General features: G+C 37.7%; 1 protein-coding gene and 1 non-coding gene across 2 annotated transcripts; one reads left to right on the top strand and one right to left on the bottom strand.

Moving 5' to 3' along the window:
• Positions 1-73,987: 73,987 nt before the first annotated feature.
• On the top strand, positions 73,988-138,758 carry TEX15 (testis expressed 15, meiosis and synapsis associated). Its single transcript, XM_032593035.1, has 9 exons — positions 73,988-74,126; positions 87,690-87,855; positions 104,555-104,792; positions 112,236-112,382; positions 113,715-113,877; positions 122,198-129,540; positions 131,864-131,922; positions 134,233-135,347; positions 138,586-138,758. Exons 1-9 carry the CDS (start codon positions 73,988-73,990, stop codon positions 138,621-138,623), a joined length of 9,408 nt encoding a protein of 3,135 aa, XP_032448926.1. The 3' UTR covers positions 138,624-138,758.
• Positions 89,936-90,043, bottom strand: LOC115513154. Its single transcript, XR_003968577.1, has one exon. It is a non-coding gene; the product is annotated as a U6 spliceosomal RNA (small nuclear RNA).
• Positions 138,759-144,179: the final 5,421 nt, after the last annotated feature.

Genomic DNA, 144,179 nt, shown 5'->3' with positions numbered 1-144,179 from the left:
TTAAAAAACAAATATTGTGATTTCTTCACTGTGATTATGTAATTATTGTTCACTACTAAACCCAAAGTATAATTTGATTGCATTTTATTTTCTTTTTAAGTTTATTTATTTATTTTGAGAGAGGGAGAGAGAGTGCCCATGAGCAGGGGAGGGACAGAAAGAGAGGGAGAGAGAGAATTCCAAGCAGGCTCCACACTGTCAGCACAGAGCCCCACATGGTGCTCAATCCCATGACCATGAGATCACAACCCAAGTGGAAATCAAGAGTCAGATTCTTAACCCACTGAGCCACCCAGGTGCCCGATTTCTGGCCTTATCTGGAGTTAATAGTTGCTTCTTCCATTCCTTTGCTTAAAGTAAATGATATACATATAATCTTTTTCCTCCCAACTCTTCACAGAATTATAAAACCCACTTAAGGGGTGCCTGGGTGGCTCAGTCGGTTAAGTGTCGACTTCCACTCAGGTTGTGATCTCAGGGTTCATAGGTTTGAGCCCCACATCAGGCTCTGTGCTGACAGCTGGGAGCCTGGAGCCTGCTTCAGGTTCTGTATGTATCTCTCTCTGGCCTCCGCTGCTCATGCTCTGTCTCTGTCAAAAATGAATAAACATTAAAAATAAATAAACAAGGGCACCTGTTGGGATGAGCACTGGGTGTTGTATGGAAACCAATTTGACAATAAATTTCATATTTAAAAAAATAAAAATAAATAAATAAAAATAAATAAACACGACCACTTAATAGTATTTTTCATATCCTCAAATGCATCAGTGCTGGTGTGCATGCATCTGTGTTTTCTTAGAGCTTACTAGTCATCTACTCCAATCTAACTAGTTGTTCTCTAGGCTTTTGGCAAAACTGTTATCCCAGGACTTTCTTTCTTACTTTTTTTTTTTTAGTTCTAGGACTTTCTTTTCTCATCACCTAGGGAGTTCTCTCTCTCTCCTTTTTTAAGACTTTATACCAACATGGGGCTCAAACTAATGACCCCAAGATCAAGAGTCACACATTTACAGACTGAACAACAAGCCAGGGACCCGTCAGGAGTCCTCTTTATCCCTCTTCTATGTTGTATCTCCTATTTCTTTTGATCCCATGTCTACCTCTTTTTTTTTTTTTTTTTTTTTTTGGAAATGTACTTCATTTTGAAGGAATATACCATGCAGAAAGTTCCTGAGAAACAGGGTTTGGGAGGTAAATGCTTGTGTCTGAGAATATCTTTTATTTTCCCGTCACCATTTCTTAAAATTTTTTAAACATTTTTTTTAAGTTTTATTTATTTATTTTTGAGAGATAGAGTGAGCACAAGCTAGGGAGGGACAGAGAGGAGAGGGGAGACACAGAATATGATGCAGGACTCAAACCCCTTGAACCCTGAGATCATGACCTGGCCAAAGTCAGATGCTCAACCGACTGAGCCACCCAGGTGCCCCTCCCATCACCATTTTTGATGGTTTATCTGGGTAGAGAATTCTAAGTCAAAAATATTTTTCCCTTAAGATTTTGAAGACATGTCACCTCTGCTTTCTTGCTTCCGGTGTTGGTAATAAGTACAGCATATTTCTAATTCTTGACCCTCTGTAGATTTTAGCTTTTTCTTTATTCCAGTGAGGATGATTCTGGGAAGACAGCAGCAGCAGAAGCATTTTGAATCTCTCCAAATCTTCACTTAAAAACAGAGTAATTAAAGGGAAAACAAGCAAACAAACAAAAAACTAAGAGATATCCCCTGAATCCCAAAGTACAAGCAGGTGAGAACAAAATAGCAGCCGTCAGTCATAGGACCTGTAACAGCATCTACGTTTATGCAGGAGAAAAACAGGGGCAAGTAATGGTATTCTGAAAGACCTGAAAATAGGAGAGCCCCATGGCTAACAGGTATTCATCGGAAAGCACAGTGAGTCAAATTTAGAACAGCATCTGAACATGGGAAAGTTTTTGTCCACTCCAGCAGCAGGTGAGAACAGTAAATGTCTCCCTTGTAAAATAAGCTGGACAAAACAAATACTAAAACTATAAGTCACGACATCTTGTCTAAAAAAAGAACAGCCGGGGCGCCTGGGTGGCGCAGTCAGTTAAGCGTCCGACTTCAGCCAGGTCACGATCTCGCGGTCCGTGAGTTCGAGCCCCGCGTCAGGCTCTGGGCTGATGGCTCAGAGCCTGGAGCCTGTTTCCGATTCTGTGTCTCCCTCTCTCTCTGCCCCTCCCCCGTTCATGCTCTGTCTCTCTCTGTCCCAAAAATAAATAAACGTTGAAAAAAAAAATTAAAAATAAAAAATAAATAAATAAAGAACAGCCAAAAAATAAAAACCCTTAAAACCACATGTTGAAAGAGTGTGCCTCATATCTAATTATATCAACCTGAAAATCACCAGCCCAAGACAGATTCTAATAAAATTATTGGACTTGAAAGAAAAATCATTTGGGCAACTAGGCACAAACAGCAAATGATATAAAGGAAAGAAAATTAAACTATCATCAGACTTTTGTCAACAACAGATTATGCCAAAAAAAATGGAGTGTCTTTAAAATACTTAAGAGCAGAAAATGTGTAAAGGATTTTATATCCAGCAAAAATGACTTTCAAATAAAAAGGGGCAGAGGCGGACTATTATTAACACACATAAACTCAGACTTTCTTGTGTGTTGTTTTCATGGGCCCTTCCTGCGGAATCTACTAAAGGAGAGCTTTGAACAACCAAGGTAACTGGAATACTCACATAAACCAAGACTATATCTAATACTTCAGCTAGGTGTTTCTTCATTCATTATCCTGGGAATTTGAAGGATGGTTTCAATCTTAAAACTTAGTTCAGAGAAATGTTCTTGTATTATTCATTTGAAAATCCCCTCCCCTAAAATAGGTGGGGAGAGGGTGTCTGGCTTGCTCAGTAGGTAGAATGTGCAACTCTTGATCTCAGAGTTGTGGGTTTTTAGCCCCAATTGGGTGTAGAGATTACTTAAAAATAAAATCTTTTTTTTTTTTCTTTAGAAAGAGAGAGAGTATGTGTGATCGGGGGAGAGGAGCAGAGGAAGAGACAGAGAATCTTAAGTCAGCTCTATGCTCAATGCAGAACCTAATACAGGGCTTGATCCCATGACCCTGGGAATCATGACTTGAGCCGAAATCAAGAGTTGGATGTTCAACCGACTGAGCCACTCACGTGCCCCAAAGATGAAATCTTTAAAAAAAAGGAAAAAGAAAATGTCTTCCCCTATATATATATTTTTTCTCTTTCTGAAACTCCTATATATCAGTTTACCATATGTTCTGTCTCTTTTCCTTTTTGTTGTACATTTTGAGAGTTTCTTGACTTTATCTTCCAGTCTCTATACTGAAAGTTTTTATTTTTCTTTTAAAGATTTTATTTTTAAGTAATCTCTATACTCATTGTAAGAGTCAAACTCACAACCCGAGATCAAGAGTCGCAGGCTGTACGAACTGATCCAGTCAGGCACTCCTGAAAGTTTTTACTTAATCTCTCATCTTTTTAATTTCTAAATGCTCTTCCTGCCATTTAAAAAAATTTTTTTAACATTTATTTATTTTGAGAGATACAGAGAGACAAAGCATGAGCAGGGGAGGGGCAGAGAGAGAGGAAGACACAAAATCTGAAGCAGGGTCTTGGCTCTGAGCTGTCAGCACAGAGCCTGACATGGGGCTCGAACTCACAAACTTTAAGATTATGACCTGAGCCAAAGTCAGACGCTTAAATGACTGAGCCACCCAGGCACCCCTCTTCCTTCCATTTTTTTTAACAGAATTGTGTATTGTTTCATGAATAGAGTATCTTCTCTGATTTCTGTGACGATATTATACTTACAAGGTTTTTCTTTTGCTCTTTATAGTATCTGTTTCCTTTGAGTCATTTTTCTAGTCTTTGTATTTCATGATACTGGTTTTCTTCCAATGTATGAAGACCCATGATTGTCCCCTCATATTAAATTGGAATATTACAAAGCTGACTGAAGTTCTGTGAGCATAGACTGGTTTGACCACTGTAGGCATTTAGGCAAGGACCCTAGTGATTTAAGAGACCTAAAAATATCAATTCTTGTAACTTTTCCTCTGGGACCATTCTGTTTCCCTAGAGAAGTGCCTTGTGTTTTTTTTCTACCTAGGAAGTATAACCTTGATTGCTACCATTCTGGGAGATGAACAGGAAAAGGTGGTTGGTTGGGTGTGGTGGGATGTCTGCCTTTCAATATGCAAATTCTTACTTATTCTGTTTTTTATCAGTCCTGCACCTGACTGTCTTTAATGCTGCCTGGTGTCCTCAAGCATGGGACTTCTCTAATTCAATTTCTCCAGATTATAAACCTCTGGTATCCTGTAGAGGCTGGAGGAAAGTTGTCACCTAGCTATGAAACATGGGGAAAAAGAACTGGAATCTATTTATATACAGATTTTTAGCTGATCATTGGTTTTAACCCCATCACTTACCCTTACCTTCCACTGCTCCTAGTGCCTCCAGGGACTGACACTTTCTGTGTTTTTTTTTGGGAAATGGACTTGCTCCTTTTTTGTCATCTTCCTTATGCAAACATGTAAGGTTTCAGCCGTCTCTGTTCTGTTAACGTTATTAATCACCCCCCCCCCCCCCCGCTTACTATCTTCCAGAAATTTGTTGACATACTATTGTTGTCTCTGTTTTTCTTTATCTTTGTGAGTTCTTATATTTAAAATTCATTTTCTGTCATTTTATTGGGGAATTGGAAGGAAGCAGCTATAAACAAACCTGTTCAATGTGTGCTTAAAAGGGAGTCTTCCTTTCTATTGCTTGAATTAAAGTATTGTGTTACTTTCTGTAGCAGGTTTTCACACATGCTGTTTCCTCTCTGTAAAAGACTCATTGTCCTTCCTTCACTCTGGAATACCCATTCAACTGATGTAGTGGGTTGAATTGTGTCCCTGCAAAAGATATATCTGAGCCAGTACCTGTGAATGTGACCTTATTTGGAAATAAGACCTTTGCACATGTAATTAAGTTACAGATCTCAAAATGTTACAGATCTGTCTTAAGGAGTGGTTTTCTCATAAGAGAAAGAAGAGGGAGATTTGTGACCCTCATGATGAGGTTTTGAAATGGTAGGGATTTGGAGCTGATGGCCAAGAAAGAATTCTTGGAGACATCTTTCGTGCAAAAAGGTGATTTTATTAAAGCACAGGGACAGGACCCGTGTGCAGAAAGAGCTTCACTGGGGTTGTGAAGAGTGACTGGTTATATGCTATAGAGTTGAGGAGGTAAAGGCAAACAGGAGGCCTCCAGAAGGACTCTGATTTGCTTAGGAAGATTCCTAAAATGCCAGGGCCTTACTATTGTCAAGCTAAGGTTGTTTTCCCTCCAGTAAGGCATTAACAAAGGGCAGTAGGGGGTTCCTGGAGAAATGTTATACTCCAAATTTGTCTCAAGTATTTGTCAATGGGCTGCAGGTTATAAGGAAATTTAATTTTACCTGCCATTTCCTTCTTGCCTTTGTTCTCCATATCATCATGGAAGGGAGGGTGATATTAGAGCTCCAGGAAAACGAGTCTATAGGTTTTTGGAAATTAGGTTATTGGTAAGATTGCCTTTTTCTTGTAACTTACTAAGATATTTATAAACTGATGGAGACTCATGTCCTGCATGACTGTGATCTCTATCAGTCAACTATTTGTTTTCCCCTTTTCTTTGTTCTTGGGCAGCAAGAGTTGCCTGAGGAATATCACACATATCCCACCTGGAGCTGGGGTTGTGTGCTAGTTTGTACTTTGCCCCCTCACTTGCCTTATGCTCCCTCATCACACAGACACAGAGAAGACCCAAAGGGCTCTCTGTGAAGACAGGAGCAGAGAGTTGAGGGATGCAGCCACAAGCCATGGAATTCCAGGAGGCAGGAGAAGCTAGAAGAGGCAAAGAAGTATTCTCCCTCTGAGGCTTCAGAGAGAGCACGCTCCTGCCAACACCTTGATTTTGGATTTCCGGGCTCAAAAACTGTAAAAGAATAAATTTCCATTGTTTTAGGCCATTAACTTTGTGGTTATTTGTTGTGGTGGCTCTAGGACACTAATACTCCTGGATAATTTGAACTCACTCTGCAGGTCTCTACCTAAACATCACACTAAAATAGGTCCACCACATTCAGTCCCTTTAATATACCACCTCATTGCATTCCTTTGTAGTATTACAACAATTTTCATTGTATAATCATTTGTTTACTTTGTTTTGTATCTACTTCTCACGAGTGGCAGGACTATATTAGTCTCATTTACTCTTACATCTTTCTGACACAGTGTCTTTTATATAATAGATGCTTCATTCATTCATTCATTCATTCACTCATTCATTCATTCTTCTACAAGGTCTTCTTTCATTTTTTTCAATTCTACCATTATGATGGGTATAGCTACAAAGCATTTCCTTACTACCCTAACTATATTACTGATGACCTAGACTTAAAATACTATAATTGCTTTTTCATGTGTACATAATCTATCTCCCCAACTCCACTATGAGGTCTCGGCATTCTATTCACTCATTCACTCATTTGTCTGCATACATTAAGTAAAAACCATCTACACGTAAGCTAACAAGTGACACATAACCTCTACATCCAGAAATCAGACACAATTAAAGAGCTAGAACAAGCTGTAATATATAATGTGATAAATGCCAAAGAAGAGGTAAATGTGCAGGGAAAAATTTAGCTGAAGAGACCAGGAAAGTCTTTGTAAAGGAGGTGACCTTTAGGCTCTCTATCCCCCCAGAAACCACAGCATCTATCATGATGGAAGCAAATAAACCTTTTTTGGTGGTGGTCATGATAGTTCCTTTAAGAGCTAATCATTTATTGGACACTGTGGTTAAGTTGTCTTCTCCTCTGTCTCATAATCAAGACTTAAAGCAGCCAGAGACAGATGCAACATAATACTCCCACTGTATCTCTGGTTGGGAAAAAAAATTAGTGACCTTGTGGGCTTCTGTGTTTATAAGTTTTAATCACAATTTTACCAAGGATTCCCGAGGCTAGAGCAATGTGTTCTACACCTCTGCTAACCTGTATATGCCCCTAGTTTTGTACCCAGCACAAGTATATATTGTAGAGGTATGTGTTCATATTATGTAATTATATACTTGTGTGCTTCCCCCACTAATTTGAAAGCCCAAGGAGAAACACTGTGACTTATTCATCACTGTATGCCTCTTCCCTAACAAAATGCCTGGCATGCAATAGGAGAAGAGCATATCTTTGCTAATTAAATAAATGTCATTTAGTTAAACTTGCTCTGTCCCTGTAAGTTCTCATTTTGGATAATTTCTAAGAGCTGAACTTTTTTTTTTCACATTTTAGCTCCTCTGAAATTGGAGTATATATATATATATATACTCCAATTGTATGTATATATGTATATATATGTATATATGTATGTGTATATATATATATATTTAATATTTATGGTTTTTTTGAAAGAGAGAGTATGAAAAGGGGAGGGGCAGAGAGAGAAGGAGAGAGAGAATTCCAAGCAGGATCCACACTGTCAGCGCAGAGCCCAATGCAGGGCTTGATCTCACAAAACTTGAGATTGTGACCTGAGCTGAATTCAAGAGTCAGATGTTCAACTAAGCCACCCAGGTGCCCCTAAGGGTTGAAATTTTTAAAAATTTTCTTTAGTTTATTTATTTTTTGAGAGAGAGAGAGAGGGTGAGACAGAATCCCAAGCAGGCTCTGTGCTAGAAGTGTGGAGTCCAATGCAGAGCTGGAACTCATGAACCATGAGATCAGGACTTGAGCCCAAATCAAGAGTCAGACTCTCAACTGACTGAGCCACCCAGGATCCCTGAGTTGAACTTTTTTAAACTATGGTTATGTGTGCAGCCATCTAAGATGCCTGTAAATCAGGACTTAAACTGGATGGGTGCTCTTCTGGAGTTCCTGGACCCAATTCCAATGTGTTATGGGGGTGGGAAGCTTCCCATACACAACACCTAGACATTTTTTTTGTTGTTTTAAGATTTTATTTTATTTTTTTTTTAATTTTTTTTTCAACGTTTATTTATTTTTGGGACAGAGAGAGAGCATGAATGGGGGAGGGGCAGAGAGAGAGGGAGACACAGAATCGGAAACAGGCTCCAGGCTCTGAGCCATCAGCCCAGAGCCCGACGCGGGGCTCGAACTCACGGACCGCGAGATCGTGACCTGGCTGAAGTCGGACGCTTAACCAACTGCACCACCCAGGCGCCCCTAAGATTTTATTTTTAAGTAATCTCTATACCCAACATGGGCTCAAACTCACAATCCCAAGATCAAGAGTCACATGCTCTACCAACTAAGCCAGCCAGGTGCCCAAAATAGCAATTCTTGAACACCAACCAAGTGTCCAAGAATTCAACTCAATTCTGACACTATCTACCTGGAGATAGAATCAGATTCCACAGGTTAAGGGTTCAATTCTATGAGATGCCCTTCTCCAACCCCAATCTCAGACACCAGTCACAAGCTCCAGGCTGTTATCTGTGTCTCTGACCAACAGGCTACAGATGGAGGTTCCAGCAACCTCCTCCTTAGGTTGAACTAATTTGCTACAGCAGCTCACAGAACTCAGGGAAATATGTTTACCAATTTATTAAAGGATATAATAGAAGATATGAATCAACAGACCAGTCAAGAGATACATAGGGCAATATCCTAAACAAAGAAGCTTCTGTCCTCATAGAGCTTGGGCCTGACTCAGAGGCATGTGGAAATGTTATGGTTCCTGAAACTCTCTGAAAAGGACCAAAAAGTTATTCTCTTGGGTTTTTATGGAAGCTTCATTACATAGTTGTGATTGACTAAGTCATTGGCCATTGGTTGATTCAACCCCCAGCCCCTCTCTCCTTCCCAGAGGTCTGGGAGTGTGGGATTAAAGTTTAATCACAGGGCACCTGGGTGGCTCAGTCGGTTAAGTGTGTGACTCTTGGTTTTGGCTCAGGTCATGGTCTCACGATTCATGGGTTTGAGATCCACATTGGGCTCTGTGCTGACAGTGTAGAGCCTGCTTGGGATCCTCGCTCTCCCTCTCTCTGCCCCTCCCCTGCTCTGTCTCTCTCTCTCTCTCTCAAAATTAATAAATAAACTTTTTTTAAAAAATTCAAAAGGTTAGGGGCGCCTGGGTGGCGCAGTCGGTTAAGCGTCCGACTTCAGCCAGGTCACGATCTCGCGGTCCGTGAGTTCGAGCCCCGCGTCGGGCTCCGGGCTGATGGCTCGGAGCCTGGAGCCTGTTTCCGATTCTGTGTCTCCCTCTCTCTCTGCCCCTCCCCCGTTCATGCTCTGTCTCTCTCTGTCCCAAAAATAAATAAACATTGAAAAAAAAAAATTTAAAAAAAAAAAATTCAAAAGGTTAATCACAACCTTTAATCATAAGGTTGGTTCTCCTCACTTCCAACCTCTAGCCTCAGTGAGCTCCAAAAGTCACCTTCATTAATAACAAGACACTCATTTCACCTTTATGGCTCTGAAGCATTTTCAAGAACTGTGGATGAAGACCAAATATATCTGAGAAATATATTTTGGTCATCTGAATGATCGAATGTATGTATTCTTATAAATCATTATATCACAGGTACTCATTAATTCTCAGATCCACATCCTGCTGTTCTATTTGCTTTGTGTTCCTGTAAATAGGTATCGTGTAGAAATTTATCCACAGTGAAACAAAGGACAAGAATAGCCACATCCTTCCTTTATACTACTGTCACTAATGTGGGCACATTAATCCTGATGGCAATTAAATGTGGAATACAAGCATGTGCCCAGAAGAAACCTGCTAGTTGAAGAGTCACAAGGCACACACATACATACACACAAGAGAGAATTCTCATCTCATCAATTCAATAAATAGTGTAAAAGATCTACTGGTTTGGCTATGGTATTGTCCAAATGCCTGTGGTTTGCTCTCCTCTCTCACCCAGAGGTCAAACTGTTACGGAACCTGGTCTGGATCACCCGGCGGAAGAACCAAGCAGCACTCGGAGATCTTGGAAGGCAGGAGGTTTATTTCACACCGGCGGGCTCAGAGGAGATCACTCTCCAGAAGTCTGAGTCCTGAGTGTAAGCATGGGGGACAATTTATTGTCTGTTACTTCCGCATTAGTAGTAATTTAGTGCGCAGGAGAGGCGGGGCAGAAAGAAGAACCTGGAAGGGGAGTTTTCGGGTGGGGACTGGAATTTCCCTATCAGTCCTGTGGGCGATCTTATAACATAATTTTTCCCAATCAAAACTACCCAGGTAACGAGGAAAACCTCTTGGAAGAACTAAAAAAATATACCTCTATGCCTCTTTGATCAGTGGACATTTTTGGGTTTGTACTCAGATTCTGTTCAGGCTCCTTGAGAACCTTCTTTTCTGCAGAAGTGGCCTCAGTGTCCCTGGCCAGAAGATAGCAGCCCACCTCTTGCCTAAAGACTATAGAAGGCTTCATGGGGCTTCTGGGTGGCTCAATCAGTTAAGTGCCCAACTCTTGATTTCAGCTCAGGTCATGAACTCATGGTTCATGAGTTCAAGCCCTACATCAGGCTCTGAGCTGACAGTGTGGAGTCTGCTTGAGATTCTCTCTGTCTCCCTTGCTCTCTGCCCCTCCCCAGCCAACATGTGCTCTCTCTCTCGAAGTAAAGAAATAAACTTTAAAAAATAAATAAATAAAAATAAAGACTACATAAGGCCTCAAATGAAGCAGATGTCCTGTGCTCTTCAGGACAAAATTTGCCCTCCTCCTCCAGTGTGGCACCCTCCTCCCCTCTTGGCCACACTAAACCAGGAACAAGGAACAAATCTCACTGCAGCCTGATTGGAGAGGTACTGGCCTTGCCACAAAGAATATTTACTGAAGGAGCTTCAAGCCCTGGCTAACCTATCTGGGAGTGGATGTTGAGGGTGCTGGACCTGATTGGGGACAGTATACTAACCTGGATAAGGAAGAGTCTAATATGAAGCACTATTATATCACTCAGGATTTAACACCCTGACAATGGAACTAGTTCTAATGTGCTGTTGAGATGGCTTTTAGAAGTTTATGGGGGAAAATGGCCCACATTAAAAGAAGCGGAGATGCCAGAAATGCCTTGGCAGGGTGTTAAGGATGGCATTTAAAGGCTCAGAGATAAGAACATGTCAGAAGGAATCAATTATTTAAAACTCAAGGACCCACTCTGTTCCTTGTGAGGGCCCAAAGGACACTCCTTTCACTTATGCAATGAGGAATGTTCTAGTGAGAGGGACATAGCACTCCTGAGACCTCCTCAGTTGTGATGTCCTCCATTACTGAGGGCTGATGGTTCCAGATGCTGTTATAGAACCATTCTCCTTAATGACAATGGGGATGGAAGGATTCCAGAATAGTAGACTTTGGGGGACAGATCTTAACCACCAGAGACAAGGTGAGCTCACTTACTGTAACGTTTGGTCAGGTTGGAGTAGTTCATGGTTGGTCAGCTCATTGGAGCAAGCTACAAATGAAATGGGCCGCACTATATCCCACCACATGCAAAAGTGTTCTCAAAAGACAGCGGTGAGGAGAAATCCATTTAAAGGTCTGAGTTTCAGGTAGTGTGCCTGGCCACCCACTAGTACGGAGAGAAAGGGGTAAGGATATTATGGTATCTTGGACAGATACTGTTGGGAAATACCACGTTGTGGGGAGGGACAGTGGGAGCACTCCAGCCCAGCATGGAGGAATAGTTTAATACCTACATTGCTTAGAATTGTCACTGCACAGTGATAATAAAAAGTGAACTGAATTTTAGGCATTTTTATTATTGTTTGAAATTGTCTGCCAACAACATATACCCCTCTTGCCTGCACAGGAGCGGACCATTTTTGCCACTGTCTCCCTAGTTCACCATTGCTCATAGGCTGTGGTGAATAATTTGGTTGGTCGGTCAGAGCTCTGGAAGGAATAAGACCGTGGATGTGACAGCCTGGGGGCCTATAGGAGTGGGCCAAAGTGTGATGCCCGTCAGAGTGGATCCATTGCAGAAGAGGCATTCAACAGCTAAGGACTTGCCCAAAATGTCAGACTTCTATCACCAGCCACCTGGTGCCTGAACGAAGACGGCCAAAATGGAGCCTAGCGGCATAGACTGACTCCCTTTCACCAAGGCTGATTTAGCGATTGCGATTGCGGCTGCTAAATGTGTCTGGTCTATCACTAGCAAGGACTGCCACTGAGCCTGCAATATGGCACTTTCCCTCAACAAGGACAATCAGTGCCTTGGTGGCAAGTTAATTACATTAGATCCCTTCCACCCAGGAAGGAGCAGCCACTCTCCTCACTGGGATTGACACATTTTCTGAGTTTGACTTCTTTGCCTACAATATCTTGGGATCCCACATAACAAAGCCTCACTCTGCATACAAAGGGAACCAATTAACAGCAAAGAAGTCACAGGAAGGGCCAACGGCCACAAGATCCATTGGCCCAACCACAGATGGTATCACCTAAGTACAGCTTGCCTGATAAAGAGGTGGGATGCTTTTAAAAATGCTCTTAAAGATGCAGCAATGGCACCAGCTTAGAGACGATTCGCTCCAAGTTCAGGCCACTGCCCTTAAGGATGTTATTATACCTTGAACTAACAGCCTTGATATGGTGCTGTGCACAGTGGCTTTGTTCACTATCACTTCTGGAGACCCACTTGGAGAATTTATCCTTCTTATCTCTATAAGTATAGATTCGCTCAGTCTACATATCCTGGCTGCCAGAGAGGAAATGCTTCTGCCTTGGGACACCCTAAGAGTTCTAACAAACTTATAGCTATAGCTGTCACGTGGTCATTCCGTGTTCATGCCATTCAAACAAAAGGCAAAAAAAGATGAGTTACTACACTGGCAGGGGCAGGTGTCCGTGTTCATCATGAGGAGATAGAGCTAATGCTGTAGAATGGGGCAGGAGAGGTGCCCTTGGGACTCAGAGGACCCACTGGGGCAAGGCATGCTACCCTCGTGCTCAGTTTTAACTCAAAATGGGCCAATTGCAGCAGAAATGGCATAAGGGCCTGGGAACCAGGGGCTGACCTAGCAAGGATGAGGGTCTGGGTTACTTCAGTAGGTAAGCCCCCTGGGGCCAGAAGAAATGCTTGCTAAGGATGAGACAAACTAGCATAGGTAGAGAAGGGAGATGATGAGTATCACTTATGACCTCCAGACTGACTGTACCAATGGGGCTTTAGCTCACTTCACCAATGCTCTTTCGGTAAGTTCTGCCCAAGAAATGTGACCAGTCACCGTCTTGAAGGAGCCAAGACAGGATAGAATGAACTTAAAGCGAGACTTGAGTAGATCTGGGTATTAGAATGAGTGGATGGCAGTGGCCACTGTTGGTACTTTACCGGATCCCCTATAATTCTGTAATTCTTCCTGTGTGCCCGTCTCCCATTTTCTGGGCTCTTTTGTTTTTAATGGCTTGCACATGCAACTTTATACAACTGACTTTATGTCTTTATACAACAGACTGAGAGCTACTGGAGCCTCTGCCTATACTTGCTGGGAGCCCAAAATACCTGGGAGTTTGTATCCCCTGGAGACGGCTTAACCAGTAACCAATTGGTGAGAATATGAAAGTCAAGCTTCCTTGCCTCAAGTTTCCACAAACTCTGAAATGTAATTCATACTCCAGAGCTCCCCATGGGATCATGCTAAGGCTAGTGATATTGCCTGTGGTAGGCAGAATTCTAGGATGGCTGCCAATGACCCACACCCTTGTATAATCCCCTCCCCTCAGGTATATACAGCACCTGTGAATATTGTGGACTATCACTCCCGTGGTCATATTGTATTACATGGCAAGGTGAAGGGATTTTGCAATTGTAATTAAGGCCCTAAATCAGAGGACTTTGAATTAACATAAAAGGAGATCATCTGAAGTGAGCCTGATCTAATCAGGTGAGCCTTCCAAAGAAAGCTTAAGCCTTTCCTGAGAAAGGGAGCCTTAGTGAGGAGGTGACTGCAGTGGTTCAGGCAGGAGTTGATGATGGCCGCTGGGCTAGAGAGAGGGTAAAGGGAAGCGCTCAGTTTACAGATAAACTTTAGAGGCAGAATGATCAGCTTGCTGATAGCTTAGATAGGAATTCTCTCAAAACCATCCTCATATATCTTTAGACAACTCTAATTCAACTAACAGCTGATAATTCACTTTTTGGACGGCTGTAATTAAGAGAACCTTCTTTTCTTTGGTGCACTAAGTCAGCCTCATAGGACTCTGCCATTTGGTCTAGCTCCCATGAAATGTAAACATCTGACAGTTGATTTTTTTATTACAATGGAAGTACCTGACATTAAGCTTTTGATTGTTGAAGCATCTACTTCAAAGACTACTTTCTCAGGGCCTGGGTGGCTCAGTCGGTTAAGCGTCCAACTTCAGCTCAGGTTATGATCTTGCTTTTCCAAGTTTGAACCCCCATCAGGCTCTATGCTGACAGCTCAGAGCCTGGAGACTGCTTCGGATTCGGTCTCCTTCTCTCTGCCCCTCCCTTATTTATGTTCTGTCTCTCAAAAATAAACATTAAAAAAAATTTTTTTAATTAAAATAAAAAATAAATTCACCAATAAGGAGCAAACTCCTAGGCCCTCAACCCCAATAAAAGCAGAACTCCAGGCCCATGTGTACTCTGTCCCTGAGAATTTTCTGTGTGGCCTTATGTGTGCCAAGGACCCTCCAGGACCTGTGAGAAAAAACCTTGTTTTTCTTTCCAAAATTCCCTGATAGTTGATGCTGAGATGTGTCTTATAATCATAACAAGAATCACAAAGGCCATTCCAGACACAACAATGGCTCTGAAAGGGGAAATGTCCAGTGGGATCTCACCTCTCAGGCCTAGGTGAGTACCCACAGGCATTGGCTAAATATCAGCCACCACTAACTCACGTTGTGCCGTTGGCAGGCTCAGCCCTACCCATTTTTTAAACCCATGAAAACCTAGTGTGGTAAGAAATGAGAAGCTCCCCAGGGGTAAGTAGTGGGGAAATGGAAATTACTGGTAAACCAAAGGTGAAGAGAGTGCTGGAAGTCTGTGTAAGCCCTGAGCCAAGCCTGCCTACAATTTCCCACCCCCCCCCCCCCACAAACAGATACACTCACTCACTCACCATTTCCAAATATAGCCTGTGTGTCTGATTTGCCTTGTAGGGTTCTCTGCCCCCAAGCAGCTTCCTCACTGGAAATAAAGCTTGGCCCTGAATTCCAGCATGGCAAACCATATCCCAGATTTCCTGGATTTATTCTACTGTCTTTCTTTAGAACTCTTGTTATTCCTTGCAATGACTCTACTCTGAGTTTCCCCTGACTTGTGATTTGCAAATGCACCTGCACAGCACTGTTCCCACTGCTCTCAGAATCAGGTTTTCCCTCTTGGAGAGCACTGCTGATTTAGAGCCACCTGGAGTTTGCCACATCCCCATGGACTTGCTGTTTGATTGCACACCTCTTCCTCAGGCTGAGCTGATGCCCCTGGGGTTTCTCCACAGCACTGCCACTTTTTGGTCCTCGTTCCCTGATCCTGCTTGTTAGAATGTCCCAGCAGGCCATGCAGCTTGGACTGTGAATTATGACATATGACTGAAAGAATGTTAGAACTCAAAGGAATCTTACAGATCATCTTGCCTGGGGCCTCTCAAACTTTTCTCTGAACCACGCGTCTCAGGAAAAAAACGCAAATAGCAGTGAATACCTTCTCTTTACAGACAAGAAAACAAGCTAAGCTCACCAAAGATCTTACAGCCAGTTATGATTAAGAACTAATTACCTGAAGAGCACCCTGGTGGCTTAGTCAGTTGAGCATCCGACTCGATTTTGGCTCAGGTCAGGATCCTAGGGTTATGAGATCAAGCCCCACATCAGGCTCTGCATTGAACATGGGGCCTGCTTAGGATTCTCTCTCTCCCTCCACCCCTCACTCACACTCTTTTTCTCTCTAAAATAAAACAAACAAACAAAAAACTAATTACCTGAAATGTAGTATATAGCATTTATGTATCATTAAGAGTCACATTGATTTGGATCTTTTTTCTGCCAACTTGGGTTTATCACCAACCTATAAGAACTTTGGGGGGTAGTATGTGCACAATTTAACTTTAAAAACAGCCATTGAGAGGCACCTGGGTTAAGTGTTAAGTGCCACATCTTCTTTATGCATTTGTCAATTGATGGACATTTGGGCTCTTTCCATAATTTGGCTATTGTTGATAGCTCCTATAAACATTGGGGTGCATGTGCCCCTTCAAATCAGCATATTTGTATCCTTTGAATAAACACCTAGTAGTACAATTGCTGGGTCATAGGGTAGTTCTATTTTTAATTTTTTGAGGAACTTCCATACTGTTTTCCAGAGTGGCTGCACCACTCTGGAGTGGTGTTTGGGAGTGGTCTGGGAGTTTGCATTCTCACCAGCAGTGAAAAGATACCCTCTTCCTCCCAGAGCGGTCTGGGAGTTTGCATTCCCACCAGCAGTGAAAAGATACACTCTTTCTCTGCATCCTCGCCAACATCTGTTGTTGCCTGAGTTGTTAATGTTAGTCATTCTGGCAGGCGTCGGGTGGTATCTCATTGTGGTTTTGATTTGTATTTCCCTGATAATGGGTGATGTTGAGCATCTTTTCGTGTGTCGGTCGGCCATCTGCATGTCTTTGGAGAAGTGTCTACTCGTGATTTTTGCCCATTTCTTCACTGGATTATTTGTTCTTTGGGTGTTGAGTTTGATACATTCTTTATAGATTTTGGATGTTAACCCTTTATCCGATATGTCATTTGCAATATCTTCTCCCATTCCATAAGTTGCCTTTTAGTTTTATTTATTGTTTCCTTTGCTCTGCAGAAGCTTCTTATCTTGATGAGGCCCAATAGTTCATTTTTGCTTTTATTCCCCTTGCCTCCAGAGACATGTCAAGTAAGAAGTTGCTGTGGCCAAGATCAAAAAGGTTGTTGCCTGTTTTCTCCTCAGGATTTTGATGGTTTCCTGTCTTACATTTAGGTCTTTCATCCACTCTGAGTTTATTTTTGTGTACGGGGTAAGAAAGTGGTCCAGTTTTATTCTTCTGCATGTCACTGTCAAGTTTTCCCAACATCATTTGTTGAAGAGACTGTCTTTTTTTGCATTGGATATTCTTTCCTGCTTTGCCGAAGATTAGTTTGCTGTACATTTGTGGGTCCATTTGTGGGTTCTCTGTTCTATTCCATTGATCTATGTGTGTATTTTTGTGCCACTACCATGCTGTCTTGATGATTACAGCTTTGTAATACAGATTAAAGTCTGGAATTGTGATGTCTCCAGCTTTGGTTTTCTTTTTCAACATTACTTTGGCTATTCGGAGTCTTTTCTGGTTCCATGCAAATTTTAGGATTGTTTGTTCTAGGTCTGTGAAGAATGCTGGTGTTATTACGATAGAGATTGCATTGAATGTGTAGATTTCTTTGGGTAGTATAGACATTTTAACAATATTTGTGCTTGTAATACATGAGCATAGAATGTTTTTCCATTTCTTTGTGTCTTCTTCAATTTCTTTCATGAGTGTTCTTTAATTTTCAGCATATAGATCTTTTACCTCTTTGGTTAGGTTTATTCCTAGGTATTTTACATAAAAGAGTCTTGAAAAAAGATGGTGGGCACTATATTAAGTCGGCCAGGCCTGCCATAATGGAATATCACAGTCTGGTTGGCTTAAATAACAGAAATATTGTTGTTTAACATCAACAGAAAGATCAAGGTGCCAGCAAGATTGGTTTCTGCTGAGGCCTCTTTTCCTGGCTTGTGGACAGATGCCTTTCTCTGTGTCCTCACATGGTCTCTCCTCGGTGTTTTCACACACAGCCAGAGGGAGATCTCTGGTGTCTCTTACTTTTCTGTCTTTTTTTAAATGTTTATGTATTGGGGTGCCTCGGTGGCTCAGTCGGTTAAGCATCCGACTTTGGCTCAGGTCATGATCTCACAGTTCTTGAGTTTGAGCCCCGCATCAGGCTCTGTGCTAACAGCTCAGAGCCTGGAGCCTACTTCAGATTCTGTGTCTCCCTCTCTCTCTGCCTTTCCCCTGCTTGTGCTCTGTCTCTCTGTCTCTTTCTCAAAAATAAATAAATATTAAAAAAAAATTTTTAATAATAAATGTTTATTTTTGAGAGAGAGAGTGAGAGCACATGAGCACGCACGCACTCCAGCATGGGAGGTGCAGAGAGCTACGAGGACAGAGGATCCAAAGCAGATTCTGCACTGACAGCGAGCTGCATGTGGGGCTCAAACTCATGAACGGTAAGATCATGACCTGAGCCAAAGTTGGACGTTCAACTGAGTCACCCAGGCGCCCCTCTGTTCTTTTTCTTTTTTTTTTTTTAATTTTTTTTTTTAACGTTTATTTATTTTTGAGACAGAGAGAGACAGAGCATGAAAGGGGGAGGGTCAGAGAGAGAGACACACAGAATCCGAAACAGGCTCCAGGCTCTGAGCTGTCAGCCCAGAGCCCGACGCGGGGCTCGAACCCACAGACCATGAGATCATGACCTGAGCCGAAGTCAGACGCCCAACCGAGCGAGCCACCCAGGCACCCCCTGTTCTTTTTCTTAAAAGGACACCAGTCCTATCAAATTACGGCCTCACCCTTACAACCTCATTTAACCTTTACTACACATTCCTAGAGGCTCTATCCCCAATACAGCCACACTGGAAGTTAGGGCTTCACTAGAATGTGGGAAGGGCACAATTCAGTCCATTAAAAGGCACTTCCTCAAGCTTTTCTCAGTATTATGCACCAACTCACTCCTTTGCTTGAAAGTTATCTCATGTGTTTACAGAAGAGACACAACAAAGAATTAGTGTTTGTCAGGGTAACAGCTTTGCCTTTGTGATACAATGTTTATTGTGTGAGTAACGGCTTATCTGTCTCCAGAGAGCAAGCAATACCTGAATTCACCTCCTATTCCATGTAAATGCAACAATGTAAATGCAAGGCAGAAGATTTGGCCATTCTTCATCTTCCTGTCACAACCCACTCTGCACTGATCAAATCAATTATTAACAACTCCCAGCCTTCGTCTTAATTTTGTTCAGGCCTTTGCTGTCGCTGGGTAGCTTAGTTTTTTCTTCTCTGGAAATACTGCCAGTTTTCTCCATATAGTTACACTGGCAGCATATATATTAAAACTGGTTCAATAAATTGTTGATATCTGATACAGCAGAAAAGGAAAATATTATGAAAGCCATAGGTAAATGCTGGACTAAATTTCTCCCTTGAATTCTGAAGTTAATGGTAATAATAGTGTTGGTTAATCTTGTTAAACTCTTTAGGTAAAATGCTTTCCTTTATTTTTAAAAAAAGTTTAAATGTTTTATTCATTTTTGAGACAGAGAGAGAGAGAGAGAGAGAGAGAGAGAGAGGATTAGTGGGGGAGGAGCAGAGAGAGAGGGAGACACAGAATCTGAAGCAGGCTCCAGGCTCTGAGCTGTCAGCACAGAGCCAGACCAGGGGCTCAAACCCACCAACCGTGAAATCATGACCTGAGCTGAAGTTGGACACTTATCCGACTGAGCCACCCAGGCACCCCTATTTTTTTCCATTTATTTTTGTTGCAAAAGCAATATATAAAGTTGTTTAAATTAAAAAAACACCCAGGAGTATAAAGTAAAAAATTAAAATCTTACCCACCTGCCTTATTGTTACCCCACTCACTCATTCTCCCCACTAGGGATAATCGCCTAGTCTGATGTGTTTTTTTCTAGATCTCTTACTAAACACACACACACACACACACACACACGCACACGTACACATGTACACATGCACACACACATACACACACACTCCCTCTCTTTCTGTGTGTGTTACTTTTAAAATAAAAATTGGATGATACTTTGTATTCATGCGTTTCACTCCTCAATGTATCACAAACAGAGAGATGAAATGAAAATTGCAGGAGACTGATAATTGTTGAATCTGGATAATGGATACATGGAGCTGCATTATTCTCTTTATTTCTGGGCTAAAAAAAATCACAAATATCCTTCAATGTGAGGGAAAAAAAAGAAAAGAAAAGAAACGTCATAGAAAAAAAGATCACGGGGCGCCTGGGTGGCGCAATCGGTTAAGCGTCCGACTTCAGCCAGGTCACGATCTCGCAGTCCGTGAGTTCGAGCCCCGCGTCGGGCTCTGGGCTGATGGCTCAGAGCCTGGAGCCTGTTTCCGATTCTGTGTCTCCCTCTCTCTCTGCCCCTCCCGTTCATGCTCTGTCTCTCTCTGTCCCAAAAATAAATAAACGTTGAAAAAAAAAAAAAAAAAAAAGAAAAAAGATCAGATGTAGCAGAGGCAGGGGTAGAGGGTGGAAGACTTGGATGAAAGTATTCAAAAGGTACAATTCCAGGGGCGCCTGGGTGACTCAGTTGGTTGAGCGTCTGACTTCAGCTCAGGTCATGATCTCACGGTCTGTGAGTTCGAGCCCCGAGTCAGGCTCTGTGCTGACAGCTCAGAGCCTGGAGCCTGCTTCCGATTCTGTGTCTCCCTCTCTCTCTGCCCCTCCCCTGCTCATGCTCTGTCTCTCTCTCTCTCTCTCTCTCTCTCTCTCTGTCAAAAATAAATAAACATCAAAAAAAAATTTTTTTTAAGGTACAATTCCAGACAGATAAATTAGTGCTGGGGATGTAATGTACAATATGATTACAGTTAATGCTGCTGTATGGTATATTTGCAAGTTAAGAGAATAAAATCTAAGACTTCTCATCATAAGGGGAAACAAAAACATTTTATTTCTTTCTTTTTGTATATATATGAGATGATGGATATTTATTAAACTCATTGTGGTAATCATTTCACAATATATGTAAGTCAATTCATTATAATATACACCTTAAACTTAAACAGTGCTATATGCCAATTGTATTTCAGTAAAACATGGAAAAAAATAAAGTTCCATTGTATAATATCATATACAGAAGGAGACTGCTGATGAGAGAATTGAGTTTTCCATATACTATGTCAAATTATGTCTAATATCTCCCCTTTCCGTCACCGACTCCCTACCGTAAACCAGGATATACTTCATCACTAAGGTCAATTCCAATCTTTGGAAGACACTGAAGGAGTTTGAACCCAAAAATGTTGAACTTGGTACCACCACATGTACACTCTCACACTTCTCATACTTTGCCTGAATTATGGTGACTGGCATTCTTCTGCCTTGCTCCACATTGCTTAATTCTAATCTTGGTCACCTTTCCAGGTCCACAGTCTTTTTAGGATTGGAGACCTGAATTCTTCTCAGTTGTTGACTCCAGTGATTGATCTCTTTGGCTACCTATTTTTTTAAGTAGGGTCTGTGCCCAACATGGGGCTCGAACTCATGACCCCGAGATCAAGAGTGGCATGCTCTATCGACTGAGCCAGCCAGGCACCCCTTTGGCTGCTTATGTGAATCTCTGATTTCCGTTGCCTCCAGAATTCACCTTTGCTTATTCCCCAAGCCTCTTAAAGCACTCCCTACCTTACTTGTGGACTACCTTGAGATCAATCTTGTTGATTTTCCCGATCTCTCGAAAACTTTGTTCTACCTGTTGGTCTGGACTCATTCCCCACCTCCCAGGACATGCCGCATCTGTTCTGCACAGCCTATTCCACCGCGTAGGTCTAGGTCAGGGTCTGCATGATCTCCTGTGGAACTGTGCTCTGTGCCTATAACAAGACTCTTCAAATGCTCAAAAGACCATTTTCTACATACCTGAGAAATTTTCAGACATTTCTGGAAATGGAAAGAAAGTGTAAACAAAGAGTTATTCTGAAGAGAGAGAAGCCAGTAAGAATCAAATTATAACCGTTCAGGTGAAACTGGGAAAGACCTGTACTACGAATAGAGATTATGATGGTGTGAGTAATCTCGTGAGGCTAGTTAAAGATGACTTATTTTAGAATAAAGGAAATTGCATAGAGACTAAGGGGTCATATTGTCAATAAATAATAAATTCTACAGGGGTGCCTGGGTGGCTCAGCCGGTTGGGCGTCTGACTTTGGCTCAGGTCATGATCTCACAGCTTGTGAGTTCGAGCCCTGAGTCTGGCTCCGCGCTGACAGCTCGGAGCCTGGAGCCTGCTTCGGATTCTGTGTGTCCCTCTCTCTCTGCCCTTCCCCTGCTCATGCTCTGTCTCTCTCTGTCTCAGAAATAAATAAACATTAAAAATTTTTTTAAATAAAAAAATAATAAATTCTACAAAGTAGAAATCTCTGCCCAAAATAAAATAATAAATAGAAGCTATCAAGAAAAAGAAAACTTTTTAAAGAATCAATTGCTTGGAAATGTTAAATGAAACCTCTAAATAACTCTTAGGTAAAGAAGAAATTAAAACTGAAATTACACAATAAAACTGAAAAATTCTGAAATTGTAGGTTATTTACAATATAACAACTATACCACACTAGTGATCAGAACTTTCAGAATATAGTTTAAAATCCTATTTAGGGAGGAGTGTCTGGGTAGTTCAGTCAGTTAAGTATCTGACTTTGGCTCAGGTCATGATCTCGTGGTTTGTGGGTTCAAGCTCCATGTCTACATCAGGGTCTGTGCTGACAACTCAGAGCCTGGAGCCCACTTCGGATTCTGTGTCTCCCTCTCTCTCTGCCCCTCTACCACGAGCGCACACGTGCATGCTCTCTTTCTCTCTCTCTCTCTCAAAAATAAATAAACATTAAAAAAAATCCTATTCAGGGAAAATTCAATGATGTTTAGTAGTTATATTAATAAGTACAGAACATTGATCATTATACATTTATCTCAAGAAACAAAAAAGAGGGGGGGGCACCTGGCTGGCTCAGTCAGTAGAGAATGTGACTTTTGATCTCAGGGTTGTGATTTTGAGCCCTATGTTGAGTATAGAGATTATTTAGAAAAAACACAAACAAACAAACAAACAAACAAAAAAGAAGGTAAAATAAAGGAATGTTCTAAGTAGTACACCAAAATAAGAAACTGAAGGAAAACATTGACAGGTTTAACTACAAAACTTATTTTTAAATTTCTAGAGCAAAACACACCATAAATAACAATAAAATGCAAATGACAAACTGGGAAAAATACATGCAACATACGGCAGAAATATATTTAATACATCTAGCATTAGTATATCTTTCAGATCAATAAAAATCAAGAAACACTTCAGTAGAACAATGAATGGGGATTCAACAAAATTTGCAGAAACAGAAGCTAAGATAGTATTACCCAGATAAAAAGATAGTAAATTCACAGACCATCAGAGAAATGCAAATCAAAGAAAAAGAAAATATTTTGAATCTATGAAGCTGAGAAAAATTTAAAGGATCGATTTTGCCCAGAACTAGTATGGAGGGGCGCCTGGGTGGCTCAGTCGGTTGAGCGGCCGACTTCAGCTCGGGTCGTGGTCTCGCAGTCTGTGGGTTCCAGCCCCGCGTCGGGCTCTGGGCTGACAGCTCAGAGCCTGGAGCCTGCTTCAGATTCTGTGTCTCCCTCTCTCTGACCCTCCTCTGTTCATGCTCTGTCTCTCTCTGTCTCAAAAATAAATAAACGTTAAAAAAAAATTTAAAAATAAATAAATAAATAAATAAAGAACTAGTATGGGAATGGGAAACTGGCATACTTGTCTACTACTGATAGAAGTGTAAACCGGTGTAAATTTTATTTTGGAAGGTTGATTTTGACAATATGTTTTGTATTTAAAATTTGCATATTAACTTGATGGCCCAAGCAGTATGCTTATCTCTCACACCTGCCAAAATCTCATTGAAGTGATGGAAAATACATCAAGGGAAGTTCTTGGGCTGTCTGACTGGATCAGTTGGTAGAGCATGAAACTCTTGATCTCAGGGTTGTAAGTTCGAGCCCCACATTGGGATAGAGATTACTTAAAAATAAAAATTTTGGGGGAGTGCCTGGGTGGCTTACTTGGTTAAGTGTCCAACTTTGGCTCAGGTCATGATCTCACGGTTCATGAGTCCGAGGCCCGCATTGGACTCTGCTGACAACTCAGAGCCTGGTGCCTGCTTTGGATTCTGTGTCTCCCTCTCTCTCTGCTCCTCCCCCACCTGCACTCTGTCTCTCTCTCTCTTAAAAATAAATAAATATTAAAAATTTGTTAAAAATAAAATAAAACAATATTTTTTTAAGAAAAGGATGTTCTTTGCCTGGTGGGGAAACCATAAACTAAGAAACCTGAAGCCCAAAATAGAGGCCTCATACCCAGCTTTCACCAGTGGTTTCTAGGAAGAACTCAAGTTCACAGTGAGCCGCAAGATGTCCCCTAGAAGGCAAAAATGCCCTGGATTGAGAACCACTAATACAGATATAGACATTAGCATGGCCCTACCTATATCAAGGTCTTAACAATGATCTTTGTGGGATGAGAATACAGAGTTTGACTTCTGATATGTTATTTGAATATATCATACACACACACACACACACACACACACACACATTTCCTTACAGTCATTATTACTCTCACTAAAAAAATTCTGAGGAGATAAAAGGATGAGGCACGCCATTTTGTACCCATTGAATAAAGCCTTGGAGTAAATAAAACCTGAATATGTTATTCTGAGTTTAGGGGGAAGAATCCAAACTCCAAGTGAGAGAAACTGGACTGGTCAAATCAAACTGCGTTTTAGGAGAAGATCAGAAATAACTCCTGAGAAAATATCCTGTGGTATTTTGTGAGGGACTTGTTTTCTGAAGAATTTCAGTGTGAGGTTCATCTCTGATATTCACCTTTAACTTGAAGAGTTTTGTACTGTAGGTGAGCTAGGTGATGCTTTACTGAGGAGCCAGTGAGAGGATACATCACTGAGTGTATGTGTTACCCTCTCATAGATTTACATTTATTTCTCTAGTCTCTTCCTTCGTAGATATGAGGTCTGATACATTTCCAGTGACCTATAGGTTGGACTAGGAATTAGAGAATTGATCAATACAACAAAATGTGTATCAGAACTCTGGAAAACAAAAATCACTCAGCTGGCAGCACCCATGAAAGTAGGCCTCTTTCCAAAAAACAACGCTGGGAAAAAAGAAATCCCGTGCTAAAATTTTAATAAATCTCATGTATTACTTTACCATGGTATTATATTTAAAAGGATAACATGCCTCAGAATAAGAAATGACTAGAAATTTAATTTTTTCTGCCTGCTTTTAAATTGATTCACACACCATGAAATTTACCCATTTATTTATTTATTTATTTATTAAGAGAGAGACAGAGGAGGGGGCACCTGGGTGGCTCAGTCAGTTAAGCCACTGACTTTGGTTCAGATCATGATCTCACAGTTCATCAGTTCCAGCCCCGCGTCAGGCTCTGTGCTGACAGCTCGCAGCCTGGAGCCTGCTTCGGATTCTGTGTCTCCCTCTCTCTCTGCCCCTTCCCTGCTCATGTTCTGTCTCTGTCTCTCCCCAAAATAAATAAACATTAAAAAAGAGAGAGAGAGTGCACAAGTTGGGGAGACGGGCAGAGGGAGAGAGAATCTTCAGCAGGCTCCATGCACAGCTCAGAGCCTGACCCAGGACTCAATCCTACTACCATGGTATCAGGACCTGAGCCAAGATCAAGAGTCAGGAGCTCAACTGACTGAGCCACCCAGGCAACCCTAAAATTTACCCTTTTATTCTGTGTACTGCAGTGGCCTTTAGTATACTTACTATGTTGTGCAACTAGCCCCAGCTGGTAATTCCAGAATATTTGTCACCACCCCCAAAAGAAACCCATATCCAGTAATGATCACTCACCATCCCCCATATCTCCTGGCAACCACTAATCTATTTTCTGTCTCTATGGATTTGTCTATTTTGAACAATTTCATATAAATGAGATCATACAGTATGTGACCTTCTGTTTATGGTTTCTTTCACTTAGTATGATGTTTTCCAGCCTCATCTGTGTTGTAGCATGAGTCAGAACTTCACTTCTTTTAGGGGTGCTTGGATGGCTCAATCAGTTAAGCAATAGACTCATTTCAGCTGGGGTTTTGATCTCAAGGTCTTAATCTCAAGGTTGTGAGTTCAGGTCCTGCACTGGGTCCTCCCATTGAGTGTGAAACCTACTGAAAAAAATAAAAAGAACTTCACTTCTTTTGATGTCTGAATAATATTCTATTGTATGGATATGCTACATTTTGTTTAGCATTTATTAGTTGATGGATATTTGGGTTTCTACTTTTTGGCTATTATGAATAATGCTACTATGAACATTTATGTACAAGTTTTTACCTAGATGCATGTTTTCACTTCTTTTGGGTATGTACCTAGCAGTGGAAATCCTAGATCAAATGGTAAGCCTATATTTAACTTTTTGAGGAATTGTGAGACCATTTTCCACAACACCTGCACCATTTTACATTCTCACCAGGGAATGTATGTATGAGGGTTCTAATTCTTCATATCCTCACTAACACTTATTATTTCAATTTTTTTACAAAGAAATTTAACCTTAAACCTGTTGGATATGAATTTAAGACGAAATCTGAAAATGTGTGCATTCAAATATTCTTCAGGTATATACCACATTGCTCATAAAGAGACAGGATTTAGAAATAATGAATCCAAGCTAGTTAGAAGAGGCAAGTTAAACCAATCTTCAAACTGACCTTGGGATTACAGATCTGCATTTGAACTCTGCAAGGTCTGCGACTTGAGAGAAATTGTTAATCTCCTGAACCTCAGTTTTACTTCCCTATTATGGTAACAATTCCTGTTTCCAGAATAGGAGCCTGGATTTGGGGTCCTGAATCTTATATGGTTTTGAGGTCCCATGTTTAAGGAAAAAAATAAAAACTTATGAACACAAAATTAGGTATGAATAAGAAAAAAATATCATTAACAAAACACAGATGTAAGCAGTTGGAAAATACCACAACACCATGAGATTCAGGAAAATAACACGATATTTTATTAACTACCTGATACACCTCTAATATATGTTCTCTCCATGTTTAGTCTTCATTTTCTCTTAAAACCGCTTTGTGTGATATAAATGTTGCAGTGCCATTTTCAGTAGTGAGAAAAGGAAAAGAATGTAGTCTTCCAGCTTGGTTGGATAATTTTTTTATTATTGATAGTTGGGATATTGAAATAATGTGAATTTAAACCTATATATTACTGTTTGAAGCTCTATTACAGGTTTGTGTCCTACAAACAGAAATTCTGGTAAATATTGGTGCTGAGCACAATAGAAAACATTTATTTATTTATTTATCCATTTATTCACTATTTTTTATTAAAATTTTGTTTAATGTTTATTTATCTTTGAGAAAGAGAGAGACAGAGTGGGAGTGGGAGAGGGGCAGAGAGAAGGGAAGACACAGAATCTGAAGCAGGCTCCAGGCTCTGGGTTGTCAGCACAGAGCCTGATGCAGGGCTCGAACCCATGAACTGTGGGATCATGACCTGAGCCAAAGTCAGATGCTCAACTGACTGAGCTACCCATGCACCCTGGAAACATTTAAATCATGATGCAACTTCTCAGCATATACACTAGACACAGAAATGGCTGTTAAATACAAAAATTTATGACACAAATTCAAATTAAATGTATCCCCAATTCAAGATCCTCACAGTCACATCCTAAAATTGCCCACAGCCCTTTGAACACCACCCTAAAGGAGAAGGGAAGTGGAAGAGGGAAATGAAGTTGAATCCATGGTCTTAACCAATTGCCATTAAAATATATTTTATAAATTTTAACCAAAACATACAGCCATGCAAAGACACTGCTGCAGCCTCTTTCAGGATCTTGGGAGGGGTCAGGCAAATGAGAATCTTGAAACTTACATTTCTTTTTTTTTTTAAGTTTATTTAGTTTTGAGAGAGAGAGAGCAAGTAGGAGAGGGGCGGATAGAGAGGAAGAGAGAGGATCCCAAGCAGGCTCCACACTGTCAGTGCAGTCTGACATAGGGCTTCAACTCAGGAATAGTGAAATCACAACCTGAGCTGAAATCAAGATCCCAACACTTAACTGTCTGAGCCACCCAGGCATCCCCTGAAACTTATATTTCACTGGCTTTGTGCTAACCCTGCCCCTGCCTATTTCATAGAATAGCTGTGGTGAGTGAGATAACATGTTAACTATTTACTTGTGTTCTGCACAGAACTTTGCAGAGTTCCAATCCCACCAGAATACTACATTTTTTAATGTCATAAAATTGGTGCATCTCAGTGCGTATATCTTTTCTTGTTGGAAAAACAAGAGAAATCATCCTTCCCCCCCCCCACATACTATATAAAGCTATAATAGAAATAGAACACACTATGACCATGATCGCTTCTATTTTTTTCTCTGATAAGCAGTTTAGTTTATGATATGAACCAAAAAATCATATGGAAATAATTTCTTTAAAGGTTATATTAATGTAATAAAGGGTGATGACAATATCTACAATATCTAGAATTCTGCATAAATATACCCAAGTACTATTGTTTAAAAAGAAAAGATTGCCTATGTGGATTTTTTCCCCCAAATGTTTTCAGGTAAGAGAGTTCTGCATTTCTAATTTTTTTTTAACATTTATTTATTTTTGAGAGACAGAGAGAGACAGAGTGTGAGCGGGGGAGGGGCAGAGAGGGAGACACAGAATCGGAAGCAGGCTCCAGGCTCTGAGCTGTCAGCACAGAGCCCGGTGAGGGGCTCAGACTCACAGAGTGTGAGATCATGAGCCAGCTTAGCACCCAGGCGCCCTGAGAGTTCTGCATTTCTAAAGAAAAGACAGATTAAGATTTTGATTGAGATTTTTCAATAGAACAAGAAAAATTGTGCAGGATGTGTGAGTCTTTCTCTTAGACTGACTGACCTTGATTCTGAGTGTATGGGCACAAGCCCTGGGGGGGGGGGAGTGCTGGAGTGGGAATTAGAGAGTGGGAAGTATAGAATTTTTCAAGTACAGAGGCTGGTTTCCTCAGTCCTGATGCAGGGATCGCTCTGTACAGTACTGTGTGCATAGCTGCCCTCTACTGGATGGAATGACAATTTGCCCAAGTTCATTGAAACTGGAATTCATTTACTAACATTTAACAAATATGACTTTCTTAAATATTGTGTTGAGTTTCAGGGATATAGATATGGGGAAAACAGTACCTTCCCTCAAATCGCTCATGGAAAGTTGGGGGCGACTCTAAGAAAATCAGTGATTGTACTATAATAGTGGTAGACAAAAATACTATCAGATAATAGAGAAAATACTATTTATACTCCACTTTAGTTTATTATCTAGTATGACCCCTGTTTTAGACCTCATCTGACAAAATTATGCAAGACATTCTGTAATTTTTACCTTAGGAGTGAGGATGACAGATAAAAACACACACAGTTTGAATTTCAGACGAAGATTACATAGAACATACTTCTATCATTGTTTCTTTTGCAGGTAAGCATCTTTCAAAACCAAAAGATTTAGAATTAAGTATAAAAGTATTTAAGAAAATTTTGGCTTTTTAATATGTCTGAGTAATCTTAGGAGTTTAGTTGAAATTGTATAGCTAAAATAATCTATATAGGCTATAATTTTAAGGTTAAATTTTAAGCCTACAGTATTGGAACCATGAAAAAAGATCTCAAGAATCACTATATTTATGCTTAATTTTTTTGCATTATAAAAATTATTCAATACTTAGGAAAGTTTGTTCGTTGGACAACTAATACATAGAAAAAGAGCACTGACTTCATTAAATTTATAAGTGCAATTCAAAAAATAAGTTCAATTATCTAAGTTTATAAATGGGACCAAATATTTAGCAAGTGCCTTTGAAAGTAATTATTATAGCTTAATACATTTATAAATCAAATAATAGGATTTGCAAGGTGGATTTAAAAGCTTAAGGAAGAAACAAATTTTAAAATGTATAACCTTAATAAATAGCACAATAATTTTACAAAAGCAAGGAACCCTAGAGTAATCTTTTCTGGGCATAAAAGCAATCCTCAAGGACGCCAAATGCATACATTGAAACCATTCATTCATTTGATAAATATTAATGGAACATTTACTCTCTGTATAGTGTCTGAAGACACAGTAGTTAACAAAACAAACAGGAATAGTCTCGCTTTTGTAGATAAAGCATGGTGTTTGAGAGGATATGAGAATTATGGATTTTAGTCCAAGTCAGAAGGCAACAGTCAATAGGTAGAAGGAGGGGGAAATTCTTTTACAAATGAAATAGCTGAGGGTTCCTATATGGAGCCCAAGGAAAGATCGTGTAATATGGAAGGAGGAGGTACAAGTCAGATTTTAGATTCAAAGGGAGTGCGTATATTTAAAAGAAAAACTGATAGAAGAAACAGATATAATTTTAGAAAACATCTTCTTTGTACCTGGAAAACTCAGAAAATATAGACAAGCCCAGGGATGAAAGATGAGATTATAAGTCAATAGACTGTGATAAAAAGGAAGTACGTAGAAACAGAAACTGAATTAGGTGCAGAATGGCAGAGTTAGAAAAATCCTTGCTTTGGGAAAATCACCATAAAAATTGATCAGACAAAAAAAAATCAATGGATATTAAAATTATTCAGTGAAAGTTTGATGGGAACAGCAAATATACACAGTCTCAAGATATTTCCTAACAAATCACATATTAATTGTAAAGTGAAAAAGTAACTTTATAGTGGAGAAATCTGGTGGACACTACCTTGAGTGATCAAAGTTAAAATTACCAGTTAACAGGACAAATGGGCATAATGTTCTTCCTGGTGTGATAAATTGAGAAGGACCAACATCATGCATGTGGTGTTCCTGCCAAAAATGAATAACCTGATTCTAATTATAACAAACCCAGGTTGAGAGACACACTGCAAAACAACTGGCCTACACTCTTCAAAAATATCAAAGTCATGAAATACAAAACCGAGTTGAGAAGAGTTCTAGGTTTAAGGAAACCAAAGAGACACCACAACTAAATGTAATGTGTGGTTACCGATCGGCTCCTGTATTTAAGCATGAGTGGAATAAATGATGGATTTTGAATATGGGCTATACTGTAAGATAATAGTATTGTAACAAGGTTCAATTCCCTAAATTTAATCACTGGACTATGTGTTATATAAGAAAAATTCCTCGCTTTGAGCAGATAGAAGCTGAAAGATAAGTCATGACATATGTAATTGTTCTCACGTGTCTCAGCAATAGTAAAAATAACATATGATACATACTGAGAGAGAAAGAGGGGATAATGGATTCAAGGATAGATATCCTATTAAAGCAAATCTATCAAAATGTTAATAATTGGTGAATCCAGATGAATATACATAGAAGTTCATGTGTTCTTGAGATATTTCTGAGTTTTGAAACGGCTTTTCAAAATAAAAAATTCAAGGTGCGCCTGGGTGGCTCAGTTGGTCAAGTGTCCGACTTCAGCTCAGGTCATGATCTCACGGTTCATGAGTTGGAGCCCCACATCGTGCTGTGTGCTGACAGCTCAGAGCCTGGAGCCTGCTTTGGATTCTGTGTCTCCCTCTGTCTCTGTCCCTCCCCTCAACTCTCTCTCTCTCTCTCTCTCTCTCAAAAATAAATACATTAAAATTTTTTTGATTCAAAATAGAAAATTAAAAAAAATAAAACAAAAACTGAATTCATGACAAGTAGAACAAGCTTGAAAAGATCTCACAGATTACAGAAAAAAGGGACAAAGGAAAAATGATAAACAGGAAGCTAACAAAAATGAAGGACAAAGAACAAAAAAATTTGCATATCTGTTTTCCTGAAGAAGCAGGAAGAACAACTGTTATATTACGTATGCTATAATGAATGCTGTTATAGAAAAAGAGAATTGCTAATTGCAGGAAAGCCAGTCCGCAGGCAAAAGGGTCCATCAATTACCAGGCAAAATTAAGTTTTAAAAGACCAATATTCAAACAATTTGAAAGATTTAAAAATACAGAATTAATTCTGGATAACAGTTTTAACTATAATTAAAAACAGAAGAAAGCAATAATTATTGAAAATGAAAAATATAATAAATTAATTAACAAATAAACTCTGGGTCTAAAATTCCAGGTGATATCAACAACTGGTATGAAAATTATGTTAACCTCCTTAACTAATGATTAAGGAAATCAATAGGTACTGTTTCTTTTGATACTGTTTCATTAACGAGTATAGGTTTTATTATTGCTTAGTTAACAAAGGTATTTATACCTGCCAAAAAACTAGAGGAAAACAAAAGAAAATATAGTCCATGTATCAAAAGATATGAAATAAAAGAAACAGCAAAGATGCATGAAAAGTAGTATAAAATGAGATGACTAATGTCAGTTATACCTGTAAAGGGTTTACACTACTATTTATTTATTTATTTATTTATTGTGCATGAATGATGGAGGGGCAGAGAGAGGAAGAGAAAGAGAATCCTAAGCAGGCTCCATGCTGCCTGCACAGAGCCCGATGCAGGACACCAACTCACAAAACTGTGGGATCATGACCTGAGCTGAAACCAAGAGTCAGATGCTTAACTGACTGTGCCATCCAGGCACCCCTCTTTTATTTATTTTTTAATGCTTTGATACAATTTTAACGTTAGGAATCTATTTTACATATATATTTACACATTTGCCAAAAGACAAATAGACACAAATCCCTGCTTGGGATTCTCTCTCTCCTTCTCTCTCTGCCCCTCCCTTCCTCTCCAAATGAATAAAGTAAACTTAAAAAATATGATACTGTTTGTTAACTAACTTGAATTAAAAAGTTAAGCAATCTATCAAAGTAATATCAACATTCTTCACAGAGCTAGAACATACAATCCTAAAATTTGTATGGAACCAGAAAAGACCCCGAATAGCTAAAGAAATCTTGAAAAGAAAACCAAAGCTGGAGGCGTCACAATCCCAGACTTCAAGCTGTATTACAAAGCTGTAATCATCAAGACAGTATGGTACTGGCACAGAAACAGACACTCAGGTCAATGGAACAGAAGAGAGAACCCAGAAATGGACCCACAAATATATGGCCAACTAATCTTTGACAAAGCAGGAAAGAGTATCCAATGGAATAAAGATAGTCTCTTCAGCAAATGGTGCTGGGAAAACTGGACAGCGACATGCAGAAAAATGAACCTGGACCACTTTCTTACACCATACACAAAAATAAACTCAAAATGGATGAAAGATAGGAAACCATCAAAAGCCTCGAGGAGAAAGCAGGCAAAAACCTCTTTGACCTCGGCCTCAGCAACTTCTTACTCAACATGTCTCCAGAGGCAAAGGAAACCAAAGCAAAAATGAACTATTGGGACCCCATCAAAATAAAAAATCTTCTGCACAGAGAAGGAAACAATCAGCAAAACTAAAAAGCAACTGATGGAATGGGAGAAGATATATCAGATAAAGGGTTAGTATCCAAAATCTATAAAGAACTTATCAAACTCAACACCCAAAAGACAAATAATCCGGTGAAGAAATGGGCAAAAGACGTGAATAGACACTTCTCTAAAGAAGATATCCGGATGGCCAACCGACACATGAAAAAATGCTTCACATCACTCATCATCAGGGAAATACAAATCAAAACCACCATGAGATACTACCTCACACCTGTCAGAATGGCTAACATGAACAACTCAGGCAACAACAGATGTTGGTGAGGATGTGGAGAAAGAAGAACCCTTTTGCACTGCTGGTGGAATGCAAACTGGTGCCAGACACTCTGGAAAACAGCATGGAGGTTCTTCAAAAAATTAAAAATAGAACTACGCTATGACCCAACAATTGCACTACTAGGTATTTATGCAAGGGATACAGATGTGCTGATTTGAAGGGGCACATGCACCCCAGTGTTTATAGCAGTGCTATTGACAAGAGCCAAAGTATGGAAAGAGCCCAAATGTCTATCAACGGGTGAATGGATAAATAAGATGTGGTATACACACACACACACACACACACACACACACACACACACACACAAAATGGAATATTACTCGGCAGTTAAAAATAATGAAATGTTGCCATTTGCAACAACGTGGATAGAACTAGAGTGTATTATGCTAAGTGAAATCAGAGAAAGACAAATATCATATGATTTCACTCGTATGAAGAATTGAAGATACAAAACAGATGAATATAAGGGAAGGGAAGCAAAAAGAATATAAAAACAGGGAGGGGGATAAAACATAAGAGACTCTCAAATATAGAGAACAAACAGAGGGTTGCCGGAGGGGTTGTGGGAAGGGGGATGGGCTAAATGGGTAAGGGGCATTAAGGAATCTCTCCTGAAATCATTGTTGCACTATATGCTTACTTGGATGTAAATTAAAAAAATAAATAATTTAAAAAATGAAAAGAAAAACTTAAAAATGTTATAAAGAGATTCATCCTATATTGATAAAAGATCTAATATACATGAAAATATAATCCTCATAAAGCTTTATGTACCAAATAATATAGTTCTACAAATATGAGGAAAAACAGCCATAAATTTAAGGAGAAATTGATTGAAACATATTTCTCTGGGTGCACGATTCTCTGATTTCTTGGAAAGTTTAAAAGACAAACATTAAGTAGATTAAAAAAATAACAATTTTGACAGTCTGACTAATGTTAGTAGTAAGACAGATATAATATGTGTATGCTACATTTTATGCACTGTAGAAAATAGCAATAGAAACTTTATTAATATCACACATTTTAGGCTACATAACCCCCCCCCCAATAAATTCCCCAAAGCAAAATTGCACAGATCACATTTTCTGATTGTATTGTAATTAAATTGGGAAATAAGAATAGAAAAAAACAACATCTAAATCACTTAGAAATTAAAAAGGCTTGGGGCGCCTGGGTGGCTCAGTCGGTTAAGTATCCGACTTCAGCTCAGGTCACGATCTCGCAGTTCATGAGTTCGAGCCCCGCGTCGGGCTCGGGGCTGATGGCTCAGAGCCTGGAGCCTGCTTCCGATTCTGTGTCTCCCTCTCTCTCTGCCCCTCCCCCGTTCACGCTCTGTCTCTCTCTGTCTCAAAAATAAATAAAAAATAAAAAAATAAAAAGGCTTTTCCAAAATAACTCTTGTCATGAAGAGGAAATTAAAAATGTAAATACGTATTCTTTAGAAAATAATAATGGAAATACCAAATATAGAAAGCCATAGGATGAAGCCAATGTATGACCTTAAAGGCAGACTCATAGTCTTAAAAATGTTTTCTTCATATGCAAAAGATGAAAATAAACTAACCAAACTAAGAAGTTAACAGTAAATGAAGTACAGGTGTATCTAAGAAAATGATACGAAATAAAATAGAAATCAATTTTCTAGATAATGGCAAATAAATGGTAGATTTTTTTCTTCAGAATTTCAAAAAGGAGGGGTGCCTGGGTGGCTCAGTCGGTTGGGCGGCCGACTTCGGCTCAGGTCATGATTTCGCGGTCCGTGAGTTCGAGCCCCGCGTCGGGCTCTGTGCTGACAGCTCGGAGCCTGGAGCCTGTTTCAGATTCTGTGTCTCCCTCTCTCTGACCCTCCCCCGTTCATGCTCTGTCTCTCTCTGTCTCAAAAATAAATAAACGTTAAAAAAAATAAAAAAAAAAAAAAGAATTTGAAAAAGGAAACAAAAATGGGAATAGAATAGAAATTGATGTTGTAGGTTTGGTATCATTATATAGAGTTGCTCACAAGATAATTCTTCTATTCAGTTTCATCATGGCATTTTACTTTTTTTTTTTTTAATTTTTTTTCAACGTTATTTATTTATTTATTTATTTATTTATTTATTTGGGACAGAGAGAAACAGAGCATGAACGGGGGAGGGGCAGAGAGAGAGGGAGACACAGCATCGGAAACAGGCTCCAGGCTCCGAGCCATCAGCCCAGAGCCTGACGCGGGGCTCGAACTCACGGACCGCGAGATCGTGACCTGGCTGAAGTCGGACGCTTAACCGACTGCGCCACCCAGGCGCCCCTTTTTTTTTTTTTTTAAATTTTTTTTTTCAACGTTTTTTATTTATTTTTTTTGGGACAGAGAGAAACAGAGCATGAACGGGGGAGGGGCAGAGAGAGAGGGAGACACTTACTTTTGACCTTTCTATAGAGAGAACAAACTAGTGGTTGCCAGAGGGGAGGGAAGTGGGGGGAGAGGCTAAATAGTTGAAGCTGATTAAGAGGTATAAACTTCTGGTTATAAAATAAATCACAAGAATGAAAAGTATAGCACAGGATATGTAGTCAATAATATTATAATAACTTTGAATGGTGACAGATGGTAACTATGCTTACTGTGGTGAGCATTTCATAATGCATAAAATTGGCAAATCAGTATGTTGTACACTGGAAGCTAATACATGTCAACTATACTTCAACTTTAAAAAATAACACCTATTTTCTTCCCTACTAATGACATATGTCCATTGTAAGAAATTTGGAAGTTACAGAAAAGCACAAAAAAGAAAATAAAAATCACCTGTAACCTGCAGCACACTTTCTTGGGAAACACTTTTTTTTGCTTTTCTGTATACTTTAACCATGTAAATATGCATCCCTAGAATGAGTTTAGTTTTGCCTATTTTTGGCCTGTATATAAATGGCAACACACAATATGTATTATTTTCTGACTGACCTCCTTCCCACCATTGTGTATTTCATTCATGTTGTTGCATCTAACTGTAGTTTATTGTTTTCACTGCTGTTGATGAAATGATGGATGCTGCTAATGAAAGGTGGATGAACATGCCACTGTTTGATTTGATAGATATTTGGGTTGTTTCCAATATTTGGCTATTATGAATAGTGTTGGTATGAAATTCTTACACATGTCCTTGGGTGCAAATTCCTAGGAGTACAATTGCTGGGTACCTTAACTCTTAAGTGTAAAAGGAAGGATAAGGGAGACACCTGGCTGGCTCAGTCAGTAGAGCTTGCAACGCCTGATCTCAGGGTCATGAGTTTGAGCCCCTCCTTGTGTGTAGACATTACTTAAAAAAATAAAAACAAATGTAAGGATAAGGGTCAATGAAGGAGAAAATGAGAAGTAGGTCAATTATGAACTTTTGTTTATTGTCAAAATAGAGTATAAAAAGAGCAATAAAATTTTATTTCACAAATGGAGCAAAACTGGAACTTAAAATAATCTCTTGAAATACCAATGTTTTATAGGCACATAAACATAAAGCAGTTCTTACCACTTCGGGGAGTGTCACACATCTGAGAATCTGATAAAAATACAGAACCTTTTCTCACTAAACTGAACTTAAACATTTTCATTTTCGTATCACTTTAGGGTATTCACAGATCCCTGAAACTCCCCTTTCGATTTAAGGTAAGACCTTCAATCCAAGGAACAAAAACCTTGCTGTATACTGATTTTTTTAAAAAAAAATATCTATCTCATGACATGCTACATTCCAGTTTCAAAATACATTTAAAATTTGCCTTAAATTAAGTGGCTATTGGGAAATGAAATGTTGTACCGTTTGGGTTCCTTGTCCCAACATCTTTACCCATGAACGTGCAGGATGTTTCAAGCATGGACTGCAAAACTAAATCCAAGTTCCTCTACTGGAGTACCTGTATTCTATGGTCTACATAACCCTTGAATCAAGACTGTTAAAAGGCCATGCTACAAAGAGATAATTTAGATCCTCCAAATTTGTGATGTGTTTGCTACCTCCAGGCTCAAGTCCTAGCTAAAGGCAGCTGGCCATTACCTGTGGAACATATATAAAGTCCTTCCAAAAATTTTAAATTATAAAGTCAACAAAAAAATGTACCAGAATGGCTCTTTCAGAAGAGCTGAGGATACCTGGAGGCTTAATTAAGCAAGGCCCATTCTGTTCAGTTTATGGAAGAAAACCCAGCTCTCCATCTGAGTCGAAAGGATGCCAGTAGCAAACATATTACATTCACGTAGTCATTCAACACACGTTTGTTGAGAGCCTATCATGTGCAAACGGAGTATGCACTGAGCACACGTTTCACGTTGGGACACCGAACTAGTCTACAAAGTCCACGTCCACCCAGTCCTCCATCCCCTGGCTCTTCAGGCCTTCCCCAACAGGACCTCTTGCTCCACCCAATGCGCACGTGCAGAAGCGACCGCCTCCGCGCACGGACGCCTCCGCGTGCGCACGTGCCTGGGAGCACCGATTGTTCCTGAAGTTTCTTGGGAAGCAAGTGCCAGGAGTTTTGTTTCGCTGTGAAGATTTTGATTCTGAGGAACTGACTGGACAAAGAAAGCTGCATAAGGTTTGTGGGGAATATGGTGGCGACCTTTAGAAGCTGGCAAGGTTCTTGGTGAATTAGGGAAAGCATGTTAATCATCATGAAGTTCAGGGACTCAACTTGAGCCCAAAGGTGGGCCTCCGCCGGCCTGGTTACTGGCTAAATATTAGCTTCCCTTGGATGAGCTACTTCCCACGCTCGCGCGTCCTTCGCCCCCGTGCAGAGGTATCCCGACACCACGGAGATTCAGGTACCGGTAACCGGGAGGGGAAACCCTACAGTTTGGACGGATCCCCGACCTCTTGATTCTCAGTTGCCACAAGGTCGAAGGGAGCAGTGCGAATGCTGTGTGCCTCGCACGGGGCCAGGCGCCAGGGTTGGATTAGCCTCCTAGCGGTTTCCCTGGGGGCGGGGCGGGACCGCGGCGGGGCTTCAGGATCCGGGAGGGCGGGGGTGGGGGTTGCCGCCCTCTCCCGCCGCAACTTGGCACCCACGCACAACCCAGCGACTCCCGAGCTTCGAGGCGGGGAACGCCGCCCGGGTGACGGCTGCTCTCGCGAAGTCGCGAGGCGCTGAGCTGCCCGGGCCACCCGGGGCATCCGCGCGCCGGATCGCGGCGGAGCAGAGCCCGCGCGCTCGGACGATGCCCGCCGGCGCTGGCCGCCGGCTGTCTCGCTGCAGGAGCCCGTGGAGCTCGGGGTGGCGAAGGCGGCTCGGGAGGCGGGCGTGCAGGGTGAGCCCGAGGTGAGCATCCCCCGACGGCAGATCGGGCTGGCGGGCGGGCGGACCTTCGCGCCCGGGGAGGCGGCCGCCGCGTGTCCGAGGCGCTTTGGCCGTTGTAAGGGCCGAGTGGAGGTTTTGCGAGACTGCTTCGCTTTGATCATTCTTGACTTCTTGGTTCAGTTCTTTGAACGTACTGAAACTTTTCGGGTCCCACCCTGGCGTGGGTGCAGAAAAAGCCTCCTGACCTCAGGTAGTTTAGTATGAGCCACTGCCTAAGCCCATTCCTACTCCAGTCTTTTAAGGCAGTTTCCATCGTTTCCGCTCTGGGGTTGAATTTATTTGGAATGCTCGGTTTGGGGTACACGGCCGCCCTGGTGGCTGTGTGGAAAGCAGTTTAGTAAGGATGGTACAGAAAGTGGAAAGGTCGACAGTTCCTGGGCTTTTCCAGTGCACTGGACAGTTCCAGTGCTCCTCAAGTTTTAAAAATTGTGGGCTCCAAGTGCAATGTAGAGCACCCCAACACGTAAGTGCAATGCTTGCCTTTTGGGGTGACAGATGAGTGTGGGACTATTTCAAAATATAAAGTGGAAGTGACACAAAATTGTAATTCGCTTATTTACGTTTTTGAATTTGTTTTTTTGTCTGTCAATTGTGTGCCAAGTGTGTATGTGTGGAGGTACCAATAGAAATGGTACAAGCTTTAAGAAAAGTGTCATTGAATTCACATTTTAGAAAATATATTAGGTAATCTAAAAAGGTTTTAGACTTCATTCAAAATATGTCAGTGTTCACCTTTTGGGATGAGCACTGGGTGTTGTATGGAAACCAATGTGACAATAAATTTCAAAAATTGAAAAAAAAATATGTCAGTGTTCATTGGAAAGGAGGACATTTTAACAGAAGAGGCCAAGGGAACTGGAGGACTGAAATCAGTATTTATAGGTATTTTCAGTGCTTTGTCGTTGCTCATTTTCTTAAAAGCTTCTAATTTAAACACACACATAGAAAACTGTCTTTATCTTATTCCCCAGATATTTTAAAATCTGAGTCTAATCATAAAGATGTCAAAATTTTGGAGACCGTGCCTAAATGTCTTGAAAACCTATGCGTATTTTCTTTTTAAAAATTTATTGAAGAATTTGGGGCGCCTGGCTGGTTCAATCAAAAGAGCATCTAACTCTTGATCTCAGGGTCATGAGTGTGAGCCTCACGTTGGGTGTAGAGAGATTACTTTTAATAAATAAATAAATAAATAAAACTTTAAAAAAATTATTGAAGAGGGGCGCCTGGGTGGCGCAGTCGGTTAAGCGTCCGACTTCAGCCAGGTCACGATCTCGCGGTCCGTGAGTTCGAGCCCCGCGTCGGGCTCTGGGCTGATGGCTCAGAGCCTGGAGCCTGTTTCCGATTCTGTGTCTCCCTCTCTCTCTGCCCCTCCCCCGTTCATGCTCTGTCTCTCTCTGTCCCAAAAATAAATAAACGTTGAAAAAAAAATTTTTTTTAAATAAAAAATAAAAAATTATTGAAGAATTCGTATGACTAGGGGAAAATTGCAATTATCTTTAGAGGTTAGTTGTTAATCAACAGGAAAAATAAGTATGATAAGTTTTATTTAAATTTTCTGGAAATTTAACACTAGTGATAATTTTAGTGTGTATTTCAGCCTTATTTTTATAGTTTACTACATTAAAAAGGTTTTATCATTTTGCAGTATATACATATGAAATCATTATGTTGCACACCCGAAACTTATAAATGTTATATATCAATTATGTTTACATTTTTAAAATGCTTTCTACAACCAGTAAAATATAATTAGACTACTTTTGTTAATAAAATATATTATAATGGTACTTGTACTCAATTGCAAGTGACTTAAGGATTACTTTTTCTCTCAGTACACCAGCTACTAAGGCACTTTTAAGTTATAGAGTTATTTTTTATTATACTTAAACATGATATAGTTTACCTGGATTACAAAACTTTTAAATTAGGGATAACAATCACCGTTTTTACAATACCTGAAGATTAATTTTAGAAAATTGGCAATTCTGATTTTTGGTAAATGTGTTGCTTTGGTCAGCTTTTGCTATGTTCCTATTTTTTATTTATTTGTAAATGTCTTTGCTTTGAAGAAGAATGCTTTAAGGAATATGAAGTGCCTGCTTGTTATCCCGTTAGATGTGATGGAATCTGATTAACTGCAAACCCTAAATGTGTTGCACAGTTGGGATTAATTTTCCTTTAACCCTTACCTTAATTCATATTTGTTACGTACTTTTATCAAAAAGGAACTCTTTTTGGTTTAAAAAATATTTCCAGAATACCAGTGTTTTATTCATTGATTTTTTGTGTGTTTATAAGTGATATTCTAGGCTGATTTGTTTTTACTTTGTGATACTTTCAGTTATATGAAGTTAGTCCAGAGGTAGGCTTAGATTGTCAAAAAATAACTTTTTAAAAATAGCTCTATTTTACAAGGTGAAGTAAAGATGCATAGTAAGCTGAACAAACTTAAGAGAATTTTTGAAAATTTACACAAAAGTAAAAAATATAGTAGAAAAAAATTAAAGAAAAATATTTTTAATAAATGAAAATAAAAATGATTTTTTTCTTTTTCTGCTGAATTCTGTGGTTCAGGTTGTGCAGATTGTTGGGTTAATCCTCAGATCAGTTTTCTAAGTGTGCAGGATGATTTAGTGTTCGTCTGGCTGTATTTCACGGACCCGAGACCCACAAAAAAACTTCCATGCTGTTCCACCATCTTGGCTCCTCCCCCCAAACTTAAGAGAATTTTAAACTCATTAATAGAGTAAATTTGATGATTGCTTTAATGAGCAATTTTGCCTGTTTAAGATAGTCTCTGAAGTCTGGTAGCAACTCTATATCCTTGGAATGTATAATCCACATAATGCAAAGCCTTTGTAATTACTGCCCTGTGAAACTAACGATAGTTAGTTGCTCCTGAGGGTCTGTCTTTAATTACCACAGCTGAGACTTTGGCAAAGCTGCAGCTGCTGCTGTCATTAGTATGGCTGTGGATATATGTGAACAATTAAATCCTTATCAGAACATCATTTTCATATTGGATGGCTTTGGTAGTGCTTATTAGACCCTATATATATAAAGCCATTTTGATTTTTAAGTGTTTCTGACAAGTTTAACCTACTGTAACTCAACTTGAGGATATGGAGGACAATGTCGCAAGAGAGAAAATCACTGACTTGAGTGTCTAGCTTCTCAGGATACAATCTGAAACTGGCGCACACACCTCGAGTTGGGGGGCATACTTACTTTTTGCCAGTGAAGGTAAAACTTAATTTCTTTTTCACTTTTATAAGCATAAGCTTGTTAGCACTGCTGTGTTTATAGGTTGAACAGCAAAACTGCAAAGTGTGTGTGTGAGAGAGAGAAAAGGAGGGGAATGAGTAAATGGCATTTTTGTATATTAAATCAGCAGAAACCATTGTAATCCTCTTGTCTAGAGGTTCTTAATTTAGGACACATGGACTTTGGTAATTACTTGAAGCCCCTGATTGTTTGCAAAAAAAATGTGTGGATTGTGATAATTTTTGCTGAGGAAAATATATAGCTTCATCAGACTCTAAAAGATGTGAGCCTCTCTCCCCCCAAAACAAATTTAATAATAATAAACTTGAAGTAGTTGTACAGGAACATGTTCCCAGTTTATAAAGCGTAATAGCTGGATATTAGCAGAACTGGGATTCAGACCTAGGTTTTGACTGCCAGTCCTTTGCTGCTTTCTTTAGTCTATAGTTATTGCACCTTGTAGTGGCCTCTTTTTTGATAAGCCAGTGTTCTATCCTCTGTGGCTTACAAGTAAAGCTTTAGAGGGACATTTCAAGTTCATGTAAGCATTTTAATGACAGGTCTTAGCAGAAACTATGAGCAAAAAATGAAATGAAGGAAGACATAAACAAATATTTCCTAATATCAGTAGATGAAAACATTGCCATAATTTTGTACAATTACTATAAAAGAACAAATCCTGGGGCACCTGGGTGGTTCAGTCAGTTGAGTGTCCAACTCTTGATTTCTACTCAGGTCATCATCCCAGGGTCATGGTCTGTGCTGAGTGTGGAGCCTCCTTGGGATTCTCTCTCTCTCTCTCTCTCTCTCTCTCTCTCTCTCTCTCTCTCTCTCAAATAAAATAAAAAATAAATAAATAAAAGAACAAATTCAAAAGGGACTAAGCTTTTATAAAATTAAATTCTTTGCTAGTAGAATTACATATCATAATGGTGGTCAGGAAAGTCTGTAAGCCCTTTGACCTTGGATTTATGCTTTCTTTTTTTTAAGTTTCCTTAAAAATTTTTTTTAATGTTTGTTTATTTTTGAGAGAGAGATAGAGCACAAGCAGGGGAGGGGCAGAGAAGGAAGGAGACACAGAACCCAAAGCAGGCTGCAGGCTCTAAGCTGTCAGCACAGAGCCCGATGTGGGGCTTGAACCCACAAACTGTGAGATCAGGATCTGAGCCACCCAGGTGCGCCATTTTAAGTTTCTATTCAAATTTCAGTTAGCTAACACACAGTGCAACACCATTTTCAGGTGTGCAATATAGCGATTCAACACCTCCACACAACACCCTGTGCCCATCAGAGCAAGTACACCTCCCGAATCCCTATCACTCACTCCACCCCCCACACAACCACCAGTTTCCTTTCCACAGACAAGAGTCTGCCTCTTGGTCTGCTCCCTCTCTCCCCCCTCCCCTTGCTCATTTGTTCTGTCTACTAAATTCTAAATATGAGTGAAACCACATGGCATTCCTCTGTCTCTCACTCACCCTGCCCAGTACAACAGTCTCCAGGTTTATACATCCTTTATACTCTGTGGGGTATATTGTGTATAATGAAATAGTCAAGGAATAAGAAGCAACTTCAAAGAGCAAAAGGGCAAATTTTTAAAGAAAAGTTTCACAAATCCATCTTTCTCTCTCAAAAACCCAGCCTTTTATATTTGCAGTTGTCTTTAAAGCCCGTTTCAATCAATTAAACCTAGTATTATAGTTTTTCCAAGTTTATTATGTGCCTGCCTATCTGAGATATTTAGCCCATACAAATACATGCACTTTATATATTTTTGTTCTCCTTTTTTTGAAGGATTTTTTAAAGTTTATTTATTTTGAGAGAGAGCACAATTAGGGTAGGGGCAGAGAGAGTTCAAGAGAGAGAATCCCAAGCAGGCTCTGCACAGTCAGTGCAGAGCTGGACATGGGGCTCAATCCCATGAACTGTGAGATCATGACCTGAGCCTAAATCAGGAGTCGGACGCTCAACCGACTGAGCTACCCAGGCACCCCTAGTTTTGTTCTCTCTTAAAGCTAAAAAGAGAATAGGGCTTCACAGATCAATAAATCATATGAATATTTGAAAAAGAGAGGATGAATGTTAGATGATTAACATTAAACTGTAAGAATTTAAAAATTTTATCTCATTATGTGATCAAACACATACTAATAATAATAACCAACACTGAATAGTGCTTTGTTCTGTAAGTCAGTTGTATATATTGCATATATTAATTTAGTTACTCATACAGCAGGGGAGTATTGATCAACTGAATTAACTTGAGTAGATATTTGTTAATTTTCCTATTTTTAATATATGAAGAAATTGAGGCACAGAGAGATTAGGTAACTGGTCCAAAGTTGCATAGTTAGTGAGGGCAGAACAGGATTTGGAACTAGGTAATCTGGCTTTACCATACTGCCACCAGAACTGTCTATCTCTGATCTAAGTCATGAATGAATCAAATAATTTTCCTTTAAAAATAATTTATCTGGGGGCACCTGGCTGGCTCAGTAGGTAGAGCATGAAACTCTTGATCTCAGGGTCATGAGTGCAAGCCCCACACCGGCATGGAGCTTACTTTAAAAAAATTTTTTTGCAAAAAACCAACAATTTATCTAAATTACTTATGCTAAATTTTTTAAGGAAAATTATTTGCTGCAGATTTTCTGAGTCTGAAGAGAGCTAATGGCAAATTGGTCTGTTTTGTTCACCTCATATTTGTAGACTATTTAAAAATGGGACTAAAATTTTTAGTCTAACAGAAGACTAGCATCAGAAAAGCCAAGAAAAATGATGCAAATTCATTTCCTTGCGTAGGGTGTTCTGGTTAGTTTTCTTCTGGAGACTCGATAATACTCAAATTTTGCCTACAGGTTTATTGGAATTCTCCAGTCTGTCTACTTGGTGTAATCCTCACCAGGTTTATTTTAGTATTTCAGACATGGCTTCTACAGAATTTTTGAGAAGTCTTGTTACTACAGTCAGGTAGACTCTTAAAATGAGTATGATGTTAGAAATACACAAATTATATTGAAATCCATTCTTGATAGGATAAGGGTGCATATTATTATTGTTAGTTGTTAGCTTCTCAAATTTAAACTTAAATATGGAAAAAAATTAATTTTAAAATGAACATCATGCGTCTTCTATCAGAAGGATATATAATTAGATATATTTATTTAAGAATTATAATTGCATATTAGTGTTTTCTGGGTATGACTCCTTTACAGATATACATGATCCAATATTAAATAGTTATCTTTTGGGACATCTGGGTAGCTCAGTCAGTTGAGCGTTGGCTCTTGATTTTGGCTCAGGTCATGATTTCACTATTCATGGGATGGAGCACTGCATCAGGCACTGCACTGACAGTGCAGAACCTGCTTGTGATTCTCTCTCCCCCTCTCTCTCTGCCCCTCACATGCCCACACATGCTCTCTCAAAATAAACCAACATTAAAAAAATTTTTACCTTGGGGCGCTTGGGTGGCTCAGCCAGTTAAGCGTCTGACTTCAGCTCAGGTCATGATCTCACAATTCATGGGTTCGAGCCCCGCATCAGGCTCTGTGCTGACAACCTAGAGCCTACTTTGGTTTCTATGTCTCCCTCTCTCTCTGTCCTTCCCCTGCTTTCTCTCTCTCTCTCTCTCTCTCTCTCTCTCTCTCTCTCTCTCTCTCTCAAAAATAAATAACATTAAAAAATTTTTTTTGCTTTATCTTTCTGGCCTCAACCTTGCATTTCTTTTAGGTTCAGCAGACCAGAATAGGTAACTAATAATTGATGGCTGTATTTTCCATACAAGATGTTGAATTTTTTGGACCAACACAGAAAGATAGCTTAATGTTTTAAAATGAAAACAACACCTTGAATAGCAAGAATGATTCAGTACACCATTCATTGACTTTGAAGGGCTATCTGAGGAATACTGTTGGTTTTTAACTAGAAAACAATCCAATGCAAGAGGAAAAGTTGACTCATTGTTGGTTCAGTCCTAGTTAGAAATTTAGGGGCGCCTGGGTGGCGCAGTCGGTTAAGCGTCCGACTTCAGCCAGGTCACGATCTCGCGGTCCGTGAGTTCGAGTCCCGCGTCGGGCTCTGGGCTGATGGCTCAGAGCCTGGAGCCTGTTTCCAATTCTGTGTCTCCCTCTCTCTCTGCCCCTCCCCCGTTCATCCTCTGTCTCTCTCTGTCCCAAAAATAAATAAACGTTGGAAAAAAAAAAAAATTTAAAAAAAAAGAAATTTATCAAACGATGCTTCATCTATTACCTGTATACCTATATTAATAAAAATGAATTGTGTGGGTTTTTAGGTAAGACCAATTTTAGAGATTACTTTGTTATTGGGGAAAATAACTGATAAGTCTTCTACAAGGATTAAATAAGGAGCTCTTTATTATTATTTTTTCTCTTCCAAGAGTTTCATGTGTTTAACTCCCTTGAAAATTGTATGTCATTATCTTTAGTCATCTGATTATGCCTTTGTATTTCCCTAATATGTTTTTAAAAATCTCATAGCCGTAATATATTAGCTACTAATCTCATTCCTGTGCTTTTACAACAATTCCCTAACTCCTTTTGTATGTAATTTTCTTCTGCCACACAGAGAATGCACTCAGTTTGGAGTTCTATTGATTGATCTCTTCATCTTTGACAGCCTGGTAGCACAATACACATCCATATTTTGTACCCTTCGAGCAACACATCTGCTTTCCAGAACTTTGGTCAGGCAATCATCTCTCTGTTTATATCTGCATAGGGAGGAAAGAAGTGGCTTTAGGCTGGCAAGGGGGTAACTTTCCTGCTGTTTCATTTGCTTTTCACTCGTTTTCAATACAGTAACTTAGAGGAAGGCATTCTTTGTATTTATTAATTGGGCTCACTAAGTAGTAACAATCTCTCATTATGTTCACCTATAAATTATAAAACAAGGTTGATATATAGGAGGAGTGTAGGTAATCCAGGTTTTTTTCCATGTAAAATAGGTTGCAAAGTATCCTTTGCTAGTTTACTTCATGGTAGAGTGTTTCTTTTTGGTTAAGCCTGTTAGAATTTGGACATTTGAGAAGGTTGAAGGAAGAGCTAGGACTGGAGGATTGAGTTAATGAAGAGTTGACTTGTTTTCTCACCTTTCTCTGTGGCCAGGATGACCGTGGCCTCTTTGTGGAACCTGATCTATTTTTACCAAAGCTCCTGGACTCCAAAGGGAAAGGAAGCAGGGGAGTCCTAACCCTTGGGGGCCCCTTAAGTTTAATTATTCCCCTGATGAAAAGCAGCTGGACTAGGAGTACGCTTTCCCATAGCCTAGACTCTTGGGATAGTCTTTAAAGCATATAAATTACTTTTAACTTTACTCTCATTTGACTGTGTATAATTAAATAGATACAGGATCCTCCTTGGGACTGAAGGGAGAGCCTGCCCCCAAATTTTTAGAAAAATCCATTCATACACTATAGGACATCAAAACCAAATTAGGACTTCTGAGTCACCACAAAACCATGGAAATGTTTGAATACTGGCTTTTGCTTCTAGTTTAAGAAACCCTCATACTGTAGATTGATTAAGGCAACATAGTCAACTGAATTTGGGTTGTGATAAAATAATTAAACCACATAGTTTAAAAGATAATCCGTCCCTCCTATTCTCTTTGCCCTCAGGGAGACAGACTAAATCTTAACGATAAATACAAATGAGAAGGCCTTGAGAAATGAACTGGTAATTCTTAGACATTTCCTTCCTGGAGTGCCCAAATTTAATGATGCCTGATCATCTGGATTGGTGGTTATCAAAATGTGGTCCCAGTACCATCAGCATTACCTGGTCATTTGTTAGGAAAAAAAAAAAAAAAAAATTCTGGGGTGCCTCGGTGGCTCAGTCAGTTAAGTGTCCGACTTCAGCTTAGCTCATGATCTCACACTCTGTGAGTTCAAGCCCTGCTTCAGGCTCTGTGCTGACAGCTCAGAGCCTGGAGCCTGCTTCAGATTCTGTGTGTCCCTCTCTCTCTGCCCCACCCCTGCTTGCGCGCTCTCTCTGTCTCAAAAATGAATAAATGTCAAAGAATTTTTTTAAAGAAAAAAAAATTCTTGGGCTTCAAGCATAGACATACTGAATTGGAAACTCTAGAGATGTGGGACCCAGTAATCTGTTTTAATAAGCTCTCCAGGTGACTGATATATGTTAAAGTTTGAGAACCACCAACTCTAGATCATCAGGAATGAACCTTGTTTGTTTGTTTGTTTTTTGCTTTGCTAGTCCATTGCTTCAGTGTAAAAATAATTATTACTTATTACTCATTTGGTATTTTGCCTGTGTACACACCTGGAATAGGCATCCTGTGTTAATTACATTGAAGATATCCAAATTAAAATTGTTGGTGGTTTTTAGAGTTCTTTTTACTTCCTTGTCTTTCCTTCTTGCTGGGTACCTGGAACAAGGTAGCTGCTTGATAAATACTTGTTAAATGAATTGATTGCCTACCTCCCTTTCCACTCCAAAAGAGCAAACCCACAGTCTTTTTAAAACTTTCTTTCAGATTCTTCCTTGCCAGGAGCATTAGGCCTGAAAGTGACGTTTCTAATTCAGAACATTTCTTTCTCCTAATAGTGACTCTGGTTGAAAAGAATTGCTTGCTAATACTAAAAATGGAAAAGAAGGCGGGGGCGGGGAGGGGGGGGAAGAAACCATTCTTATGTAGCTGATTGGATGCTTTCCTCAGAATTACCTACCAGTAGATCTCAAACCTAGCTTACATCAGAATCACCTGGAGAACTTGTCCAATCACAGATTGCAGGGTCTAATTCCTAGATTTTCTGATTCAGAAAGGATGAGCCCAGAAGATTTGCATTGCCAGCAAGTTCCCAGGTAATACTGATGCTGCTGGTCTAGGGACCCCAGTTTGAGAATCACTGCCCTTCGTTCACTAAGACCAGAAATACAGGTAATTTCCTGAATGTGAACATTAGTTGCTGGTGCTTGTGTATCTAGGGAACTATAATTGGAATGTATAGTATGTAACTGGGTAACAAACTTACTGAACAGTATTTTTTAGAGGTGTCTGTTAAAATCTTTTTCAACACAAAGCTTTTTTCAGACCTCTATAAAAATTGATTGAAAACTCAGCCACCTAAATATCTGAATTTACGAGGAATAGATTCTTTACCCAAATCTTGCCACACTGGTCATTTCTCTGCTTCTTTTCACTTCAAGCTTTGTTGAGAGTTTAGCTAAGCTCCTCCATAGTATAGCTGCCTCAGCAGTCATTTTGTTTGGCCAGGCAGCCTTTGGTGACCTGAAACTGACCCTAGCTCCCTCATGCAAATGCATGCCCTAGATATTAGCCCTCAGAGTCACAAGTAAATGGAAGTTTCTGAAATGACTTCCCCAGCAGCCCTTTTGATCACCTGTCTCTCCTGCCTCCCACTGCCTTTCCCTTACACTCCCCTTGGTTAAGACCCCTCTGCAGCTTACCAAAACACTGCTCTTTTGTTTTGAGTTGACCAATCCATCTTAGCCCAGGAACTCCAAAGCACTCCGTTCACAGACCCTAATAAAGGCATGTGCCCAGGTCCTGCCTCTACGTCTTCACTCTGCCTTCATCTCCTGTGTAGTCCCTTGAGGTGTGTCCAGTACTTCCTCCAGGACCTGTAACAAATTTCTCTTCAGTTCTTCTTGTGGTCTGTTGGTGAACCTTGGTTCACCATCCAGCACCCCGTGCTCCAGTTAATATGTGTCAGTTTGACAAATTCATAACAAGCTTACTTAATTTTCCGATATAATTTTATACCCAAACACGTGTTGCTTGTTCATCTTCTTAAGTTGATCTGTTTCTGTATTTTCTGGCCTTAAATACAAGTTCCTAAAGAATAGAAAGTTGACATTTCATGTGGATTTTTTTTTTAAGTTTATTTATTTTTGAGACAGAGAGAGACAGCATGAACAGGGAAGGGGCAGAGAGAGAGGGAGACACAGAATCGGAAGCAGGCTCCAGGCTCTGAACCATCAGCCCCGAGCCCGACGCGGGGCTCGAACTCACAGACTGCGAGATTGTGACCTGAGCTGAAGTCGGACGCTTAACCGACTGAGCCACCCAGGCGCCCCCCCATGTGGATTTTTTTCTCACAACTAAACAGTTTTGTTGACCTGACTCTCTGCCATTTGAATTCTTACATAATACATTCTTAGCTTCTCCCGAAACAGGTTAAAAATGAGGTGAAATTGAGGTCTTTTCCCTTTTTCTTGGTAAATAGGTAGTTCTAAAGAAGAAAATCTGACATATATCAATGAATATAGAATTCTCATATTTAATAGAAACTTTAGTGAATATTTTCAACCATACCCATACAAACATACATTCCTCTGTAGATTAAATTCAGAGTTACTGTACTACATAGGTTCTAGTAGAGAAAAGTCTTGAAGGCAGTTTTTCCTTATTTTTTTAATGTTTGTTTATTTATTTTGAGAGCGAGAGAGAGAAAGACAGAGAGCACCCACACAAGCTGGGGAGGGGCAAAGAGAGAGGGAGAGAGAATCCCAAGCAGGCTTCATGCTGTCAGCACAGAGCCCAACGTGGAGCTAGTTCTCATGAACCATGTTATCACGACCTGAGCCAAACCCGAGAGTGGGACGTGTAACCAACTGAGCCACCCAGGCATCCCTTAGTTTCTCTTTTAATGAAATGCCTCCCATGAATTTGTGGAAAGGCTTACCAAATCAGTACCTTCTTTATTAAATTTGTAGTTGGTGTTGCTTTTTTAAACTTAAATTTTTTTAATATTTATTTTTGAGAGAGAGAGAGAGAGACAGTGTGAGCAGGGGCAGGGGAGGGGCAGAGAGAGAGAGGGAGACACAGAATCTGAAGCAGGCTCCAGGCTCCATGCTGTCATCACAGAGCCCAATGTGGGGCTCAAACTCACAAACTGTGAGATTATGAGCTGAGCTGAAGTCGAATGCTCAACCAGCTGAGCCACCCAGGTGCCTTAGGTTGGTGTTGCTTTTTTTTTTTTTTTTAATTTTTTTTTCAACGTTTTTTATTTATTTTTGGGACAGAGAGACAGAGCATGAACGGGGAAGGGGCAGAGAGAGAGGGAGACACAGAATCGGAAACAGGCTCCAAGCCATCAGCCCAGAGCCTGACGCGGGGCTCGAACTCACGGACCGCGAGATCGTGACCTGGCTGAAGTCGGACGCTTAACTGACTGCGCCACCCAGGCGCCCCTGGTGTTACTTTTTAATTTCGGTGTCCCATAGCCAGTTTTTCCCCTTATTTCAGGGGTTTGCCACGGTTTTGCTATTCCAGAAAGTCTGAAACAGCTCTGTGCAAGGGTTTTTGTGTTTTGTGCTTTCTTAAGCAACTTCTATGATCAAATTAAGAGTATTGGTAACTTTTACATCTTCATACATATTTGTTTTTTATACACCCCAGTTGTCTTAATTTACAAGTTTGCTTTGGATTCTTAAGTGTACTGACTTAAAAATTATCCTTTAACTTAGTACAGTTACAGTAGACAAGCAAATGCACTAATCGTTGATTTCCAAATGTACATGTCATCCATCTAATTATTACTAAATATTTCATACCATTATTGATATTCTTATGTGAATGCTAGCTCCAATCGTGGGAATTTGTGAGTGATAGACTATCATCATTAAATTCTCAGAATTTTTAGTTTCCAAATTAGTTGTCATTTTATTTTTATATGTCAGTCTCTTATCCTTATTACCTTGATATTCTGTGACTATACTGACTCTGATTTTTTCTGTGTATTTTTTCCACTTTTATTTCTTTGGGTCCTTTTGGCAATAACACTTCATTAAAGCACTTCACTAAAACATTGGCAAAATAATCAGTAAAGGTTAACATGTTCTTTTGTTTTTACAGAGTTTTAAAATGTGTAGTAATGATGTTTTCTTTTCAAAAGTAGATCTACAATGTCTATTTTATTTTATTTTTTTAAGGTTAATTTATTTATTTGGGGGTTGGGGAGTAGAGAGAGAGGGAGACGGAATCCCAAGCAGGTCCTGTGCTGCCAGCACAGAACCTGACACAGGACTTGAACCTGTGAATTGTGAAATCATGACCTGAGCCGAAGTCGGACACTTAACTGACTAAGCCACCCAGGTGCTCCTACAATGTCTATTTTAAATACTTTTTTTATTTTCTTGAATGCTTAACTTGGAAAATAAAAAAACTCTAGAATTTGGAGTTCAAAATTTTGCTGGATGTATCAGTAATAAAAACATACTTTTTCTTAAAGAATGTGTAGCATTTTAAGGTATGGAATAGCATCATATAGAGATTATTATGTAACCAGTAGTACTATCCTGAAATCAGGGCATAAATTATATTTTAATATTATCCTGAAATCAAAGCATAAGTCTATTATCCTGAAATCAAGACATAAATTTGAAGCTAATTATAAACAGGGTCATTAAGATTTGGACATATTTTATAATTACTTATTGTTTCTATGGTGCATACAATTAGAGTTATGGCTTAAATGTCTCTAGAAAGAAACTTAAAAAATGGTTAGGATAGTTTAGTGGTTTAGAATCCAGATGTCAAGATTGGACTTGAAAACCAACTTAGCAATTGGATAACCTTAGGCAAGATTCTTAAATTTTTTGATTCTCCCTGTTCTCATCTGGAAAAAATGGTAATACTGCTAATCAGTGCAGATTAAATGAGATACTGTATATAAAGTACCTAGATGGTGCATAGCATGTACCATAACTGTTTATAGTGACTTAATTAAAATTTTGGTATAAAACTATCAGTGTTTGTGTTTAGTGTTTTTTGCTATATATAAAAGTCCAAGGACAAGCTCATCTGCTATGTCACAATGTCATTTTTTCTGCTAGATGGCTGCATAAAAGTGGTGAGCTGATTCTGAATAGCAGATGAGAATGTACTAAAGCGAAGAGAAAGACTTAGGAAGAGGAGAGGAGAAAAGAATGCAAGGGTGTAATAGAGAAGGTACTGAGACATGCAGAAAACGGAACCTACCCTCCCCCAAGATGAAACAGGACTAAAAGGAAAGCAGAATTCACGAGGAAAAAAATGGCAGAACAAAAAAGAGTTTATTCGTGACGGAGAATGTGACCATAATTTTCTTCACCTCTGCCTTTTCTTTTTTTGTAGATACTCCTTTGTCATTTTTCATGTATGGACTGAGTCCTGATCATAACTGTATGATGGTAGATTTCATTGAGGAGTGGTAAGTATTTCAAATAATGGTTTTGTAACTGCTGTTACTTATAATACTGTATTGATTTTTTAAACTCACTGTCAGTAATCTACTTTATAATTGACTTATAAATAATTTCACAGTAAAAAAGATATGTGAGGAATATGTGTATTTTTCCACACATTGAAATACTAAAGTATCCTTTGCAGGAAATTTTATTGGGTACTTATGAGGATCTGTGATTGGTGCTGGAGATTTAAAAATGGGTAAATTATAGTCCAGTGGAGAACATTGACCCATACAAAATTGACCTTAATTATTTATTTATTTATTTATTTTTATTTTTAGCGTTTATTTATTTTTGAGATAGGGAGAAACAGAGCATGAACGGGGGAGGGTCAGAGAGAGAGGGAGACACAGAATCTGAAACAGGCTCCAGGCTCCGAGCTGTCAGCCCAGAGCCTGACGCGGGGCTCGAACTCACGGACCGCGAGATCATGACCTGAGCTGAAGTCGGACGCTTAACCGACTGAGCCACCCAGGCGCCCCAAAATTGACCTTAAATTTACCATAAGTATTGAATCTTTGAATAACTAAATTGGAAGGTCAGGCCAATATGCAGATATTGCTTAGAATATTTGTGTTATTTGAGGTTTGGAATTACCTTTGAGCTAGTACTTAAACAGAATAAGACATTTATTTTGTAGCCAGATTGTTTTTGTTTCTCCATTTTTAATCAAAAGTGTTATTGTCACATGTGGTCACCCACATATTAACTGGATGGGTTTTATTTTTTAAAAAAATTTTTTTTCAACGTTTTTATTTATTTTTGGAACAGAGAGAGACAGAGCATGAACGGGGGAGGGGCAGAGAGAGAGGGAGACACAGAATCGGAAACAGGATCCAGGCTCCGGGCCATCAGCCCAGAGCCTGACGTGGGGCTCGAACTCCCAGACCGTGAGATCGTGACCTGGCTGAAGTCGGACGCTTAACCGACTGCGCCACCCAGGCGCCCCAAACTGGATGGGTTTTAAATGATACTTGTTTGATTTTGAAAACAAAACATGTCAGAGGATGGAAATTGGGCCAACTGTTGACATTTAAAAAAATAAAGGTGCCATAGTCATACACAGATGTACTCTGAGGAAATAAGCTTTCTAAGTAGTTTGAAAGTAAGGGTATCAAGGCTCTTTAACTTCTGAAACTGCCAAACTTTTATGACATCAGCTTGCATACACAGTACAGTTTTTTGCACGTACCTGTGTGTAGAACCACAGAGAAAATGTAAATAAATAGAGCTTGGTAGTGGTAGAGAGTGGGATAGGAATAGGAGGAAGCAAAACATTTTACGGTTTACAGCTTTAAGCCTTACTGAAAACAGATGAGAAGAGTAAAGCTTAGGAGCAGGTGTTTAGTGAGTGGCAGAATCAGGACAAGAAATCCATGTCTGCTGACTTCTTGTATAGAGTCCTTTGGTTACTATGTCATAAATACTTCAAAACCATTCTTTTTCAAGTTAATTTCATAAAGACAATTTGGAAGGAAAGTGAAAAGTTGGACTGTTAAGTTGCAGGAGTTTGAGCTCTGTAGCCAGGTTAGCCTCAGCTACTTGTAACTGGGCCTGAGATTTTAAGATATTTTTCTGCCAATGTTTTAACTAGTCACTGTGATCAGTTCCAGACTTTTTTTTGCATTTGGGGAAAAAATTGCTTGTTCAGTCTTAGCAAAGTCTTCAAAACAAACCTGAGAGCTTCTCTTAATTTTTTTGGGTAAATCTCAGGTTTTTATTTGGTAACATTTCATAATCTATTTATTACATTCACCCCCGGGGTAGTAAGATTTTATTCTTCCATAATCATTCAAATTAGTACAGTTTTACTCTAAATGTCCAGGAGTTTAGATATATAGTGCATTCTAATGTATGACGTTTTCTTTTGATACAGCACATCTTTCTAGAGAAGTGGTTGATGTGGGCACTGATTTTCAGAAGCACACGGGTTCTGCTTATCTAACTCTTTAAACCTAAGTAAAACAAGTATCAATGGAGGAGAGTTGTTCTCTTGGGAATTATGTTTGCTTTTTTTTTTTTTTTTAATCTTCCTTGTTATTTTCTGTAGTGAGTCCAGGTAGCTACTGGAATTACTGTGTAGTTATAAGCCCTTGTCTCTGACTCACAGTAATGCCCTCCAGGGAAATAGGACTCAACAGATGGCTCATCTTTTCCAAGAGGATTTGATAAGCTTCACATGGTGCTTTTCCTAAAAGATTCTGGGATTTGGCAATAGCAGAATAAACAAAGATTATCAGAAAAGAAATAAGATGGTCCTAATGTCCATCTTAAATACAATTAAACATGTAAGAAAACTACATGAGCTTCCTTTGCTATTTTGTTTCCAGTTTCTGTTAATTTTATATGAAAAATGATCTAGAAGCATCTTTTGTTTAGTAACTTCTGCCTGTTGTGTATAAGACTAGGAGGCAGTTTGGGTTTTTTGGGGTCTTTTTTTTTTTAATTTTTTTTTTAACGTTTATTTATTTTTGAGACAGAGAGAGACAGAGCATGAACAGGGGAGGGGCAGAGAGAGAGGGAGACACAGAATCTGAAACAAGCTCCAGGCTCTGAGCTGTCAGCAAAGAGCCCGACACGGGGCTCGAACTCACAGACTGTGAGATCATGACCTGAGCCGAAGTCGGACGCTTAGCCGACCAAGCCACCCAGGCGCCCCTTTTGGGGTCTTTTTAAGTTTATTCATTTAAGCAATCTCTGCACCCAGTGTAGGTAGGGCTTGAACTCATGATCCCAAGATCAAGAGCCACATGTTCCATTGACTGAGCCAGCCAGATGCTCCTAAGGGCCAGTTTAAAAAAACAACAACAAAACAACTATTTGTGATTATCATTGTTCTTCATGTAGCCATTCCCAATATCACTGCCTCCCCCTTCTTTATTGTGTCTTCACAAAGTGTTGACATGTAAACCTCTGGATAACTTGTAAATTTATCTTATGAGATATGTGTCACAAAAAAATGGCTACATAGATGTTGAATCTGAAATCAGTAAGAATAAACGATCTGATACTCAGCCAGATGCTGTTGCTAAAATTGATAGGCAAAAGTCAACAACATTCTGTAAGTGAAACAAGAGAATTAATAGATTTTACTGGTAGCCGCTAAGGGGTATCCTCTGCCCCTTTAAGGGGTTACAAGCTTCTAGTCCATGAAAAATAATGGATCATTTAACTTTACCTCTTCAGTCCCCCCCCCCCCCGCCTTACTAATTAAACAGACATTTATTGAAAATCTGTATGAAGTTCGGTGTTAACCCTTGAATCATTAGGCTGTATGTTTTTTGCTTTGGGGGGTTTTTTTGGTATGAGCTTTTTTTCTTACCACGATACAGATCATAATCTTGCTCTTTTATGATCAATTCAACCTACCTTTTGGGAGATCTTTCAAAATTCCTCCAGTATTCATTTTTCCCTCAGAGTGTTCTGTTTGTTTATGATGGCATCAGAAGGAATTTTTCAAGACCTTCCATTTTTCTGTCACCACCCCATTCCTTTCCATGGGGCTGGATCTTTCTGCCTTTGGTCTCAGTGTAATGTTTCACTCTCACTTGGAAACTCCACATTACCAGAAACAAGTACTAGTCACTGTGTCTGTGTTGCAGACACTGTCTCTACCTTTTTGACTACAATGTCTTTTGTGTTTTTTTTTAATTTTTTAAGTGTATTTATTTATTTTGAGAGAGAGAGAGAGAGAGGGTGCGGCACAAGTTGGGGAGGGGGCAGAGAGAAGGAGAGACAGAATTCCAAGGAGGCTCTGCGCCATCAGCACAGAGCCAGATGCAGGGCTCGAACTCACAAACCGTGAGATCATGACCTGAGCCAAGATCAAGAGTCTGATGCCTAACCGACTGTGCCACCCAGGCACCTACAGTCTCTTCTTGACATGGCTCCCATTCCATCTTTACTATTGTGCTGTTTAGTTTTATTATAATCTCTTTCTCTTTAACCAGTGGGGTTTTTTTTGTTGTTTATTTTTTTACCAGCTTCTTTACCAGCTGGATTTGTCCTGGTCACTTATTTCATTAATAATTTCCCTAAGGTTCTAGATTTCCTTTCCCCGGAAATGCCTCGCGTTTCTAGAGAGTATAATGAATGATTATACTGTACATTCATATCCAACTTGAACTATTGTATTATGTTCTCAATTAGGATCTTTTTTCATTACAAATACTTAATTTATGTTGGCACCATTTAATAAATAAACCATGCCTTTCAAGCACCTACTCATCCACATTAATTTTAAAATCATTTTTATCTAACTGCAAGAAAGAAATCTTACTGGGATTCATAAAGGAATTGCCTTGAATCTGTATCTTTTTTTCTCCTTCATCAGTCTCAGCACAGTTATTGTTCGGGGTTTTTTCGCTGTTACAAAGAAGCAATTTTGGTCTTTTGTTCATTTTTCTATTATAAATGTATTTTCTTATTTTAATTAAATCAGACTTTTAATAATTAAGAGTGAATTAAAAGTTATGAAATCTGTAAGAGATTCTACTCCCCAGCAGATTGGGAGGAGGCAGATTAGCAGAGCACAGTGGTAGCAGTTATTGAAAAAATAGTTGTCAATGTTAATAGGTCAATGAGTTGAGACTTCACCAAACCAAAATTAATTATCCCTCTGCCTTATTAGCCTAGAAATTAAAACATGTATGTGTAACTAAGTCTAAAGTTAATCAGTATATTCACCCTTCTATAGATAATATGGGACCTTAGAACACTTTTTTTTTTTTTTTTAAGTAAGCTCTTAGACCCAATGTGGAGCTTGAACTCACAACCCCAGGATCAAGAGTTGCATGCTCTTCAGACTGAGCCAGCCAGGCTCCCCTAGGATCTTAGAATGATTTTAATGCAATCCCTTTGAGATAACATGGTAGAAAAATACAAAAACAGAAAGTAAAAAGGATAGTACCAATAACTCAAGGCATAATTATTATTGAACTTTTGCTGTATTTTTGCCAGGTTTTTTTTTCCCCTGCTGAATTTACTTTATGACCCATGGTATTTTCTTCCAGTAGAAACAGGTCAGTTCCTGCTTAAAGTATCTCAGACTGTCTCTTCATGCATTCTGTTTAGTGAAGAATTGTATGATAACCCAAACCCTGAGTTCAGTGTTACATATTTACATTAAAAAGATGTTATTCACAGTGAGAAATAGGGAGATGCCAAGAACATGTCCTTTTCAGGCACATGTCTAGTGAGAAAGGACTTTTTAAAACTTTCTTCACACTTTAACTATCTAATCCCTGTTTCTTCAATATTTTAACCTCTGAATATTTATTTTATATTCTTTGTAAGCTTAGAGTTACTGTTCTGTTAGCCTTAATTTCTTTTCATATACAAAATATCACCACTTTCTATATAGCATTCAGTGAACCAACCAATTCCAAATCAAAGCACACACTTCACTTATAAAAATGTCAAATTATAAAAATGTTATAAAAACTGAATGATACAAATAACCAAGTAGGATTAAGAGTGGAAAAGGATTAAGAGTGGCTCAGTCGGTTAAGCATCTGACTCTTGGTTTCCGTTCAGGTCATGATCTCACAGTTCATGAGATCAAGCCCCACATTGGGCTCCACATTGACAGCAGGGAGCCTGTTTGGGATTGTCTTTCTCCCTCTCTCTCTGCCCCTCTCCTGTTCCTATACGTGCACGCACACACACTCTCTCTCAAAAAAAACAAAAAAGCTGGAAGTGTAAAAGGACTTGGAACATTTGTATAACAATAACTACCACCACCAACAAAAGCAAACTTTCCTCCATATTTCTCAAGATGTTACCTAGATTGGTAAGAACTTCTTGACATGTGATACGAGAATTCACAGATAACTTCTGATTTTTCCATTTATGCAAATCTCTGTGAAAGGTGTTAGAATTTTCTTCCTAGATATTCTGATTCCTAGCAAAGTTTTTGCTACATGTAATGGCATAGCCTTACAAGTTATTTTTTATCCTAATATGAAGTATAAAATATTCTACTTTCTTAAAAAATTAACTTTTGTGGTTTTTTGTTAAGATAATTTCATTTTATTTTTTATTTTAATTCCAGTATTCTTAACATATAGTGTTATATTAGTTTCAGATGTACAGTATAGTGATTCAGCAATTCTGTACATCATTACTCAGTGCTCATCATAAGTGAACTTTTAATTCCCTTCACCTGTTTCATCCATCCCTTACCCACTTCCCCTCTGATAGGCTTTATTTTAAGTGAGTACCCTCAGTTAAAGTTATTTTTTTCCAATAAGAACATGTTTTACCTGAAGCATACTTCTGAATACATGATCTAAAATACATATATGCACCACAGGAACTAGCATAAAAAAAGTAACTCTCATTTAGTGGAGGAAGGAAATAACAAAGAAAAATCAGAAATAAAATAGAGACCAGAATAAACAATAACTTAACTTTTCAAGTAATGATCAGTTTTCCAAAAAATAAACAAAATTGGCAATGATTTAACTACATTAAGAAAAAAAGAGAAAAGACTCAAAAACCAGTATGAGAAAACACAGAAATACATAGTGTGATAATAGATTACTATAAACAGTTATATACTAACAAATCATGTAACTTAGGGAAAAAAGCGGATAATTCCTAAAAATGTACAAGTTAACACGACTGAGTCATGAATCTTGAGTCCAAGAAATAGGAAATCTTCTTATACCAATAATAAGAATGAAAATTGAATTTGAAATCAAAAATCTCCCAGCACAGAAAAGCCCAAGACCATATGATTTCATTGGTGAATTCTACCAAACATTAAAGAAAATAACTAATGACAGTTTTTCTCAAAATCTTACAAATAGTGAAATAGAGGGAACACATTCAAAATCATTCCATGAAGCCAGTACTATTCTGATACCAAAGCAGGATAAAAACAAAACAAGAACAAAAAAAGTGTAGTTCATCTGATAAAAGCATTGCTACTTGCACATAATTTCAAAAAGTCATGATACTAAATATATATAATGAAAGACAGTTGTCTGTTGTCCCATTCTCTTCTGTTCCTAGTTATACTTCCTGGGGGCAGCAACCTTCAACTTCTGTAGTTACTTTCCTAGGTATTCACCTCCACACTTATAGGTAATATGCTTTTACTAGTGTTTCTTGATTTATCAATGATAGAAATTATCCATTGATTTTTGTCATCATTGTAGATAAGAACATAACTCCTAACCACCACCATCTCACTACCTACCTCCATCCTTCCAACATATTTATAATTTTTTGTTAGAAATCAGTGCTCACATTATTATGATCTAGATACTGTTTTCTACAACTGTGATCGTCTTTTTTCCTTAGAATTAATAATAGCTTTTTTAGCCTGCTTTTAAATGTAACATTTTTTTCTGCAAATGTGCTAGTACTTGCCAGTAATGGTTTTTGGGGTGCTAAGATACATAAGTTCCTTTTTCTTTTTAAGCTAGAGAATTTTTTTTTAATTGAAGTATAGTTGATGTACAATGTTATATTAGTTCCAGGTGTGTGGAGAATTCTGTTCTGGAGCCCTCCATTGTCCTGCTTCAGTCTATACTGAGGGTTTCCTAGAAATTGTGTGCCACTTTCATCCATCCTAAGGTCACTACTCTGGGTTGGATTCATTCTTTTTTTTTTTTTTTTTTTAATCCCACGTCATCTTTATTTTAGATTCATTCTTTTTTTTCCCACCCCAAAGCACATCTTCCAGTAGTTTTCTAAGAAAGGGTATATGTTAATACTTGCATGTATGTTAACCCTTGCACACCTGCCAAAGACTTTCTCTTACCCAAGTACTGACATCATGTGAGCCAGGCAGGGTAAAAGAGTTAAGGATTCTATAACTTTCTACCCAAGTCCTGTTTTTCCTGGTGTTACCTGAGTTGTGAAACTTCAGTCTTACCAATACAAGCAGCTGTATTCTGGTTGCACAATCCTCATCTCTGTCTATACCAGTTTCATATTTGGAATATTCATATAGCCAAAACTATCCAAGACAACAATATTTGATCAAAGCATCCTTTGTCTACCAGTTGTTATTATATCATTTGATAGCAGTGGTCAAATTAGAGACTTGATTTCACCTTCTCTACATTTCACCTAATCAGTGAATTTTAGAACACTGAGATGGTTCCAGTTAGAATGAACACAGTCTAATTATATTACTATTTTAAAATTTATTATTCTTTAATAAAGTTAAGAACTCAGGTTGATAAAAAATTTTAAGCTCATTTAAATAAATCATTAAAAGCCAAGTTTCAATATAGTAATATAATTCTGGTTGTACAAGTTCCTCCTGAAACATTCAGGCCTCTGTTTTCTTTGTCAGTAATGGGCTGGGTATTAGGTCAGGATGAGTGCCAGTTTGATACTTTAGGAATTTTTTGTTTTTTACTTTAGGAAATTTATGAAGTGTAATAGTTACAGTATGGAATGCTAAATGGAGAGTATTGGGATTATTGAAAAATAGCAAATGTTTGGTGGTCACATATTTTTTGTTAGCACCATTCAGCTGCCTACCACTCAGTTGTGTAACATGTCTATCATTTTTTTTCTGTTGTAGATTGCCATACTTTGGCATACTGTTGTCAACTTAGTAGTAATCTTTGGTGGGGGAAATAGTAAATAGTACATTAAAGTTCATAATTGGTAGTTGTTAATTTTTAAAAAATTCATATTGATTTTAATAAGTGTCCTGAAATCAGAAACATTGAAATTTGAAAAAAATATGTTGCCTAGAAATAACACAATTGTTATATCAGTCTTCAGTCATACACACATAACGAAACCCCGTGAATGAGTGGTCAGAAAGAGGGAGGATATTACTGTAGGTATGTGAAGCACAAATTTGTCTAAACCCTCTGTGTGTATTTTTTTCTACCCTCACTTAGTTGTTCACCTGGTATAGAATTGAAAGTTTTCCTTTGAAACTAACAAGGTTGTTACACACTGAGCTGATGACTTGCCTGCTATCATATTTCTTCTTTCCTAAATTGTTCAGTTTTGCATTTTTTAAACTTCATATAAATGGCACCCTACTTTACTCTTTCACAACTTGTTTTGACATTACGTTTCATGTAGCTGTAGTCGATTCATTTTCACTCATGTTGTATTCCCTGGCATGTTGTATACCACAGTTTATCCATCCTGCTGGTTAGTGATGGACATCAGCAACAATGCTGCTCTGAACACTCCTCGGTTTGCTTTTAGGTGTACATGTACAGGAGCTTCTCTAGGATAATGGTTGTCAGAGATGTTGGTTTTAAAATTTGACATTTCCACCCTAACTGCAGTGCAATACAATCCAGTTCAAATGCTGACCATCTGTATTTAGTGTCAGACTCCACTAGAACTAAGTCTTCCGTAAAACTGTCCTTACTTCAGATGTCAGTCACAAGTGGTTCCCCAAGCTGCCCATACCTGTGACCAACTGCTAACAAATTCAGAGGTTCCCACGAACCCCCTCAGTTTCAATAATTCACTAGAACAACACCCAGAACTCGAAAAGCACTGTACTTAAAATTAGTTTTATTACAAAGGACATACATAGAATGCAGTCCTGGGAGGGTCCTGAACAGACCATGTCTTCCCTCCATGAAGTCTGGAGGCATCACCCTTACAGCACATCATTGCGTTCACCAATCAGTAAGCTCCCTTGAGCTGTAGTGTCCAGTGTTTATTGGGGTTTTATTAAGGAGGTGCAATTGATTAAATCATTGGACATGTGATTGAACTCATTCTTAACCCTTCTCCCAGGTGGAGCAACTGAAAGTCCTAGCCGTCTAATCACGTACATGGTTTTCTGGTGACCAGCCCCAATTTTGAAACTATGTAGGGGCCCACCATGAGTCACCTTTTAGCATAACAAAGTCACTCCTGTCATTTAGGACATTCCAAGTGTTTTTGAAACTCTTTGCTGGGACAAAACCAAATGTATTCTTTATATAGGATCCCTTTAATCACCCTTCAAATTTAAGACCGTAAAGAACTTTTGTTAATGAGGATTGTATCTCCTGTACCTAGTTAAAATCAAGAAATTTTTAAACATATTAATTTTTCATTTAGAAATAGCAACACATCCATCATATTGACATAAGTAATATTTTAATGAAGAATAACTATTTCCCAAAAAAGTGCTGTTGTTTTCTATTACTGCATATCAGGTTAATAGAAATCAGGTGTGGGGCACCCTGGGTGGCTCACGTGGTTGACTTGTGATTTCAGCTCAGGTCATGATCTCACAGTTCATGAGTTCAAGCCCAGTATCAGGCTCTGTGCTGATAGCATGTTTATTTTTGAGAGAGAGACAGAGTGCAACCAGCGGAGGGGCAGAGAGAGAGCAGGAGACACAGAATCCGAAGCAGTTTCCAGGCTCTGATCTGTCAGCACAGAGCCCGATGCAGGGTTTGAACTCAAGAACCACAAGATCGTGACCTGAGCCAAGTCGGACACTTAACTGACTGAGCCACCAAGGCACCCCTAAAAAATAAACAAACATTTAATAAATAGATAAATAAACAAACTTAAAAAAAAAAAGTGAATTCTCATACCTGCTTCTGCATTTAGTCTTCTGCAGTATTTGTTGTTTTGGTTGAAGAATATGAAGATAATATGACCTCACAGATATGTAGGTGAAAAAGAGGACCTGCTGACACCTTGAAATGCTCTTAAGGACTCCCAGAAGTTTTCGGATCACACTTTGTGAATTGCTTCTTGAGTATTTATACCTAGAGAATGGAATTACTAGGTCAGAAGATAATGCACATCTTCAACCGTACTAGATAATGCCTAGTTGTTTTCTAAAGTGACAGTACCAGTTTACACAGTCACCGGAAGTATATGAGAGTTCCACTTGCTCTGGCACCTTTTTAAGCATTTGATATTGTCAGACTTTAATATTTTCTGATCTGAGAGGTATGGAAAAAATATTTCATTGTAGTTTTAAATTTGTGTTTTTGTTTTCCATATGGCTAGGTTCTGTTTGAATACTGTAGATTGCCTCACTGATTTGAAATACCATTATTAACATCTGCAAAATCTTGGGGACTTTTGGTCTTTTTTCTCACTCTGGTATTCCATTGTTTATTTTTGTGTCGATAACTACAGTTTTAAATTGCCTATTATTTACTATCCTCTCTCTTATTAATAAAACCTAAATTTAATTGAGTGATATTACCCAGCTAATTATAATTGCTATAATTATTGAATAAATTATAATATTTAATAGTGCCAGTTTTCTTCCTCCAGTAACTTTCTCATAATTTCCTTGATTGTTTCTTTTCCATATAACCTTTAGTATTATTTTTGTCAATTTCAAGATTGAATCAACTTTAGAGGCTTAATGTAGGACAATTTTAAATATTCACCATAATAAGTATTCCTCAAAAATAAAGTATGCTCATTCCCTCTTTCAGCAAGTCTTTTATGACCTTCAGAGTTTTTAGAAGTCTTCCTATCAGCCCAGACCATTTCTTCAGTTTATTCTTATGTATTTTATATTTTTCGTTGCAATAGTGAACAAATTATTTTCATTTTTAAGAGTTTATAAATTTATGAAGATAAAACTTAAGGTAATAAAAATATAAACTGATAAATTCCTCCACATTCCTAAACCACCTAGTATTCTTTTCTCCATAGACAACTAACGTTATCGATTTCTTTTAAAGATAATTTCAGGGTGCCTGGGTGGCTCCGTCTGAGTTTGGCCTGGGTCATGATCTTGCAGTTTGTGAGTTCGAGCCCCACATCAGGCTCTGTGCTGACAGTTCAGAGCCTAGAGTTTGCTTTGGATTCTGTATCTCCTTCTCTCTGCCCCTACCCTGCTCACACTTTGTTTCTCTCTCTCTCTCTCAAAAATAAGTTAACATTAAAACAAATTTTTAAAGATAATTTATGCACATTTAGCCACTTTTATGCTTCTGTTTTTATTCTGGAAAGTTCCAAAATATATGAAAATAGAATACTATAATGAGTCCCCAAGTACCCATTTTCAAGCTTCAGCAGTTATTAACTGGATAATTTTAAAGCAAGTAACCCAGATATTATATCACTCTTTGTTTTGTGTGTGTGTGTGTGTGTGTGTGTGTGTGTGTGTGTGTGTGTGAAATCAACTATTGATTTTAAATCAACTTTATTGAGAATGCAACCTAGGAAAAAAAGATGAAATATATGAATTAGGTGTTAAGAAACATGAAAAATAAAGGTGTAGAAGTTTAAACACAGGTAACTAAAATTTCTATTCTAAGGAAATAGAACAATGCCACAACAATATTCAGAGATAAAGTTGCAGAAAATTTCACAAAAATGTCAAAGATACCAAACCTTAAATACAAGTCCATGAAATATTTACACTAGAACATTATAATGAAAATGCAGAACACCAGAGATGAAGAGATTTTAAAAGCTGTCAGAGAAAAAAGATTTGCCCTTAAATGAGTGACAATTATATTGGAGGTGATTTCTTAACAGGAGCAGTGGGTCACAGGAAGTAGTGGGATAGTATCTTAAGAGAGCTGAGAAAATAGCAGTCAGTCTAGAATTTTATACCCAGGAAAATTTAACCTATACAGGATGTCTTTCAAAAAAAAATAGAATTTGTCATTCAATTGTAAAAGATCTACAACTTCCCCTTTAGGTTCAGGGAAAAGACCAAGGCACCTGCCATTATCACTTATATTTGACATATGTTAGAACTTCTAGCCTGCGCAGTAAGGCAAGCACAAGAAATAAATGGTATAATAATTGGAAAAAAGAAACATGCTGAAAATCATTATAATATGCCCTTCCTCATTCAGAAAAGTTATGATTGTTCATGAAGACAAATTATTAGAATCAATAGAAGCATAGCAAGGTTGCTGGCAGTCAGTGTACAGAAATCAGTTTCAATGAAAGTCATTTTGCCTAACAGTTGAGTGTATTCATGCCAATGTCAGACTGCCTGGCTTTGAATTCCAACAAACACTTCCTAGCTTTCTGTCCTTGGGCACATTATTTAACTTACACTTTTTCCCCTAATTTAAAATAAGGGAATCTTATAGGGATATGATGATTAAGTGGATCAATATATATCTAAAGCACTTAGATAAGTGTCTGGTTCCTAGTGTTACAGATAAATATTGTCATTATCATGAACACCACTTTAAACATTAGCAGTGAATAAAATACAACTTTTTAAAAAGATAATGTGTAGTGATTTAAAAATTATGACAAACTTAGAATAAATCCTTTGTTTTTTTAATGTTTGTTTACTTTTGAGAGAGAGAGAGAGCAAGGGAGGGGCACAGAGAAGGAGACAGAGGATCCAAGCAGGCTCCAAGGTGTCAGCACAGAGCTTCACGTGGGACTCAAACACCATGAACCATGAGATCATGACCTGAGCTGAAGTTGGACATTTAACTGACTCAGCCACCCAGGCACCCCAGAACTTACAATAAATTCTTTAAAACATGTTATACCCTTGTGGAAAAAAGAAATCTTTATTGAAAGATATAAAGGACATGAATAAATAGGAAGATAGCCCATGTTCAAGAGAGGAAGACTCATAAAACAATATCATTGATCAGTAGTAGATCAGTGAAATTCCAATTAAAACCTAAATAAGATTTCTTATTAGACAAACTTATTTTACATGTATTTATTTATTTATTTATTTATTTACATCCAAGTTAGTTAGCATATAGTGCAACACTGATTTCAGGAGTAGATTCTTTAATGCCCCTTATCCATGTAGCCCATCCCCCTCCCACAGCCCCTCTAGCAACCCTCTGTTTGTTTTCTATATTTAAGAGTCTCTTATGTTTTAGACAAACTTATTTTAAAATATGTGTGTAAGAGCAAAGGTGTTTCAAAAAACAAGATTTGTTTTTTATTTTCTTTTGGTTTTATCCTAACATATATCAAGATTTATTATTGTGTGGTGTTGGTGCAGGAATGCAGAAAGACACCAATAAAACAGATCAGAGAGCCTAGAAATCATACATATGTGGAAAGTTGATTAATGTCAGAGATACCAGAGATAAATAGGGAAAGGAAAGATTTTTCTAATGCTACCATGGTTTGATACTCATATGGAAAAATTGAGCCCTTCTTACCTCAGACTAACATGAATTTCAGGTTATTTAAGGACTTGAAGGTAAAAGGCAAAACTATAAAACTTTTCATAGAAGAGAATAAAGAGGATATTCTTTATGATCTTGGGGAGAATTATTAAAGTTTATCAAAAGCAAAAACAAAATATAAGGAAAAAGTGCATAAATTCAACCACATTAAATATTTTTCAAAAAAGTGAAAAGATAAGTTTAAAAAGTGAGGGGAAATTATTTGCAACAAATATGATTGATGAAGTGCTCATATCTCAAAAAGATTTTTTTTTGGGGGCGCCTGGGTGGCTCAGTCAGTTAAGCGGCCGACTTCGGCTCAGGTCATGATCTCACGGTCCATGAGTTCGAGCCCCGCATCGGGCTCTGTGCTGACAGCTCAGAGCCTGGAGCCTGTTTCAGATTCTGTGTCTCCCTCTCTCTCTGACCCTCCCCACATTCATGCTCTGTGTCTCTCTGTCTCAAAAATAAATAAACGTTAAGAAAAATTAAAAAAAAAAAAAGATTTTTTTTTGGCAAATACATAGAGTAGAATAAATAGCCTCATAAAAAAGTGGGTAAAAAACATGAACAGGCATTTCACGGGTTTGAAAACACAAATGACCAATAAATATACACAGTCTTATGAAAAATCAGACAAATGCAAACTAACCACAGTGAGATAGCATTTGCAGATATTGAATCGGCAGGAATTAAAGTCTGGGCCAGTATTATGTGAGTTGAGAATATGGAACAACTGGAACTCTCCTACACTGCTGGTGTTAAGATAAGAATCCAGTATAATAAAAGGTTGAGAAATTAAACTACACAAAAATTAAAATTTTGCTATGGGATACAAATGCCATAAATGAAATTAAGACAAAAATATTGCAACCTTTATTATGACAGACAAAAACTAATATCTCTGTGTATAAAATCCTTACAAATCATTAAAAACCATCTTATTTGTAAAAAAGAAAAAATGGAGAAAAAGATAGGAGGAACAAGTGACAGGAAAAAAATGACTCAACCTCACTAGTAATGAAAGAAATGCAAATTAAAACCACAAGATTTTGTTTTTGTTGTTGGCTAAAATAAGTTTGATAAATACTACTAAAAATATCTTCAAAGAGAATACTCTCTTATTTCCCTTATAGAAGTAAACATTAAAACAATAATGTTTTAGTGTTGAATTATTAAGAGACTGAGAAAGGACCACCTGAAATCAGGATTATGAAGTCACAGCAATCAGGGAAGAGTGGGGCAGATTGGTCAAGAGTATCAAATGTAAACAGGCCAAGTAAGTTATGAGCCAGAAGTGTGCTTACGTGAGTGAGAGACTGATGTGAAAAAGGTAACTGAAGATTGCTGTTGAGGTGGAGTTGGAAATCAAAGTAGATTGAGGAGGAAGTAAGGTGATCTAGATAAAGACATGTATAACCCTGGTAGAATCCTATTTTGGTTTTGAAATGATCAGGTTTGAGCCTGTTTAAATGCTGTTGGGCAAGATGCAGAGAAGCAAAGTGAGTAGGGATTCACTCACTTTGAAATTCATGATACAGTAGAGAGATAATTGAGACAACGGGAGTATGGGAGAAAGAGCCCTGAGATGGAAATCATAAGACCTAGTTTTTATTGTCCCAATTAGTTGTGTTGCTTCATCTCTGACAGGGGTTGGCAAACTCTTTCTGTAAAGGGCTAGGTAGTAAATATTTTAGTCTGTGGGCCCCAGAGTGTCTGTCACGTTTACTCAGCTATGCTTTTCTAATAGTAAAGCAGCCATAGACAATAGATAAATTGGTGTGGCTGTGTCCCGGTAAAATTTACTTACCATGGACCCTTAAATTTGAGTTGCAGATAATTTTTTAAGCGACAAATACTATTCCTGACTTTTTTCCAGTCATTTAAATTTCAGTCCCTATGAAAACTAATAGTGGGCCAGCATTTGCCAATCCCTGATCTGTAAAATGAAAGATACAACAAAAATGTATTTTATTTCTCCATTGTATAGTCTTAACTAAGGGATTCTTGGCTTAATTTCACTAAGTGTGTATGCAGTTTATCATATGTGTGATCTGATTTAGCCATTTGCTTATCAAATAATTCTTAGTCTGAACCATTTAGAACTCTGCAGAAGAACTCAGAAATTACTTTTGTGACTTAAGTTCTGAGAGTATTCTTTATTCATCAGGAACTCTTTCTTGAGATTACTAGAAGAGGAATGAATGATCTTTGCCATATCTGCATATCATCATTACAGTAACTTCTGTAATATTCTAAAGTAGACTTATTTTTTACTTGAGTATATTTTGGGATGGAAAATGAATAGGAAGTCAGTATTATTTGGCACAAATAGAAGGTAAGTGTAAAAATAAGTTAGAACAGTATTATTTGCCAGAAAATCCTGAAACTGAGGCATTGCTTTTGTTGTTGTTAAAGATCAGCAAAGTTTTAGAGATTTTAAAGATAAATTAATAACAAGCTGATTCATACAAAAGTTTGAAAGAGAACTAAAAAAAACTTTCTCATTAATGCTTTTGTCTATCTGCAGTCATCCTGAGTTACCTTGTATAAAGGACTCAACTGATAGCAGTTGAGTCTCATTAAAGAAACTCTAAGGCTAAGTTTTTCACTTGAAACAGGTTCTGTTATTAAGACTCTTTGACAATCAGGCTAAAGATTTTGCAGGTTTATTTAGTAATCTCTAATCTCCCAAACATGCAAGTCTTTAATGTTTGATGATGGTCTTCGGAAACCCAATACAAATATTCTTCTAAAATGGACTTCAAGAGGATCAAATATTTAGCCTGACTATTTGACATAAAAGGTATCTATTCTTTGGCCATTACTTGTCCCTGAAAAATGTAATACAATTCATAATGCACACAGAGTAACACACTGCAGAAGTTAGTGAATTGTTGGAGGTTAGTTGAGTAGTTGCTAGTATTAGAGAGCTATTAAGAGCTAGTATTAGAACCAACATCACTTGACTTCTAAGCTGGTTATCTTTGCAGTCCTGTGTTTCTTGACAAATAGTGTAACTTGGTTCCATAGAATAGACTTTAGGAATATACAAATAGTTAATTGTGTCCATTATAGCATACAGGTGCTACAACCATGTGAAATATTATTGATATTATCAGCCTCAGAGAAGTTAGGCATTTTGCCTAATATAACATTGTTAATTAATGGTAGAACCAAAATTTGAAACATTATGATTTTTTTGCCTTTCTAAGTAAAATTCATTCTTCATCTAAAACTTCATCTAAGTTTTCCCTTACAAGCTGAAACACTCTTTTACTCCCAGAAATTCCCAAGCCCTTTTCTTTTTTCCCTTTAACTTGCCTTTATACCTTTTATTTCTTGACATTTGCCCTTGTGAGCACCACCAGCCCACTGTTACAGGGAAGCAGAGATAAAGGAAACAAAGGCATTCTTATTTTATTCTTAATTGAAAAGGTAGTGCTCCTGCTATTTAGCAATTTGCTATAAATTTTTGGTGTTCGTTACCAATTTCTCTGTCGCTTCCTCTTTCCTAAGATGTTTTTAAAAAAAAAAATCATAAGTCTATGAGATAATCATAGTCTATTGAGAGAATCACTTGATTTTTCTTTTTTAGTGTATAGGCAAAATACTTTTAAAAGGTTTATGTAGTAAATGAGATGTACATATTTCCTGTTGATAAATCTCCCTTGCATTTCTGGGGTGAACTCAGATGGTTTGTGATATATTAATATCGTTTTTACTTTAATTTTTTTATTTTTTAAGTTTATTTGAGAGAGAGAGAGAGCACGAGCAGGGGAGGGGCAGAGAGAGAATCCCAAGCAAGCTCCACATTCCGTGCTGAACCCAACATGGGGCTCGATCTCACAATTGTGAGATCATCACCTGAACTGAAATCAGGAGTTGTATGCTTAACCAACTGAACCATCCAGGAGCCCCATAATATCATTTTTACTTTTAGAATCAGTTTGTAACTTCTAATTTAATTTCTTCTTGACAGTACTAAGATGATGAATTCTTGTAATTCCTTCTTAAATCAGTTTTAATAATTTTTTCCTAGAATATATTATTTTGCATAATCTTTAAGTGTGTTAGCTAAACATTGATCATAATATACATACTTATTTTTTAAGTGTTTATTTATTTACTTTTGAGAGAGAGAGCATGAGTGGGAGAGAGGCAGAGACACAATCCCAAGCAGGATTCACACTGTCAGCATAGAACCTGATGTGGTTCTTGATCTAACAAACCACGAGATTATGACCTGAGTGAAAATCAAGAGTCAGACACTCAACCATTTGCATACATATGTAAAAACATATCCTGTTATATACTACAGAACAGGATATGTTTATGGGACTGTGAATATGAATATAAAGATTTATATGAATTTGTTATCACTTTAATATGGCTAAGTTGTTTAGGCTGAAGTTTTTCAAGTATTATTCCTACTTGAAAAATTGCTGGGTGCAACTTAATAAAGAACATTGAAGGGCGCCTGGGTGGCTTAGTCAGTTAAGCGTCCAACTTCAGATGCTCAGGTCATGATCTCACAGCTTGTGGGTTTGAGCCCCACATCAGGCTCTGTGCTGATGGCTCAGAGCCTGGAGCGTGCTTCACGTTCTTTGTCTCCGTTTCTCTCTGCTCCTCCCCTGCTCATACTCTTCTCTGTCTCTCAAAAATAAACAAACATTAAAAAAAAATTTTTTTTAAAGAACATCGAATACCATTGTGCCCTGAATATTCATTTTTCACTACAGTTTTTAACTTAGCTAATTTGTGACTTAGTGTTATCCTAAGCACTAAGGAACAAAACCAGTGAATTTCAGAGGCCCACTTTATTAGTAAATTGTACTAGAGGAACATTGTATAAGAAACCATACAGCTAAAATAGTATCCACCTTTCCTGAAAATACAATTTAACTATAGTTAAGGGCAGTATTGAGGATTGTTGCAGCACTTGGCCCTTCAAGTATATTCAAGTGATGGTAGTATCCCTTTGTGTACAGTAGGTATAGATCACGATTAATTGAAAAGTGTTCTTGTAATTTAAGTCATTAAATAAATTATTCTTCCTTTTCCCCCTTACCAGATGAACATGGCTATCTTGACAACTATCTCTCAGGCTGGTATATCTTGGCAGCAGTATTTCTTTTGTTGTTGCTGTTAAAGATTTTATTTTTACATAATCTCTGCACCCAACACAGGGCTCAGACTCACAATGCCAAGAAAAAGAGTCACGTGCTCTACCAACTGAGTTAGCCAGGTGCACTGACTCAAGATAGTGTATCTTGTGGGTGTTCTTGTTAGGTGACAACACCACTGGTGTCTATCAGTGAAGCTAGATGAGAGAAAGGCTGATATTCTGTTTCTAGAGATTTCTGTCTATTCAGATTCCCTATTCTGATCCATGTTTGGGAGATTGTAAGATTATCTCCCATAAAGGGTGGAGTGGGGATTGAAGGGAAAATCTTTTGTGAACCTTCTGTAGAAGTTTATCCTTTATGATCCTTCTGTAGAATTTTGGCAGCTCTTAATGTAGATTATGAGCTAAGTTGGAACTAAGCAGTTAATAGCTATCAGGAGGTCCATGAACCATATTATGAAATGGTATGAAAAAATCCATGTCTACATATATTTCTGTGTGTAGACTCCATAACTTTCCTTCAATACCTAGTATGAGTTCTACTTGAAAGGTTAAGAATTAACTGTATGTGTTGGGTGGGAGGGGAGGGAGGATTGGAGAGAGAAAGAAGGGAGGAAAAGAAATCTGTTATAGTATGACAATATATGAGGTCTTAATCCATTTATAGAGTGATACTATGGAACATTAGCCAATGATTGACTGTTTAGGCAATCCACTGTAGGGATAGTCCTGTAGTAGTTGATTTACAACTTTAGGTTTTTCCCACAGGCAGAGATTCTGATTTAGAGAATTCATTCTGTTCACAGAAGTGTATAGACAAAATGCTTTTTAAAAACATAGTATTTGGCAAGAATTTTACCAAATGTTAATAAAAAATTGTTGTTCAGAGGTGACTGGGTGGCTCAGTCGGTTGAGCATCTGGTGTCAGCTCAGGTAATGACTCACAGTCCGTGAGTTTGAGCTCCACATTGGGCTCACTGCCGTCAGCATAGAGCCTGTTTCAGATCCTCTGTCTCCTTCTCTCTCTGTCCCTACCCCATCAAAATTAAATAAACATTTTTTTAAAATTGTTTGGAAGTTATTAAACTTTTCAGGAACACACACTTTTAGTTACCCCATTACAGTTTTATAAATTACAGAGAAAAGGTTTATTAGAAGCTACAAAATAAATATTTAAAACATTATGTAAAAGCTAAAGCTGTTAATTTTTTATTTTGGGTGACCTGACAAATTGTGATTGGAACCTGTTGTGAGTGTGACCAAGACAGTGTGTTCAATTCCATGTAAGAAATTTTAAAGTTTTACTGCCATTGCCTCTTACTTATTAATTGACCTTTTGTTTAATAATTTCGGGTTGATTTTAGGCCACCAACAAAATGGAAATGAAAGATATTGCTAAACACAAGACACTATGGAAAATGAACTCAACCAGTGAGCCTTTATTACTTGCTGGTGTAGAAGTCAGTCCTTTGAAGAAATTCACTATTCCCAAGATCAGGAGGGCAGCTGGGAAAGGTAATATTTACTATTTCCAAGGAAGACGGGGTTATTTCATAACTATTACTGCATTTTTCTGATTCTTAGTTTGTGTTCATCTTCTGTTTTGACTATATAAAATTAGATGAAGTCATGCCTTTAATTCCTTAAACACACATGTTCCTTTGGTTCACACACAATGAAACAGACATGTCTCCTATCCCTTTCACTAAGTACACTTAAAATTGCTGGACATTATACACAAAACAAATAGTAGAAGACTTTGGAAGGTGTAGAGAAGATGGACCACTTAAAAACCCTGGGACTCAAGGAATGTCACTGCAGTAAGTTCTCTGGATTTTATGTTTTTGTTTCCTCCATGTCTCAGATCATATGCCAACAGTCCAGGAATACCAGCTGGAATAGACACAGAAAGCCCCAAGAAAAGTGTCTTCTCCCTTGAAAAGGACTAGGAAGGGCACATCCTAGAAAAATAGAAACTTATTTGACAGTATATCCCTTACTCCTACAAAAAACTAGGGGGAAAAATATAGCCGGTACACCTTTGTTAGCAAAAGCTAAGTGGAGGGCTTAGACTTCTATCCACTCCTCTCCCCTTCATGGCAGTAACAGGTTCCCCTCCCTGGCATCCCCTCCCCTGCAGTGTCAGTGGTTTTCCATCCCTGCCCTGTGGTGATGAGCCACCCCTTCTCATTTGGAATAGAGTCCATGAAGACCAAGTATGGAGCCTGGACTGCTATCACACCTGTCAGTTACAAAACACCTGTCCCTTTCCCACATTGTCATTGGAGGCTGAGTCAGGAGCAGTGACTTCTACCCCTTTCTCATGGTAACAAAGCACCCCCCCCCACACACACACACACAGTGTTGTTGGAGACTCTGTAGGGAGCCAGGACTTCAGTCCAATCTGGTGGTAAAGAAATCAGTCCCTCCCTTTTCTTACTGGCAGTTTCCCCTGTTAGCTCAATTTCAGTAGAGGCTTGGTAAAACCCAAGATTAAATATGATCCAGAATATCTTAACAATATCCAAAATGACCAAAATAAAATTTTTTGAAATCACTCATTTTCTACCAACCAGGAAAAATGTCAACTTGAATGAGACAAAGTAATCCATAGATGCCAATACTCTGATGAAACAGATGTTGGAATTAATCTGACAAGGCTCTTAAGGCAGCCATTATAATGGTGTTTCAGTAAGCAACTATGAACACTCTTGAAACAAATGAAAAAATAGAAAATCTCAAAAAAATGCAAAATGTAATAAAGAACCAAGTAGAAATTTTGGAACTGAAAAATACAATAATCAAAATAAAAACTCAAAGGATGGATCCAGAGAAGAGTTGAGAAGAAGACATTGGAAATAGTCAGTGAATTTGAAGATAATAACAATAGAAATTACTCAGCCTGAATGACACGGGAGAACGTACACATGCACACACAGAAAAAAATACCAGAGCTTCAGGAATGTGTGGAACAATAATATAAGATTTAACATCTTTGTCCTCAGTGTCCCCAAAGAAGAAGAGAAAGAGTGTAGAAAAGTACTTGAAGGAATATTGGCTAAAAAATTTCCCAAATTTGGCAAAGGGCGTAAACCTGCATAGTCAAAAGGCTGAAGGTTCCATAAACCCAAAAAGTCCATGCTATAGCATAGCATAATCAAACTTCTGAAGACTAAGGACAGAAAAATCTTGAAAGCAACTAGAGCAACCACATATCTATAAGGGAAAAAAAAATTTTTAAGTAAACTCTATGCCCAACAGGGGGCTTGAGCTCATGACTCCCAAGAGTAAGAGTCATGTGCTTCAACCAACTGAGCCAGCCAGGTGCCCCTATAGGGGAAAATTTTTTTGAATGACAGAAGATTTCTCATTAGAAACCATGGAGCCTAGAGGAGGTGGCATAACATTTAAGTATAGAAGGAGAAGAACTGTCAACCCATAGTTCTGTCCCTGGCAAAAATATCCTTCAGGAATAGAAATGAAGTAGACATTTTCAGATGAAGTAAATTAAAATTTTTTCATCAACACATGGCTGAAAGAATGGCTGAACAAAGTTCTCTAAACAAAGCAACAGAAGAAGGAGGCTGGGAACATTAGGAATTAAGGAAAGATTCAAAATACAGGGAAATATAATGAGCCATCCTTCTCTTGAGTTTTATAATTATGTTTGACAGTTGGAAAAAAAGTTGTAACATTCTCTGATGTGATTCTCAGTGCATATAGAGGAAATAATTATAAAGTGAGATGTTACCATTGGAAGGAACTGGGTGAATGGGAATATAGGTGCTCTCTGTATTATATATTACAACTACATGTGAATCTACAGTTACATCAGAATTAAAAGATTTTTATAAAAATAGATCAAAATGGATTTTTTTAAATGTTTTAAATGTTTCCTGACCCATAGGAAGTCAGGAAAATGAAATCAAGAATTGAACAGTGGAGGAAAAAACAGATAAATGGCAGGCTTAAGCCCTAACATACCAATTATATTAAGTGTAAATGATATATACCAATTAAAAAAACGGGTTGACACAATATATTTTTATTTATTTATTTTTAATATGAAATTTATTGTCTCATTGGTTTCCATACAACACCCAGTGCTCATCCCAACAGGTGCCCTCCTCAATACCCATCACCCACCCTACCCTCCCTTCTACCCCCCATCAACCCTCAGATTGTTCTCAGTTTTCAAGAGTCTCCTATGGTTTGGCTCCCTCCCTCTCTAACTTTTTTAGAGTCAATGGGGGAGTTCTCCTCCCCCATGGTCTTCTGTTAAGTTTCTCAGGATCCACATAAGAGTGAAAACATACGGTATCTGTCTTTCTCTGTGTGACTTATTTCACTTAGCATAACATTCTCCAGTTCCATCCACGTTGCTACAAAAGGCCATATTTCATTCTTTCTCATTGCCACGTAGTATTCCATTGTGTATATAAACCACAATATGTTTATCCATTCATCAGTTGATAGACATTTAGGCTCTTCCCATAATTTGGCTCTTGTTAAAAGTGCTGCTGTAAACATCGGGGTACAGGTGCCCCTATGCATCAGCACTCCTGTATCCCTTGGGTAAATTCCTAGCAGTGCTATTGCTGGGTCATAGGGTAGATCTATTTTTAATTTTTTGAGCAAGCTCCACACTGTTTTCCAGAATGGCTGCACCAGTTTGCATTCCCACCAGCAGTGCAAGAGGGTCCTGCTTCTCCACATCCTCTCCAGCATCTATAGTCTCCTGATGTGTTCATTTTGGCCACTCTGACTGGTGTGAGGTGGTATCTGAGTATGGTTTTGATTTGTATTTCCCTGATGAGGAGCAACGTTGAGCATCTTTTCATGTGCCTGTTGGCCATCTGGATGTCTTCTCTAGAGAAGTGTCTATTCGTGTTTTCTGCCCATTTCTTCACTGGATTATGTGTTTTTCGGGTGTGGAGTTTGGTGAGTTCTTTATAGATTTTGGATACTAGCCCTTTGTCCGATATGTCATTTGGAAGTATCTTTTCCCATTCCATCGGTTGCCTTTTAGTTTTGTTGATTGTTTCCTTTGTAGTGCAGAAGCTTATTATCTTCATGAGGTCCCAATAGTTCATTTTTGCTTTTAATTCCCTTGCCTTTGGAGATGTGTCAACTACGAAATTGGTGCGGCTGAGGTCAGGGAGGTTTTTTTCCTGCTTTTTCTTCTAGGGTTTTTATGGTTTCCTGTCTCACATTCAGGTCCTTTATCCATTTTGAGTTTATTTTTGTGAATGGTATAAGAAAGTGGTCTAGTTTCATTCTTCTGCATGTTGCTGTCCAGTTCTCCCAGCACCATTTGTTAAAGAGACTGTCTTTTTTCCATTGGATAGTCTTTCCTGCTTTGTCAAAGATTAGGTTGGCCATACTTTGGTGGGTCCAGTTCTGGAGTCTCTATTCTATTCCATTGGTCTATGTGTGTCTATTGTTTTTGTGCCAATACCATGCTGTCTTGATGATTACAGCTTTTTAGTAGAGGCTAATGTCTGGGATTGTGATGCCTTCTGCTTTGGTCTTCTTCTTCAAAATTACTTTGGCTATTCAGGGCCTTTTGTGGTTCCATACAAATTTTAGGATTGCTTGTTCTAGCTTCAAGAAGAATGCTGGTGCAATTTTGATTGGGATTGCATTGAATGTGTAGATAGCTTTGGGTGGTATTGACATTTTAACAATATTTATTCTTCCAATCCATGAGCGTGGAATGTTTTTCCATTTCTTTATATCTTCTTCAATTTCCTTCCTTAGCTTTCTATAGTTTTCAGCATACAGATCTTTTACATCTTTGGTTAGGTTTATTCCTAGGTATTTTATGCTTCTTGGTGCAATTGTGAATGGGATCAGTTTCTTTATTTGTCTTTCTGTTGCTTCGTTATTAGTGTATAAGAATGCAACTGATTTCTGTACATTGATTTTGTATCCTGCGACTTTGCTGAATTCATACATCAGTTCTAGTAGACTTTTGGTGGAGTCTGTCGGGTTTTCCATCTATAATATCATGTCATCTGCAAAAAGTGAAAGCTTAACTTCATCTTTGCCAATTTTGATGCCTTTGATTTCCTTTTGTTATCTGATTGCTGATGCTAGTACTTCCAACACTATGTTAAACAACAGCAGTGAGGGTGGACATCCCTTCGTGTTCCTGATCTCAGGGGGAAAGCTCTCAGTTTTTCCCCATTGAGAATGATATTAGCTGTGGGCTTTTCATAAATGGCTTTTATGATGTTCAAGTATGTTCCTTCTATCCCGACTTTCTCAAGGGTTTTTATTAAGAAAGGATGCTGAATTTTGTCAAATGCTTTTTCTGCATCAATTGACAAGATCATATGGTTCTTTTCTTTTCTTTTATTAATGTGATGTATCACATTGATTGGTTTGTGAATATTGAACCAGCCTTGCAGCCCAGGAATGAATCCCATTTGATCATGGTGAATAATTCTTTTTATATGCTGTTGAATTTGATTTTTTAGTATCTTACTGAGAATTTTTGCATCCATATTCATCAGGGATATTGGCCTGTAGTTCTCTTTTTTTGCTGGGTCTCTGTCTGGTTTAGGAATCAAAGTAATGCTGGCTTCAGAGAATGAGTCTGGAAGTTTTCCTTCCCTTTCTATTTTCTGGAACAGCTTGAGAAGGATAGGTATTATCTCTGCTTTAAATGTCTGGTAGAATTCCCCAGGGAAACCATCTGGTCCTGGACTCTTATTTGTTGGGAGATTTTTGATAACTGATTCAATTTCTTCACTGATTATGGGTCTGTTCAAGTTTTCTATTTCTTCCTGTTTGAGTTTTGGAAGTGTGTGGGTGCTTAGGAATTTGTCCATTTCTTCCAGGTTGTCCAGTTTGTTGACATATAATTTTTTATAGTATTCCCTGATAATTGCTTGTATTTCTGAGGGATTGGTCATAATAATTCCATTTTCATTTATGATTTTATCTATTTGGGTCATCTCCCTTTTCTTTTTGAGAAGCCTGGCTAGAGGTTTATCAATTTTGTTTATTTTTTCAAAAAAACCAACTCTTGGTTTCGTTGATCTGCTCTACAGTTTTTTTATATTCTATATTGTTTATTTATGCTCTGATCTTTATTATTTCTCTTCTTCTGCTGGGTTTGGGGTGTCTTTGCTGTTCTGCTTCTATTTCCTTTAGGTGTGCTGTTAGATTTTGTATTTGGGATTTTTCTTGTTTCTTGAGATAGGCCTGGATTATAATGTATTTTCCTCTCAGGACCTCCTTCGCTGCATCCCAAAGCATTTGAATTGTTGTATTTTCATTTTCATTTGTTTCCATATATTTTTTAATTTCTTCTCTAATTGCCTGGTTGACCCATTCATTCTTTAGTAGGGTGTTCTTTAACCTCCATGCTTTTGGAGGTTTTCCAGACTTTTTTCTTGTGGTTGATTTCAAGCTTCATAGCATTGTGGTCTGAAAATGTGCATGGTATGGTCTCAATTCTTTTATACTTATGAAGGGCTGTTTTGTGACCCAGTATGTGATCTATCTTGGAGAATGTTCCATGTGCACTTGAGAAGAAAGAAACAAGGGCCCTGAATGATACAATATATTTTTTCTTTTTTTTGATACAATATATATTTTTTTTAATTTTTCTTTTTTTTTTTTTCAACGTTTATTTATTTTTGGGACAGAGAGAGACAGAGCATGAACGGGGGAGGGGCAGAGAGAGAGGGAGACACAGAATCGGAAACAGGCTCCATGCTCCGAGCCATCAGCCCAGAGCCTGACGCGGGGCTCGAACTCACGGACCGCGAGATCGTGACCTGGCTGAAGTCGGACGCTTAACCGACTGCGCCACCCAGGCGCCCCTAATACAATATATTTTTTAAGATGACTTAAGTATATAATGTTGATAAATCCACTGCAAATATAGTGATACACATTTTTTAAAGTAACATAGGCAGAAAGGCCATGGAAACAGCCAAAATAAAGCAAGACTAGCTTTATTCATATCAGATAAAGCAGAATTCTGAGAAAAGAAAATTACCAGGAACAAAGAGGGATGTTGCATAATGATGAGAGAAAGGGTCAATCTACCCATAAGACATAGCAAACCTTAATGTGTATACATCAAACAACAGAGCTTCAGTATGCATGAATCAAAATTGTTAGAAATTAAAGAAGACATGGACAAATTCAGATTTATAGCTGGAGACTTTAGTATACCTGTGTCAACAATTGGTAGAACTGAACTATTAAGGCAGAAAATCAGCAAAGATACAGAAGAACTTGACACCATCAAACAACAGAATCTAATTGACATTTATACATGACTTCACCCAACAACAGCAGAGTAGATATTCTTTTCAAACGCTCATTTGACACTAATCAAGATAGACAATATGTTGGGCCCTGAAACACATCTCCCCATATTTAAAGAATTGAAGTCATACAGAATATGTTCTTGGACCATATGCAAAGTAGAAATTCATAGAAAGTAATAGGTCTCAAAACACATGGAAAATAACACATTTCTAAATATTCATGAGATTTCAAGAGAAATAAAATGCATTGAATCAAAATGAAAATGCAACATAGCAGAATTTTAGGGACACAGCTAAAGCATTGCTAACAAATTTATAGCACTGAATACTTAACATTAGAAAATAGAAAGGGTTTCATATGATCTAGTAATTCCACAACTGGGTATTTATCCAAAGAATACAAAAACACTAATTCAGAAACCTGTATGTTTATTGAAGTTAACTCACAATAGCTAAATTATGGAAGCAGCCCAAATGTCCATTGATAGATGAATGGATAAAGAAGACGTGGAATACTCTCTCTCTCTCTCTCTCTCTCTCTCTCTCTCTCTCTCTCTCTCACACACACACACACACACACACACACACAGTGGAATACTATTCAGCCATAAAAAAGAATGAAATCGACATTTGCAACAACATGGATGGATCTAGAGAGTATAATGCTAAGCAATATAAGTCAGTCAGAAAAAGACAAATACCATGTGATTTCACTCATGTGAAATTGAAGAAAATTAATGAACAAAATTAAAAAGAGACAAGCCAGTGGGGCACCTGGGTGGCTCAATTGGGTAAGTGTCCGACTTTGGCTCAGGTCATGAATCTCCATTTAGGAGTTTGAGCCTCCTGTCTGGCTCTGTGCAGACACCTCAGAGCCTGGAGCCTGCTTCAGATTCTCTGTTTCCTCTCTGCTCCTTCTCTGCTCCTACTCTGTCTCTCTCAAAAATAAACAAACACTGAAAAAATTATTAAAAAAAGAGAGAGAGAGACAAGCCAAAACCAGACTCTTAACTATAGACATCTGATGGTTACCAGAGGGGAAGTGGGTAGAGAGATGGGTGAAATAGGTGAAGGGGAGTTAAGAGTACATTTATCTTGATGAGCACTGAGTAACGTATAGAATTGTTGAATCACTATATTGTACACCTGAAACTATATGTTAACACTGTGTGTTAACTGTTCTGGAATTAAATTTTTTAAAAATAGGAATGATTTCATAACTAACTTCAGCTTCCACCTTAAGAAAATAAGAACAGAATAACAAGCCCAAAACAAGCAAAGAAGGAAAATCAATGAAAAATAAGTTGGTTGATTGAAAAAATAAAAAACTTGACAAACCTTTAGCAAGACTGACAGAAGGGACAAATATTACAAATTACCACTATCAGGAATGAAATGGGGTATCATTTCTGACCCACAGCATTAAAGGTTAATAAGGGAATACTATGAACAGATCTACTTACATAAACATAGATGAAATAGACCCATTTGTCAGAAACTACAAAGTAACAAAACATTGTTGGAAAAGAAGTCTCCAGACCCAGATGGTTTCACTGGAGAATTCTAAACATTTAATTAATTAATTATTAATTTAATTATTTTATTTTTGAGAGAGAGTGAACACAAGCTGGGGAGGAGCAGAGACAGAGGGGGACAGAGGATATGAAGTGAGCTCTGCACTGGCAGCAGTGGGCACAACGCAGGGCTCAAACTCATGAACCATGAAATCATGACCTGAGCCGAAGTAGGACACTCAACCGACTGAGCCACGCAGATGCCCCAGAATGCTATACATTTAAAAAAGAGTTAATACAAATTCCACAGAACCTCTTCCAGAAAATAGAAAATAATTTTATGATATTACAAGCAGACAAATGCAATACAAAAAAAGAACAACACATGCCAATATCCATCATGAATATTGGTGCAGAAATCTTACACAAAATATAAGCAAATTCAACAGCACTGTATATAAAATGAATTAGACCAGAGTACCAAAGAAAATTTATTTGAGGGATGCAAGCCTGGTTTTGTATTTGAAAGTGAATCTATATTTGCAGGATAGAGAACAATTGCATAATCATATTAATTAATGCAAAGAAAGCATTTGACAAGTTTCAACACTCATGACAAAGACCCAGCAGACTAAGAACAGGGCAATTTCCTCAACTTGATAAGGAGTATATTAAAAATGACTGTAGCAGGGGCGCCTGGGTGGTGCAGTCGGTTAAGCGTCCGACTTCAGCCAGGTCATGATCTCGCGGTCCGTGAGTTCGAGCCCCGCGTCGGGCTCTGGGCTGATGATGGCCCAGAGCCTGGAGCCTGCTTCCGATTCTGTGTCTCCCTCTCTCTTTGCCCCTCCCCCGTTCATGCTCTGTCTCTCTCTGTCCCAAAAATAAATAAACGCTGAAAAAAAAAAATTAAAAAAAAAAATGACTGTAGCTAACATCACACTTAATGATGAACAACAAGTTTTCTCTGTAAGAGAAGAAGGCAAGAACATTCTCATTTACCATTCTTATGAACATAGTGCTGGAAATTGTAGCCAGTGCAAAAAGTGAATGAAATTGATTTAAAAACAAGAAAAGGGGGCGCCTGGGTGGCACAGTCGGTTAAGCGTCCGACTTCAGCCAGGTCACGATCTCGCGGTCTGTGAGTTCGAGCCCCGCGTCGGGCTCTGGGCTGATGGCTCAGAGCCTGGAGCCTGTTTCCGATTCTGTGTCTCCCTCTCTCTCTGCCCCTCGCCCGTTCATGCTCTGTCTCTCTCTGTCCCAAAATAAATAAACATTGAAAAAAAAATTAAAAAAAAAAATAAAAAGAAAAGAAGAAATAAAAAAAAAGAAAAGAAGAAATAAGACTTTCTGTTTGAAGATAACGTAGGGAAACCCAAGGAATTTACAAAAAAAAAAAAAAAAAGTCCCCAACTAGTAAGTCCAGCAAGGTCACTGGATGCATGATTAAAATAGAAAAATCATAGAAGCAACTAAGTGTCCATAGATGGTTGAATGGATAAAGAAGATGGAGTAGATGTACACACACACACATACACACAGGAACATTAGCCATAAAAAAGAATAAAATCTTGCCATTTGTGACAACATGGATGGACCTAGAGGGTATTATACTGTGTGAAATAACTTAGAAAAACACAAATACCATATGATTTCACTTAACATGTGGAATCTAAAAAACAGAACAAGGGAACAAGACAAAAGCAGAAATAGACTCATAAATACAGAAAAGAAACTAAGGGTAGCCAGAGGGGAGAGAAGTTGGGGGAATGGGCAAAATAAGTGAAGGGGATTAGGAAGTACAAACTTCCAGTTATAAGTTAAGTCATGGGAATGAGAAATACAGTCTAGGGGATATAATTAATAATATTGTAGTGACTTTGGATGGTGACATATGGTAACTATACTTATTGTAGTGAGCATTTTGTAAAGTATATAATTGTTGAATCACTATGTTGTATACCTGAAACTAATATATTATTGTATACCAACTCAGCTATGTCTCAATTTTTAAAAAATGGAAAAAATCACTTAAATTTTTATAGATTAGCAAGGAGCACGTGAAAATTAACACGAATATCAAACATAATGCCATTTATAATAGCTCAAAACATGAAATACATATGTAGAAGTCTAACAAAAACATGTATGGTGTTTTTTGCTTTAAACAATAAATGCTGATGAAAGAAATCAAAGAGAATCTGTTACTGGGGAGGTGTACTTACATTCATGGATTAGAAGACTCAGCATAATGAAGATGTCAGTTCTCCACAAATTTAAATTTATTGCCATTTCTCTCAAAATCCCAGCAAGTCTTTTTGTAAATAAATTTATTCTCAAATTTGCATGAAAAGGCAAAGAAACTAGAATAGCTTACACAATTTTGAAGTAGAAACACAAAGTGTAATTACTCTGCTCAATACTAAAAGCTTACTCTGTAGCTACAGTAATCAAGACAGCATACCATTGGCAGAAGAATAGACATGAGTGGAACAGAATAGAGCCTCCAGAAATAAACCCGCATTAATACACTTGTTTGATTTTCTTTCAGTTAATTTTTATGAAAGTATATTCAATGGAGGAAAGGTAGTCTTTTCATCAGATATTGCTGGAGCAATTGGACAGCATCCATAGGCAAGAAAATGAACTTCTCCCTACTTCACACAAAACATAATTACAGTTGAATCATGGGTGGGGCCTGGCTGGCTCATTTTGTAGATCATGCGACTCTTGATCTTAAGATTGTGAGTTCAAGCCCCAAACTGGGTGTAGAGATTACTTGAAACTAAAATCGTGGAAAAAGAATCATGGGTTTAAATGGAAAATGTGAAACTAAAATTTCTAGAAGAAATCTGAAGAATCTAGAATAGTTCTCAGAAGTGATGTCAAAAGCACAAGGTATATAAATTTGAGCCCCACACTGGGTATAGAGATTACTAAAAAAAATAAATAAATAAACTTTAAAAAAAAAAAAAAAGGAAAAGTTGATAAATTGGCTTCATCACAATTAGAAATTTTTGTAAAAGACTGTTAGGTAAGTGAAAATACAAGCTTAGTGGGAGAAAAGGTAGGGTTTTGTTTTTTTGTTTTAAGTATAGTTGACACACAATGTTACATTAGTTTCAGGTGTACAGCATAGTGATTCAACAAGTCTACATTATGCTGTGCTCCCGACAAGTGTAGCTACTATCTGTCACCATACAATGTTCAACACTGTTAAGTACCATTGACTATATTCCCTGTGCTGTACCTTTTCTCCCCATGACTTATTTATTCCATAATGGGAAACCCATATCTGCTACTCCCCTTTACCCATTTTGCTCTTCCTTCCACCCCCCCCTTCCCTCAGGCAACCATCAGTTTTTCTATTTATGGGTCTGATTTTTACTTTTTGTTTTTTATTTTCCACATATAAGTGAAATCATATGGTATTTGTTTTTTCTCTTTCTGACTTATTTCATGTAGCATAATATCCTCTAGGTCCATCCATGTTGTTGCAAATGGCAAGATCTTATCCTTTTTTGTGACTAATATTAAATTGTAAATATATATACCACAGCTTTTTTTTAAAATTTTTAATGGTTTTTTTTTTGAAAGAGAGAGCGTGAGCTGGGGAAGGGCAGAGGAGACACAGAATCTAAAGCAGCTCCAGGCTATGAGCTGTCATCACAGAGCCCGACGCGGGGCTGGAACCCATGAGCTGTGAGATCATGACGTGAGCCGAAGTCAGACACTCAACCGACTGAGCCACCCAAGCACCCCTATACACCACATCTTTTTTTTAAAAAATTTTTTTTTCAACATTTATTTTATTTTTGGGACAGAGAGAGACAGAGCATGAACGGGGGAGGGGCAGAGAGAGGGGGAGACACAGAATGGAAGCAGGCTCCAGGCTCTGAGCCATCAGCCCAGAGCCCGACGCGGGGCTCGAACTCACGGACCGCGAGATCGTGACCTGGCTGAAGTCGGACGCTTAACCGACTGCGCCACCCAGGCGCCCCTATACCACATCTTTATTCACTCATCTATCATTGGACACTTGGGCTTCTTCCATACCTTGGCTATTGTAAATAATGATGCGCTAAACATAGGGGTTCATGTATCTTTTCACATTTGTGTTTTCATTTTTGGGGGTAAAAACCCAGTAGTGGAATTACTGAATCGTATGGTATTTCTGTTTTTAATTTTTTGAAGAACTAACATTCCCACCAACAGTGCACAAGGGTTCCTTTTTCTCCACATCCTCGTCAACACTTGTAAATCATGTATCTGAGAAGAACTCAGATCTTGAGCATGTAAAGTGCTTTGCAAATTCAATAGTAAGAAAAAGACATTCCAATAGTAAGGAAAAAAACATGAACAGACATTTCACTAAAGAGGATGTACAGACAGCAAATGAGCATATAAAAAGATGTTCAACATCATAGCCATTAAGAAAATGGAAACCACAATAAGATACCACTACTCATTTGATGAAACAGCTAAAATTAAAAGAGTAACAATGCCAAATGTTAGCAAAGATGTGGAGAAACCAAATCAGTCATATAACCAGCGGAAATGTAAGATAGCTCAGCCACTCTTTGAAAAACAGTTTGATAGTTTCTTAAAAACACCAAACGTGCAATTATCATATAACCCAGAAATTGCACTTTTGGGCATATCCCAGAGAAGTGAAAACTTAGGTCCACACAAAAACCATACACAAATGTTCATAGCAGCCTTATTTGGAATAGCCAAAAATTGGCTACCACCTAGGTTTACAGTGAGTGGATGGTTAGACTATGGTACATCCATACCATGGAATACTTAGCAATAAAAAGAAACCATCTACTGAAATAACAACTTAGTTGGATCTCAAAGGGATTATCTTGAATGAAAAAAGCCAATGTCCATAGGTCACAAATACAAAATTCTACTTAACAAAACATTCTTGAAATGACAAAGGTATAGAATATGGAGAACAGATGAGTAGTTTTCAAGACTTAGAGGCAGAGAAGGGGAATAGGGTTAACAGTATGATTCTGTTTATAAAACAGTAAGGGAGATCTTTGTGGTGATGAATCTTGATTATAGTGGTTGCCATGAATCTATACATATGGTAAAATTGCATAGAACTATACACACAAATACAAGTATATGTAAAACTGATAAAATCTTAAGATCTGTGGATTGTACCAATATTATTTTTCTGGTTTTGATATTATATGTCATTGTGTAGATGTACAAAGATGTAATTTTAAAGTCAAATAACCACTTGCCCTTTTCTTTATCTTTAGCTTACCTGTCACCTTGTTGCACCAACACTAGAGAGTATAGTTTCATACATGATACTCTTAACCAGTGCCGGCTTGATGTAGGCTGTGATCTACAATCATCATGGCAGTTTGGGGATACAAAACTGGTTCACAATGAGGATCTGGAAAAAAAATTTACTTCTAAGAGGTAAGTTATTATGACCTATAAGTTGAGATTTTTTTTCATTTTTACTATAAAGTTTTATATAAATTAGTAATTTCTACCATTTGAGATTTGGTAAGTACCACTAAAAAAATAAGTACAGAGATTATTTATTCATTATTTTATTGGCTTCTCATGGCCTTGTGTAATAGTGAAGAGCTAAGTGTGATATTTTGGTTAATAAATTTTACAGGTTAACGTAGCCAGATTTCAGACACATGTAATTTTTTAATCCTGATAAATTTTTCAGAAGCATATATCAGCACATTTATTGAGCAGCCATTGTATAGATTCTTTGTGCCTCCTGGATAATATAAAACAGCAGTTAAAGAATTCAGAAAAATGGGGGCACCTGGGTGGCTCAGTCGGTTGAGCATCTGACTTCGGCTCAGGTCATGATCTCACAGCTTGTGAGTTTGAACCCCGAGTCAGGTGCTGACAGCTCAGAGCCTGGAGCCTGCTTCAGAATCTGTGTCTCCCTCTCTCTCTACTCTTCCCCCCACTTGTGTCCTCTTTTTCAAAAATAAACAAACATTAAAAAATTTTAAAAAAGAATTTAGAAAAATAACTTTTTTTTCCTTGACTCAACCATTCAGAGACTTAGTTGATGTTTTAATTTGGCAAGATTATATCTGGCTATTTCCAGCTATTCTACTAGAGCCACTATTTTTTTTCTTCTGAAAAACTTTTGAGTGTAGTTAACACATAGTATTTACATTAGTTTCAGGTATACAACTATTTCTGATACTAATTTTTCAAAAGTACTACTTGTACTTTTTGGGAAGGCATAATCCATTATGTTGTTTTGATAAGAAAGAAGAAAAGCATATGCAGTTTCTCATTATAAACATTTTGCATTTATAGGTCTAGATCTTATGTGAATACAATACAGCTTTTTCATTTTCTGAATTTTTCTCCTTTATCAATTTGCATTTAATGTAAAACCTAACTGTAGTTTGATGCAAGACCCATACTTAGAACTCATTTTGGAATGTTTTTTGTTTCTTTTTTTGTTTTAAAATTAATTACTCTTGGGGCGCCTGGGTGGCTCAGTCGGTTAAGCGTCCGACTTCAGCCAGGTCACGATCTCGCGGTCCGTGAGTTCGAGCCCCGCGTCGGGCTCTGGGCTGATGGCTCAGAGCCTGGAGCCTGTTTCTGATTCTGTGTCTCCCTCTCTCTCTGCCCCTCCCCCGTTCATGCTCTGTCTCTCTCTGTCCCAAAAATAAATAAACGTTGAAAAAAAAATTTTTTTTAAATAAATAAATAAAATAAAATTAATTACTCTTGACTCAAACATACATACCCCCTGGTATCACTTTGAGAGAATTGGTGGGAATGACAGATATAGTTGATAGCATATTCTTTCATCTAGGCACCACAGTTTTGAGCAAAAGTAGAATGGACTGGATATATCCTGCCACTTTTTTTTTTTTTCAATGTTTATTTATTTTTTGGGACAGAGAGAGACAGAGCATGAACGGGGGAGGGGCAGAGAGAGAGAGAGACACAGAATCGGAAACAGGCTCCAGGCTCTGAACCATCAGTCCAGAGCCTGACGCGGGGCTCGAACTCACGGACCGCGAGATCGTGACCTGGCTGAAGTCGGACGCTTAACCGACTGCGCCACCCAGGCGCCCCTATCCTGCCACTTTTAAATTGAAGTAATAGTTTGATCAAAAATTAATTCCTGGTATTGCTCTTTGATTTTGGTTCTTCTAGGCTTTTTAAAATTTTACCCTTTTTTGTAATGCCCCCCTGCCCAACACTTAATTTACAACCTCTTAAAGTTAGCAGAGAAATTAGAACCATGCAACAAGACATGTAAGAACATTGCAAATAACCAACAATATAGATTTATTGGTTTCTTAGGTATTTGCCCAATTAGACAAACTCATTTGTTTCCCATAGTACTTTATACTCATTTTTCTTACTACAAATATTGGTTTTGTGAGATTCTCCTGTATTGTGAGTTTTATCTCATTTGTGTTTATGTCCATAGCATGAAACTGGCAACACAGTGGACACTTAATTGTTAAATTAAGTTAAATTTTTCTTTCTTTTTTTTTTTTTAAGTGGAATTTTCACCAATTTGCATATCATCCTTGCACAGGGGGCCATACTAATCTTCTCTGTATCATTCCAGTTTTAGTGTATGTGCTGCTGAAGTGAGCACAAATTTTTATTTCATATTTTAAAACTCCATAGGTTTTAAAGGGCCCTTAATTAACCTTAAGGCACAAGTGGGAATAAAATAAAAGGAAAAATAAATAAGAATGGTTAGCAGAAATCAAAAAGAATGAAATCTTGCCATTTACAACTACGTGGATAGAACTGGAAGGTATTATGCTAAGTGAAATTAGTCAGAGAAAGATAAATAAATGACTTCACTCATATGAGGACTTTAAGATACAAAACAGATGAACATAAGGGAAGGGAAGCAAAAATAATAAAAAACAGGGAGAGGAACAAAACGTAAGAGACTCCTAAATATGGAAAACAAACAGAGGGTTACTGGAGGGGTTATTGGAGGGGGATGGGCTAAATGGGTAAGGGGCATTAAGGAATCTACTCCAGAAATCATTGTTGTACTATATGCTAACTAACTTGGATGTAAATTAAAACAATAAAAATAAACTTTAAAAAAGAATGGTTAGCAGAAGAAAATAATAGAATGAAAAGAAAAAGTATAGTAACATTGACTGCTTCTGGCTTTTCTTTTTATCACTCACCTTGGAGGAGTTAATATGTCTATGGGCTCAGCAAAAGCAAGTATCTCCAAAAGGACACTAATTTCCACTTCTTATCTCCATTCCATCTATCACTTCTTAAATCTGAAATAGGTGAAAGCGTTAATAATCTAAACATCTATGTATTCGATCATTCATTAAACATCTGAGTGCCTATTGTGTCAGACACTATTTTTGATACCCTCAGAGAAAATGAGTGTTTTTTCCTCAGCCTTAAAGAGTTCACATTCTAGTTTAGAACACATACAGCTAAATATAAAATACAGCGTTATCATAAACATACAGGTGCACAGATGAGGGACTGATTATTCTTAAGAATTTTAAGAGATACTTTAAAGAATTAAACTTGAGCTGGTATTAATGGGTAAAAGAGAAACTGAATTATTCTTAAGGCCATTGCCTTATTTGTATCAGTTTGACCCTTTTTGTTTTAATATTACTTACTTTTAAACATTTCAAATTTATTGAAAGGATGTCATTTTAAAGATTGTCAGTACCCAACTTAATGTTATTGTTGAATTAGTACTTGACATCTCCATTTCTGTTTCACCCCAGATGTAGTCTGAGCCGTCCGTGGTTTACTTCATTTACTTTAACGGTAATTGATTCCAAGGGTGGGCTGAACTAAATCAGTTTGGGTCAGTAACACACTGAAGATGTATTGACGTGGGGGTCCCTAGGAAAGAGAAGCCAATCTGATGTGAACAAGGAAGCATTTTGCTTAAGCTACTGATAGCACCACTGTGGTAATAAAGAGACTAGTGTTAGGACGACCCTAAAGCTGAGGACAGCAGGACAAAGAGATGGAAAAAACCTGGATCCTTGATGACATCTGGAGCCACAGAACCCATCAACCCTGATAAAAGCTGCAAGATTTCTGAATTTCTTGTTATAAGAAGTCAACTTATTTTTAAGCCAGTTTGAACAAGTTTCTGTGCTTGATGCCAACAGCATTCCAGCTGATACTGAATTTCGTACTGGGACAGGGGTACTTGCAAGTAAGAGATTGTATACTATGGATTTAACTTGGAGAGAGGGCAGTAAGGGTGCCAACTTGAGATGTTGGTGATATTCCCTTATACTTTGGGGCATAACCATTTGCTTCCTGAGGCTGTGGTTTGGAAGGAAATTATACAGAAATTTGAGGATATTGAAGTGCCCTGACCGTGTCCTACTTAGATCCAAAAGACCTTAAACATTCAGATTGCAGATTTGGTAAGAAAGATTCTTTCTTCATGTGGTTTCACAGGTCAGCCTCATAAAATTAGATTGAGGTAAAGAATTCATCTTTTCTGAAGTTAGTTTGAATTTCGGATTAGAAAAGAGATTTAACAGGAGATAAGTATGCTATAGAGCACATACTTTCAACCTTCCCGATACCTTCTTTAAGTATTTTCTACTGGGTAAATGGAAACTACTCAGGTTTATACAGTAAAGATATTTTTTATTTTTTTATTTTTTATTTATTTATTTTTTAATTTTTTTTTTAACGTTTATTTATTTTTGAGACAGAGAGAGATAGAGCATGAACAGGGGAGGGGCAGAGAGAGAGGGAGACACAGAATCTGAAACAGGCTCCAGGCTCTGGGCTGTCAGCACAGAGCCCGACGCGGGGCTCAAACCCACGGACCGTGAGATCATGACCTGAGCTGAAGTCGGATGCTTAACCGACTGAGCCACCCAGGCGCCCCAGTAAAGGTATTTTTTAAATGCAATGGGGGAGGAAATGGATAGTTTCTAATTGGAATGCAGTAGGTAAAGGCCATTCCAAATTCAGAGCCTTGGAAGATGGGAAGATTTAGAGGCTTGTTGCCAGGAGACAAAGTCCTAATTGCAACCATTGTCTAACCGTGATCTTGCTATGGTTACTAGCCTTTAGAATTTTGAGGGTAAAGAATACTAGCTGCTTCTTTTCAAAAGGACATACTGTGTGCTAAGGGCCAGTTAACACTGACCACTGCTGTATCATTGTTTACTTTTCTGAATTTAATTGTAGTTACCCTATTTTTTTCCTTTTACCGATGTATTTTGGGTGTAGATAATAATCTTATAGCTGTATTACCTTAATGGATGTTAACTATAGGGATCTATATCCAGACCTGTTGGAAATGAAGGCGTGTTAGTCAGATCATGGATCTGAAGTTAGATGCAGTAACTGGATGACATTTTGGCTTGTTCCCTTTTTGTGAGGTAGGTTGAAGTGTTTTGTGTGAGCCTAAGCATTTTTGAAAGTATATGTGTTAGAAGAAGGGTGTGTGCAAAGGGTAACCAAGTTAGTAGACTATAGTCTTTCTAACAATTCTAAATCATCTTACATAATTCAAACTATTTTTTTGTCCTATTCTCCTTTATTGGTTTACTGATGTACAGGCCTGGTCTGTATGGTTCACTAGGATACTGTATGAGACCTGCCTGGAAAGCCTGAGATGAAGGCAGTGTCTCTATTAAGGACCGCAAGCAAGGAAGCTATAGGTCTAGTTGCTGCTTGGCAGCCTTCTTAAGACTTAGAGGAGCCAAAGATAAAAGTAAAGCTATAGACAGCAGTAAGGAGAGTCAAAGCAAAGAAACTTGAATCCTTAATATTTTGGGGGAACTGAGTAAATTCAGAATCTGCCTTCAGTAGGCAGCACAGTACATCCCCAAAAATGCCCACATCTTGATTCTTAGAATCTGTGAATATGTTATTTTACATAACAACGAAGACTTTGCAGATCTGATTGCGATCACAAACCTGCAGATGGGCGATTATCTTGGATTACCTGCGTGAGCGCAGTTTCGAGATATGAGCTCTTAGAAATGTAAGAGGAAGGCAGAATGGGTCAGAGAGGAGACAGGAAAAATTTCAGAGGGATTCAGCCTGCTTTTCCTGGCTTTCAAGATGGAGGAAAGGTGTTATGACTCAAGGAATGCTGGTAACTTCTAGAACCTGGGAGCAGCATTCAGCAAACAGCTAGGAAGGAAATAGGATGTTAGTGCTCCGTCTGCAAGTAAATTTTGCCAACAAGTGAAGAGATCCTCCCCCAGAGCCTGAGACAGGAACACAGTTCAAATGCCACCTTTATTTTAACCTGATGAGACCTACATTGGACTTACGTCTTACTTAACTATAAAATAAACTTGATTTGTTTTAATCCACTGAGTCTGTGGTAATTTGTTCTAGCAGCAATAGAAAACTAATACCTGCCTTTATCATCTCCAAACTTGTGTGAGTTAGAAATTTTTTCCAGGGCTCCTGGGTGGCTCAGTGGGTTAACCATCCGACTCTTGATTTTGGCTTAGGTCATGATCTCAGAGTTTGTGGGATTGACCCCCACTTGAGATTCTCTCTCTCCCTCTCACACTGCCCCTCCCCCACTCACACTCTCAAAATAAATATTAAAAAATTTTCCCTCTAGCTTTATTGAAATGATTAATACATAACATTGTGTAAATTTAAAGTATATAATGTGATGATTTAATACATAGGTTATGAAATGTTTACCACAGTAAGGTTAGTTAACTCCTCTTTTACCTCACATCATAAACCATTTTGTTTTGTTTTTATGGTGAGAATATTAAAGCTCTTTTCTCATAGCAACTTTCAAATATACAATACAATATTGTTAACTGTAGTCACCATGCTGTCCCATAGATCCTCCAAACTTATTAATCTTTTAACTGAAAGTTTGTACCCTTGACCAACATCTCCCCATTTCCCCTACACCCTAGGCCTGGCAACTCCCATTCTATTCTCTGTTTCTATGAATTTGATGTTTTTAGATTCCACATGTAAGTCAGATCAAATGGTATTTGTCTTTCTCTGACTTACTTCACTTAACATAATTCTTTTTGTCACAAACTGAAGGTCCATTCTTTTGTCACAAACTGAAGGATTTCCTTTGTTTTATTGGTGAATAGTATTCTATGGTGTGGGTGTGTGGGTGTACCCCATATTTATCAATTCATGTGTTGATGGATACTTAAGTTGTTTCCATGTCTTGGCTATTGTGAGTAATGCTGCAGTGAACATGGTGGATACAGATATCTCTCTAAGATAGCAAGCTCATCTCCTTCAGATACATACCCAGAAGTGGGATTGCTTGATCCTATAGTAGTTCTATTTTTAATGTTTTGTGGAATCTCCATACTGGTTTCCATAGTGACTGCACCAATTTATGTTCCCATTAACAATGCATCAGGGTTCCATTTCCTCCACATCCTCACCAGCACTCTTTATCTTGTCTTTTTGAGAATAGCCATTCTAACAGATATTAGACAGTGTCTCATTGGATTTTGATATGCATTTCCCTGATGCTTAGTGATGTTGAGCACCTACCTTTTCATGTACTTGTTGGCCATTAGTAGATTTTCTTTAGGAAAATGTCCATTAAAGTTCTATGCCCATTTAAAAAAAAATTTTTTTAATGTTTATTTATGTTTGACAGAGAGAGAGAGAGACAGAGCATGAGTGGGGGAGGGGCAGAGAGAGAGAGGGGGACACAGAATCTGAAGCAGGCTCCAGGCTCTGAGCTGTCAGCACAGAGCCCGATGCAGGGCTTGATCTCATGAACCTCGAGATCATTACCTGAGCTCAAGTCAGATGTTTAACTGACTGAGCCACCCAGGCGCCCCGCCCATTTTTTAATCAGATTGTGTTTTTGCTTTTGAGTTGTTACGTACCTTATGTATTTTAGGATATTAACCCCTTACTAGATACATGGCTTGTAAATATTTTCTCCTACTCCGTAGGTTGTCTTTTCCTTTTGTTGGTTCTTTCTGCTGTGCAGAGTATTTTAGTTTGATATAGTCCCACTTCTTTATTTTGCTTTTGTTGCCTTTGCTTTTGGAGTTAGATGCAAAAAATCATGGCCAAGACTGATGTCTAGGAGCTTACTGCTTATGTTTTCTTCTGGGAGATTTATGGTTTCAGGTCTTACAGTCAGGTCTTTTATCTGTTTTGAGTTAATTTTTATGAGTGGTGTAAGAAAGTAGTCTGTTTTGCATATAGCTGTCCAGTTTTCCCAACACCATTTATTGAAGAGACTGTCCTTTTCCCATTGTATGTTCTTGACTCCTTTGTCATAAATCAACTGACCACATATGCCTGGGTTTATTTCCAGACTCTATTCTGTTCCATTGATTTATATGTCTGTTTTTATGCTAGTACCATGCTGTGTTGATTACTATAACTTTATATTATCATTGAAATCAGGGAGCATTGTGCTTCCAGCTTTGTTCTTCTCTCTCACGATTACTTTGACTATTTGGGGTCTTTGTGGTTCTATATAAGTTTTAGGATTATTTATTCTATTTCTATGAAAAATGCCATTGAAATTTCGGTAGGGATTGCATTGAATTGTAGATTGCCTTGGGTTGTATGGACATTTTAAAAATGTTAATTTTTCTAATTTCATGAGCGTGGAATATCTTTTTACTTGTGAGTTCTTCACTTTGTCTTAATAGTGACAATAGTGTCTTAATAGTTTTCAGTGTACAGGTCTTTCCCCTCCTTGATTAAATTTATTTCTAGGTATTTTCTTCTTTATAATGTAGTTGTAAATGGGATTTTTAAAAAAGATTTTATTTATTTTTTATTTTCATTAGAGAGCATGTGAGCAGGGGAGGGGCAGAGGGAGAGAGAGAGAATCTTTTTTTTTTTTCAATATATGAAATTTATTGTCAAATTGGTTTCCATACAACACCCAGTGCTCATCCCAAAAGGTGCCCTCCTCAATACCCACCACCCTCCCTCCCACCCCCCATCAACCCTCAGTTTGTTCTCAGTTTTTAAGAGTGAGAGAGAGAGAATCTTAAGCAGGCTCCATGCTCAGCACAGAGCCCCGCACTGGGCTCCATCTCACAACCATAAGATCATGATCTGGGCCAAAATCAAGAGTTAGATGCTTATCTGACTGAGTCACCCAGGCACCCCTCTTCTCTTCCTGATAGTTGTTTTTAGCTTATAGAAGTGTAACAATTTTCCGTATATTGATTTTGTGTCCTGCAACTTTGCTGAATTCATTTATTAGTTCTGAGAGTTTTTTGGTGGAGTCTTTAGGATATTCTGTATATAATATCAAGCCATCTGCAAATGTGACAGTTCCAATTTGGATGCCTTCTTTTCCAATTTGGATGCCTTTTATCTCTTTTTCTTGCCTAATTCTTCTAGGTAGGACTTCAATACTATGTTGAATGTGTAGAGAAAGTTTGAATTCTTAGTAGGGCAAATTCTTTTTTTTTATTAAAAAAAATTTTTTAACGTTTTTTATTTATTTTTGAGACAGAGAGAGACAGAGCATGAACGGGGGAGGGGCAGAGAGAGAGGGAGACACAGAATCGGAAGCAGGCTCCAGGCTCTGAACCATCAGCCCAGAGCCCGACGCGGGGCTCGAACTCACGGACCGCGAGATCGTGACCTGAGCTGAAGTCGGACGCTTAACCGACTGAGCCACCCAGGCGCCCCAGTAGGGCAAATTCTTTATCTCCATTTCTTTGTGCCAGTTATTAGAGGTTTACTATATACCTTTGGTGGAGTCATGTTTCCCTGATTCTTCATAATCCTCATAGCTTTGCGTAGGTGTCTGTGAATTTGAAGAAGTGGTCACCTCTTCCAGACTTTATACATTGAACGTTGGTAAGTGTAGACCTCACCTGCAAGTGGGGGCAGGGTACCACGGCTTATGGTAGCTCCAGATCTGAGGGGGGTGGATGGCAACTCATTGGATTAGGTCTTGGCCTGCAGAGTATTGGCAGTTTTGTGGTCCTTGGTGAGTGTTGCCAGACATTCACATAACCTGCATGAGCTCTTGGGGTTCTCAGTGTCTTCCCCTGGTCTGTCAACTAGGGACCAGAGCAAGCAGCAGTAGTGGCCTGAGTCTGTCATGCGCACACACTCAGTTGCAGGTGCCTACGTTGTAACAGGGGTCAGCTGCTAACACACGTAATGGTGGAAGTCAGGACAGGCAGCACAGGCCAGCCACCAGCATGTGTACTGGCAGCTGGATCTGGCTGTGTTCACTACCATGTTGGTTGGATCTTGCCCTGGACACATAGCAATGTGGAGGTCAGTGATGGAGATTGGGCCAGAGGGTATGCCCGTGCATAGTTGGGAGTGGCTATAGGCCAGCGACAGAAGACAGGGCTTAATCTGGCCCCACATGCAGCCGTAGGAGCCTTCACTATGGATGTGGTCTGATGTGGCTGCAGGATCTCTGCATGGTGTGCACACAGCATTTTAGGCTGGTGACAGCTGTTTACCCAGCAGCATATAAGTACACAACTGGAGGGGGCTTGCCCTGAGCACCTGCATGTTGGTGAATGTCAGCTGCAGGAGTCTGCATGGGTGTGTTACACTCTCGGAGCCAGAGGGTCTTTGGCTGGCTGCTGGCAGAAAGTGGGTAGAGAGACTTGGGCAGCTGGTGTCAGCAAATATAAATAGGTGGGTCTGAAACTAGTGAAATTTGCAGGGGTATTCCACAGCTTTGTGGCCGTTGGTTTCTTCAGTAGTGAAAGCTGCTAGTGTTTGCTGAACAAGTCAGTAGGAAGGTGGTTGCTCCTGTTGTATGGCTGCTACGGGTAGCCTCTGCTTTTCTTCCTTGTTCCCAGCAGTCTCTATATGTCTCAGCTTTGCCATTCTCTGGATGGGTAAAACCAAAGCAGATCCTTGATCCTTCGTGAAGTGCCCCAGAGGGGTAGGGAAGCTGGTTACTCACCTCACTCTCACTTTTCTGGTGAGGGGAACTCTTTTTTACCTGGGAAATACCCTTTTGGGACCGAGCAATGCCAGCTTGATTTGTGCGCTGATACAGGCAAACTGAAGCTGTTCGTCCTTCCCTTTTTGTGCAATTACTCTCAGTTTTTTTTGTGCCACCATGTTGCTGCAGTTTCTTAAGTGAACGCCAAAGCTCTGCCAGAGCTGTTTTTGTTTGTAGGTAGCTGTGTAATTGTTGATCTTTTCTTAGGAGGCCAGAGGGTGGGGTCTGCTACTCCACTGTCTTTGTGACATCACTACCCTTGAATCAAAGATGTACTTCTGTAAACTTAGTTAAATCCCCATTTTTCTTAGCTTGACTATGCTTCATTTCATGTATTCTGCTTTTTGCCAGCTAGACATTGATCACCTGTCAGCAATCTGATGGATTTGAAAACATTTAAATTCTTTTTCCAGCCCTCCAAAACCAGTTACTTCATTTTATTTAAGTATTTCCTAAAGCACATACTTAACTGAATACTCTCATTCTCTCCTCCACATACCCTAGTAGCTAAGTAAATAGCATTGTTTTATTTCCACTTAAACTTTGAGATAATGATATACTTAAGGTATTTCATGTACTCAAAAAAATTCACTACCTATTATATACACGGTATCTTGGAATCTATTCTGTATAATGTAATTAACTGTGACTTGGGCATTCTGTCTGAGGCACTTATACCTTGTACTCTGTAGTAGTTAATTTCAGTAGATAAACATCATGGTAGCACACCATCAGTTCTAAGTTCATGGTCTTCCAAAAGATATCCAGATCATATCTTGTTTCTACCACTCATTTGTTGTGCTGTGTTAACTTATACATCTCTATCCATGTGAATTTTCTTAGCTAATAAGTCTTTTACATTTATTTAATTAATGTATAATCAAATAGTGGCTAAAAAAATAATGATCAACCCACAACCAAGAGTATATCTGCAGATTTAACATTTGACTACTGAGTTGTTTTTGAACTTTGCACTTCAGAGCTTTAAGTATGTGTAGGGTACAGGGGCTGACAGATTGTGACACTTCTTCCTCATCAGCATTGTGGCATAAAAACAGAAGAAAATATTTCTGGAAAATTATTCTTAACTGTTAGGTATTTTTTATATTTAAGATAATATAAATATCATGTTGGCATAGAATCTGCCTGCTTCTTGGTAATGATGCAGGCAGGCTGGGTCCTCGACCCTGGAGAGGGGTCCTGCAGGACCATCCAAGAGGATGCTTGGCTTTGGGCAGGATGGAAATCAAATGTCAGCCAGGAAGTGAAAAAAAGAGTTTATTGAATAGCATTAAGTAACAGGCAGAATACAGCAGATGGAGAATGAGTCTCATCCCTTGGGGTTAGCATTTATACTGGAAAGGGGTAGAAGGTATATTTTCTTACAGGAGTCCAGGGTAGGATTTAATCAAAGGCAAGTGACAGGTGAATAATAGGTGTTATTTTCTGATTATCGAAGGTAAGGATTTTTTTTTTCATGTGTTTATTTATTCTGAGAGAGAGAGCACAAGCAGGGGAGGGGCAGAGAGGGAGAGAGAGAATCCCTAGCAGACTCCACACCGCCAGCACAGAGCCCGATGTGGGGCTTGAACTCACCAATTGTCATGACCTGAGCCAAAACCAAGAGTCAGACACTTCACCAACTGAGTCACCCAGGCACCTCAAAGGTAAGGATTTTGATGCCAAAATTTGGCGAAGGTTTGTTTGAAGCTAATGTCCTGGAACGTGTTTAGGATCTGAGTCTCAGATGTAATCAGATGTTTGGGGGCCTAGGACAAAACTCCTAGAATGATTAACCTTCTTGTTTCCCACTTAGGGTGGGAACATAGCTTCTTTGGTTTATTGAGATGCAAAAATATAGAACATGAGTAAATGGGGCCTCACAGAAAAACAGCAGAGGCAGATCCTTTCTAAAAATGGGGTCTCATAGGGCGCCTGGGTGGCTCAGTCAGTTGAGTGTCTGACTTCGGCTTGGGTCTTAATCTCACAGTTTGTGAGTTCGAGCCCCACATCGGGCTCTGTGCTGACAGCTCCGAGCCTGGAGCCTGCTTCGGATTCTGTGTCTCCCTCTCCCTCTGCCCCTCCCCCACTCATGCTCTGTCTCTCTCTCTCTCTGTCAAAAATAAATAAACATTATAAAAAATGGGGTCTCTTCAGCTTCTCTCTCTCAGTAATAAGTCACATTGTATGTATTGGATCTTTGTATTCTTATTTGATTACATGTTACTACAAACACAAAAGACTATTCAAATTTATTTAACCTGTGGTATTTCATTTTTTTTTTTAATTTTTTTTTTTCAACGTTTATTTATTTTTGGGACAGAGAGAGACAGAGCATGAACGGGGGAGGGGCAGAGAGAGAGGGAGACACAGAATCGGAAACAGGCTCCAGGCTCTGAGCCATCAGCCCAGAGCCCGACGCGGGGCTCGAACTCACGGACCGCGAGATGGTGACCTGGCTGAAGTCGGACGCTTAACCGACTGCGCCACCCAGGCGCCCCAACCTGTGGTATTTCAAATGGAAGTCTTGAGACTCAGAGCTTCTGTCATTTAATAAATTGACATAGCTCCTAGTGTCTGATAACTCTGAAGAGCCAGCCTTTTAAAAAACTTCTAAAGACAATGGAAAAATAATCCAATTTAAAAATGGGCAGAACACATGAACAGACACTTCTCTAAAGAGGACATATAGCTGGCCAACAGACAGATGAAAAGATGCTCAACATCACTCATCATCCGGGAAATGCAAATCAAAACTACAATTGAGATATCACCACACACCTATCAGAATGGCTAATATCAACAACACAAGAAACAGGTGTTGGCAAGGATGTGGAGAAAGGGGAACCCTCTTGCACTGTTGGTGGGAATGTAAATTGATGCAGCCACTCTGAAAAAATGGTATGGAGGTTCCTCAGAAAGTTACAAATAGACCTACCCTACAATCCAGCAATTGCACTACTAGGTATTTACCCAAAGAATAGGAAAACATTAATTCAGATGGGTATATGCAGCCTTTGCTTATTGCTTACAACAACCAAACTATGGAAGCAGCCCAAGTATCCATTGAAAGATGAGTGGATAAACAAAATATGGTGTATATACAATGGAATATTACTCAGCCAAAAGAGTGAAGTCTTGCCATTTGCAGCAACATGGATGGATCTAGAGAGTATAAAGCTAAGCAAATTAAGTCAAGTCAGAGAAATGATACCATAGAATTTCATTCATAATGTGGAATTTAAGAAATAAAGGAACAAATAAAAAAAAAAAGACAAACCAAAAAACAGACTCTGAACTATAGAGAACAAAAACCAGAGGGGAGGTGGTGGGGGGATGGGTTAAATAGGCGAAGGAAATTAAGAGAACACTCATCTGAGGTGCCTGGGTGGCTTGGTCCAGTTAAATGTCCGACTCTTGATTTCGACTCAGGTCATGATTTTATCTGCATCAGGCTGCACACTGAGTGTGGAACCTGCTTGAGATTCTCTCCTCTACCCCTCTCTCTGACCCTCCCCCACATGCACGCATGTGTGCACATATACTCTCTCAAAATAAATAAATAAACATTTTTTAAATGAGTACACTTATCTTGATGAACACTGAGTAATACATGAAATTTATGAATCGCTATATTGTACAGCTGAAACTAATACAGCACTATATATTAACTACAGTGGAATTAAATTATTTTTTAAAAACTTCCATAGACTAATTTTCTATTGCTCACCTTTATCTCAATCATATGTAATCCTAAATGTTTTTCAAATGTAATTTTGAAAACATGTATTGAAAACAAGAAAGTATTTACCAGTATTATAGCTAATACAAGTGGGGCCTCAGTGGCTCAGTCAGTTGAACATCTGACTCTTGATTGCGGCTCAGGTCATGATCCCAAGGTCATGGGATTAAGCCCTGCTTATGATTCTCTCTCTCCCCCTCCCTCTCTAAAATAAAAAACAACAATAACAAAATAACAAATACAAAACTTGGGAATATTTTCTACTTTATAAAGGTTTTTAGAGTCCTGGGTCAAATCTTTACTAGGTTATATTTTTACATTTTAGTCAGACCTTTAAGAGGATATAATGTTAAGCTGATACTATGACTAGGTAACACAAAGAATTATTCGACCCAAAATGTCAATGGTGTGTGCCACTTCTGTGAAACCCTGCTCTAGGATTTACGCGGTATACCTTCATATAACATTATATTCGTGTGTAGTGTTAAGAACCTTGCAACAATGAACATTTCCTTCCTTCCTCCCATCCTTTGTGCTGTTGTTGTTAGTACGCCCATGTGGGAATTCCTTCTAGGTATGCTCAGAAAGCTTATGATGTTCCAGATTCTAGGAAAAACCAGTTGAGAAATTGGGAAAACAAAAAAGTAATTCTTCTGTGAGAATTAAACCTTATCAACATGGAGATCTTAGTGTTTCATAGAATTACTGATACCAAGTTGAAAGCAAGAGCAGGAGATGATGATACATGGAGTTGAAAGTTAAGGTTGCCATTTCCAGGACCTGGGACAGAGTGGTCATGATATAATCAGTCAGTCTTGCTTGTAACTGTTGCCATGTGTTTTCTGGTCCTGTGTAATGTAAACAGTTATTCATACAAATAAAATCAACATCAATATGCCAGTGTGCTTGGTATACTTTGTACAGACTCTGTGAGTGCCATTCCAGAGAACTGTTGGGAGCATGTGGTATTCAAGAATAATTTTCTTTTTGTGGTATACACATTACTTTTTAGGTTCTGAGGTTCTCCACTGTGATGATCATTTGGAATCCCACTTCCATTCTATTCTAGTGATCAAACCTCTTTATTATATCACCTGATTTGGCAGTTGTTGCTGCTGCTACATCTGAACAGGCCATATAAAATTCCCTTTCTAATCTGCCAATTGGGAGATACAAGTTTTCTATGTTTAAGTAGTTCTTGTTGCAGAGTACAGTCAAAATTGCAAGAATGTATATACTTCAGGGGCACCTGGGTGGCTCAGTGGGTTAGGCGCCTGACTTTGGCTCGGGTCATGATCTCGTGGTTCATAAGTTTAAGCCCCACGTCGGGCTCTGTGCTGACAGCTCAGAGCCTGGAGCCTGCTTCCGATTCTGTGTCCCCCTCTCTCTCTGCCCCTCCCCAGCTCACACTCTGTCTGTCTCTCTCTCTCTCAAAAATGAATTTAAAAATTAAAAAATTATAAAAAAATGTATGTACTTAAGATTACAATCAGTTTTGAGTAGGATTCATAATTTTCTTACTTCTGTGATAGGAGTACACTATAATCAAATCCTAGATTATTTTTTCCAGCTGTTATCTGAATCCCTGAGAAATAGAGAATGTCCCTAATAATTTACCATACATGTGTCTCTATATGTATTTAGGAAATGCATGTTAAAGGATCTTTATAAAAAAAGAAAAATGTATGTTCTTTCGTCCATAGCACAAATAGGTGAGACTTTGAGCTCTGGAACTTAACAGACAAGAGTTCCCATATATAATTACAACTCTGTCACCTTGCTGCTTTGGCAAGTTTAATTCTCTGAACTTCATATTCCTCATTTTTAAAATGAGTATAACAGGGGCTAGGGAGACTAGGGAAAAAATGGCATAACAACAGCAATTAAAAAATAACAATAGTCAATTGCTCAAGGGTTCAGAAAAAAATTACGAAAATGCATGTAAAAGTTAAGTCTTAACATATTGGGCATATTAGCAGCATTCAAGAAATGTTAGCCCTTATTATCACTGGGCTATACGGAATGTAGTCCATAATCCTGGATGAGTAGTTATCTACTTCATGAATTCTTTCCTTAGATGATTTGCATCCTAACTTGTTACAATAGAATAGTGGTGCTTCTTAAATTCTTTTTTTAAATGTTTATTTTTGAGAGACAGAGTGCCAGCAGGGGAGGGGCAGAGAGAGAGGGAGACACAGAATCCAAAGCAGGCTCCAGGCTCCGAGCTGTCAGCACAGAGCCCAACGAAGGGCTCAAACCCATAGACCGTGAGATCATGACCTGAGCCGAAGTCGGACACTCAGCCGACTGAGCCACCCAGGCGCCCCAGAATAGTGGTGCTTCTGAATGTTATCAGTGATTCTCTTGCTTTCTAACTGCAGTAAGTCGAAATGTTTATTTTCTCCTTGAAAATTCTGTCAATATTCTCACTTAACTTACACACAGTTTTTTTTTTGCTTTAGGTCAGAGATGCGTGAGAGTGGAAGACATGGCAGAGAACTTGAAGAACATTTCTGCTTTTTAGCACTTACTCAGAATGATGTGGCTGAAATATATCAAAATGGGATAAGTACCAGAGCATCTACATTCAAGATACTAGGAAATCCTCTTCTTGGAATTTATGTATTTAGACATGTTGACATTGCTTTGAATTATGCTCACAGTAAAAGCATTACTGTAGAAAGTATTATAATTTTTAAGGTAGGTAGCATAAAACAAATACTAAATGTTATGTTTAGTTGCTTTAAATTGACCCAAACATATTCTCCTTTCAGTCTGAATCATTAGTGTTCTTAAGTTGCATTATATAAAATAAATCATACGTATATTACTGTCATCATCGTCATTTGAAATTTTCCCCTATTTCTGACTTTAGTTGGGTATGCAGCATAAAACAAAACTCCCAAGTAAGCAAATTCAGCCTGTATCATCTTTGTCTTTATTTTTTTCTGTCTTAAATGACGCTTTTCTCTTTCTTCCTCTTGTTTAGACCATAATTAATACCACAGTGCTTTAAGTGTTTTTTTCACAAAACATTGGTTACAGAATTCTGACTTAAGCTAAAGTTACTAAACTCCTACTGTTAATTTTTTTTAGGTTTTTATTTATTTATTTTTGAGAGAGAGACAGCACAGAAGGGGCAGAGAGAGAGGGACAGAGAGAGAATCCTAAGCAGGCTCTACACTGTCAGCACAGAGCCCGATGTGAGGCTCAGACTCACAAACTGAGATCATGACCTGAGCCAAACACTTGACCAGCTGAGCCACCCAGGTGCCCCACTAAACTCCTACTCTTTTAGTTAATAGTATTACACAATGTTAATTTCTTTTTGTTTTATTTTTTATTATTATTTTTTTAATTTTTTTTTTCAACGTTTATTTATTTTTGGGACAGAGAGAGACAGAGCATGAACGGGGGAGGGGCAGAGAGAGAGGGAGACACAGAATCGGAAACAGGCTCCAGGCTCTGAGCCATCAGCCCAGAGCCCGACGCGGGGCTCGAACTCACGGACCACGAGATCGTGACCTGGCTGAAGTCGGACGCTTAACCGACTGCGCCACCCAGGCGCCCCTTGTTTTATTTTTTAATTGAAGTATAGTTGACACAGTGTTGCATTAATTGCAGATTACAACATAGCAGTGTTTAGTTTTGCCATGTTTATCTAAGGTTAACATTTGGAAAAACTGGATACACGTATATATAGGACCTCTGAACTAGTTTCAAAACTAGCAACTTTTCTGAAAGTCTAAAATTACTCAAAATTGAAAAAAATAAGTCTTTCCAAATCTTAAGCATCAACAAATTGGTTAAGATAGACTTTTATGGTTAAATTTAGCTTTGCCAGGACTACTAAAATCAGAGTAGGTAGTCAGGATCCTCAGATTTGTAATATAGGATGTGTGTAAAGCATAAAACCAATGCTTCCTTTGGAATAATTCCTTATGTGCTTAGGCCTCGAATATTATCAAATTAATAAAGCATAATTTATTTTTATATTAAAACAATACATCCTGATTTTAGAAAATCTGGTGCATACTAAGAAGCTTCAAAGAACTCATTAATAACCAGTTAATTTTTTGGTATATCTATACTTAGTCTTCTGTTTATGTGTGCAAATATGCATGTATAATTGTAATTAAAATGTATTCTTTACATACTATATCACTTTTTTCACTGATTATAAGGTAAACATTTTTAATTGTATTAAATAAGTATTTTTCTCTAATAACCTTTTGAATAACTACCCAGTATTCTACTATATAGCCCTACCATTATTTGCACAACAAATTTTAAAATTTGGGGATATAAGTTACTTGTTTTGTGTGTGTGTGTGTGTTTTACATACTACTTTGATCATCCTTGTAGGTATATTTTTATGCCTATGATTCTTTGCTGTGAATTAATTGGTTAATTCCTACCTAGGAGTAAGATTAGGAGCTGTAAAAGCTTTTGATATGTAATGCCCAGTTATCCTGAGAAAGGTTGTACTGATTGACATTTCTATCCACAGTGTGTCAGAACATCTGTTATATATAGTATACTTTTTTAAAAAAATCTTTGCCAGTCTTATATGTAATAGTTTCTCATTGATGATTCAGTTATTTTTGCAGTCACTGCTGAGTTTAAACATTCTGCATATATTCATTAATAATATTTAGTGAGTTGGCTATATCCTTTGCCGTTTCGGTGTTTTCTTTTTTTTCTAGTTGATTTGTAGACATTATCAATTCATTAAAGCATATTGTGTGAGCTAGGCTTTTCTCTGGACAATATTTTATCACTTAATGTTTTCTTTTTTAAAAAGTAAACTTTTCCAATTTGTAATAAATTTAAATGTACAGAAAAGTTACAAAGAAAATACAGAAAGTGGGGCGCCTGGGTGGCGCAGTCGGTTAAGCGTCCGACTTCAGCCAGGTCACGATCTCGCGGTCCGTGAGTTCGAGCCCCGCGTCGGGCTCTGGGCTGATGGCTCAGAGCCTGGAGCCTGTTTCCGATTCTGTGTCTCCCTCTCTCTCTGCCCCTCCCCCATTCATGCTCTGTCTCTCTCTGTCCCAAAAATAAATAAACATTAAAAAAAAAAAAAAAAAAGAAAATACAGAAAGTTCCTGTATACAGTTCACTCAGCATCCCCCTATTGTTAGCATTTCACGTCACTATGACACATTTGTCAAAACTAAGAAACTAATATTGTATTTGTCAATTATATTTCAGTAAAAAAGTAAAAGTTAAAAGTAATAAAATAAAAAGACTAACAGAGACTAACATTGGTACAGTACCGTTAACTAGGCTACAGACTACCTTTTGCCAGTTTTTCTATTGTTTTTCTTCTCTTCTAGTACCCAAATGCAGGATACCACATTACATTTAGTTTTTTAAATTATGAATGAATGTATTATTATATTAAAAAATAACAATAATAGAATTGCTGAATTTAAATGTTTATTTATTTTGAGAGAGAGAGCAGAAGTGGGGCAGAGAAAGAGATTGGCAAGTAGGCTCCACGCTAAGTACAGAGCCCAACACAGGGCTCATTCCCGTGACTATGAGATGATGACCTGAGCCAAAATCAAGAGTTGGACACTTAACTGACTGGGCCACCCAGGCACCCCTTGAATTCCTGACTTCAAATAAAATGTGTAGGGGCGCCTGGGTGGCGCAGTCGGTTAAGCGTCCGACTTCAGCCAGGTCACGATCTCGCGGTCTGTGAGTTCGAGCCCCGCGTCGGACTCTGGGCTGATGGTTCAGAGCCTGGAGCCTGCTTCCGATTCTGTGTCTCCCTCTCTCTCTGCCCCTCCCCCGTTCATGCTCGGTCTCTCTCTGTCCCAAAAGTAAATAAACGTTGAAAAAAAAAAAATTAAAAAAAAAAAAATGTGTACTTTTTTCATATGAATTATATGTTCATCCACCTTTTATCAGTTAATTGTATTCGTTTTTTTAATTTTATACTTGTTTTGTTTTCCATACGTGACCACATAAATGTTTCTTTGTATATCCTACTCAATGCCAATATCTTCCCTGATCCAAATTAATATATTGTGTATATGCTACATCTTAGTCTTATATTGTGTATGTTTTATACATAAAGGAATTGATTCACATAATTTCTGGGGCTGGCAAGTATGAAATCCATAAGGCAAGATTTCTATGCTGAAGTCTTGATGAAAAATTTCTTCTCTGAGACACTTCCCTTTTTACTCTTAAGGCCTTTAGCCAATTAAATGAGGCTCACCCACATTATCCAGGGTAATGTACTTAAAGTGAACTGATTTTTCATCTGGGATTTTTTTTTATCATCTCAACAAAATACCTTCATAGCAGCATCTAGACTAATGTTCAATCAAACATCCAGACACTATACCCTAGCCAAATTGATCTATAAAATTTACTATGACATATGCTATCTATAAATTATTATTAAAATATATTTCCCAGGGCACCTGGGTGGCTCAGTCAGTTGAGCATCCAACTCTTGATTTCAGCTCAGGTCATGATCCCAGGGTCATGGGATCAAGCCCCATGTTGGGCTCCATGCTGAGCGTGGAGACTGCTTGGGATTTCTCTCTCTCTTCTCTCTCTCTCTCTCTCTCTCTCCCTCCCTCCCTCCCTCCCTCCCCCCCTCTCCCCCTGCCATTGCTCTCCCCCACTTGTGTGCTCTCTTTATATAAAATTAGTTAATTAATTAATTAATTAAGAATCCTTAAGATTTGTTGGTAAACAGTGATATTTTATTTTTAATTTTTTTAATTTTAATTCCAGTATAGTTAACATACAGTGTTATATTAGTTTAAGCTGTACAATATAGTCATTCATAAGTTTCATATATTATTCAGTTCTCATCAAGGTAAGTGTACTCTTAGTCCCTTTCACCTATTTCACCAACCCTCCCCCCCACCTCCCCTCTTGTAACCATCTATTCTCTATAGTTCAGAGTCTGGGGTGGTTTTTTTTTTTTTTTTAATTTTTTTTATGTTTATTTGTTTTTGAGAGAGAGACAGAGCATGAGTGGGAGAGGGGCAGAGAGAGAGGGAGACACAGAATCTAAAGCAAGCTCTAGGCTCTGAGCTGTGGGCTCAAACCCACAGACCAGGAGATTAGGACCTGAGCTGAAGTCAGACACTGAACTGACTGAGTCGCTCAGGCACCCCCAGAGTCTGTTTTTTGGTTTGCCTTCCTCTCTCTTTTGTTTAACTAGACTCCACACCCAATATGGGGCTTGAACTCATGACCCTGAGGTCAAGAGTTGCATGTTCTACTAACTGAGCCAGCCAAATGCCTGTCTCTTTTTTCCCTTTGTTCATTTGTTTTGTTTCTTAAATTCCACATGTGAGTGAAGTTCTTTGGTATCTTTCTTTGACTGGCTTATTTCATTTAGCATTATACTGTCTAGATTCATCCATGTTGTTGCAAATGGCAAGATTTCATGCTTTTTAATGGCTGATACTATTCCATTGTATATGTATATATACCACATCTTTTTTATCCATTCATCTTTCAATGGACACTTGGGCTGCTTCATAGTTTGGCTGTTATAAATAATACTGCTATAAAATAAGGGTGCATATATCCCTTTGAATTACTGTTTTCATATTTTTTGGGTAAATGCCCAGTAGTGTGATGGCTGGATCATAGGGTAGGTCTATTTTTAATTTTTTGAGGAACCTCTATACTGTTTTCCAGAATGGCTTCATCAGTTTGTATTCCCACCAACAGTGCACGAGGATTCCTTTTGCTCCACGTCCGCACCAGCACTTGATGTTTCTTGAGGTTTTTATTTTAACCATTCTGACAGTTGTGAGGTGATATCTCCTTGTGGTTTTGATTTGTATTGCCCTGGTTATGAGTGATGTTGAGCATCTTTTCATCTGTCTGTTAGCCACCTGTATGTCTTCTTTGGAGAAAAGTCTGTTCATGTCTTCTGCCCATTTTTTAAAAGTTTTTATTTAAATTCCATTTAGTTAGCATACAGTGTAATGTTAGTTTCAGGTGTACCATTTAGTGATTCAACAACTTCCATGCAACAGCCAGTGCTCACCACATGAGCACTCCTTAATGCTCATGCTCCTTAATCCCCACCACCTATTTAACCCATCCTCCCACCCACCTCCACTCTAGTAACCATCAGTTTGTTCCCTATAGGTAGGAGTCTGGGGGCACCTGGCTGGCTCAGTGTCTGACTGACAATTTAAGTGTCTGACTCTTGGTTTCGGCTCAGGTCATGATCTCATAGTTCATGGAATTGAGCCCCACACTGGGCTCCAAGCCGACAGCACAGAGCCTGCTTGGGATTGTCTCTCTCCCTCTCTCTCTGCTCCTCCCCTGTTCACTCTCTCTGTCTCTCTCTCTCAAAATAAATAAATAAATAAAACTAAACTTTTTTTTAAAAAAGAGTCTGTTTCTTGTCTTTCCTCCCCACCCCCCGCCATGGTCATTTTTGTTTTCTTAAATTCTACATATGAGTGAAATCATATACTATTTGTCTTTCTTTGACTTATTTCACTTAGTATAATACTCTCTAGCTCTATCCATATCATTGCAAATAGCAAGATATCATTCTTTTTTATGGCTGAGTAATATTCCTCTGTGTGTGTGTGTGTGTGTGTGTGTGTGTGTGTGTACACCTCTTATTCATTCATTCATTAGTCGATGCACATTTGAGCTCTTTCCATAATTTGGCTATTGTAGATAATGCCTCTATACATCAGGGTGCATATATCCCTTTGAATCAGTCTTTTTTTAATTCTTTGGGTAAATACCTAATAATGAAATTGCTGGATTATAGGGTAGTTCTGTTTTTAACTTTCTGAGGAACCTCCATACTGCTTTCAAGAGTGGCTGTACCCATTTGCATTCCTACCAACAGTTTAAGAGTGTTCTCCTTTTACTGCATCCTTGCCAACACCTGTTGTTGTTTGTGTTTTTGATTTTAGCCATTCTGACGTGTGAGTTAATATGTTGTAGTTTTGATTTTCATTTCACTGATGATGAGTGATGATGAGCATCTTTTGATGTGTCTGTTGGCCATGTGTATGTCTTCTTTGGAATGTCTATTCACATCTTCTGCCCATTTTTTAACTGGATTGTTTTTTGGGGGTTGAGTTTTAGAAGTTCTTTATATATTTTGGATACTAATCCTTTATCGGGTATGTTACATGCAAATATTTTCCCCCACTCAGTAGGTTGTCTTTTAGTATACTCATTTGTTTTTGATGTACAAATGTTTTGTAATATTTTACAGTTTTATGTTTTAGGTTTATGGATTCATGGCACATATGCTTAGAAAACACTTCTCACTTTGAGATTAGATAAATACTGACTTTCTACAGTGTTTGCATTATTTAAATATTTAACCGGTTTGGCATTTATTTTGGTGTATATATTAAGGTAATTTAATTCTTTCAATTGTTTTATACTTATTTATTATATGTTTTCATTTCACTTATTTCAAATGGTACTTTTAACATTATACTGTATTTTTATAGATGCTTGGACTTACCTGGGGCTTTTTATTTTGTTCTTTTCCCCCACTGCCTTTTTTTGTGGTAATACCATCCTTTAAGAAAAATACTTAATACTGAGTCACATGGGTGGCTCAGTGGGTTAAGCGTCCAACTTTGACTCAGGTCATGATCGCACATTTCGTGGGTTCGAGCCCCATGTCAGCAGAGAGCCTGCTTTGGATCCTCTGTCTCCCTCTCTCTCTGTGCCTCCCCCGCTCATGCTTTCTCTCTCACTCTGTCAAAAATAGGTAAATATTAAAAAAAAATTTAAATATGTTTAATACCTTTGAAGTGCAAGTCGCCTGCCCTGTTCCATAATTCTGTTATCTCTGACCCAAAACTTTCTTCAAAAAACATTTTTTTGAAATTTTCTGGGCTGTTGTTTGTTAGTATTCCAAATAAGTTTTTAGACTAAAATTCATTTCTACAAATAAGTTTTCTAAAATTTTACTTACAGGTATTATAGTCCTAAGTTTAATTTAGAAGGGGAATTGATACGAATACAGTAAGTCATCTTATTCATCTGGGATATGGATTATCCATTTGTATTTCTTCCCTTAAAAAAGACAGCTTTAATTTATGTTCTGTATGGGAGTTTAAAATGTTCTAATATATTTTTATGACCTGCTTTTTGCCTTTTTTTTAGGTTCTCTTTGGAAAAGTGAAGAAAATTCGGCCTTCATTGGATAAAAACAAAGTTTCTTTGGATCCTTCTCCTAACTTTGATTGCCACATGTCAAGAAGTATACCTTCTCTGAAAGATGCCATTGAGTTACAAGCCTACAATTCAGCAGTATGTTAACTTTTGGGTTCATGTGACTACTTGAAAGTGACATGCTTCACACTATATGATACACAACTTAAAACAGCTTCTTGAAATATTAAATGAAAATCCCTTATTTTATTCAATATAGTAAGACATTAAATAAATAATGAAAGCTCTTTAATATTTGTGATTTGGGAATATAGTAAAGAAGTTTCCAAATTTGCATTTAACCTTGTTCAAAATACAGTGGCTGCTTTCTTTTATTTAGTTTTTCCATAGATTAATTCCTAACTTGCAAAACATGCCAACTTTTTTATAACAAGCTATTTTGAAATCACAACAGGAGAAAAGGCTTATATGTTCATCATTACATGTGAAACAGTAATTTTCTATCATAAATTGCTAAGATACTTAGTAGACCTTTCCTCTTCTGTAGAATATTAAATTATATGTGGTAAACATTGCATATCATCATCTATATGACTAAATGAAGGTAAATTTTCTAGAAGTATGTATATGCTCCCACATGTAAAATGTATCAAGCAATTATTATTTTCCTAATTAACTTTCTCTTCCAAATAAAACTTAGGGGTTAACAGCATATGCAAAACATTGAACTTTTTAAAATTTTTTTTTTTCTTTTTGAGAGAGTGAATATGAGCAGGGGAGGTGGCAGAGAGAAGGGGACAGAAGATCTGACGGGGATTCCACACTGACAGCAGAGAACCAGATGCAGGGTTGGAACTCACAAACCGTGAGATCATGACCTGAGCTGAAGTTGAACGCTTAACCGACTGAGCCACCCAGGCACCCCTAAAACGTTGAACTTTTAATGGAAAAAAATCTTTTTTAAAAAACAAATAGTTTCTGGGGCACCTGGGTGGTTCAGTTGGGTAAACGTCCGACTTCAGCTCAGGTCATGATCTCACCATTTATGGGTTCAAGCTCCTCATTGGGCTCTGTGCTGACAGTTCATAGCCTGAAGCCTGCTTCAGATTCTGTGTCTCCCTCTTTCCCTCACACTCTGCCCCTCCCCCGCTCACGCTCTGTTTCTGTCTGTCTCAAAAATAAATAAAACATTTTAAAATTTTCTTTAAAAAAGAAGAAAAAATAAAAACAGACTGTTTATGCTGCTGCCCACACTAATAACATACCAAAGAAAATATGTGTGGTTGGGAGAAAAAATTTATACCTTCAAAAAAACTAGAGTTAAAGAATGTGGGGAGAAGAAGTGGGTATATGGAAGCAGGTGAATAAATAACAAACATGAAATTAGTTACATAGCTTTTTAAAATATGAGCTTATTCAATTCTGCTAACACTAATTAGTTTAAAATGTTTTTTTTCCTTTGTTTTTCAGGTATACTTCTATGAATACAATGTTCTTTCAAAGCCAGTAGATAAACCTAGGCATTGTCTTCCATATGCAACAGTAACTGTAAAATTTATTGGCCAAAAAGTAGATAGTGGACACCTTATTACATCTTTGAGGTTCCTTTCAACAGGATTTCCTAAGAGGGCTGGTAAGATACAGACATTATTATGCTTCCGTAGCATGTGTGCTGGTAGTAGAACTTCTGAATATTATTTTCTAATACGTTATCAATCTGTAAGCAAAATAGTTATGCTTTAACTTTTTAATTTTATGTATCTGGAATTATACTACAGATGTTTTTGTGACTCCTTTTGCTCAGTATTATCTTTGTGTGATTCTTCTTTTTTTTTTTTGAAGTTTATTTATTTATTTTTAGAGAGAGTGACTAGATAGAGCACAAGCAGGGGAGGGACAGAGAGTGAGACACAGAATCTGATGCAGCCTCCACACTCTGAGCTGGTCAGCACAGGGCCCACTGTAGGGCTCTAACCCATGAACCGTGAGATCATGACCTGAGTCAAAGCCAGATGCTTAACCGACTGAGCCACCCAGGCGTCCCATTTGTATGATTCTTCTATGCTGATATGTATACCTGAGTTTCTTCATGTATATGTATTCACACACACACATTATTCTGTTTTTTGACTACACACTATTCCTCTGGGGATGTTTGGATACTTGCCAGTTTTCTTCATATTCCAGACATTGCTGTTTTAAACATTTATGTAAGTGTCTCAGTGCATATGGGCAAGAGTTTTGGTATAGAGTAATATAATGTCTACATCAGAAATGTACAACTTAATCCAAAGATAATATCAACTAGTTTTCAAAAGTGGTTGCATCAGGTTATATAATTACTCTATATCTTTGCCAACACATACACTTTTTAAAAAAATGTCTGTTTCTGCCAGCTCAGTGAGTGTGATATGTTATCATCATCGTTTCAAAAAGAAACTATACTCTTGAAAAGCCATCATATCCCTTTCCCCTCAGGCCTGCCCCTAAGCAGTCGCTAATCTGCCTTCTGTCTCTTAGTACGACTGACCCTTGAACAACACAGAGGTTAGAGGTGCCAACGCCCATGCAGTCGCAATCTATGTTTAACTTGTAACTCCCTGAAAACTTCACTACTAATAGCCTAGTGTTCACTGGAAGCCTTACCCAGAACATAAACATTGATTAATGTGTACATTGTATGTTATATATTCTATATACTATATTCTTAGAGTAATATCTAACTTTTTCTTAATTTTTATTGGCATTTCTAGGCTATGTGGTTCATTTGTGAGATTTTTTAAATTGTGGCAAATCTCCAAAAAATTTTCCAATATATTACATGAAAAAAATTCCATTTATGAGTGAACCCATGTAGTTCAAACCCATATTTTTCAAGGGTCAACTGTATTTGCCAATTCTGGGCATTTCATATAAGGGAATTCATAAATACGTGAAGCAAAGTGGCCTTTCATGAGTAGTGACTTTCATTTAACTGTTCTTAAGGTTCTTGCATGTATTAATACTTCATTCCTTTTTATGGCATAATATTACATTAAATAGAAACTATATCAGTTGAGGACATTTGGGTTGTTTCCATCTTTTAGCAATTATGAATAATCTTGCTATGAATGTTCTTGGACAAATTTTGGTACAGACCTGTGTTCTCATTTCTCTTGGGGTATATAGTTGGGAGTGGAATTGCTGGGTCATATGATAACACTGTTATCACTTGAAGAATTGCCAAACTGTTTTCCGAAGTGGCTGCACCAGTGACATTTACACCAGTAGTGTACGAGTGCTAGGATTTTCCACTTCCTATGTTATTATCTTACTTTTTCTTTATAGCTACCCTGGTGGAGGAAGTAAATGTTTTCAGGGTGTAAGTTTTATGCTTCTTTTGTTAAATTTATTTCAAGTATTGTATTTTTGGATACCTTTGTAAGTAGAGTTTGCTCAATTTCACTTTTTATGTTCCTCTTTGAAGTATATAGCAATAGTGTTATTTTTGTGTATTGATCTTGTAAATGATCTTGCTGATCTCATTATTAGTTCTAATAGTTTTTCAGTGATTTCTTTAGGATTTTCTATATAAAAGATCAAGTCATTTACAAATAGAGTTAGTTTTACTTCTTCCTTCCCAGTCTGGGTGTCTTTTATTTCTTTTGGTTGCCTAATAGCCCTGGCTAGGACCTCCAGTTGAATGTTTAATAGAAATGGTAGGAGTGGACATTCTTACCTTATTTGTAAACTTAGGGGAACGTATTCATCCCTCACCAGTAAGTATGATGTTAGCTATGGAGTTTTTTGATATCTTTTATCATGAGGAAATTCCTTTCTATTCTTAGTTTGTTGAATGTTTTTATCATGAAAGGGTAGTAATTTTGTCAGATCCTTTTGCTGCATCTATCAAGATGATCACATGATTTTTAGTCTTCACTGTGTTACTGTGCTGTGTCACACTAATTGATTTTCAGATATTAAGTAAACTTTGCATTTTTGAGGTAAATTCCATTTGGTCATGGTATTTGATTCCTATTATATGTTGGTGGAATCAGTTTACTAAATTTTTGAAGATTTTCGTGTCTATATTTATAAGATACATTAATCTGTAGCATTCTTGTGATGTTTTGGTATCAGAGTAATACTGGTCTCATAGAATAAGTTCGAAAGGGTTTCCTTTTCTTCCATTTTTTGGAAAGAGTTTGTGAAGAATTGACATTAGTACGTCTTTATACATTTGATAGACTTGACTATTGAAGCCATTCAGGCTTTTTGGGGGGGGGGTAGTTTTTTATCACTAAGTCAGTTTCTTTACTTACTGTCATTCAGATTTTCTGTTTCTTCTTGCATCAGTTTTAGTGGTTTGTGTCTTTGTAGGAATTTGTCCATTTCATCTAACTTACCTAATTTATTAGCATCCTGTCGTTCCTAGTATTTCTTTATAGTCCTTTTTATTTTTGTAAAGCCAGTAGTAGTATCCTCTCTTTAACTTATTGTTCTACTAATTTCAGTCTTCCTTCTTTATTTTCTTGGTCAGCTTGGCTAAAGTTTTGTCAGTTTTGTTATCTTTTTCAAAGAACCAACTTTTTTGGTTTCATTATTATTTTTTCTATATTTCTGTTCTCTCTTTTATTATTTCCCTCCTTTTTGCTTTAGGTTTAGTTTACTCTCTTGTGTCTTAAGGTGGAAGATTATGGTATTGATCTTGCTTCTTTGATAATGTACATATTTACAGCTATAAATATCCCTGGTTGTTTTTTTTTTTTTTTTTTTTTCTTTTTGAGACATAGAAAGACAGAGCATGAACAGGGGAGGGGCAGAGAGAGAGGGAGACACAGAATCTGAAGCAGGCTCCAGGCTCTGAGCTGTCAGCACAGAGCCCTATGTGAGGCTCAAACTCACAAGCCCTGAACCGAAGTTGGAGGCTTAACCAGCTGAGCCATCCAGGCGCCCCTGAAAGTACTGTTTTAACTGAATCCCATAAGTTTTGGTATGTTGTGTCTTCATTCTCATTAATCTCAAAGTATTTTCTAATTTCCCTTTGATTTCTTATTTAATCCATTGGTTTTTTAGAAAGTGTTTTATTTCACTTATGTGTACATGTGAATTTCCCCCAAATTTTTTCTGCTACTGATTTCTAATTTTATTCCATTGTAATTGGAGAATATAATTTGTATTATCTTTATCCTTTTAAATTTATTGACCCTCTCATGTGGTCTGTCCTGAAGAATGTTCCATGTATACCTGAGAAGAGGGGAAGTTTTGTTTTTGTTGGGTAGAGTGTTCTGTAAATGTCTGTTAGACCTAGCTGATTTGAAGTTTGCTCAATTTTCTGTTTTCTTGATGAGCTTCTGCCTAGTCATTCTATCCACATTATCTCTCAGCCAGATGGCTTAAAATGGAGGCAATAAAATAAGGATCTTTCCTTACTTTCTACTCTCACCCATCCATAATCTTATAGCTAATTACTTTAATCAAAGAATGATGGATAGTAACTAGACTTACTGTGATGATCAGTTTGCAGTGTATTCAATATTGAATCACTCTGTTGTACATCAGAAACTAATTAATATAATACTGTACATCAATTATACCTCAATTGAAAAAAAGGAAAAAAAGCAATAAACAATGATGCCTTTCAGGATGATAAAGTTTGAGGAACACCTGTATTATGCCCAAAGTCAAGGCCACATGTGTTGGCTATCAGTGTACTCCTCTCCCTCCAGAGTAGTCTAGATCTTTGCTATCCAGTACAATAGCCTTTAGTCACATGTGGCTATTTAAACCTAAATTAGTTAAAATTAATAATTTTAATTCCTCATTCACACCACCCCTTGTTCATGTACTTGCCCACATTTCAAGTGCTCAGTAACTACATGTGGCTATTGGCTACTGTACTGGATAGCATAAAGAACATTTCCATCATCACAGAATACATGGTGCTAATAACTATTTGGTAGTTTGCTTTGTGATTGTAATTTCATTTTCTTACAGTTTCTTATATTATGAAGATGTTGGGTTTTTTGTTCTCCTTTTTTCATGTGTTGTTTGGTGAGACTGCTAAAAACGGGAATAAATTTAAAGGGCCTTCATCCAGTTTAAGCGAATAATGTAACCTAGTGATTAAGGTTCTGCTGCTTATAAATTGTGATCTTGGGCAAATAATTCTTTACTTCCTTATCAATAAAATGGGAATGTTATGAAGATTAAATTAGTTAATGTGTATAAGGCATCAGAAAAACCATACCTGGCATTTCCATTAAGTACTTTATTAATTAATATTATGTATATGTTAATATGCATTTACCATACATTTTGAAATTCAGGTTATTAAACTGATTTGTTTCTTTTCCCATGTTGGTTTGTATTAATTTGTCTTAATCTTTTTTTTTAAAGTCTATTCATTTTGAGAGAGAGAGAGACTGTGTGTGAGCAGGGGAAGGGCAGAGAGAGAGCAGAGGGAAAATCCCAAGCAGGGTTCACACTGTTAGTTCACTCATGGTGTAGAGCCCAGCACAGGGCTTGAACCAAAAACTCCGTGAGATCATGACATGCGCCGAAATGAGGAGTCAGACAGTTAACTGACTCAGTCACCTAGACACCCCTGTCTTAATCTTTGTAACAGCTCCATAACATTATTTTTCTAGTGTATTTGTATAGTACATACATACAGTACTTTTATAATTCTTGATATGACGTATTTATTTAACCAGTCCCATTTTTTCAAGTTTACTTATTTTGAGAGAAAGTACAAGCAGGGAACGGGCAGAGAAGGGGGGAGAGGATCGAAAGCAGGCTCCATGCAGTCAGCACAGAGCCCGATGCGGGGCTCAAACCCATGGGATCATGACCTGAGCCGAAATCAAGAGTCAGAGGCTTAACTGACTGTACCCTGCAGGCACCCCTACCCAGTCTCATTTTTAAATTTTTTTTTATTTGAGGGATGCCTGGGGGGCTCAGTCAGTTAAGCATCTTACTGTCGATTTCAGCTGAGGTCATGATCTCACCATTGTGAGCTTGAGTCCCATGTGAGGCTCTATACTGGGCATGGAGCCTGCTTAAGATTCTCTCTCTCTCCCTCTCCCTCTGTCACTCCCCTGCTTCTGCTCTCTCAAATATTTTAATTTGCCTATAGGTGACACACAATGTTACATTAGTTTCAGGTGTACAACATAGTGATCCAGCTCTTCTCTATAGTATTCTGTGCTCTCCACAAGTGTAGCTACCATCTGTCACCATGTAACGCTGTTACAATATCATCGACTGTATTCCACCTGCTGTGCCTTTTACTCCCTTGACATATTCATTCTATAACTGGAAGCTTGTGTGTCTCTTTATGTGCCAGTAACATACTGTTTTGATTACTGTAGCTTTGTAGTAGATCTTGAAATCTTAACCAGTCTCATATTGATAGTTAGGTTTCTGGCTTCCAACTGTCTTGGATTATGGTACTAAAAATCCTTGTGTATATATTATTTATGCAAGTATATCAGAATAATGAATGCATAAAAATGGATTTACTGGAGGGGCACCTGGGTGACTGTCAGTTGAGCATCTGACTTCAGCTCAGGTTATGATCTTGTGGTTCACGAGTTCAAGCCCCACACGAGGCTCACTGCTGTCATCCTGTCAGCACAAAGCCTGCTTTAGATCCTCTGTTCCCCTCTCTCTTTGCCCCTCCCCTGCTTGTGCTCTCCCAAAAAATAAATAAAACATTTTTAAAAATAGATTTACTGGGGGCGCCTGGGTGGCGCAGTCGGTTGAGCGTCCGACTTCAGCCAGGTCACAATCTCGCGGTCCGTGAGTTCGAGCCCCGCGTCGGGCTCTGGGCTGATGGCTCGGAGCCTGGAGCCTGTTTCCGATTCTGTGTCTCCCTCTCTCTCTGCCCCTCCCCCGTTCATGCTCTGTCTCTCTCTGTCCCAAAAATAAATAAAAACGTTGAAAAAAATTAAAAAAAAAATAGATTTACTGGATATTATGTATTACATTTTGCTGAAAACTGTAGATTTACTTCCCAGGAAATTAGTACCGGTTCATACTCCCATGAACAGTATAAGAGTGTTTATTACATCTGCAGAATATTAATTATTCTTTGTAGTCTTTGCCAGTCTAAGCAGTTTTTAAATATGGCTCTGTTTATTTAGTGGAGTTGGACATCTCTTTGTGTTTGTTGACAATTTTTATTTGTGATTTTCCTGTTCTTACACTTGCTCACATTTCTATTGCAGTATCTGTTTACTAATCTTTTAAATGTGTCTGTATACTCTTTATGCACGCTAATATATGTGTAATGATGTACAAAGCTTGCTCATTCAGAAAATACTTTGTACCAGTTTGTCCAAGTTTTGTTTATCATGAGTTTTGACCTACTAAGGTATTTAATTTACATGTAATTGACATCATTTCTTAATTTCTAGTTTTCTGATCTCCAGACATTCTTAAAAAGTACTTTTCTACCTCAGGATTATAAAACCATCTCTCTGTCTTTTCTTCTAATACTTTCATGGTTTTATTGTTTTTTTTAAATGAATTTTATTTTGGAGTGAGTATAGGGATCCACCTTTTCTTCTGTCCACTGCAGCTCCTCCTCTTAAGAAATATATCTGTGTTATGGTCAGATTTCTACTATAGCTTATTATAATTAAAAAGTACAGTTACAGGTGCACCTTGGTGGCTCAGTTGATTAAGCATCCGACTTTGGCTCAGGTTATGATCTCACAGTTCATGAATTCCAGCCCTGCATCGGACTCTTTTGCAATGTTGACGCAAAGACTGCTTGGGATTCTTCCTCTTTGCCTCTCTCTACCTGTCCCCCACTTGCACTCTCTCTCTCAAAATAAATAAATAAACTTTAAAATGTATATAATTACAAGTTATAGAATTTAGAAATCTTCAACAAAGCTATCTTTCGATATATCGTGAAAAAGAATCTCATGGTACTTCCCAGTAATATGATTATAGTTTCGTATATGTCATAAATCTCACAATTTCTCATCATCAATTTGTTTTAATAAAGACATTTTTATGGTGTTATCTATGAATTCTTTATGAATGGCTTACTTGGTAAATATGCATTCTTATAAGTTCCTTTGTTATATGTAGTTATTTGTGAAATTTTAGGAATAAATTTCTATAAATTATAAGAGAAAATTTGCTTTCATTGTCAAGATTTTTGTTTGTATATATTATTTGCAGGAATACTTATTTTAGTGGAACAGGGGTAGTGCTTTGCTTTTGCTCCTGGGAAGGATTTTTTGGGTCCTTTTTGATCTGTTTCCCCACCTCATTCCCGTTTCCTTCCTGTTTTCTTTCTCAAGGTAACAGTAGATAAAAGGGGGAGACAATTTTGCCTATTAATATGTAGATTCTATTATTAAGTATCTGAATATACAAAACTAATATAAGAAATACCTAGTCTTTGAGCAACATGTTTTTATTCCTTTTTAATTGTTCTATTCTTTGTATTTGTCACAATTCAAAAAAATTTATGGTAAATACTTTCTTAGTAAGGCCTCTAGGACACAGTTTCCTGGTACATCATTTATATTTTATTGGTTTGTCTTTCATCCTCTTCTCACCTTGCTTTTTCTGAGACAAATACTTTAATCATCATTAGGCTATTTATCGAACTTTCATTTAAAACCACTTACGACTGGGGTGCCTGAGTGGCTCAGTTGGTTAAGCATCCAACTTCAGCTCAGGTCATGATCTCATGGTTTGTGAGTTCGAGTCCCACATCGGGCCTATGCTGACAGCTCGGAGCCTAGAGCCTGCTTTGGATTCTGTGTCTCCCTCTCTCTCTGCCCCTCCCCCATTCATGCTCTGTCTCTCTGTCTCTCTCTCTCAAAAATAAATAAGCATTAAAAGAAAAAAAGAAAAAACCACCTATGACATAGTTTATTTGAATTAAGGGTTGAATGTAGAAACCCTTTCCTTCCTATTTTTTCTTAATTTTCTTATTATTTCTACAGAAAGAACCTGCTCTCTGAATAACTGTACAGTTGCCAAAAGAATTGGAAAAGGAAAAGATGCTACTGTCATCTTTGAACATTTCAGGAAACCTGTAGATCCATTTGTTCAGGAAAACTGTTCTTGCGGCGCACTAAATTCAGAGATAAATCCTTCCAACACAAATATTTCTAATTCCTATGGAAATGTGAAAAATGGAAACATTTCTATATATGAAACATACGGTGAACAGATGGAGCACAATTTAGCAGAATGTGGAGACACTTCTTGTATATATGATTCAGGTCTTTCATTTATTCCCAGTGATACCAGAGAAAGTGTTAATGGTGACCCCATGTTAAATTTGGCACATCTCAAAAATACTTTAAGTGGTCTTTCTGCTGCTTTCCCCCTTCATAACAATACTGGCTCAAGCACAGTTATTACTTCAAAACTCATTAAAGACCCAAGACTGATGAGGAGAGAAGAAAGCATAGGAAAACATAATAATATTACAGATTTAAATGAGATTTTGCCACTTGAGAAGAGTTTAGATTTTGTGAATTCAGAAATAAATCTATCATCCCTGCCAAATAATTCTGCCTCCTCATCTGAAGTTGTGCCTGGTGATCATTCTGTTCTTACTAATTGTTTGGATGCCCCTAGCTTCAAAATTTCTTTTGATGGTTCACAATCTCAAGCTCACAACTTGGACTTTAACAACTATGATTATACAATTCCCAGTAAAATTACCCCAGCAGGACAGTGTAAGGGCCAAGATAATTTTTCCTTTCCAATGTGTTTGCCAAATGTAGTTTCAGAAGTTGAGAACCAAAAACACAATGAGGAAGAAGCCCAGAGATCTGAACTGAGAAGCAACATTCCACTTTTAATTGAAGAAAACAGTGAAGCACATAACTCTTATGAATCAGTGAATATTTGTACAAAAGGGCACAGTAATCACATCTCTCTGGAGTCATGGTCTTCTAATTTAGAAACTGTATCTCAGACTGGTCAGCAAATGTCTACAGCTTTTCCTCTCCAAAGGAAAGAAAGCATACATGAGTACACCCAAAATACTGGAGAAATGAGAGACTTCACTGGCCCCGAAGATAATTCCAAACATGGAGAAAAGCAGGTTTTGTGGAAGGAAATTGATTTTACTAAGGAAGCAAAAGTCAGTCCAGTAGATAATTATATTTCTTTGTACCAAGAATACAAAGAGGATGAGAGTCTTGATTCTTATGGGAAAAATTGTGATCAAATATTAATTGCTCAAGAATTAGAAATACAAAAATCTTCCACATCTACCACAAAGGATGAATATGAGCTAGATCATCTAAGTTTGGAATTACAAAGAGTGGAGAGCCTTTCACAGAAGCATCCTCAACTCTCTTTAGATTATGAAGATAACATTCATACAAGTTTTGCAATTTCTCAAAAACTAATGGAACTAAAACTGGGAAAACCAAATCAAAACTGTGTTAGCATTGTGACTGATGCTTTCCAGGAAGCAAAAGACATTCCCCAGGTCAAAGAACTGCCAATTGATGCAATTATTTCATCTCATGACATTAAACCAACTCATGACAACTCAGATTATAACATAACTGGAGAATATGTATGTGTCCATGGAAGAAAGGAAAATGACCCAGTGTCATTAGAGAACATACAAAGAGAATGTGGAGAAACTTTTCAAATTGATGAAGGTCATACTCTGTTCTGTAATGCAGAGTTGCACAGTGATACACACCTGAATATTGATTTCAGAGAACAAGGAGATAATGATAAAGAAAATGAAAATGAGGCTAAAGAGGAAGCCATTGCCTTGTCTACAGAAAGCAGAGAAAATATATATGGAGAGGAGAAGCAGGGTTTTCATACAAACCAAAGTTACACCAACATAGATGAAAGAAGGGAGAATAAAAATTACAACAATGTAGAAATTCTTAGTTCTGAAGAATGTTGTACATTTAATTTGAGTTCGGGGGAAAGACATGTGTCAACAGAAGCTACATTGTTAGAAAATGAAGACACTATGACTGCCACACAACAAAAAGATGCTCCAAATACTGGCAGGACTGTAGAGCATTTGGCTTACACAGCATTTCCCAAAGTTGAAGTGTCTTCAGAACATGAAGCCTCAAGTACTGCAGTGCAGACAGCTGGTGCTACGGTGCCTACATTGGGCACAAATCGTGAAGATCACCAAAGATACCAGATTAAAGAAACTTGTTCTTCTGAGAGTCTAGATTTTGGGTTGTTAGTAAAACATAGGGTTTCTGATTGTGAAATGGATATGGATAACAATAAATTACATGACTCATTTCATCAGTCAGTAAGTGATACTTCAGATCTTCAGAGTTTCAAATTGGAAAATAAGATTGAAGTAGGATTGGAACAGTGTGATGATGCTTTTCTAATTCAACAACATAGCCATAGAAATGATCCATGTGAAGAATTTAGGGCCATATATGAAACTCTGAAGTCTCGTATTGATTGGGAAGGTCTACTAGGAAGCAATAATGGAGAGAGGGAAGATTTGAAAAGCTCCAGAAGAAACGAGAATAGTGATCAGCATTACCCTAAGAAAAGTATTTGTTTTTATCCCTCTACACAAAAAAACAAAGGAGAGCTCAATCCAATTTTACTTCCAGATTTACAAATTAGAATCACTAATACATTTATGCCAGGATTCAATCCCACTTTTGAATCCCTTGCATTGAAAGATAATTTTTGCAAATACATAACTAAAACCACAGGACCAGAAATAAATGAGGAGGGGAAAGTGTCAGGATTTGAAATGTATTCCCACTGCTCTGGTGAAAATTCAGGTTATCCATGTGAAGATGAATTTGGTAATAGAAGGCAAGAATCAGGACTAGTGAATAAGTCTGAAATTGCTCTTTCTCTTGATGTGAGTCATAATACACAAGTGAATCATGTGTCTGAAAAACAAAACAGTGGACCTTTGCCTACTGAACCCTCTAATGTCACAGCATTAAATAATGAAAGCAGATGTTCCTTGAGAGGGTCAAAAACTGATTGTAATGATATTACAAGTAAAAAGGACACACAATCAAGAATTAGCAAAAGAAAGCGACATATGCCTTTTAGGGACCAGAACACACCACATAAGGATTTAAGACGTCGTGAAATTTATGGGAAGAAGAGGAGACTAACCAGTCTAGACTCTTCTGAACATTTTTCTTCATTATCCCAAGGACGAATTAAAACCTTTTCAAAGTCGGAAAAACACATCAGGAGTGTCCTTGATATTCTAAATAGTGAAGCATCTTTATGCAAAAGCAAACGTCTTTCCAGAAGACTTGACAGAGCTGTTCTTCATTTAAAAAAAGCTCATAGAAGAGTTCACACGTCTTTGCAACTTATAGCTAAAGTAGGAGAAAAAAGAAAAGGCCCATTACCAAAATCATATGCAGTAATATGCAATAATTTCTGGGAAAGTTGTGACCTTCAAGGTTATAGCTCTGTGTCTGAAAGAAGATATTATTCCACTAAACATTTTTTGTCAAAAAGAAAATACGGCAAACCAGGAGAGAAAAGAGCTTTGGGATTTGAAGTGGATAAATCATTAACTCATGTATCAAAGCCCAAGTCTTACAAAGCAAGTAGAGCGAGAATCGCAGAATGCATTTCTCAGAGAAATATGGCCAGCAGTGTCTCCAGAAGTCACACCACCATTCATGTAAGGGAATTTTGTGATCTCGAGTATCCTGAGTCACAGTTAGCCCTGTGCTCCACATCCCAAAGTGCCAGTCATTCCGCTTATAACAAGAGCTGGGTGAGAAATCGAAGATCATCAGAACTTCAGCTGTTTTCTGGAAAAACTGGATGTCTGTTTTCCCCAGCCTGCCCAGATGCGAAAATAACTGAAAAAGAAAATCAAGTTGGCATAAAGTTTTTATCAAACATTAATAAATATGAAAATCCTGAGAACCACTCAGCACACAATAATATTAAGGATGCAGAAAACAATTCCGAGACTAATAAAGTAATAAATAAGAGTAATTCAGTATCATTAAGTTGCATAAAAGAAGACAAAGTAAGTTTTAGCACAGACACAAGTTATAATGCAACCTGTATAACACACACAAAGGTAAAAACTGACATAGTTATTTCAGTTTTAGAATCAGATATCAAGCACCTTTTAAATGTTGATATCTGCACACCAGATAACCTTATTTTATCTGATTGTAAAGGCAACCTGGAAGTAAATTTGCCTGTAGAAGAACGGACAGCTGCTAATCAGAGCTCCAAACCAGGCACTGTTCCAGAAAACTTCATTAAGGACCCATTAAATCTAACTCTGATAACACACAAAAATTCTGACAGTATTCCTCAATTGTTATCAACCACAGCAGTGACAGACAGTGAAGGAGAATCTTCAGAATCTTATTTGGATAAACAGAGAGTTTTTGCTGTAGATTCTTTTACAACATCCACCAATGTACCACACTGCCAGCCAGGATGTGGTGGAAAGGAACTTCTAAAGACAGAACAATGTTCTTCAAGTAATTGCTTCCATATAGATGGGAATGAATCACATGTTCTTGAGGATTCTGAGTTGGGTCTCAGATTAGTAACTGAAGAAAGTAAAAGTTGTAGGAAAAATACAATGAAGGAACTATTTTCCAATGATAGTTATTTGCTCTTAAAAGATAATATGAAGGGTTCTTCAAAAAAGTGTATGGCAAATAAAGACATTTGGGACAGAAAAATGTGGAAAGTTAAACAAGCAGAAAAAGCAAGAGATTCACTTCACAAAAAAAGCATGACTGAAGGATGCACTGTTGAGACTCAGTTCAAAAATCAAAAGAACAAGATCTTAGAAGAATCCTCCTACTTAAGCAAGAAAACAATTAAAAATAACTTGATTGATTCTCATCTAAACGTTGAAAACATTACTGAGGCAGTCGCTTTGAATAACCCAGTTTCTAATCATCTTAACAAAAGAGAGAAAGAAGGGGGAGTTAAAGTTAGTAATGACCCTCAGTCTGACTCTGCATTGCATTCGGAAATAGCCTGTAATTCCAAACCAGGCATTATAGGAATGAATCATATTCCTGTTTTACATACTGACTCTCAAACTTCCGAAGTCTCTACTCCTGAGAAGAAGCCTGCATCATACATGAATGGAGTAAAAGAGAAACATTGCTCAGCTAATCATTCAGCTCTTACAGCCAGGCTAGCTCAGATTTTGAGAAGGGCAGATGAAACATCATCTTTGCAGATTCTACTGGAAGAAACTAAGGCCTGTCAAAGTATTCTCCCTTTATTTGTTGAAGCTTTTGAAAGAAACCAAGAATGTTCTCTCGAACAAATCCTGATTTCAAGAGAACTATTAGTAGAACAAAACCTGTGGAATAATTGCAGACACAAATTAAAGCCATGTGCTGTTGACTCCTTGGTAGAACTCCAAATGATGATGGAAACTATTCAATTCATTGAAAACAAAAAAAGGCTCTTAGGAGGTGAACCAACCTACCGAAGCTTGCTTTGGTATGATGAAACACTGTACAGTGAGCTGCTTGGTAGACCACGTGGATTTCAACAACAATCCAACTTCTATCCTGCTTTTCAAGGAAGATTGAAGTATAATGCATTCTGTGAGTTACAAAACTATCATGATCAGTTAATTGAATTATTTGAGGAAACCAAAAGGGAAAATAATTCATACTATGCATTCTTAAAATACAAACGACAGATTAATGAGTGTGAAGCAGTAATGAAGCGTTGTTCTGATTGCTTTGACTTTTCTCTTTCTGTTCCATTTACCTGTGGAGTTAACTTTGGAGATAGTTTAGGAGACCTAGAAACCTTAAGAAAAAGTACTTTAAAGCTGATTGGTATGTATGGGGACTCTCCTAAAGTTGATTCCTATCCAGGAAAACAAGACCATTTGTGGATTATCATAGAAATGATCACCTCTAAAGTTAATTTTATTAAGAGCAGTGAGGCAATAAGTATTAAAATATCTCTTTATGGTCTGGAACATATCTTTTTTGATGCTGCAAAAAGTCTTATTTGGAAAGAGAAGAGAGAATCTTTCAGCAAAATATACTCAGGAGAGAAGAATAGAGAAATGCTACTCAAAATGAATCAGTGTGCTTTTTCTAAGTTGAAAAAGATATATGATACATTGTCTAAGGATTTAAGCAGTGAACAAATTTCTAATACTGCGCTTGAGAATATGGAGATTGCTTCCAGAAAGTCAGATGATCTAATAAACAAAGCACCAGTTACCCTAGAAAACTGTGGGTTTAACAATACTTTGCTTTCACACCCAGATATCTGTTGTATTAGCGAAATACTAGATCAAGCTGAATTTGCAGACTCTAAGAAATTACAGGACCTCACTTTGAGATGTACCGAACACCTAGAAATTTTAAAAAAATACTTTCAGATGCTGCAAGAAGAGAACATAGATAACATTTTTATCACAGAAGAAAACGTTTTGGACATGGTGAAAAACCACAATCATGGGGCCATAATTTTAAAGCCTGCAGCCATTGAAACCTATATTGAAATTGTCATGCTTTCAGAAACCATTCACTTTCTTAAAAACTCAATGGCAAAGAAACTAGACAAACAGAGGTTTCGAGGTATGCTTTGGTTTGATTTGTCACTTCTTCCTGAGCTGGTTCACTGCCAGGAAAAAATGGCTTCTTTTTCATTTCTTAAAGATAACTCAACAGATTGCCTTTGGAAAGTCATAGAGACTGCTATTTCTGAACTTAAGAAAGATCTGGATATTATTTACAAATATAGTGAAGCTGTTAATTGCTCATACGCTCTTCATTTGCTCTCAAGAGAACTTCAGGAACTTACAGAAATACAAAAACTTCTAAAGAACTCTCAGTATTCCGTTTCCACATATATTGACTTTGTGCCATGTATAGCATCCATAAATTACGGAAGCACAATGACAGAGTTGGAATACAGCCACAACCAGTTTTCTGCACTGCTCAAAAATATAATGGCTGCCCCTCGGAAAGATTTCGGGAAAATGGCCCATATTATGAAAGTCATGAAAACTATTGAACATATGAAGATAATATGTACTAAAAATGCTGAATTAACCATTTCCTTTGTTTTGTGCCAAATGCTACATAACAGAAAGAAGACTTCCCAACTGCAGGGAAAAGAAAAAACGAATGTGCATGTAAAACCTAGGAAAGATAGCAATAAATCTAGTATTTATATGAAGGTGCCCTCAATTTCAGATTGCGTAATGAAAACTGTTTCAAATTCTTCTGAAAAACGATCTATCACTGTAGACAAATGTGGAGACCCTCAAAAACGACAGAAAAACACTACTGTTTCCAGCTGTAAAAAACAAAAGGTAACAAATGTTTTAAAACAAAAGCCTATGTAAGTATTATTTTTGAGAACAAGTCTACTCTTCAAACAAGTAGTGTGCAGATTGGTAAAAATTGAGAATGCTTTGAATATTACCTTGCAAAATGAATTTACTAACTATAGAATTGGATTAGGGGTGCCTGGCTGGCTTAGTCGGTGGAGCATTCACCAACGGTGGAGCCCCATAATGGGCATAGAGCTTACTTTAAAAAAAAGAATTGGATTAAACAGTTTTTATTATCTTTATAATAAAGTGAAATGTTTCTCTATATGAGAAATACCTTGCAAATACTTATTTTTAAACGTACAATTAAATTTTTTAATTTGGAAAACATTTCTTGGAAGAATGTAAATTTGTATAACTTCTTAAGGAATAGTCCAATGTGAATGTGAGTAAGTTAGTAATTTATTGAGTAACTCCTATATAACAAGGCTATACTTGATGTAGTAAGTATTAAAAATTGGCTAATGGAACCTGTGTTCTTGACCATTATCATCCACATGGAAAAATAGGACAGATTTTTTTTCTTAACTTTAGAGAGAGCATGCGAGGGAGGGAGAGGGTCAGAGGAGGGGCGGGGGGAGAGAGAGAGAGAGAGAAAGAGAATTTCAAGCAGGCTCCACGTTGACGTGGGACTCAATTTCACTACCATGAGATCATCATGACCTGAGCCAAAATCAAGAGTCCGACGCTCAACTGACTGAGCCACCGATCCCCCCCAGGACAGATATTTTTAAATAGATGATTATAAAGGAGTTGCAAGAAGTCCTACATAAACAAGTTTTATTTAACAAATTATAGAAAATATTTATTTTATACCTGGCACTGTTGTAATAAATGCACAAATATTAACTCTTTATTCTTCACAAAATCTTTATGATGTAGGTACTGTTATTACCTTATGTAAAGGTATGAAAACAGACACATAGAAAGGTTGAGTCACTTTCCCAGGGTTACAGAGTTAGTAAATGGATATAAAACCAGGCAGTCTAGCTCCAGAGCCCATAATAAACTGATACTTGCCTCTACTCTACCCTCAGAGGCTTCTCTTAAAATAATTTTGTGGGAATTTCAGTTCAGAAGAGAAACCTATATGCAAAATGAAAAATGGGATTTTTTTCTCAGCTTACTGTAATTGTATTTGTTAGTTAAACTAATTCTAGACACCAGGAAACCAATCATTTATTTCACTGTGTTTATAGGAAAATGCTTAATAAACAACCAGTTTGTAAGCATACATCCAAAACAACAGTAATACTCCACATCAAGAGTAAAATGAGAATAATAAAAAGGTGTTGTAAGTATTGAGAAGAAAAGTAACAACAAAAAAATTGTGTTTTTTAATTTCATGGAAGAGCATAGGCCAAAGCGTTGCCTTAAATTAGGAAAAAATGGTATTTGATGAAGATTAAAATGAAGAGGGGGTATCTAAGCTATGGAAAATAATATGAGCAAAGATACAATGTTTATTGACATTATTTGAGAAATGAGTTTCAAATTAAGTCTGGAACAAAAATTTAATTTAGTGGACAAGTAGTAAACTAAAGATGGAGACAAATATTGTTTCAGATTATAGAATGTCTTAAATATAGGCAAAAAGAGTTTGAACTTCATTCTGTATTGAAGCGTAACATCCTGTGAAATGTGTTTTTCAGTGATTTAAAAGGTAGAGATTCTGAGGACAGTTGGGAGTAGCAAGTCACCCAAGGCTTACAAGAGGGTGCTGTCTGACAGACTGAAAAAAGAAAGTCCAGGGGCGCCTGGTTGACTCAGTGTGTGAAGCATCCAACTCTTGATTTCGGCTCAGGTCATGATCTCATGGTTCATAAGATGGAGCCCCATGTCGGGCTCTGCACTGGCAGCACAGAGCCAGTTTGGGATTTCTCTGTCCCTCTCTCTGCCCCTTCCCCACTTACGCTCTCTCTCAAAATAAATAAACTTAAAGAAAGTCCATATCTGGCAATTATTTAACAATGGAGCTTAAAAACCGGTTTACTAAAAAGAGTATGTATTTAAAAAAAAAGGCAGTGATAAATGGACCCCAAGATTTGTTGTGAGATATGGGGATAAAAAAATATTGTAAATTGTTTATTTCAAAGTTTCCCCAAACATTTAAGACATAATGGGAAGTCCAACAGAATCACTGGTTTTTGAAGGTAGGAGGATCATTAGTGAATGTTGTTTTAGACAGTGCATTTTAGATGATGACCAAACAAGCAATTGTAAATACCTGTGATGAAAATATATATGTATTGTATTTTATAACATTGCCAATGTCGGTTCTCTTTGTAACTTTTAAACACAGGTTGACATAAAAGATGTCACAAAAATCAACAGAGAAAAGGCAACATTCAAGGATTCCAGGTAGGTTGCCAGCAGACCTACGTGAAGAAAAACTAAACAGAACTAAGCGCATACTAAGGAACAATACTAAGACATTTATTTACATACCTCTATTGGATCATACGTGTAACTTAAAGGACAAGAGTAAATTTAGGAGGGGGAGAATAAGGTTTCAGATTATACAGTGCTTTATTAAGATTTAAAGACTTTGAATTTCATTCTGTAAGTATTGAAGGGTAATGTCCTGTGAAATGTATTTTTTAAGTGATTTAAAGATAAGGAAGTTCTGAGTAGAGATAGAAGTAGTAAGTTAGCTGGGGCGCCTGGGTGGCGCAGTCGGTTAAGCGTCCGACTTCAGCCAGGTCACGATCTCGCGGTTCGTGAGTTCGAGCCCCGCGTCAGGCTCTGGGCTGATGGCTCGGAGCCTGGAGCCTGTTTCCGATTCTGTGTCTCCCTCTCTCTCTGCCCCTCCCCCGTTCATGCTCTGTCTCTCTCTGTCCCAAAAATAGATAGACGTTGAAAAAAAAAAAAAGAAGAAGTAGTAAGTTAGAGAAGAGTGATTTTTTTTTAGAGGAAGAAAGTAAAATTCATACTTGACAGACATTACTTAAAGAATTGATGGGGATTAGTAGCTGGTTGGCTAAAAAAGGAGATGAAATAATATAACAAGTGATTAGATTGAGTTTTTTAAACTTGTAATTGTTACAGACCAATCAGATTTCAAAATTGGTTAAAAGATAGAAATTGCTGACTTATATTACTAAGAATTTGGTCATAAACACGCATATGTATATTATAAATACACAACTGTTTTCATGAAAGGATGCTTTAAAACCTTTAATGAATTATTTTTATTATTTTTGAACTGAATTATTTTTATGAAAAATTCACTACACTGTTTATATTTTTTCATTTTGACATGAAATGGTCCCACTGGACATGTGGACCGTCTCTTATTTCATTCAGCTCTGTAATAGTTTCAGTTTATGACAAGCTTCATTTTTTTTCCATGTTTTTTTTTCTGTTTTATGAAGGAGAATGAGTAATATGGAATACAAAAGATTAGCATTCTCATTTCTGTCTTACTTGGTTTTGCTTTTTTCAATACACATTTTATTTACTACATTTCTAGAATCGTTTTCTAAACTCTTGAAATAATTGCATAGTGGCATAAAGATGAATAGGTTTGTAAAGGGTTAACATAAACCACTTCTATAATCATCTTAGTTTTGGTAACTAAATCTAGGTGGTATTTGCTACTCAGAGAATCGAACTTTGTCTCACATAGCAGAAAATAAGTTCAAAGATAAGTTTAATACAGGGTGCTGTCTTCATGGAAGAATATCCTCTAAGAGAGTACATAAAAGAATGACCATACAGGCTGCTGTCAATCTATAGGGTTGATACATTACTGAAACTTCATTGGAAATGTGATAAAGTCCAAACTGTAGTCTCTGCAAAATGTCAAAGTGTTACATGGGATTGGATGATGATGTAGGTTGTCACTCAGCTGCCTTTGAGAGAAGCTGGATTAAGTAAACTACGAGGCTTTTAGTTTCATGAATTGGATATATAAATTCCAGGCCAAAAATTAATTTCTCTTGACTGGAGAGCAGTGATTACTTTTTTCTTTTCAACATGTTCTTTTCCACATGCAATTCAAAGAATTTGATGAGACACCAAAAAAATGTAATTATCCTGGGGACCTATATTAGCTATCTGACTCTAGACATTTCCCTAGTGGATACTTCCTTCAGCCTGCTTGAAATTGTCTAAATTTAGGTAGAAATGTCAAGGATATTAAATTGGCATGGTATTCTGGAGGTCTGTGTTTCCTATTCTCAACCTTGAGCAGACAAAATACCTTAGTAGCTCCTGATGACAGTAGGTGGTCTTTTGGCAGGGGCAGGGCACAGCTGGTAGTTTCATCAGTTGCATATAACCATTTACAAGTAACGAAGATCATCAACAGTTGGAGGTATATGTATGCAAAACTACAGTAAAATATTGGACATAGTTGCCTACTTCTAAACACCTCTGCTAGGAATTGTCCAATGCATAAAGTAATTACAATATTGACTACACTATATATATTTCAAAATATATTAGAAATACATTTGAAATGTGGAATATTATCACCGTCAGCAGGAAAAGTAGCTAAATTCAAGGCAAGGGAGTAAAACTGGGTAAATAAGTTACATATATACTGTTGATAGAGAAAATGTAAATCTTAAGAATTCTTCTGAATAAAAATTTCAAATACATGTTTATATTAAAATTGGGGACTCCATATATTTAAAGTTGTTTGTATATATGTGTTACACTTAATAGGACTACAAGATCTCATCTCGAAAGTGAAAGTGAAATAGGACCGAGTTCATCTGACAATCTGAAAAGAAACCATGTATCTCCAAAAAAGGCTGAAATGGAAAGATCACTACTTGGCTCACTTTTACCTTTAAAGAACTTAAAAGACACTTGCATATCAAAGTCAGAGGGCAAAATAGATTTAACTAATATTTCATCTCATACTTCAGAAGATTTCACTGGACAACAGGGAAACTTAAGTAGCATGAAGAAAAGGGATGTGAATTTTAGTGCTGCTGAAACAAAGAGTGATAAGAAAGATTGTTGTTTTGTGAGTTGTGAACAGAAAAGTGTAGACGGCATATGTAGGGACATCCCTGCCAATTTAGAAACAAGTAACACTGTCTTTGAACTTCAAGATCATGAAATATTAAATTCATCTATTAAAAATTCTGCATGCATCAATCCTTCAGAATCCAAATTTATCCAGGACAAATTTCCTGTTCTTCAAGTAAATAAAACACAGCCTGCAAAAACTGAGTTAAAAGGAAAATGCATGAAGGATACATTCAGTCCCAATACTATACCTGTTGGAGCATCTGGGAACATAACCCTCAGTGTAAATCAAACCACAGAACACTCTTTTTCTCAACAACAGAATAATGAAAATTCCAAAGTCCTAACTCAGAATGCTGCAGCGTGTTGGAACGAATTTCCACAGTCTGCATGTACCCCAATATATAATTCTTCTCAGCACCCGTTTGGAACTTCGTATCCTTACTACGCATGGTGTGTTTATCATTACAGCAACAGCAGTGGCAGTTCCATTACCCAGACATACCATGGGATAACATCATATGAAGTACAGCCGCCTCCTGCGATGTTGACTGCAATTGCAAGTACCGTCCAAAACGCACATTCTAATCTTTTGTACTCTCAATATTCTGGTTACTTTTCTGGGGAGCCACAAGCAAACGACTTGGTGCCAGTGAATGGGCATTTTCAATCTCAAATGCCTGTTTCTTATCATTTTCAGCAGCCGATTTTTTCACAGTATGCTCCCCATCAAGCGTTCCCACAAGCTGCATACCCTTACCCTCCTGATTCAGGTGTACTTCCACAAGTTCCTTGGACTTACGGTGAGTTTTATAAGTTTTAACGTTCACTTTATTGAGTTTTTACTTTTATTTTTGTACATTTATGTAAATGGAATTTACAACAGATGGTGATATATATAGCAGTCATTTTTCTGTGTAGATTTGTAGTCTTGTTCCTATCTTCGGCAGTTGAATTATGTTGTCACATGGGAATCTGGCTGCCAAAGACTGGTAATATCACAAATATGTCCTTTAGTAAAACCCAACTTTGGGAAATAGTTAAGTAAGTTATAGTTAATCCACACTGCAAAATACAATGCAACAATCACAGAGTTTATAAACATTTTCGATGGCAGTTTTAAAAACTATGTCATATAAATATACCTGTGTAAATAAATGACTAAGGGTGCCTGGGTGTCTCAGTCGATTAAGCATCTGACTCTTGATTTTGGCTCAGGTCATGATCCCAGGGTCCTGGGATCTAGCACCATGTCGGGCACCATGCTGACAGCATGGAGCCTGCTTGAGATTCTCTCTCTCCCTGTCTCTCTCTCTCTCTCTCTCTCTCTCTCTCTCTCTCTTTCTGCCTCTCCCCTACTCATGCCCATACTTGCTCTCTCTTAAAAATAAGTAGACTTAAAAAAATGCCTAGAAATACTGAAATGAAATGCAACAACATTTTAATTTGTTTGCTTCTGCATAATAAATCAGGGGATTGTGGAGAGTGCTTTTTATATTTTCTAGATTTCCTACTGTGAAAATACATTATATTGATAAGTGGAGGAAAAAAAGAGTAAAAAACCAATTTGGCAAAAAAATTTCAATCTGATAAAGCAACCTTTCTCTTTTTTTTTTTTTTTTTAAGAGAGAGAGTGAGCTGGGTAGAGGGGCAGAGGGCAAGAGAGAATCTTAAGCAGGCTTTATGCTCAGCATGGAGCATGATGCTGGGCTGGATCCCAAGACCCTCAGATCATGACCTGAGCCAAAATCAAGAGTTGGGACATTGAATCACCTAAGCCACCTAGTCGCCCCTCTTTCTCTTGGTATTCTAATACAATATTTGGGCATACGTGAAACGACTTAGTAATTTGCCACTAGAAATTGTAATTTTTTTTCTCTTAAGCACAATTCTATTTATAAAATATCATAATTAGGGGTGCCTGGTTGGCTCAGTTGGTTTAGCATCTGACTTCGGCTCAGGTCATGATCTCAAGGTTCTCATGAATTCAAACCCCGTGTCAGGCTCTGTGCTGACAGCTCGAAGCCTGGAGCCTGCTTCAGATTCTGGGTCTCCCTCTGTCTCTGCCCCTTCCCCACTCGCACTCTGTCTCTCTCAAAAATAAACATTAAAAAAAAATTTTAATATCATAATTAGAACATAAATGTTTAAAATTAAATTAAAATTTATATACACCAGTATTAAATCAAATTTTAAAAACAATTATTAATAATTCTGCAAAAACTACAATTATCCACTAACACCCCAGTAGTCTACCATCAGAGGTAATGTGTATCATAAGTAAAGTTAACAATCTTTTAAGGTCTTAAATAGAGAAATGTAAGAGAATTTTTTTCAAATTAAAAAGTCATTTCCCAGGTCTCCTGGCTAGCTAGTCAGAAGAGTATGCGACTCTTGATCCCAGGGGCATGAGTTCAAGCCCCATGTTGGCTATGTAGAGATTACTAAAAATAAGTAAACTTCAAAAAAATGATAATGGGGCACCTGGGTGGCTCAGTCAGTTAAGCGTCTGACTCTTGATTTTGGCTGAGGTCATGATCTCATGGTTTGTGAGATCAAGCCCTGAATCTGGCTCTGTGCTGACAGCATGGAGCCTGCTTCGGATTCTCTCTCTGCCCTCCACCTCATGCCCTTTCTCTCTCAAAACAAACATTTAACCAAAAAAAGAAATTTTTTTTTGTTTAAAAAAAATCATTGGAGTTACTACTGACACTCTGTGACCTGTAGGATAAAATTCAAATATTTTAGCTTGGAATGCAGGGTCCTTCACAGTATATGCAGCCTCATCTCCCACCACTTCTACCTTTGTGTTGAGGCCCCATTGAACTTCTTGCTGTTCTCCCATATGACAGTTCCTCTTGTACTATTTGTGCACGTTTCTCACATGATACAGCATGTGAGTATTATATGGTATTCTAATTATCTCTGTGTCTTTCCCTTCCCACCTGGCCCACCAAATGAATTTAAACAGGACTGGAAATTGTTCATCTAAAACAGAACCTGAAGAAAAACTATACAGGAGAGGAGAAAGAAATAGGAATGGAAGTGGGGAAGTATATGACTGCCCTTTTTCCTTTTTTTTTTTTTAAATTTATTTTGAGAAGAAGTGCACACGTGCTAGGGAGGGGCAGAGAGAGGGAGAGAGAGAATCCCAAGCAGGCTCTGCACCATCATCACACAGCCAGACGCAGGGCTCCATCCCACGTGAGACCATGACCCAAGCTGAAATCAAGAGTTAGTCACTCACCAGACTGAACCACCCAGGTGCCCCATGTGCTTTTTCCTTTTTGATTAACTTGATGTGTTGCCGCTCCTGTAAGGCTAAACACCCAACCTATAGTAGATGTGGCAAACCTACGAATTAAAGTAGAAATTTTCATTTCAGAAGAAGAAAATCTTGAATACAATTGTTTCACAGAAGTTCTCAGTTTGAGCTTTCTTGTGTTCTTAAATAAAAAGATCTCTCTAGAATCAAGTCCAGCTTTGATTCTCAAAAATCTTAATTGTTAACCTGCTTAGTTATATTAATCAAGTGAAAATAAAAGGAAAAGAAACAATTATTCAAAAGCAACTCTAACAGTGTTAGGCAATAAGCACAACACTCAGTTTTCCTGAGTGCAAATAATCTAGAGATCACCTCTCAGGCTTTCAGGAACTACCTCCTTCTAAAGGTGTGAAAATCCTTGTGACTCATTTATTGAAGTTTTTGCTCATGGTGCTTGTATTCAGCACCATAAATGGAACTAAGGGAAGGGGCCAAGTGAGCCCTGTGTGCAAGGCACAGTGAATCCTTTACTCCATTTAAATCTCCCAGAATACCTACGAGGGATGAAGAGATGTTACTGTTCTTTACAGATAAGGAAAGTACTTCTTGAAGAGCCTTAAATAACTTTTTCAGGATCCCATGGCTATCAAAGGGCAGATGTGCAGTTTGAACTCTAATATCTTGGTTCTAACTTAACTCAGGTCTTCCACTAAACTATTTTGTGCCATTAGTCTGTATTGTTAACTTATCTCAAATCTTTGTGGTTTTTCTTCCAGTTCCATGGCAACAAGAACCGTTTCAGCCAGGACAATGAAAAAAAGTCTTCTGTCTACTGAAATAAAGGGGATTTAACAAGTTTTTCCAAGCATTTTTTACTTAACTTTTTTTATATATGTAAATGTGGTAGGAAATATAAACCATATAGCCCTTTATAAAATGTTTAAATGTAACAGCGTATCATAGAATGCAATTGGAAAATTTCTGACATCTAAAATACCAAAATTAGTTCCGTGCAATATTTTAGTGAACTGTACTAGGCTATTTTCAATACCTATATTTTCAATAGGCTAGTATTTTCAATAGGTTAATGTTTCAATATCAGAAACATTAACAGTATTTTGAAATTTATATTTTGAAGTGTTTCTATCACAACTGGTAACAGCTTATATAAAGATTCTTTTGAGATTAGTCTAATGGAGTAAGGAGAGTAAATGTAACATTTAATATGATTAAAGTTAAGCAATAGTAGTAAAATCTTTAAAATAAGATTTTTGTAAAGTCTGATATTTTTTGATATATTGTTTATGGTAACATTGTGCCATTTACCTTAGATTAAAAAAGGATTTTTTTACTTTAATTGATCGATCAAACCAATAATTTTATAATTCTTGATACTTCATATAATTTACAATTCTGTGTCTAATGCAACAAATTCCTTTAATTTCAATATTTTCAATTTTTACTTACAATCTATATTTTAATAGGGAATTTGGTTTGCATATTTTCTGTGTTTGTCCTTGAGTAGAGATTTTTTAAGTTTTTATGTTTGAAGTAGTTTTATATCATATTGAAATTAAAGCACATTTAGCACCTTTTCTAGTGAGCCCTTTCCACAAGATTATTTCTTTTGTATTGTATTTCACAATTCAAACTTTTTTTAAAAGTGATTTTGTAGCAAATAATAAGGGCTAATTTCTTTAGCTTATGCCATTAGTTTAGTTGTATTTTAGTGATTTAAATAATGCAGCACATAGAGTTTTTTAATCCTGTGGTCATAGATTTTTTTTTCTTTTTCCAGCACTCCACAAAAGCAAAAAATGTCTCAGTAATAATCATCGTAGAACAGGGGTGTGTGTATAACTATGGTCTTCAGCACTCTCTCTGCCCACTGACATCCATTCCTGTTTTCTGTAAGATTGCAGCTAGAAAGATCCCTCTCGACCTGACCTTTCCCCAAGTGCTAGTGGGCCCAAAAAACGTGACACAGACTTTGCATTGACTAAATCTAATAAACAGACAGCAGAGCCTCAGAGTTTTCTCAGACTTTTTATGTGAGCAAACTTTTTATGCTGTCTAGCACAGGCCTCCAAAAAGAGTATAATTCAGCCAAATTTATCGTAGAATAACTAATTTTTCAATTTAGAAAAACAGTAAGAACTCCCAGGGTAAGCCTCCCAGAGTAACCAAATAGGAGAGAATTCAGATTACTTAGGGTTCTTTTCTAACAAGGGGAAAGTAAAGAGGAAAAGTCCAGCCAAGACTGCAACTGAAAGAAAGAAGGAATCTGGAGACTACAGAATTAAAGTAATATCAAAATAATACAGGTGGGGGAAGGTGGGTGTTGCCCATACAGTTGTTTTATTTGAAAATAGTCTAAAATTCTGAACTCCTGAACAGGTATTAAAACAGTAATATTAACACTTATTCAAAAAATGACTTTGTCTCAGTCATTTGATTTATGCTTGGTTATTGAAAGATGTTACAAATTTATTACTAAAAATGTCTCTATTAGGTAAACAAGAAGTTAAATGTTAAAAGGATGCTTTCTTTAAACAACATTCAGATTCTGTTGATACTGTCTTGTGATATTTTTATTTCATGAGTTTTAATTTCTTCCAAAAAAATGAAAAACACATATCTAAACATTCAGTTACATTTTAAAATCTGTACTTTGAAACAGAGCATAAAAACTGTAGCATTTTCTTTTTTCTCCCTCTCAAATACGTGCTTTGGTCCTAAAAGTAAAAGAGCAAATTAAAATTTGAGCAAACATTGTAAACAAACAAAAAATGCTGCTTATTTGTCAATATTATTGTTTTTTGGAACTTAAGAGTTATCTGAATAAACTGAATTCCTTCTAGTTTCAGTGTTTTGGGGTTTTTTTTCCTATTTTGTTTCTTGACTAATGAGCAAATACATGGTTGGTCCTTGGCTTACACATGCCCATTACATGAAAAACAACCCACAAAGAACTGGCTGAATTAGATGACTGAAGTGCTGGAGCCCTCCATCCACTGCAGCTGGTTTTGCCTTTATCACCTTCCTTCCTTTCCCCTCACTCTACAAACTTCTTTCCTGCCTGGAGTTTCATAGGATAAACCAGAGTCCCTGCCTTCATGCAGTTCTCCTGCTGTTCAAGAGACACAAGTAATAAACGTGTGTTTATCACATCATGAGAAGTAATATGGAAGAAACAAAGTAATGGAATGGAGAATGACTGGATGACACGTATGTAAGCTGAAATATTCAGTGAGGTAATCAACCTAATTTCTATATTCTTACGTTTTAATTATATCACTCTGCCTTCCATTGATGTAAAAGTGCCTCTACAACCTAAGTTCTGAATCTAGCCAAAGATAAGACTCTACCTTCATTTCACCAATGAGAAGATTCCCAAAAGTGTTGTTTAGTGAACTTAAATAAATACATAAACTTTTTAGAGATATAGATACATGTTTAAATACCAATTGGATATTATATAAAAATATTTAAAATGCTTTTTTTTAGCTCATTTTGTAGAACCGTTTTCATTTATCCTGTCATGTATCTTCGACATCAATGTCTTTGCCATCATTAGAGCCAATGACAGAATTTTCCAAGGCAGATCGTCCTTACTTACAAGTTGTTTGAGGTGTATGCTTTTTAAATCTGTGTACATATCAAAATTACTTTTCACTGAGGTCATTTCAGGCTAATTTCTTCCCCAAAGACATTCTTGAAAGTAATGACTTAAGTCTTTGCAATAGAGTAAGGCTCCATACATACTCCTTTTTTGTTTTAATGTTTGTTTATGAGAGAGACAGAGCACAAGCAGGGGAGGATCAGAGAGAGAGGGAGACACAATCTGAAGCAGGCTCCAGGCTCTGAGCTGTCAGCACAAAGCCTGATGCAGGGCTCAAACCCACGAACCATGAGATCATGACCTGAGCCAAAGTTGGACGCTTAACCAACTGAGCCACCCAGGCACCACATAACATACTCCCTTTGATGGGTGCAATTTTATTTTATTTTTTTTTAATTTTTTTTAATGTTTTTTATTTATTTTTGAGACAGAGAGAGAGCATGAACAGGGGAGGGGCAGAGAGAGAGGGAGACACAGAATCGGAAGCAGGCTCCAGGCTCTGAGCCATCAGCCCAGAGCCCGACGTGGGGCTCGAACTCACGGACCGCGAGATCGTGACCTGAGCCGAAGTCGGACGCTTAACCGACTGAGCCACCCAGGCGCCCCGATGGGTGTAATTTTAGGGGAAAAAATATGTTCAGGTATATGTGGCATTTTAAAACTATTAAATCTTTTTTTTTTTTTACAGGCATAGTTTGATTTCAATGTTTACGATATTGACAGTGCTTGAGTACCATGATAAACTCCCAGTTTTTCATGCAGCTTAAAAAATAGCATATTGTGGAGGAAGAAAATTAAATTATCTCTGATGAATATAATTGTAAGAGCAGTGACTACAGATTCTTAGCTAATGACAAGAAACTGAGAAAGTAAGAAGTTGTTGCTTAGTAATGCAATGTGGAAATAAGATTTAAAATAACTTGTTAGAAATTAAGACGAAAATTCTGTAAGGTTATAAATCCTACTCATTTCTTGAGGTGTAAACTCTGCTGCCTGCTTTATTGTTACTATCTTATTTCTGAATCTTGTAACCATTAAAGAACCCCTCTGGTTCTTTAATTTGTAAGAAGCTTCCTCTGAAATATTCTATGGAACTCTTAATCTCTTAATACATTGCATTCTAATTTGTCACAAGAAGCTGCATATATCTTGGGATTTGTAACTCCTTTCATTTTTAAAGTGTATTTTCCTTTATTTGGTAAGAATAATACTTAGGTCTATGACAGGTTCATTTTTTTATGTGAAAACATTTGTTTTGAGACAACTAGTCAATTGAACATGTTTGGTTAAAGATTTCATTCACATTTAGTCAGCAATTACTGATCATGTGACTTGTGCTAAAAGTATGCTATTCTGTTTGTGCATGCATCAACTAATCTTTATGTCAATCCCATGAAGGAAAGCATTATTTGCGCATTTCATAATGAATTCATTCAGAGGACCCTTCAAGATATTTTCATACCTCAGGTCGTCTTTGTGAACGTCAGTTAAAAGTTTCCAGTATTGTTGGATTAAAAGAATGTAAGATCTGTCTTAAATTTCTCTTCTTTGACATGTTACTTGCATTTTTAATTCCATACATCAATTTGTGTACCTAATACATAATCCCTTTTAAATTTTGAATTACAGAATATGCAGAAAGCATTACAGTAATCTTAGATTTTTGCATGTTCAATTAAAAAATAATTGCTCTATGTGCATACAAATAATTATAATCCTTTGGCTAATATTATTTTAGTTATATTAAGAAGTGAGTGTGTTTTTCATGTTGGAAGTTCTGCTAAGTCAAGTAATTGATGACTCCTAATCCACTGATTCCCAACCAAGGTGTTTTAAAACCATGTCTGAATATTAATGAGAATATTACTACTGAATTGTAAAGTTAAAAAATGGTTAGAGTGGTAAATTTTGTTATGTATTTCACAATTTAAAAATAAAAATAAAAAGGAAGAGTCCTGCCAGGAATACTTTAACCAGGGATATGTTCTATAGGATGTGCTTGTACTTCCCTTCACTCCTGTGGTAAACCAAGGGTTTGGCCAACAGATAATGCCAAGTTACTATGCCAGATTGAGATCTTGTCAAGGATGTTAAGTCTCTTGTTCCTCTTCATTGACTTAAATCATTCCATAGGAGACTGATGGTGTGATGTGTATCCCTCTTACTTCCCCATATTGCATAGACCCACACACATAATGTCAGTGGAATGCTTTAAGTTATGCATTCATGTGTGTCTCCTCTGTCTAAAGACCTCTTGGGGCTCCTGGGTGGCTCAGTCAGTTCAGCATCTGACCCTTGATTTCGGCTCAGGTCATGACGCGGTGTCGTGGGATCAAACCCAACATCACAGTTTGTGCTGAGCATGGAGCCTGCTTGAGATTCTCCCTCTTCCTCTCTCTGCCCCTCTCCCACTGATGCTGTCTCTTTCTCTCTCTCTTTCTAAAAATAAAGACATCTCAACTTTTCAACATGTATAACTCAAAAAAGATTGTTCAAGACTCATCTTTGGGTTGCCTTACTCTTACAAGTATTCCTAAATCCCAGTAGGATGAATTATATAGTCTTCCTCTTAAGACTTATTAACACCAAGCAGAAGCATTTTTCACATTATTTACCTCACTTTGTTTTAATGGCTGGTTTCTTGCATGCGTCTCCCACTCTTACAAAGACTGTAAGCTCCTTTCAAGCCAGAAATGTCTCATTGATTCTTTAATTCCAAATGTCCAGCATATGGCTGAGCTCAGCAAT

This window comes from Lynx canadensis, chromosome B1, assembly GCF_007474595.2.
Source record: "Lynx canadensis isolate LIC74 chromosome B1, mLynCan4.pri.v2, whole genome shotgun sequence".
Classification (NCBI taxonomy): Eukaryota; Metazoa; Chordata; class Mammalia; order Carnivora; family Felidae; genus Lynx; species Lynx canadensis.
Note: the sequence above shows the minus strand (reverse complement) of the source record. Positions and strands in the feature narration are given on the sequence as shown.

What these genes read in the sequence shown, in the direction of transcription:
- TEX15 (XM_032593035.1), top strand. Translation starts at nt 73,988, where the DNA reads ATGGAAATGAAAGATATTGCTAAACACAAGACACTATGGAAAATGAAC. An exon ending in AGGATTTCCTAAGAGGGCTG is followed by an intron (nt 113,878 to 122,197) that starts GTAAGATACAGA and finishes TTATTTCTACAG; the next exon opens with AAAGAACCTGCTCTCTGAAT. An exon ending in CCAGCTGTAAAAAACAAAAG is followed by an intron (nt 129,541 to 131,863) that starts GTAACAAATGTT and finishes TTTTAAACACAG; the next exon opens with GTTGACATAAAAGATGTCAC.